Genomic DNA, 109,463 nt, shown 5'->3' with positions numbered 1-109,463 from the left:
CAAACCAAACGGACATTTAAAAAAGATCAAGTTGAATGTTTTCCAAAAAGAATCTATTGGCAGAATGAATGCTCTCAGTGTCCTGACGGAGCCAGACAAAGATCAGTGAATATTTTCAGTCTCTAAAGTCGCACCAGATCTGACACCTACTCCGGCCCGTCTTTCCGTTTTGTGCCGTGTGAAAACCAGATCACACGATGCTCCCTGTGAGAGTTTAAAGGAAGCTTTCCACCCTAAAACGACGACACTGACCAGAACGCGCTGCAGATGGAGGGAAATGAGAATTCTGATCATCCTAAAAATATCCAGCTTTTTCCCTGTCGCTGACCGTCCTATGCAAGCGTCTCACATCGCCATTATTTGATGTCTTAAGTGTGTGTGTTTTTAATGTAACGTTTAACACGGTACATTGTTCGACTGAAGAGAAAGAAAGATTTAGCGCTGACTCTTTTACCTCTGTTGGCCTGAAGCTCCTTCCTCTGCCCATGCAGAGTGAGAATATTTATTCCGGCCGATATTGAAGAATCGATTTGAATTCATGTCGATGAGAGAGAGAGAGATTACTGTGAATCGTAAAATTATGCTGTGATTTAAAAGAGACCTTTTCCACAACGATTTTATTTGTATAGCGTCAAATCACGACATACATTATCTGTCAATTCTAATAACATGTTAGATTTGTACATTAATGCACTGGAACAAGTCGCACATTCTAATCCCTCAATGGTAGTGTTTAAAAACCGGAATCTTAAGGGATTATGACATAAATGTCTTTGTTTTTTTTTTTATTTGCTTATAAACTCAGATTCCGTCTTCACTCATGGGTCAGCTGTCGTTTATGAAGGCGTGGTTCAAACCGACAATATTTCATCGTGGGTCCGTGCTTTTCACTCCTGAAGTCTCGCGCTGAAATCCCGTCTAATCTGTTTAATCTGCACGTCGTTTTGAGAGATCCTCGCCGTGCACTCACACGTGACAGATGCCAGCGTTGGGCTAAATAAAAGTGTGTGTGAGATCTGGTGGGGGATTAATGGTGGGAAAAGAGGAAAGAAGCGCTGGATTAACCCGGATTATTGGGTCCGAGTTTCTCCTGGCTGCTCGTTTTATTTTCGTCCGGAAATTTTCTTTTTTAAAAATGAACAAAATGACATTCCTTTTGTGAGCCTGTAATGACTCTACTCCATTACTCTTCTCACACACACACACACACAGACTCTCACACTCGCCCTGACCAACTAGAAATGTAAGAGAGTTGTCATAGCAACCCTTTAGCAACACATCTGTGTGTGTTTCCCAGAGAGATGGAACGTGTGCGCACACACACACACACACACTCCCCATCTGTGTCTGTGTGTCCGTCCGTGATCTGGTGGATACCATAGGTGATTCTTCCATCACTGACCTCATTTCACACTTACAGATTCTGTCCATTTTTCTAAAAAGTCAGCATGTGAGGGCGGGAGGAGGAGGAGGAGGAGGAGGAAGAGGGGGATGGGGATTGCGTCTGAGAGGAATTGAAAATGAGCGTGACCATCTCTTTCATTTCCTGTCTGAGGAGGAACCCTCATGTCCTTATTCTTCTTATCTATTTTTATATCCTCGTGTTGTAGCACCAGGGCTCGGTCACAACGCTCTCGTCCTGAATGTTGTTGTTGGTTTTTCCGTGAAAGAGCCCTCGTGTAACTTTGAGGGCGGCGCTCACAGTTTGACCTGTGCTGAGTTGGAAGGAGACACCGCAGTGGAACACAACCGTGACGGTGACAGTGATCGCTTGTATTTTTTTATATATAATAAAGGTTGATTTTTATACATGGAATCCTTTGCGTGTCACTTTCACGTTTCTCATAAGCCACAGTTAACTCGGCAAAACACCTGTCAGACTCACTGAAGCCGGGCTTTTCCAATAAGTCCAGCTTTTGTGACACACACACACACACACATGATGAATCGCAGTCCTGTGATTTTGTGATGTAAACTGGTGAAAGCGCCGTCGTCGTGTCTGGGTTTGTTTTAGTATTCATGTGACACAGTTTGTGTTTGGTCTGTGCAGAAAACAAACAACAAAGCTCCAGCATTGGTGTGGCTGCCGTTTCAGAGTTAAATATTTATTTATTTGTATAACTTTTTGATCATTAAAACACAGATGTATTAGATTTGCCTTCATTTAGACTTTTACTATTATCAAGATGTGACACGTTCAGTCTAAAACTGAATCCTACTTGTTTTCTTCCTTTCATTTATTCCCAGTCTGTATATAAAGAGTGGACGTTGTCTTCCGGTTGCTGATCAGAGCTCCAAGATTCGCCATTTCTGTTTTTGAAACCGGTAAGACATCACATCAGCTGTCAGTCACTCTCATACACTATGTGCCCTCCTCTTATCAGCTTTTATTTTTCTCTTCATGTGGTAAAAACTCGCAGTTTAAAACACTCACTCCTCAGGAAAATGTTGGGAGCTTGTTTTTTCCCCATTGACTGAAATAAGACAATAATTGTGTCATTGTAACAATTAGATGAAAAAATGTCTTAAACAATCATCGTCATCCCTGTCATGGCAACAAATGACTGACATTATAGAAATGAAAAACATATTGTTGCAGATTCCTGGCCTGACATGCGGCGGCCAGCGTGGCGTGACCTTTGCTCTTCCTGCAGGAGACTCGCTCTACCGTGAAGGATGAAATCTACTTCCTGTTTATCGATCCAAAACACTGGGGTCACTGACTTCATCTGAGACACCATCATGTCGTCCATGCCAGACAATAATGAATTATTGGATAAACCGTAGATTGCGTCTCTAATCATAAGTTATAGTGATATAATTGACTTTGTTGAGTGTTATCCACATTTTTGTTTTGATAGAAGGATCACCACGCCCTAGTCTAAAACACGTAGGGAAGTGGGTCCCGAGTACCAGGATTTATAGAAACACTAAATGTCTTAAAGGACAGAGAATAAATTAGAACAAAGCTGTCGTGAAAAGTATAAAATAAAATGTAGAAAGACAAGAATAACGCTCATTTACGTAGGGAGCAAATTGCCAAAATTCAAAATGGCCAACTTCCTGTTGAGTTGACGCCATGGTTGCGGTCGACTTTTTTGTTCGTTTTGGTCTATAGCATCTTCCCCCCCAAATTTCAGGTCATTTGGTGGAACTCAATTTTGCGTCTGTTTTCACCTTAGGGGGCGCTATAGAGCCCTTTGAGCAACCTTGACCTCCATGCAAAGTTTCAAGGGTTTTTAATGCACGTTAAAATGATTGCAAAGCCACAGATATAACAATAATAATAATCTGACGCACAAATCCGTGCCAGGAGCTGTTTCGGGGCCCCTGCCATTCGTGGCTCGCGCCCTGAGGAAGTTTGTGAGACGTCCTGAATGTGACGCTGCCACTTAGAGAAAAGAATAACGCTGCCAAGCTTCATGAAAGTTCTTCCTTTTTTTTAAAAAAACTCAGAGTAATGACAACGGAGGCAGCTCAATTACATCCTCACTCCTCTCGTTGGAATGGAGAGAAAAGTCATTTCACAACAGAAATTGTCTGCATTATAAAGCCTCAGGACTTGGATCCACTTTTGTTTGGTTCCTTCAAATTACTTTGGTGGCAGCGTCTGGAAGCAACTCGCAGTAAAATGGGCAGATTTATGCAGTAAACAATGACACCACTGAGAGCTTTATCAAAAATGACACCCAAACTGAGAATTGCTTTCTAAATGGATTTGTGTCGTCGTGGCGTTATTATTATTCTTCTTCTTCTGTGATATGATTATCGGCTTAAGTAGAAGGGTTCACTTGAAATAAACGTAGTTGTGCTGAGCCGCTCGACTCCCGACAAATCACAGTGTCGTTGTGAAAACCCCTAATTCTCTCTCTTCAACCAGTTAAATTAGTGAAATGGAAAAATGGACAAAAGATTTAATCCCTTCTACATGTAGTGTAAACATGGATGTTATTGTACTAAAAACCCTAAAAAACACCCACTACCAGTCCCACTGTGCTTCCGATCATATTACAGGCCGTGCTCAGCTGCCGTAAAGCAAGATTATTGTAACTAAAGTACGTATAAAAGTCTAAATTCTACACTCGGTCTATAAACACACTTTTATATTCAATTGCTGCTCATAGATGCTTCTAAATACAAGCAGGAAACCTTCAGACGCTCCCTTGTACAACAGCCAGAAAACCAGAGCCGGCTCTATAGGCATAGGACATATAGGTGGTTGCCTAGGGCGCCATCTACTGGAGGGGCGCCAGATCCAATCCAATCCAACTTTATTTATAAAGCACTTTAAAAATCCCTTTAACCCCGAGCGTATCGCAGACAACACGTTCACACAAGTGCGATTATGAGACGGTTTGGTTTCTGAAAGCTGAAAAGTTGCACGTCAAATCAACATGTGGTTATTACGGTAATTTCACAAGCGGCTGTTGCAGGGAAGCCAGCCAGTCACGGTCTTTGACTTCCATATTTTTGGCCTGTTTTTGGGCATTGAAACAAAAACTCAAAATGTTTTATTTTAAATTATGTACAATTACAGTTTTTCCTAATTTAAATTGTTAATTCTCTCCTTTAACATGCAGTAAAATTGTAAATCACAGTCATTCTGGAAAATTTGGCAAAAACACTTAACTCACGGGACATTTTCTGGCCCTTTTGTGGTTAAAATAAGCACACAAATAAAACATCTCAAACTGAGTTAAAAGAGGAACAAAGACGGAGAAAAAAGAGACATTTAAGAGAGGACTTAAAAACAGGAAGTGAGTCGGTCTGCCTGATGTGCCACGGCAACTCGTTCCACAGTTTTAAACTTCCTCTTTTAGTCTTAGGGACGACTAATCTGTGACTGATCTGCCGACCTGAGAGAAGCAGAATGAAGACATTTAAAAACAAATAAAAGGATTTTAAAATCAATCTGGAAACTAACCAGGGAGCCAGTGAAGTGTCGCTAAAACTGGAGTCACGTGCTCTCTCCTCTTTTCTCGTACCTGTAGTCGAGCAAGTGACAAATCCCAGCGTAGAACGAGCTGCAGTCGTCTCAGCGAGTCGTGATATAAAAGCGTGGATTAAAATCTGAAAGTGATGCCGCTTCACAAATGATAAGAGTTAAGACAGAAAAAGGAATGGCGTTTTTTTCTTTGTGTGCAAATGTTACAGCGTTTTTGTTTATTTTACTCATTTCTATATTGCTTTCACCATTTACTATTATATATTCCTATACAGAGTCATTTTATTGTCGGATTTTTCCTATTTTCTACTGTCCAATGATATAAACCTCAAAAATGGACATGTTAACATCTATTAAAACTTAACTTTTGCAGTGATTTTTTTTTTGATGTGTTGTTTGAGTTTTGATGTGTTGCTGTATACTATAGTATATATATATATATATATATATATATATATATATATATATATATATATATATACATAGTGTTTTATGACATGTTTATTAATGTGTTAGTCTCATTGTCATCAGCAGCATTAGCAATTTTTCATCCCTTTTTTTGTTTGAAGAGTTTCTTTAAAAAGTGTTTTGGGGGGGGCCTAGGGGCACTGAAATACATAGGGCTGACGCTGCATACAGTTATATAACCACCTCTATGACTGACTTTATATTCTATGTATGTATGTATGGGTTGCATGTATATTCATCTATTATCTCGTATTTATTCTAACATTATTGTCTGTTTTTTTCACCTCAAAGGAAACAAAAATCAGTCCACAGCCGCACAATCACACACTCAGCAAGGCTCCGATACCACCACCCCGTCATTTCTCCACACAGTCCACAGGTGTCGGTGGAGGGTGGGGGGGGGAAACGAAACGAAAGCCATCATCTCCCCTCAGGGGGGCCTGACGTCACGGCGCCGCCCCTTCTGGCCGCGAGCCCGCCGACGGAGCAAGCCATCTGGGCAGCAGAGAGCCGAGGACAGGCCTTATCCATCGCTGTGCCCTGTCCTCTGGGCTCGTAGCCAGCGAGACAGACTGGGCGAGCTGGCTGGCATCAGCGCTCCTCTCTCGCTGGCCAATCTGGAGCATGTTTTGATGATTCTAGTATTCAGTGAGGTCAGAGACGTCCGTGATTCACTTTATTTAATGCAACGAGTTGTTTTCGGCCACAGAGTCTGGTCCGACTGGTCACACATGCGTCCCCAACTGTTGCTTTAATAATAACCTCACATTTCCTCTTAAATATGTAGTGGTTCAGTGATTGTTTCGCACTGACCGATGATCTGAGAGTCAGCGCGGCGTCGAAAACAGATTAAAACATCACCAACCAAATTTATTCATGAATACAGGATTCTCCCCGAAGGTTTCATTCTTCATTTATCTCCATCTAACCCGGCAGTCACAGCAATAAATCCGCGAGGAGGATATAACAGTGACAGCAAACGGCGTGAGTGATGGTTTAAATACCTTTCAGCCAGGTTAATCATGGCTGACAGGGAATTACATAACTTAGAGGAGTCAGTGGGTGGGAGAGTGGGAAACGGAGAGGAAATTAAAATGCTAATTGTCTCTCTGCTCCAACCAAAACTTTTTCCTTCTTTGAAATCCGGACAGGTGGTTTTTATTCACACTGGATGTCGGTGTAGCCTGGAGAGCGAGCATGGATCCATGACATGAAGCATCCACACTCAACAAGTGTCTTTAAACTGTGAAATCTACCAAAGTAAACAGCAGTTTAACTGAATTCTGATCCCACACGGGTCAGTTTTCGAACCCTTGAATGACCTCGCCCGCGAAACCGCGATGGAGCGTGTCAAAATAAAATGGCTACAATATTTACCTGTAATAATCCGAGCTACAGTCGGTTCAGCTTATTTAAAGCCATACTGTGTAACTCTTAAGTTAAATCTTGTGTTTTTTTTGGATTGGCTCCAGTGAGCGTTCACTTCCCAGTATCCTCCATGTCCTCCTTTGTCAACAGGAAGTGAGCCATATGCCTGTGACAGCCTGTGGTTAGATGATTAGTCAGCGCGTGCCTTCTGTAGATGTTCCCACGACACAGGAAGTGACAGTGTTCACTGTAAACCAATCGGATCAATTATCGCATGTTGATTTTTCGTAAATCAAACCATTCAGAATCTGAATGTGCGGTTCCATAGAGCGGATAGAGTTATATTGTTTGTTCACTTCTTAGTCACATATGCAACAGAAGGCTCTCTGTGACATTTACCCACAATACCATTCTTCACACCACCACCGACTGGACTCCCACTCTCTCACAAAGTGAAGATGGTGGATTGTCTGTGCAGTTTATTTGGACCGAGCGCGCACCCTCCCCGACAACGAGCCACCTGCCGACGGGGATGTAAATGGATGTGGAGGCTGAGCGAGGCAGGAGTGGTTCATCAGGACGACGACGAGCACCTGCGCCCGCCGAGCCACGCGCTGGGCGGTGTGTGTCTCAACTGTGTGCACGTGAGTGACTGGCCCTGACACGAGTGTGTATACGTTAGTGTACGCTGCTGGACGACTGTACTGTGAGAAACAGCAACGTAACTGCTTCATATTGATGCTGTAGACCAGAACTTTTCAATGTAAACAAATGAATATATTTGAAGCCTTAGAACACAGAGCATTTAGGCTGCTTGTGTTAAAACGTATATACAGAGGCTATAAGAGTGCAATATAGTGTCTTATATCCTTTCTTTCAGCACAACCTGTAGGCAATCTGATGAAATTATTAGGTTTTTTCTAGTACTTCTTTTTTCTAAGCTGGCTTGGCTCGTTTTTATAAACAAAAAAAAAAGAAAAACGGTCTATTTTGTGACTTCTGCACAATTATTACTACACCTTTTTTTAATATACGATATAAAATTAATCATAACTTTGACTTAACAACACATGTGACCTAAATGTGACCTATAAAGACCCCCCCCCCCCCATATAAAGAGTAATTGTATTATTCCCACAGCAATTATTATTCACATAGATTGTTGAAAGAAAAAAGAGTGGGTCCTAAAACTCAGCCTTGTGGCACACCATTGGTGATAGGCAGTGTAACTCTTAGGAATTAGGTTAATCTGTCGTTGATTTTAAAACACTTTGGTCCAGACTAAAATAAAATGAACAATAGAAAAAATTCAAGTCCAATGACTTCTTTTTTGTTTGTGTGAAATGCTTATCTGATATATTAACATTAAGTTGTGTACATATAAGTAAATAACTTTCTAATGTTATAATCATTTTCTAATGTTCTCGAACTTTGTCCAGTGTCTGACCACCTGATAAGCTTTTTGTTTACTGGTCGTAACCGTTTGATTTACCAATCATTAAACCGTGAAAATGAATCTGCTAACCACTCTCTTCCTGAAGTGTGCAAAATGAATAGCAATAAAACTGCAACACGGTAATCCCATAACATGACACTGTATGTGACTCCTGTGTGAACCAAAGCAAATTTATCACACAACACAATTAAAAACTTGAAGACCGATGGTGCAATAACAGCCTTTTCAGTGTTTGTTGTTCTCTCCTACAAAGCCAAAAAAAATCAAAAATAAAAACCCAACATCTAAAATCATTCACAGACTTGTCTCAAAGTCCCAGAAGATGAGTTGCATCATTACCCAGAGATATCATGTTATTGATTTATTTATTTCCTCATCTTTTTTCATCAACTGCCACCGGGGCGGCCGTCTCCTGTGGTTTATCGTGAACTCTGACCTCCTGAAAGCTCTGGGTTCACGAGTTGCGTTTTCTCACACATCCAGCAAACATCGTAACATCGTAACATGGTCGTGGTGCTTTTATTTTCTTATTGACTGCTAATTTAATCGAATGAAACTTCTATTCTTGAATGTGTACGTTGTAATACACTGTCATTTCTGTTTGTTATGGTTTCATCATTTTCAATTTGTCTGAGGGAAAATTACAACATTCCCAAGGGCCTGAACTTTTCATTATGCGCTGCATAATGTTTCCTATACATCACAAACATGTCAACATATTGGGGAACCTATTGGAATAACTGCAAATTATCAATATTGCGTTTTTGAGGCATTAAACGTTGGAGAAAACAGATTTGCACACAAATCAGAAGTGAATTTTATCATACTGTATAAGGGAATACATAAAAGTGGTGCAAAATGGCTCAGCAGCACCCCCAAAGGTGAAACACAGTAGGACAAGGCCGAGACTAAGTTGTACCAAATTTCATGAAACTTGGTAGAAACATGTCACAGCCCAAGACGAACAAAAAAGTCAATTAGGACCATGGCCTAAGGGACTTTTTTGTTCGTCTTGAGACAAAAAATTCCATTAGCACCATGGCCTCAACTCAACAGGAAGTGGACCATTTTGAATTTGGCGTCCATCTTGGTGATTTGCACGTTTTTTTCCTAAATGAACAAATTCGTCTGAGCACGTACTGTACTAAACACGTCAAAGATGAAAGGTTACCAAAATGTCTCACAGATTCAAAAGCCTGTGATTTTGAATCTTTTGACCAATTTTGACCATTTGCCGCGAAACAGGAAGTGGCCGTGTAACTTTGCCGTACATTGACCGATCGCCTTGAAATGTCATATGTGACTCATAGGACCGACCCCGAACACGTCTATGAACATGAATTACACCCAACAAGAAGTTAGCCATTCTAAATTTGGCCGCTGTTTTGCTGGGAAACAGGAAGTGGCCTAGTAACTTTGCCGTACATTGACCAATCTGCACAAAATATCACACGTGAGACAAGAGATACAGCCAGAAATCACCAGCACATATGAAAACTCAGTCAACGGTCAAATGCTGTTGTTTTTTGACATTTGGTGTTCTGAATTTGTGCTCCTTCCACAAAAATGGCTACTACGTTTCAAATAAATAATGAATAAAATAATATGCCAACACGGACATTAATGTTAGGATCCATGTTGCCTATCCATGGCGTGCCCATCCCTTGACCGCCATGCCATGCATGCTGTGGCACACGATTTCCCCACCTTGTAACCACTTCCATTTGAAGGCAGCACACATTTTTTCGCATAATTATAGTTGGAATGTACCCACTGAGTTCTGAGTTCCTGCAGGCCATTTGATCCAGCAGAGCACTTTGTAGTGTGACATAGCAGCCATTTCCAAATGTCATCGCAACACTTTCCCCCTCGCCACTGCACCGCGCTTCTGCAAGTCCCCCAAGGAGCAACAGAATGTAAAAGCTGCAAAACATTCACATATTAACACGCTAACACACACACACAAATACACTGTGACACACTCGGGTGAAGATTTTCTATACGTGCACTGGGCTAAATGTATATATACAAGTGCGGGGAAATATGGCACATTAGCCACACACACACACTGAGTTTGAATTGAGGTATGGACATTCTGACTCACAGCTCGCCGTTGCTTTAACGCATGACAGCCCATCTGCATGCCATTACTGTGAGCTTCAGTGCTAATGGAGCCTTTTCACCAAGCGGTGAACAGTGGGGGAACATTAGCACCTAAGATCCAGGCTAACAACATCCTAAACTAACGGGTGCCGACGTGCTTCGCTTTGCCAAAAGTGCCCCTGGGGCCCTGCAGCGTGAGGCGAGGCAACAATTATACTAAATTTTAATATTCTTCAGTTTCTCAGGGAAGAATGAAAGAAGACATGGGCATGGGCCTCAGTTAAACACGCATATTCAGTCAACAGAAACATGTGAACATGGGAAACAGGGGGGGGGGAATGCTGTATATAAAGGCACCACCATGAATGTAGGTGATCCTGATGTTCCCATGTTTATGTAGGGCTGATTGTGCCTGGAATGTCTCTATTTTTTGTTTTTATCCTAAACTGAAAAGCACACAATCCTTTCAAATACACAGTTTTATAAGCACATGGACGTGAACATTGTCCAAAAGCACAAACACCAACGATAAATGTTCCAGTTTCATCTGTGAAGTCAATCAGGAAGAAGGAATATACTGATTAGCCACCAGAGGGCAACTCCAGCCAGATAAATATATCTATAAATAAGGGGAATAGCTGGAATAACTTTTGTGCCTCCTCCCCGGCTCTCCCTGTGCCTCAGGCCCCACTGTGCATGCCACTTGCTCCCCGCTCCATTTATTGGAGTTGTGGACATGGAGGAGTGCTGGCCTGGGGCACGGGGCCACGGAGCTCCAGGGCGCTGTCGCAGGGAGCAAGTGCCATGCATGGCCGGACGGAGCTGCCAGAGGAACGGGGAGAGCCTGAGGCACTGGGTAGGGAAAACGCAAAAAAGTATCACGAGGGAACGTAAAAGTAAGGTGAGGAAATGCAAAACATTGCAAGGGATCGCAAAAAGTATCTCAAGGGAACACAAAAGTCCAGTCTAAAAACTTCCCACCATGACTGTACACAGGCATCAAAACTGATGGATTAATTAAAATGGCGCCTCCTGATTATCCTCCGTGCGTTCGTGCCTGTGAACGTATGCCTTTAACATGTTGACATTCAAACGGAATCCGTAATTGTAATTAGCCGGAGCTGCACCAAAACAAGCAAGAAATAGAGGCGGAGAGATTAAAACGGGGGGAAAATCCAATCAAACACGCTTCTTATGATGAAGTAGTGGCTCCATATAAAGTAACAATTACCCTCTCGCGTACAAACGCACACAGACACACATGCGCTCGCACAACAATGCTAATTAATCCACCTATCTTTTCCCACACTTGGCTTTCATCCTCTCTTCAATTAGATTGCACTTCCTACTGTTATGTTAGTGTTTGGATTAAAAGGGAATTAAGGAGGAATGCAAATGTTTGAAATCCTCCTTTGCCTTTGACTTAACTGCATCAGCCGCTTGACAGCTATCTGGCTTTTAGAAGGAGAGACGTGTGTGTGTGTGTGTGTGTGTGTAGAACGTACACACACACACACACACACACTCCCGTTTGCTAAACTTTGGCTGAAGCCAGTGTGTAGTTTATCCCGGGGTAAATACCCTGCGTCACTCGCATCGCAGCTGCTGCCCTTCTTTTTTGCACCAGTCAGCCTCCAATAGGTCAAAATGAGAGCAAATGATTCTTTTAGATGTGTGAACTGTGATCCAGGCTCTCCTCCTCTCCTCCTCTCCTCCTCTCCTCCTCTCCTCTCTCCTCTCTCCTCTCCTCTCCTTTAGCACACTGCAGGTCTATATACTCGCCCGTGTTACTGATCCTCCACGGTGATCACGTGGTTATGAATAATAAATCAAATTAAGGATAAAATTAATGCTTTCAGTGCATTGTTTCTACAGTTAGTAGTAGTTTGGCCTCCAGTGGATTTCACTGTTGAGTCACTTACATACATATACAATAGATGCAGACAATAATAGGTAGTAGTAAGTACACACACACACACACACACACACGTCTTCTCTGACTAACTGGACTTGGGTTTGGTTATTCTGAGAATTCCGTGACATCACCTGACTTCATGTCCTATACCACAGATGTAACTAATATTATAATACCATTTTTGGGGCCTAAAGTCTACATATCAATCACACATTCTGCTGTAAATAAAACAAAAACCTCTGTTAAAAGACTGATTTATTCATGTGTATTTGTCATCTGCATATTTTCTTTTTTAGCTATTACGTGTCACCACATCTGCCTGGGAAATAAGGGTCTGCTGTGATTTATGGTGTGAATAAACACAATCTGTTTGTGTCTACAAAGCCTAATAAGGCAAAAAAAAAGAATAAAAATAAAGAATAAAGCACCTGTGTGGAGGCAGCAAGGCAGAGTCTGACGGCGCTCGAGCATGTATCTGTGGTGATCGGTGTCTCTGCAAAATCTACAAAACTGAAACTAGCAATCAAGGCCATGAACTCCTCAAAAAACTGGTTACTGACTCAAGTGAGAAGTACAGTAGACTGGTTTTCTATTTTTGCAAGCAGCAGAGTCGACCCTGTATTTAATAACTGCTATTTCCATCTTATTTCCTGAGCCTCAATTTCCAAACCAGAAGTCTAATTCTTATTACTGTCGAGACTCTGCCTCCAGCTGGACGGATGGATTGATGGATGGACCTGTTCTGCCTTTTTTGTTTTTTTCTCTTCTTCTGTAAATTAAAATTCCAGTAGCTCAATAACCAGTTAAGTCAGGTCGACTCCTGCAAGTAATTACATTACAGCGACCACATGGTGTAATAACATCCACGTTATAGATATATAAGATAGTCCATCATGCTCTGTTCATATGTCTTTGCTCTCTCAAAAATCTATATTATTCTAAAACTTGTAGCCGCGACGTCAGCTCACCTGGACGTTTCAAAGGCACTGCGGTGGAAGGGTTGTCTGGGACAGTGAGACGGATGATGCTGTTCCCTGCTTGAACTTCACGCCTCAGCGTCAAGATGCAGCCACTGTGAAAACATCAGCCTCACTCACACATGCACACATACACACATACACCCACAGCGAGGGAGAGATCGGAGGTTTCCCACTCCAGGACGTCTCTGGTAGAGATTAAATCAGCCTCTGAGCGGCTTTGATCTCTGCCTCCCTTCCTCTGATTTTCTCATGCTCTTCCTCGCACCAAACCCCCCCCCCCCCCCCTGCAGTCCAGAAGGTGTAGCGTTGTCGATGTGAGTAAGGCTGTGCCGGTCGATGGGGGTGGGACCTCGGATCTGTTTAGGATTTATTGCTTTAAACATCATAATGCGTTCCCTAACCCCTTACCCTGACCTTAACCATCACGACTAAGTGCCTAACCCTAACCCTAAAACCAGGCCTGAACCCTGAAAAAGACATTTTGGGGGGTTTCAGAATGCAAGGACCAGCCAAAATGTCCTTAATCCACATACCTTGGGGTAGCTCAAAGACATCATGGTCGCAAGTTCAACTCCACTGCTGGCAGGTTGTACTCAATTTCCTTGTAATGTAATGTAAAAAATGTGTTGGTCCCCACAAAGATACCCATACAAGAACACACACACACACAGAGGTCTGTGCAGCTATCCTTTTAAGGACTCATTTAGACAGCCTTATCCCTAACCGCGATCATAACCAGCGAATGTCTAACTGTAACCATAATTTCAATCTTAACCTCAGAAATGAGGTTCTGCCTCATTAGGACCAGGTTCTGGTCTCCATGAGGACTGCTGCTCCTCACTAGGTCAGTGTTTATCTCAGAAAAAGGTAACAAATCCAAGAACTCACACGCACACTTAAACATGCATATTGTGGTCCAGCCTTTCATGCATCACTGACATCTGTCTCCCCTCTCACCTCCTGACACCGTCCTCCAAAGCGCGACTCTGCAGGTCGACCTTGAATTATTAATCTCATGTGCCCGTTTGACAAAAATCAGCCATCGTGGCCTACACAGTTTTCCTAACATGGCAGGAGCGATAGATTCTCTGTGTCTCACTCCTTCACTTCACCAGCTCTTCTTCTTCTTCTCGTCTTTTCTCACAAACACGCCACATTCCTTCTATTCTTCTTCTTATTATTATTATTATTATTTTTGGCATCTGGCGTCACAGCGATTTGCAAAAGTGGACGCGACAGTCGGCCCGCATTGTTCATGTGTCTCATAAAAGCCGCGAATTAACTTCAATTGAAGTCAAATTGCATGCCGTGTTTTCAGCATAAAGAGGTGTATTTTCCTCCACCGCTATAATGTTCAATCCCCTTGTTTTGGCACTGATAATGTATTCAAATTGCAGCTCTGGAGACAAAAAAATTCAGTTTTTCTGCTTTTTTCTACGTGTGTGTGTGTGTGTGTGTGTCATTACAGTTACGGCGGACGCTTGACTCGAGCTGCTTGACCTCGGCTCTGAGAGCCAAAATGCCCTCCGTCTATATTTGAGCTCCCGTGGGGTGTTCTGTGTTTCTACATAAGAGAGAGCATTAAAACACCTACAGGAATAGGCCTGAGCGCGCGTGCTGTCGTGCCGTTCACTCGTATCATCACTGGACGTTTTGTTGCGATTGTGTCTCCGCGGCCACTTGTCGTGGATTAAACTCCCAATGGAGTGTTTCTCAGTAGGAGGCCCAGCGAGCAGCATACGCTGAACAAAGCTCATGTGCAAGAAAGAAAGAAAGAAAGAACGCTGCTGCCACTGATCTGGAAGTGCTGTGAGGGGAATGCATTTGTGACGGGAAGCTCAGGTGGTCACTCTCAAATTCTGCCAAGTGTTTTCCCTGAGGTGCTGAGCTACTCCTCTAGAGAGAGAGACAGCGAAGGAGAGAGTGTGTGTTAACATCAAGGCTTTATGTTTGGCCCTCAGTGTGTGTTCAGCTCTCAGGCTTAGCCCTCCATTTACAACAAAACCCTGCTGCATCTCTCTTTTTCCTAATGAGGGCTGGAGGGATGTTAGCAGGCTTTTAGCTCTTCTCTCTTCTCTCACTGTTCTCTCCCTCATTTCCCTCCTACACTTGCAGTCAGGCAGCCAGTGTTAACTATCTCATCTTATTTTATCCTGCAGCCTGCCATCAATTTCAAGCTGTTCTCCTCTCATTTACAGCGGCGCCAGACCAGTCATCAGATCAGGATACACCTCAGCTGCCAAACGTGCACTTTTGCTCACCACGCTCGGTGCAATGAGAAGCGCATGAGCGGCTTTCGCCTCAGTTTCTCTCATGTGCCAAACCGTCTATGGTAACACACTCATTCCCCTGAGCACAGTTATGGATCATTTGATTCAATTTCATGTGCCATAGAACTGTAATAATTGCAGAATCAGTTTATGTTGCACCCCCTCCCCCCACCCCCCCTTCATTTCTAGTCAGTGCTGAAGGTGTCGTGTTGCTGCCTCATCCAAATGGTCTTTCTTCATGTCTTCATGTCATCCTGAAATGAAGCTGCTGATTGTGTCCCAGAGGAAGAATGGGAGAACACAATTGATCCCTCTCCCTCTCTCTCTCGCACACACACACACACACACACACCAGAGTTCCATGGGTTTGCAGAACCAAGTGCTCCACTGCTCCCTATAGGTTTGTTTAAGACGGTGCATCCCTTTAATCCTCAGTCAGTTTGTGCCTGTGCCTTTGCAACAGTGGAGACGTTTTGATATGCGAGATTTATTGTTCAGAGTGATCAAAGGCTTTTTTATTTCAGCGGCTCTGACTGAAATAAACTTTCTATTTTTGTTTATTAGTCACTTTAAATTCAGCGGGATTTAATTCAAAGGGACTTGGTTCTCATAGACAGCCAGGTTGGATGTGTTTGTCTGCACCAGTGTTAATATAATTTAATTCATTAAGTGATGTGAGTAAGTATGGGAGTCTCTAAAATGTGAATCAACGCATTGATTTAAATCTTAAATTCTGCAATTCACCTCTCATTTACATATATATAATTATAATTATAATCATAGAAAAGGTATGGCTGGTGTTATACGGAGTGGTTTGCAGAATGAAAGGAAATGAGATGTCCAGAAACCTCACAGTAATGAATGACAGTCAATAATTTTATGTGGTAACAGTTTACATTACAGTACAATGGATATAGGATATAATAAGCTCCTTATTGCCACAATATAGCATTGCCAAGCTAATGAATTAGATATGAGTTGGTATTACCGTAATTAATTTACCTCCCTATTACAAATTCATTATCATTCCAATGTCATACTATAACAACACTGTTAGTGTTTTGTAAGTGTCACCTGTTGTTTATGATATTAATCTGTATTAATTATTGCTGCACTTACTCCGTGAAGTATTTTCATAAATATGAATCTGTCAAAAGTTCAATTTTTAATGATCACATAAAAGACAAACGTTTTTATAAAGATTCATAGAGGCTGCTGTAATAAAGATAATGTATTTTTTTCCCTTTGTTGTTATGGAAAAAGCAGAAAACTATTAATTTCATATTTTGTACCTGCTATAAACCTCCGAGTCGCTAGATGGCGCTCTTGATCACAAACACATGTCAAACGCCTCCTTTGTTTTTACCACCACGTGACCGGAAGTGCAATTTCAAAACATTGACTAGCAGGCGCGAGCAGCCCGTGTGTGGTTTGTCTCAAATGTCTTTAACTGATATTTATCACTGACAGTGAAAGGAAACTTTTTGAATCCGTCGCGAAGAGGACCGCTCCGGTGTGTCCGACATGGCGGGGCCGCTCCTGGAGTACGAGACGGAGATGTTCCTGAGTGTGTTCGGCTGTGACGGGCTGCTGGTGGCGGCGGAGGGGCTTGGGATAGACCGCATACTACTGCAGTTCATGCGGGTTTACTCCGAGCAGGACAGCCTGGTGCTTCTGCTCAACACAACTACACCCGAACAGGTTTGTCAGCTGAACTAGCGAGATTCAGGTCTTTGGTGGACACGTTTAAACCCACCATTTTTGATTAGGTGTATCTGCAATGCGTTCAATAGATTGTATACCATGTGATCCATTGACTCCAAACCACTGTGTTAGAAAAGGCTATCAGAGCTCACTTCAAATCTTTGTTTTCTTTATAATTGCACAAAATACACTCACTAGCCACGTTACTAAGTTTACAGGTGTGGTTTTCTGCTGCTGTAGTCTGTCATTATAACTCAGAACATTCTCCTCTGTTCGATGGCATCAACAAAACATCTATGGGGGAACAAAACATCTCTAGGGGGACGATATTGTCTGTCCCCCTAGAGATGGTTGTGTGAGGAAATCCCAGCATATCATCAGTTTCTAATATACTCTACCCTCCACAAACAGCCATACCACAACCGCGATGCTCCGTTTGGACTTCATCCTGCCCTAAATGCATTCTGAGTTGCCGCCATGTGATCGGCTAATAAGATATTTGTGTTCACAAACAGGCGCTCCTAATAAAACGACTGGTAGTGAGTGTACTTTACATGAAGAATTGAGCATGCATAAGTATACTCTTGGTGCTGATCCCAAGCCAGGATAAATTGAGAGGGTTGTTTCAGGAAGCAAATCTATGCCAAATTATGTTTATGGGAAAGGTGAAAATCCTATGTGCCAAATTGTATGAATATTCATGAATCATCAACGCTCTAATAAGAAGAAAACAAAATACACATCAGGCAAGACATACGTACAGATAATAGAGGTTTTAGTGGACTTTTTGAAATTCAGACTTTGCACCTCATCTACTTTGGCTTCTCAGGAATATCTGACAGAGCAGTTGCGTGTGGAGGGTGTGGCCCACCTGCCCAGGACAGTGACCAGTGATGTCCAGAGCACAGAGCGTTATAATGTTTACACCGAAGGAGGAGTGCTGTTTGTCACCAGCAGAATCCTGGTGGTGGACTTCCTCACTGACCGCATTCCGGCTCATCTCATATCAGGTCAGAATGTTAAACTGCCCGATTTTGACTAAAATTCATTTACACAATAGATTCATTTTTGGTATTGTACTGCAGTATATTTCACAAGTGTTCCTATTTGCCTGCTTTTCTTTATTAATGGTTCAGGCATCCTGGTGTATCGTGCCCATAAAATCATCGAGTCTTGTCAGGAGGCTTTCATCCTACGCCTGTTCAGACAAAAGAACAAGACTGGTTTCATTAAGGCCTTCACTGACAAGGCCACAGCCCTCTCCTCAGGCTTCTGTCAGGTGGAGCGTGTGATGAGGAACCTCTTTGTCAAGAAGCTCTACCTGTGGCCCAGGTATGGCAGGACATTTCACACATCATAGCAGGCAAAGGAAGCACTTTATTTATATACTGGCTCATTTGACAGGTTCCAAGCATCAGTGAACACAGCACTGGACAGGCATAAGCCAGAGGTGGTGGAGCTTCATGTGTCACTGACGCCAGCTATGAGGGCCATCCAGAGCTCCATCCTGGACATTATGGGTGCCTGTCTGAAGGAGCTGAAACGCTACAACCCGTCTCTGGAGGTTGAGGACCTCTCATTGGAAAACACACTAGGAAAGGCTTTTGAAAAGGTCTGCTGCTGTGTTACTGCCTTTAACACAACCTTTGCATTGAATTAGACTCAGACTGCCCATATGTATTTGATTAAAATGTATTTGCTGTACTTTTTAACCAAACTTTCTATTCTACATAGACCATTCGTCACTATCTGGACCCCCTGTGGCATCAGCTTGGAGCTAAGACCAAGGCACTGGTCCAGGACTTGAAGGTACTCCGTGTTCTTCTGCTTTACCTCACCCAGTATGACTGTGTCACCTTCCTCAATCTCCTTGAGTCACTGCGCTCCAGCCAAAAGAGCTTTGGCTCCAATTCAGGTAAACCTCCATAGATACACTGTATTTTTCTGTTAAGTATAATATTGTTTTCTCAATGCCCAAAATGACCCCTGTTCGATTTCATGTCATTGTTGTTGTATTAGGCTGGCTGTTCCTTGACTCCAGCACCTCCATGTTTGTGAACTCCAGGAGTCGAGTGTACCGCTTCGCTGAGAGCAAGAAGAAACTCAAAGTGGGATCAGAGGCTGAGAAACAGAAGTCATCTTCTGCCTCAGGTGACAGACATTTGAACACTACCCTGACAGCAGCAATCCTCAGAGTGGAAATCTGTTGTATATGTATTATTGAGATTATGGTTCATTGTGTTTTTTGTTAGAGGTGAAACGAGACCTGGTGCTGGAGAAAAGCCCAAAGTGGGAGGCGCTGACTGAGGTTCTGCAGGAGATTGAGAAGGAGAACAAGAGCTCAGAACTTGAACCAGGTTAGAGCGTGCTGTTGTTGGAGCATGAGAACTGTCCATCATGTATATTAGAGCTGTAACTAACGATTATTTTCATAATCGATTCACCTGTCCGTTTTTTTCTCGACTGATCGATTAATTTTTTGGTCCATAAAATGTCAGAAAACCTTTAAAAATGGTGATCAGTTTTTGTCAAACCTGGAAATGATGATGTTCTCAAATGTCTTGTTTTGTCCACAAACCAAAATGATTCACTTTTTAGGATTTCTTTGTTATCCAGAGCAAAGAAATGAAGAAAATACTCACATTTAAGAAGCTTAAACAATCAGAAATATTCTTTTAATCATGAAAAAAGCTTCAAACCGATTATCAAAATAGATTCATCGATTAATAGTTTCAGCTATATACATCATAGCATATAAAATACAGAATAATATAATCCACATACATACACATTCGCCTAAACCTTTTGATGGTAAAATACCCTACATGTTTCCTCCAGGTCGTGTGCTGATCTGTGCCAGTGATGACCGTACTTGTGCCCAGCTGCAGCAGTACATCAGGCACGGCTCAGATTGGCTGCTGCACAGATTATATACTCGCACGATTGGCAAACGGGACTCCGCTGCTGCTGCTGCCTTGGACCTTGAGTCACACAGAAAAGGAAATGGTTGGCCCAAAAAAGGAGGCAAGGGGAAGGAGCCCGCACAGAAGAAAAACACAAAATCCACCAAGAGTAAAAGCAGACCGTCTCTGACCCTGACCCAGATGGTCGGGAAGGAGGAGACTGACGAAGTTGCCGTGTTGGGCAGCAGCGGAGATGACGAAGAACTGATGGAGGACGATGAAAGCGAGGACGAACAGATGAAGTTGAATTTGTCCTCTGATGCTTACTATGGTGTGCTGAAGGAGCCTCTGACTGTTATCCACCCGCTGAAAGGCTGCACCGACCCCCATAGCTTGACACGGGTTCTGCACGAGGTTGAACCCAGTTTTGTGGTGCTGTACGACGCTGAAGTGAGTTTTGTTCGACAGCTGGAGATCTACAAAGCCAGCCGGCCTGGGAAGGCACTCCGGGTTTATTTCCTCATTTATGGAGGCTCGACAGAAGAACAGAAGTACTTGACAGCACTCTCTAAGGAAAAGAAAGCCTTTGAACACCTCATCAGGTCAGAAATGTTTATTTGAGTGTTTCTCTTTAAGATTCTGCTACTAATTAGTGTTTGTTTGTGTAAAACTGCAGGGAAAAAGCTACTATGGTCATACCAGAGGAGAGGGAGGGACGAGAAGACACCAACCTCGATCTTGCTCGAAATTTAGAGCCAGCCAATGCAACTACCAACACCCGCAAAGCAGGCAAGTCTGTTTGGGCTCATTTTAAAAAATTGCTTATGAAAAGGTCTACAATAAATGTGTTCATGTGACCATGTGTTTCCATTTTTTTGACAATCACCAGGAGGCCAGGAGCAGCCGAAAGAGCCTTCGCGAGTCATTGTAGACATGCGTGAGTTCCGCAGCGAACTTCCCTCCATGCTGCATCGCCGTGGACTGGACATCGAACCGGTCACCCTAGAAGTAGGTGACTACATCCTCACGCCAGACATATGCGTGGAGCGCAAGAGCGTCAGCGATCTGATCGGCTCTCTGCAGAGCGGCCGCCTCTACACCCAGTGTCTCTCCATGACCCGCTACTACAAGAAACCAGTGCTGCTCATTGAGTTTGACCCAGAGAAACCGTTCTCCTTGACGGCCCGATCAGACTTCCGGCACGAGATATCATCCAATGACATTTCTTCAAAACTCACTCTTCTCACGTTGCATTTTCCCCGGCTGCGAATACTCTGGTGCCCCTCCCCACATGCTACGGCGGACCTTTTTGTAGAGCTGAAGAAAGGCCGCCTCGAACCCGACGCCGCCGCAGCTCAGGCGGTCACGGCTGAGTCGGACACGGTGGCTGAATCAGCAGGCCTCTATAACCCCGGACCTTATGACTTTCTGTTAAAAATGCCTGGGGTCAGCACAAAAAACTACAGGTCCTTGATAAAAAACGCAGACAGTCTGGCGGATTTAACCAAACTCAGCCAGGACAAACTTGCAGAAATACTTGGAAATGCTCACAATGCTAAGTCACTGTATGAGTTTCTGCACAATGTTGCAGATGTTCCTGCTCCTGTGCAAAAGGCCAAATAAAAGTGTGAAATCTGTCTGTATATTCTCTTCACATCAGGATTGTTTCTACATTGTGAAGCTGGATGAAAATGTCTTGTGTAAAACTAAACGGAAAGAATTGTCTCTGTCGAGTGTCTTGGTACATTTCAAGTCCAACTGCATTTTATAGTAATGTGTTGAGTGAACTGAATTTTTATAGGTTTTTGTATTGTATTTTGGAATCTAAACTAATTAAATAAAAACATTTAAACAGTTTGATATTGCACAAACCTTAGCAACTATAATTGACTTCCCTTTCCTTTTACTTTGCTTATACCTTTAAAGGAGAGGAACTAGTTTATATCACAAAATGGAATTCATTATGCCACTCATTGTAATCTGAATATATACTGTATGTATATAATGATCATTTTATTGGATTAATTTATTAATCTGGAAGCTTTTTACAGGTCACTGAATAGACCTAACTCCATTTTAGAACCAAGTTTTATTTTTCATACAAAAGTATAGTTGAGATCACTTTCATTGTCATTGTAAAGGTTAATGTACTTTTCTGGGATTTAATTTGACTTAAAATGAGTCAAAGTCCATGAATATTGAACGAATGACTGCTGGTCATCATGATCCCTGCCCTCTGCCACGCCCCCTAACGCTTCCTGTCCGACTGCGTCATTACGTCAGTCTGCATCCGAACCGAGACCGAGTCGCAGCCATTTTACTCCGCGAAATAAACTTCACTCTCTCAGCTTGAGGGAAGGGAAGAAAAACAGCGAAAACACCGCGGACGCTTCCGCCGACTCCAATGGATATGTGAAGCAGAGCTCGGACGTTTTCGGATTTCATGTCTTCCCAGTTCGGTAAGAGCAGACACCCGACGCGGCGCTGTCTTGTTTTTAGCATGTTAGCCCGTGCTGGCTAAGCCGAGCTAACTAGCGAAAATTGTGAGGCGGCTGTTGTTGGGGAGCTTTTCATGATGTGCAGAAAGGGGCAGAGCAGACGAGGGCTGCTGTGACTGAACACCGGGGCTTTTACTGCATGTATTTGACCACATTTTCTTTTATCGACGCGTCAACGTTAGTCAGAGAAATGATGTCTGTGAACGCACCTATTTGACTGTCTGCAACTCACTCACCTGTCAGATTTCAAGTAACATGCCAACGTTATCTCATCCCCCTCACACCCGCCCTTCTCCCATGCGATAACACAAACTGAAGGGGAGCTGACTGCCATGTGACTCTGTGTCAATTTGCACATATTATAATATATATATATATATGTGTATATATATAGATAGATAGATAGATAGATATAATGACTTCATTCATCTCATCTCTTTTATTGTGGATGCTTTTTGAATCTCTGAATCAGGTGCTGCTGCTGCTGATGCTGCAGCAAATCCTGGCAGGGGTTTTGGGGTTTATGTGTGAATCATCCAGACAGGCAGGATGTGGGGATTTCAGTCCCATCCACTCAGTCTGTCATTGAAGCGTGTGAAATATTAGCTGCTACTTATGCACTGTGCATATGGTTGGATGGCAAAGTAATCATCAGTGTGTGCCTCTAACCTCCCAGTGCAGTATTCATTTGCGAGAAGACTCCCTGCTCAGATGTCTTTATACCAATGTTTCCATGTCTCTCCCTGTGGCAAATACAATAATACAATAAAATTATATGTGTGTGTGTGTATATGTATGTGTGTATATGTATGTATATACACACACACACACACACACACACACACACATATATACATAGTAACATTGTTTTAAACTACAATGATAATTTGTTAGTTATCCCAGAGTTAAATACCTATGGAGAAAAACAAATTATGACATGCTTTATTTCCATTTCAGCAATAAAAGAAAAAAATACATTTTAATGCCTGTTTTAGCTCCTAAATTGTGGAATAAGCCCTGACACTTTGAAAACACATTTACTTTAGTTGGCTTTTAATACAGAGTGAGTTGTTTCTTATGTGTGTTTTAGCTTATTTTTTTAATTTATTGTTTTTAAATGCTTCATTGGCTTTTATGTGTGTCTTTTAGTCCTCTTCTTGTTGATTTGTACTGTATGTACTGCACACTGGTCCACCCTGTGGTATAAACATGTGCTTTATAAAATAAACCACATTAAAATTGGATTGGATTAAAAACATCATCTGATACTCTAAACAAAAACACCCCTTATTACCCAGATTGTTCCAATTAAAGAATTCTGCAAAAAGTTGTATCCAGCTGAAATAGACATCGCAGCTGGATTCAACATTGTCTAACCAATCCTCTTAAAGGTGTTGCAATGTGAGGTATTCAAGTTAAGTGTTTACATACTGGAGGAAAAAAACGTTTTGTTTGGATCACACACGGTTAGAGGAGCCTATTGTAATAATCTGATTTGTATTCACCCCACAGAAATTGTCTTGTCTAACAAGTGTGATAACACGCCATTGCAGGCAGCATGATCTGACCTGTGCTTTCTTACACCAAGGTGTGGCTGTCCTATGGATTTTGACTGCATACTAATAGTATTATTATTATTATTATTATGATGATTATTATATTTGTCAAGTCCTTTTCTTTCCCGCACAAGGCACTCACAAAGAAAACGGCTTTACATCACATGTGTGTGTCTGTGGGAACGGAGCAGAACAGTGACTCTAGTGAATGAGCCACAGCAATGACATCATTCCTGTGTTATCTTTGGATAAAAGCAGACTTGTTTTTCTTGGACAAGAAAGACATGGTCTATTTAAGGCTCAGAAAACTGCAGACTCAAACTTTTGTTTGTCACTGAGTGGCTCTCAAGATTTGTGTGTACAGAGGTGTTGTGTATATACAAGGTAAATTAGTTTAGCATGTCTTATATAAGTACAGAATGAATGGTTTAATGAATGTCTTACACAGCCAAATGATATGAACCAAGTGACAATCATGAGTGCAAAAAAAATGGTATTGATTGGTATCAACATGCATTTTTAGGTGGTTATATGTAAATCCTGGCTCTTTTGTAATGGGTACTTGGCATAATCCTGCATATCACATAGACTACACCACTGCTATAAGCCTATTTCTCTTCACTGTGCATTTGGGTTGTCACTGTTCTAATAACGACTGATGCACACACACAGGGAGCAGTAAACAGGAATATCTGGATAGAGCCAATCAGAGGCGAAGACCCACCCATTCTCTCTTTTGGTTGGTTTTGACTACAACACCGTCCTGGAGTGTGAGTTCAGGCCAAATAGAGAAAGGCTTGAGATTTTGAAAGATGAAAGTTCAAGGCATCAAGGCAAAAATGTTGCCACACTGGAAAGATGTTTGGTCGCACTATTGAGCCTGGTTTTTTAAACTAAAACCAGACATATTTGATGTTGCATGCGCGGTTGCTTGTGGGCACTTTATCACGAAAAGTCTCCACAGCCAGGCCTGTTCGTTGCAAAGTTGACCTATGACCTCTTCTCGTCAGAATGCAGGGACTGGGAACTGACAAGTTCTCTCTGCCACTGTTGAAGATACATGGCACTTCAGTTTTACAAGTTCCCATTTGGTCCTCAAACTGCAATGCAGGAGTTTTTGAAAGCAGGGTATTGTATCCACTCGTGTCTCTGTGTGACTGCACTAGTGGTATCTTCCAAGTTCATGCCAAATTCTGCCAGCCTGAGGACGGTAAAAACTTTATGGCTGTTTTAACAGGCCACTGTCAAAGATCGGTCCTTATCATTCACGACTCAACTATCAGCTGTGTATGGAAAGCATTTAGTTACAGTTGAGTTGCACTGACGTTAACAGAAGTCATGTAGTCAGTCTTGACAACCAAAATCCAATGATTCATTCTCCGGTACAGTATGATATTTTGTTTGGCTTTTTTTTCCACCCATTTCTATTTGTAGGTTAGTCTATTTGTTTGCCACATTATGCAAGAGTTATTCAACCAATTTCTACCAAACTTGGTGGAGCGATGGGGCCTGAGCTGCACAAAATGTCTGGCCTTTGTTGTTTCTACTACTACTAAACTACTCATTTATTTTCTAAATTCCCCGCAAGCATTCTTACTCCAACAATTGCATTACTAAAAGCAATTTAATTATTAAATGGCCTATTTAAAAATGCACCAAAATTATTATAATCTTCATTATTATTATTATTATTATTATTATTGTTATTATTATTATTATTATTATTATTATTTATAACATTATTATTATTTATAACATTATTATTATTATTATTATTCTAATTATAATACCATGTGAGAGCAGTGTCTGTCATTCTCCCTCAGACTGCTGAGTGGATACCACATTACAGCTCTTTAGTCATTATTAATACTAAGAGTTTCATTTGTCTGTGCATAAATGACCCACTTCCTTTGTCATAGAGACCACTGCAGATTATCCTAGCAACCTGTGAACATGAATGTTCAGACCTTGGCGCAGCCTTGAGTGTGTGCTCGATTCATTCACATGTCTTTATGTGGCACTTAGAATTTGTCAGTCTCTATTAATCTTCAAACAGCCCTTTTCAGTTTAGGTGCTCCTGATGGTGTTTGTTCTCATTTTGTGATTCAATGGCCGTTAATTATGTAAGGCCACATTACATAATTCCTTTTTTAATTGATAAATTGGGATTCTGTCATGTTTTCTTGCTGTGAAGTAGCGAAAACTCTTTTCTAGAAGCATCAGCTCTGGTTTTTTGTTTGGGGAGAGAGTGCTGAGAGACAAACAATGTCAGCCCTAACAGTGGACTATAATGTATTTAATGGTAGAGACACCACAGGAATACTGCCATGTTTTACAAATGTCAACTAAAAGGAAATAAATGCTTTAGTGATCCAAAATGTGATGAATTTCCGTGTTATATTCATGGTTGCTCTTTGTCTGTCTTCCTCCAGATTTGACTCCATGGCTTAGCGTGACTCTGCACAGCAGCTAACCCAGACGTCTCTCTCCTCCGTCCCTTGCTGTCCTCTGCTACCGACGGTACGAGTGAACTCACTGACAGAATGACAACCACAGCCTTCCTGTGGTTGTGGTAGCCAGTCACACTTGCACGTACAAGCACACAAATATGACTTGGTTTAGGAGGTCTCGGAAACACATGTGTATTTCTTTCTTTTTTTTCCATTATCACTTCTTCTGTATCTGTGCTTTTCATTGTGGACCTTTTTGTCAAACTTGTGTGCGTAGATGAACTCTTCTGAATCTGATTAAACTATTTAAGACTTTCTCTCCTCGTACCATAAAAATGTCTGTAAAGAAAAGGGAAACTAGTTCAGCATCAAAGCAGGGAATGGTTGTTCTACTCCAATGCCACACCGCCTTCCTCTCCCACTGAAAGCCAACATGACGGAGAACAATAGCCCTCGATCAGGGTCAATGTTCGCAGAGTCTCCTTCAAACAGCTTGGACATGGCCCAGAAAATCCAAAGTGAAAGCCTCATATGACAGGATGCACCCTTTGATTGTAATCTATCGGAAAGGCTTACATGTTGCAGACCAAAGGCCAGTTAAATTATTAAAATGGCTGTTACTGAACCACTGAGGTTGAACTGCCTGTTGCATGGAGTCTGTAAGGTTAGGCACTTAATCATTATTAAATGGCAGAAAGTGTCTGTGAGTCAGAAGCCAAGTTTCGAGGAGTGAGGGAATTCTGAAGCGATGGCCAGATTCAGCACGCACCAGTTCAGATTACTAGTAAATGCTGGATTAACTGGGATTGACACTCATGTTAGTGGAAGTCAGATTGGTGGCACTGAAAGCGCAAAGCACACGTGTCAAATATAGCAAAGTGATATCTGAGGAACACTGAATTTTTTTTTCATTTATTTTATTGGAGCAACTTTCTCTCTATTTAGGAAATGGTGCTTGCAGTTTTAATTCAAGCTCATTTAATTTTTAACTCCATCCTCCTCCTGTTTTGTATTAGTTGAGGGGTGGTAATTTATGCAACATGTAAAAAAACAATTATCTTAAGGGATAGAAAAGAAAAGCAGGAGGTGATGAACTATGGTGTTAATGATTGGTTGTGTTTGGACACGCATGACATCCGTGTTCAGTAAAAACCAGCAGAGTTGACAGCAGTCACATGTGTTGTTTCACTCGTCTTCCTCCAGCGTCTCATGCCTCTGCAGAGAGAAATAAAAGAAGCCATAGGAACACAGTGGTTCTCAGCCAAACACAACACATCAGGATGGTTAATAAAGTGCGCTCATGCCTTGGAATGGATTGTGTGGGTGCTGTTGGAGAGCGATAAATAGCTTACATGTTTAGACGGAGCAGTCCGTCATCTCGTAGTTAAGAGACTGCTGTGAAGCCCTGGATACTAAACTGTTTGTTTTGCTCCCCAAAATGTTTCCTGCCCCTCTGTTTGAAATCGCCACAGCGACGTCATATTCCAGATTATGAAGCTCGTCTGAACAGAGAGAACATTCATGTGCAGACTGGCGTTGTTTCTCGCGAGCAGTGGTTTTGAAGTGATTATTCGGCGTAATGGCCAACCCAGCTCGTTTAATGACTAATTTGGGCTGCGACTGAGCTCTTCCAGATGGCTGAAATTAAATGCCACTCTTTGCATTTCAGCAGTTGGGTGAAGTAGTCATACCAACAGGATGATGATGGTTATTCAGGATTACTGTTCATGAGGAGCCCACAAAATGTCCCCGAGTGTGATGTATTCCTCCTGTTTAAGTTGTTGTATGAGAGCAAAAGAGCAGTCCTTCGTTTTCCTGCTAACTCCTCATTCTCTCTTTCATTGCCTTGTGTCCACGCAGGTAGCAGCGAGACATAACACAAAGGGACGGTCACCTATACCCTTGTTGCTTGTGTGAAACCCTCCCCAACCCCTCTCCTGAGGCAGGATGGAGCCCCAGGCTTACCACTTGCTTGGTGCAGAGGGGGATTGTGGGGTGTTGAGTCTGCTGGTGCCCAGTCCACAGAGCGAGGCGGTGACCCACGAGATGGAGGAGCTGTCGCTGCAACCCGCACCGAATCTACCTTCTCTCAGCGAACGCAAAAATGGTAAGGTCATGTGGATGTGCAGGCATAGAAAGACCAAAAAATACCTCCTTCAAAATCAAACAAAAGACACCACTTGAAAAAAAAGACTGTGAGCCAACATCATCATCATCATGCTCTGATTCATTTTCACTTGGAGTGTTTGTCATCAAAAGCCTATTCTGCCTAATAAATCATATTTCTGGTTAACTGTAATGATTATCACTGTTTCTACACAAAATCAAGAAAAATACTCAAAATATTACAAAATCAACCTTGTTAACCTAAGTAAGACTGGGTGTATAATGGTCATGTGTGCAAAGGGAAATTACAGTCACTGAAATTCAATTATATAAATAAATCAAACACCCAACATTAAGCTAACATTTAATATATGTAATAATGTCAGGATCTTTTGGCTTTGGAGCAGTTTTTCCACTGTGGTCACATACTGGCTACGGCATTCCCAGTTTGACCTTAAATACTCGTTATACATAGATGGGCGTCACTAAAAGCGTTTTTTCTAAAAGCACGTCCACAAGCATACTTCCTGAATCAACCAAATTATCCTCGTGTTTGCCAGCTTGCGTGCTTCTCATCACCCTCTCAATGCTGTTTTGGCTTCCGCGTAGGACCGAGTCAGGCACTGATGGATGGGTATGCGATTTCCAGATTTTGGGAATGGGTTAGATTCACGCTTGCGTTTGCCAGTTCCTAATCACGGTTTAGATGGCGCAGGGAGATCAGTCTGGTTTGCTCACTGTGATACTGATTACCATGTACAGAAAGTTACGGTCAACACTCGCAGGGTGTTCATATAAAGCCATCCCCAACTGGAATACATGTATGTTTTGTGCGTTAGTGCACACAACCATCTGTGTGCTGCTTTCTGCAGGGAAAGCGCGTTAATACCTCGATGGTGGAAAACTTCTGTGGAATGTCAACAGTAGTAGCACCAGCTCATCTTCTTAGCTTTGGTAGCTCCTCCCTCTCCAGTGTGAGCACACACCTCTCATACTTTCCACTCTCTGCCACGCAACCACACAGTCCTTTTTACTCATGTTGGCTTTAACATGCAGGTGTCGATCTGTCACAATGACAGGTGTGAGTGTCTCAGACCACTTCAGCTGGGTGGAGGCTGCTGGGAAAGGTGCAGCACTGTACCACCAGCAGGGTGTTAGGATTGTGTGTTTGGCTAGTTTTATTAGGTCATGAAAGTTGCAGATCACAAGAAAAGCCTCTTCAGACAATTAACAAAAGATGGACAGCTGCTTTAGGAAAGATAAAATGCCAGACTTTTATTCATCTTGTGATTTTTTGGATTTTATCAGTTATTGGCTTGCGTCTTGGGTTTTTCAACAGGTTTTCAGTCTCCCTCTCTGTCTCTCTGTCCTTTATTGACTGAATTTATATCTAAGCCTCCACTGACCTGCCAAGTCTTCCTCTGTGTGGGTAAACGGCTCAGTCATTTCAATCTTTCAAGCTCGCCTCGGCCTGTTGAGGTCATGGGTCAGATTGTGTTTGTCAGTCAGGCTGAACAGAGTTTCCCGGAGTTATTGAGGAGAATGCCACAGACTGGAAGTTTTAATGAATCACCTTGAACAAACATTTCCCCCCTCTGAATACCTTTCTTTTGCTATTCACTTCACGTGACTTGACTCTGCTCGGGTGTTTTTGCAGGACATCCGACGCAAGAATCAAACATGAGTGTTGCAGCGAGCATACACGGCTGCTGTTCCCCAAAAGTACACCGTGGTCTGGCGTCGAGGTGCAGAAGTTACTCCGAGAAGATACAGGGGGAGCTAGACGGAGCCATAAACGGTCTGTTGGGAGGTTGTCAATGTCACAGCAGTTGCGACCCCGCCCACATTGAGGAGGTACTATTAAGTAATGGAAAACAACGTGCCCGATACCCAAACCAGGTCAAGTAGTGAGAGCCGCGTAGTGCTAGAACTGTATAATGGAAAAGTGCCATTAGTATGACTTCAACTGTCAGGGTTGTTGACCCTTTGTTCGCCCACATTCCAACTTTCTCTGTGAGTTTATAAACAGTAGCCATGGTTGAGTTTTTGTCAATGTTTTACCACAGCTGTTATTTGCACATGTGTGCATGTTATTTCCAAACAAAGTTTGTTGAAAGTTTTCGCGAAAGGTGACATTGGAAAAATGCTGTTGTCATCGACTTGTGTGTAAAACCTCAACAGTGCCAGTTGTTTCCTGCTCGAGCAAAATATTGTTTTTCTCCGTAAGCTTTGATGTGTCACTTTCTCTGAATGGAGAAGTGTCTGTGCTCATGGCTGGTGTTGATTTTGTACAAATCTCCTTGTTCCACTTCCCTTCATTGTCGTCCCTCTTACCATGGGACACGAAAGCACGTCAGAATAGTTGTGTTGTTGTGGCAAACTCATTCTTTTAGGTACAGGTTACATACATTACATTTGTTGTGATGTGTTTGGGGCTGTGTTGAGTCACTTACTTGGTTGTTCCCAGTGTAGTCCTCCGTGTCTGGCTGTTTGAATCACTTCTCGCCAGAAAACTAACCTTCCTAAACTGAGTGAGAGAGGGAAGTAAGAGAGCGATAAAGAAATACAGGAGGTAACCAGTGTTGCAGTGCTGTAGATGTTACATCATTGCCTCAGATGCATATTTTGGGCGTGAATTCAAAGGCTGTCAAACTGGATTCAAATGGCTTCACCACTCCATTGTGTTTTGGACTATTCTACCAGCCAGTTGTAAAAACATGGCCTTCGTGGAGATTGAGACACTTAATAACTGCTGCGCTACTTTCAGCGCAAAAGCAGGTGAGCATTTCTTGACTTGCATTGATAGTATGGTGCTTATTGTTCAACTCAAGTAGCCTTGTGCTGCCGTGTTTTATTGGTGGATGTCAGTCTTTACCTCTCGTGGTTGCTTGCTACCTTTTTAAATTGTTTTTTTGAAGTGGCAGTTTTCCGAGGAATTAAACAGCAGGTTTGTGAGCACATAATAATGAACTGAGAACTGTCAGACTCTGGTTAAATTCAATTAAAACTCACATGGTGTCACACTATCATGTGCCTCAACTGTAACTGAGCTCATTAGATGGTAATGATGTTATTAATTATGTCAGCATGTTGACTCAAAAGCAGGATATGACTTAGACCCGGGGGAAGGTGAGAGGTTAGTATGTGGTTACCTCCTCAGTTTGATCTCATTGTCCTCCCTTTTTTCCTTCTTCTTATTTTCCTTTTTTTTTGCTTTCAGTCCTGCAGTTGAAGCTTCAGCAAAGGCGAACCCGGGAACAGCTGGTGGACCAGGGCATTATGCCGCGTAAGTATCAGTAATGCTAGGTGTTCCATCACTCACAGAGAAGCTTATGTGGACTGATTGGCTTTCTAATAACAAACCTCACACCAATAACTGACACAATATATATGTTAACTTGATAAATGTGTTGTCCCACAGCTCTCAAAAGCCCAGCAGCTTTCCATGGGCAGATTCGCAGCTTGGAGAGAGCCAGGGTAAGGCGCTTAGTTGGGACTGAAATCTGAATTTGTGGAGTGCAGCAATTGAGTAAACGTGCTAACTGCTATATCTCTACCTTTTTCTATAAGACTGAGAATTTCCTGAAGCACAAGATCCGTAGTCGCCCAGAGAGAGCAGAGCTGATCAGGATGCACATCCTACAGGGTATGGATCATTCTCTGGTTCACAATATGCACACATGTGTTTTTTGTAGTGTTTCCTGAGCAATGGTACAGGAATAGAAATGCTGTCTTCACATGGCAGCATGAAGAACTTCCTCTTACTGTATATATATGTTAAGCACCAGTGGACCATGCAATTGAGAACATGGCTATCAAATTTGAGAAAGTGCAAATAAAGTCAGAACATTTTAAACTGTGGTAGATATGTAATGTTACATGGCGTAGTGTTACATCTTCCAGAGACTGGAGCAGAGCCCTCACTCCAGGCCACGCAGATGAAGCTGAAGAGGGCCCGGCTGGCCGACAACCTGAACGAAAAGATCGCCCAGAGACCCGGCCCAATGGAGCTGGTGGAAAAGAACATCATCCCAGTGGATTCCAGCCTTAAACAAGCCATCATCGGTAAGAGACATGGCAAAACAACAAGACACGTGGAATTATGGAGGTAAAGTTGCTGTGAGAGGACTTAACAGCATTTTGTTTTTCTTTTAGTAGGCCAGGTGAATTACCCTAAGGTATTGGATGAAGACAGTTGTGAAGCCCTGTCCCCGGAGCAGCCAGCCAGTCAAGAGTCTCAGAGTTCTGCACCTTCACCAGGAGAGATCAAAGCCCCAGAGACGCCTTCTCCTGCTCCAGCACCACCACCATCGCTCCCCAGCACCATACTGCAGGTTCTGTAGAGAAATTGTCCTGTCCTGTAATCCCAGATTTTGCTCTTATCAATAAGACATACGCTGTTTGCTGTTTGTTTGTTTTTCTAAATAAAGTCCTTTTATTTTTCAGACCTTCCCAATCTCTAAACAAGCAACTTCAAACATTGTGCAAGTGATTTCTGCCAATGAGATTCTGGCCAACCGCGCAACTGCTACCCCTGCTCCCTCGAAACCAGGCCCAACACTGATCAAAGTGAGGCCAACAAACTATATCACCTCTAAATAATATAATATTGCTGTCTGCTTTGTGGTTCGGTGCTGTTTGACAGAGCGTATTTCTGAAATGATTTATCTCCCCAACACAGCAAAGTCAGCAGAAGTCGTCCTCAGAGAAAAGTCGCAGTAAGAAGGGCAAAGAGTCGAGGCCCAGGGTGAAGAAGCTCAAATACCACCAGTATGTTCCTCCAGACCAGAAGCAGGAGACCAGCGAAGAACCAATGGACTCCTCTTATGCCCGACTACTGCAGCAACAGCAGCTGTTCCTCCAGCTGCAGATCCTCAGCCAACAACAGCAGCAGCACTACAACTACCAGACCATTCTACCAGCACCACTCAAGTACGTAAATAAACAAGTGCCCTCTTCAAACATTGGGAAAATGTGTTAACCTCTATCCACACCAAGTACCATAACAATACTCTGGCCATATAAAATAGTTTCAACTTTAATTGGATTGGCGTGTTCACACCTTTACTCCAGTTACAACACTGACAGCTTATCAGAATCTAACTGAAAGTATGAATGAATGTTTTCTTCATAAGATGACAGTGCTTTATTCTCCTGACCTCTCTGACTTTTATGAATCCATTTACCCATTTACTGCAGTAATGGCTCATCAGTATTGATTTTCCAAAGACCACTAACCCAGCTGTATTGTGTGTGCTACATATTTCAGGACATTACAATTCATTAATGTGAATGCTTGCTCAAATTGTTAGTTTTTATGTTTTTACTTGCATACCTCTAATCTGGCTCCTCTCCATGACAAACAAGCCAAATATTGTTGTTTTCAACAACCCAGCGTCCCAGTAGCTGGTTTCCAATAACAACCCTGCTTTTAATCATATTAATAACAAACAGGATGTTGTTTTACCAGCTGCTGTTTTTATAAATGTCCTCTCAGCAGCTGCACGACTGAGCTCTCTTTGAACTGTGCTTGTTGCGCTATGGTTTGGTTGATGGGTTTTGTTAGTGAGGCGCAGGGCAGGGGTTGGACTGTCTGTTCATATTGGTGGCAGATTTCCTCTCTCTGTTTCCTCTCTGCAATATCTCAGCAACAATACTCTTTTGTCCACTGTCTCTCTCTCACACCTCCTCTTCCTCTTTTTTTTTTGTACTTGTGTGACGGAATTATTTTCTCCAAAAAGAAAAAAACCCATGACCTCAACATATTTTGCGTCTCTTTCTTTGTGTAGACCTGTGGCAGAGGGTCAGAGCAGCGCTGGCAGCAGCCTGCCAACCTCTATTGTGGTGTCTCTTCCCACTGCCCCTCCACCTCCCTCGCTCACCACAGCTCGGCCAAATAATTCACTGTCAAACCGCAAGCCGGGAGTCTTACCTGCCAACCTGGAGGAGATGAAGGTCTGTGGAAACTTATCGTGTTGGCAGTTTAAAAATGTTCCAATCATCGTAAATCAAAGAGAGATTGACCTTGGTCTTTACAAGCCTGCCCAGCTGTTAAAAGTGAACTATATCAAGATTATTACACAGGAACTTCTCTGAAATCTGGCATTTCTAATAGGGTTGACAAAGTTTTGTCCCGTCCTGAGGAAAATTGACTCCGTTAATAAGATGTAATGTGTGAATTAGCGAGCTTAATGCTAAGCTAAATGTAATTTGCATCCTGTCACAGACACTTGTAATTCCTTTTAAAGTCGGCTGTAAAATTCTTAAAATGCTGACATGATCACTTTTTCATATTTTCAGGTGGCGGAGTTGAAACTGGAGCTAAAGCTGCGAAGCCTTCCTGTGTCAGGGACAAAGACTGATCTGATCGAAAGACTTAAGCCTTTCCAGGAAATTCCTGCCACCTCTGCTCCTCCTACCACTACCACCTCCATCCCCATGGAGGTCACCACTGCCTCGAACACCATCACCACCCCTGCCATAGTTTTCCCTATCAAGCAGGCGGCTCCAGGGAGCGCGCACTCGACACCACCAGTCTCACCCAATCCGCCTGAAGCCTCCACCCTACAGCAGGATGTGAGCATGTGTGAGGCACCTACTGAAGCACAGACGGTGAGGTGCGGCACAGCAGCTCCATGGTCTTCACCTCCTCCGTCTAGTTACGTGCCGGAGGAAAAAGATCGGAGGCTCCATGAGAAGGAGCGGCAGATAGAAGAGTTGATGAGGAAGCTGGAGCAAGAGCAGAAGATGGTGGAGGCGCTGAAGATGCAGCTGGAGGTGGAGAAGAGAGGCCAGGGTGGCTGCGTTCCTGACTCTGTATCTCCCAAACTCATGAATACTGTCCCTCCTGTCCTGAATTCAAATGTAGTAAAAATGGAGGGCACGGTTTTGTCAAACTGTTCGTCCACCGCTGCTAGTATCCCAAACTCTATCATAGGCCCCCACACTCTCTCTAGCCCCCGACCAACTATGGTGAAGTTGGAGGATGTGACTGTTTCAGCTGGCAAGCCCATCCAGCTCATGACAAAAATCCAGCCCCAAGCCCCGCCCCAAGGAAGCACAAGCCCACAGGTGCTCCAGCACCAACAGAGAAGTCCCAAACTCCAGACTCGGCCCCAGTCCCAGCCCACAGCCGCCAGCCTGCAGCAGTTCTTCATTAGCCACCAAGGTGGAGTCTCCCAGGTGCTGGGTCAGCCTCAGACCCTTTTAACCACGTCAAGGCAACCTCAGACTCTGCTGACCACTACTGGCCAGGCTGGGACTCAGATCCTCCTCCCAGTGTCACTTCCCAACAATGCTACTGCAATCCAGTTGCCAAGGACCACTGTCAGCCTGCAGGTAAGTGACATATTAAGAGTTTGTGGCATATGTTATGGTTTTAAAATTATTATTAAGTCATGTTTACAGGCTTTGACAAACAGGTTTAGTTTGTACAAACTGTTATGTAGACTCATGACTCATCTCTTTGTCTCTGCATCCAGCCTGTTCTTCAGGCCACAGTCTCACATCCAGGTCTGATACAGGCCTCAGTTCCTCAGCTGCAGAGCACTAAGATGGACACAGCTCCTAGTCAGCAGATAGCAGGCCACAACCCATTGCTTCAGGTCAGTCATCACTAGTCGACACGTTTGTCATGTTACGCTGATACTGAGCTGTTGATAGGTTATGGACTGATGTCTTTCTCTTGTGCCTTGACAGACTCTGACAATGTGCAATAATACTACTGGTTTGGAGAACCAGACTAGACCCGAGATAAATCCCCAGAGTTTCCTCAGACGCTCCCCAGAAACCAGGGTCCCTCCACGGGCTTCACCAAACCGCCACATTGCCAATGGATCTCTTCATAAGGTATCAGAGCAGAGTAAATGCCAGAGTGCAAGCGTTAGTTTTGGTTAAGTCATTGCCACTTACTGGATGCATTTTAAGTGCTATTTTATTTCCTCATCTTGTAATGTTTGCTTAATACACGTCAGTCCTTTTTTTCCACCTACAGTTTCTCCACTTGCCTGTTTTTCTTCCAGTCTCCCTCTCCCCAGCCTGCCTTTATCCTCCAGCCCACCGCTCTCATGACTCAGCCTCCAAAGACACGAGAGCCTCCCCGCTACGAGGAGGCCGTCAAACAGCGCCGCAACATGCACGTCAACAATGCCTCGCAGGTTAGATACTCGCCAGTAATCACAGTCATTACAACTCACTCACAACGTATTATACAACAGCAGAATACAACAAAGCTTAAAAACGTACAAGTCCATGTTTTGCAGTGTTTTTAGCCTTAAGTAATTGCTCTGCTTTCTGTGGTACCAGATTCTAATCTCTTAACCTCTGACTTTGTCCTCAGGTTCCTACGACAACCAGCCAGCAAATGGATGACTTATTTGACATTCTCATACAGAGTGGAGGTAACTTAGTCACTTAAGTATTGTAGGAAGGTTCAAGGTCCAATGTAACATGTTGGAGCAAAAGAGTTGGAATAAGTGTATAGTCACCTAAAAATAAAAATCATTGGGTTTTCTTCTAGTCTTAGAATAAGCCTTGTATATACTTTATGGAAGACATTATCTTGAGCTGCCCTGGTTATATTATTATTTGAAAAGTCTATGTTTCAAAGTTACATAGACATAGTTAGTTAGTAATTAATTTTCTTCATTCCTTTGTCCTGCTCTTTCCCAGAAATCACACCATTCATCCAGCAGGAGCCCCCAGGGTCTCTCAGTAAGACTTTTCCAGTCACAGCCAGTATCACCACCCTGCCCGTCAACACTGCCCTCTGCAGACCTCCTCCACAGATCCATTTGGCCCCTCCGCCCAGTCTGAGCCCTGTTGTTGACCCCAGCCTGGCCAGCCTCTCCTCTCTGGCTACAGACCATCAGCTGGAGGACTTTCTGGAGAGGACACTGGCTGACACATCACCGGCCTCGGACCTGCGCACGCGGGGCCTGATGGAGGAGCTTCAAGCTCAGCTGATGGAGCAGCATCCCTACTCACCCATGGACACATCAGACCTGTCCTTCTGCGATTCCTCCTCACCGCCGTCAATTAACATGGGTCTGTCTGACCCGGCACTGGATAATATGGAGTGGCTTGACCTCACCATGCCGCCTGGACCTGCAGGGGCACTCACACCACTGGGGATCCCAACAGACTTCCTGGATACCCAAGATCTGCAGCTGCACTGGGACTGATGGAGGACGACAGCTGAGCAGCATCTGAGCCAGGAGTGAAGGATGGATGGATGGAAAGATGAAGACAGTGGCAGCCATAAAAGGGTTTGAGTTTAAATACTTGGTGAAAATATCACTCTTAATAGTACATCCATACCATCTGTAATATTCCCATTATACTACAGGAGAGACCTTGCACACGCAGCACACTGATGAAGCTGAACTACAAGCAGGATTTAGTCAGCACAGTTTTAAATGAAGGTCTGAAATGTCATCACTAAGGTGATGGAGATGAAGGAATTTTTAACAGAGAAGACTTTCAGTGGCGGTTTACGGAAAGAGGGGAGACAGAGCCAAATGTAGACAATTAAGCATGAACTGTTTGTAAATACTGTTCACACCACACTAAAACAAGTCCACGTCGAGTCGTGCTGAAGGCTGAGCTTACCCAGTCATTCCTACCGGAGGTGTTGCTGGTTGGCTTCCCAGTAGCTGTGTTTACATGTGCAAAATTTCCAAAAGATTCCTTTTTCCGATTGGAGTTTTTAAAATTCCGTCGTTTGCATGGACTGCATGGAAAATTAAACGATCGTGTTGTGGTCCGTGTACACGACACATCCTTCAAGCATTCCGTCAGAACGGACTATTTTGACGTTAGCACAGTGTATATACGCTGCATGTGTCCGCTCATCCTCTCGCTGTCTATCTCATTTTCCTCCTCTTCTGCGTCTTTGACAAAACGGAAACACGGCTCATTTTACCAGTAAGTCCTGATCGGATCGCCATTACAGTACCAGCCCTCTCAGTTGGAATTCAATTTGTGTCAGAATTCCCGATCAGGCCTTTATTCTGATTAATCGTGTCCATGTAAACATAGCTACTGACTCCTGCATCTGTTTACTGTGTGAGCACAGTAACAGTCCGCAGATTCAAAGGCCTTTGTCCCACTGAGGCTCACTGTGCCATACCGGGTTATAAAAGGTGGTAGTTGCTGTGTTTTATCTGTGTCTGAAAACAGACGACGGATTAAATGTAGTTTGGATCAAAATATGTTGGATTATACACTTCAGGTGTTGAATGTTTCAAGGATGTAAGTGCAACCGCTTATCCAAGAAACACTTAAGACTAAACCGGATTATAGAAGATATTTGAGAAGGTGTTGGACAGTCATATAAATCCGTTACCTTTATGGTGTAATGTCATCTCAGAGGCAACTTTAAAAAATGTCCTAACTGAGGTCCACACTGGTCCAGCCTCCTACATACTGTAGAATGTTTTGTTTCCTGACTAATCTGATATGCTGTATCAGACGTGACTGTTTTCCTCTGATTCACCGCGGCCATTTTGGGTCAAGCCGATGAACCAGTGACTCTAAAGAACAAAAGACTGGACTCCAGTCGGACGATGAGAGGAGGCAGCTCCTCCGACCACAAGTTGAGAGCTATGCACTAAAGAGGCCGAGGGATAGAACGACGAGCCTCATTCACCTCAGAGCGAGGAAATGTGAACTCTGCATATCCAAGGTGATTGTTAAAACAGAGTGATCGAAACGCTCGAGCGATACTGCAGTTGTTGGCCAAGTCTCTTACTTTTGAATGTACTTTTTGAAGAAGAAAAAAAATCAAAAAACAGGAATTAACTTACAAAGTTGGCAGCTTTTTTTTTTTTTTGGGTCTGATAATAAACTGACAAACAGCAGAAAGGGAACAAAACAACATTTTACGAGACTCGCATATGTAGTATGTGTTAACTCTGTGACGCTGCAACAAAGATGTCTTTGGAGAAAATGAGCTTTATATCCAGCTTTCCTATAATATCCCTGCACTTTGTGTACGTATGTGGGTGGGAAATAACTGCAACACGAGCCACCAAACGTGACGGTGTAGATTCCCTGCAGCGGATCAACTTTAGTCTACTTTACCAGCTTCTTTAACTCGACACCAACCATCATTTTGAGGATCTTTGGCTGGTGAAATAGTCTGATGGTGACGCATCAGCTGCTGCGGCCTGTAGACAAAGTTAGTTTCCTGATCGTGTGTGTGTGTGAGAGCGAGCGCGAGAGAGAAGTAAGCATGTTGATTTATGGGTGGATGTGCGTGTGTGTACGTGTGGAATTGTCTTCCTGTCTCTTGCATGAACATCTGTGCGTCTCCGTGTGCATGATTGTGTTCACGTTTAATCTCTGGCTGTTTCTCGCTCCCTCAACAGCCGCCGTCGTATGACGTCGCTAATAATCTATGAACATCAAATTCGTTACGCTTGATTCTTGCGTATTCTATACTTCAGAAGGCTTCTGATGACTGTTGTAAATCTGTGTTCATTCAGTGTGCTACAGTCCAAAACGCACAGACACCTTTGAGGGCTTGTTTCCCTTTTTAAAGTCGTCATAAATACTCAGTATTTTTGTTTTCAATGGATTGCATCATATCCCACTAAATGTTTCCTATCAACTCTAAATAATGACACTGATTTATGACGGTCGTCTGGTTCTGTTTTTTGTTTTTTGATGCAGTCGAACTGTCTGGCACTTTGAGATAAGATTGATTTTTTTTAAATTCTCTTTTTTATATCAGTCATGTTCAGTGAAATTCACATTTTAACCACTTTGTTGTGGACACTAGAGGGCGCTTGTGCTCCAGTTAATGATGGCATGAAGGCACATTTTCAGTGGTTCTTCAGGGTTGTTTCTGGCAGAATAAAATGGGCTATTTGTCTGTCCTTTTTTTGTTGTTTTCACATTCTTTTTTTTGCTGTCCATATCAGCAATAATGTGGAAACCTGAGCTAATGTGACTGAGAGCCCTTTATATCCACACTTTACTGCTGCATTCACACATTTATCATCAGATCAGTTGGATGTGCCCAAACACACTTTGCTGATAGAGTTGCACCAAATACTGCACAGACTGGCTTTGTTCTATGTTTCCACTACATCTGTTTGTTTCTCCTAAATTGCTGTGAGTGGTCAGTCCTGCATAGGATGAACATAAGAGTCACGAGTTGATATATGTGTGTGTCCTATAGAAGAGTTGACACTTGTAATTGATTATCCTCATTTCTTTGGTTTGTCCATTTAAAGGCTCAGACGTGATATTTTTGTTGCCAAAAGGCAGTGGAACATATGTTTTGTTTTTGTTTTTTAGGGTGAAAAATCATGTTGTTTTTTTTTGCTTGTGTAAAATCAGATTTCATGTGTATATTTTTGGTTTGCTGAGGTTTTCTTCCTTCATATCTGACAGAACCGTTTGGCTGCAATAAATCTAATTGAATTTACTCTTGGTGAGGTGAAGCCACCGACTATTGGCCATTGTTGTTGCTGACTGGTCAGACGGGGACAGCTGAAGGCAATAACAGGTGCTCTCCCTTGATATACTGTACTGTATGTCAAATCCTGCCTTGGTTTTTATTAACGTAGGAGCCTTTACTGCGTACAGAGTAATATATTCGTGTCTAATTTCAAAAACATGTCATATCTGAGTGCTTCAATTTGAATAACCCAACATCAGCTTTTCTGTTCCTGCTTGTCCTCATTTGCCCGCCACCCTTCACTGTCACGTGAATACTGTACATTGTCAGGTGGAGCAGCTCAACACTATAATAGAGCTTAGTCCAACGTGTTTATTTACAAGGTTCTCCGCCCTAGTCCGATCAATTACACGCTTCTTTGTAGCCTAGTCTATTCTCTATATTCACCACCCCATGCCATGCCTCTTGTCGTTTGTAATGCCATATGTTTTGCACATTGTGTACATATTTATATAGATGCAATGCATATTTTTATACATGCGTGTAACATCCGTGGGCTCTCTATTTTGTAAATACTCAAAAAAAGATGTACTGTATGCCTTTATGTGTCAATAAAATTTGGTGTACTGTGAATGCATTTTCTGAAGTTAATTACAGAATAAATGACATCCAGACAAATGACAGACTGTCCTTTTTATTTTACTGTCGTTCATGTTGCCTCCCAGAACAACTGAAGGGAAATGGGAGAATTAAGGAAGCTCTAGTCGGTTTATGAAAACACTTTTGTTATATTTGGATTATATAACCATGTTTGCATGTGTTCAGTATTACATTTCTTTTTACTTTAATTTCGTAGTTTATGACAATAATTAAATGAGTGCTGCTCCTTTTTTATGACTTAATTTAAGGCATTTTCGAATATATAAACTTACACACATACAAAAACAACAATAGGTGTTGAAAATGAGTGCTGCTTCTAAAGGTTAGCCTTTGTATCCCAAAAAAAACATTGCATTATGTTTATGTTCTGTAAATAGTTTGTTAGATAAACTGTAACTAACCTTAGCACCTTTATTTTCCATAAACATGACCCTGCCAATATGAATATTACTCTGCAACTGTAAGTCTATAATATGAATAAGGAGTATAAATATCAGTGCGTCTGAATGAAAGGATGATGGGACACATAAAAACATATCCACTAAACAAAAGGTCCAACATAGAGAAAACCCCACTGTATAATGTTAAAGTTAAAGCTAACATGTAGCAATCTATTAGCACAGCATCTTAGCATTACCTGAGACAGGTGTTATGTTAATTAAGTTAGGCACAGTAAGACGAACAATGGTTCCCCAAAGCAAAAAGACTAAAGTAGATGTTAAAAACAACTATCAACCCTTTTTCTTTCGAGCTTCTAGTATTTATTGTACGTCCTAACGGCAGTGATCACGTGATCTTATAAGACCACCTGCTATTTGGTTTGATTGGCAAAGGGGGCGGGACCTACAGGTGAAACGCGACCTGGAAGTAAAAGTGACCGGAAACAAGCCGGGAAGTTTTGAAAGTAGCACACTGGACTAGCATGGAACACCTGTGGATGATTTGATGAAGAGTTTGATGAAGGAGAGCAAAGGTAGGACATTATTCATGTTGTGTTGCTCTGCTTCAGCTGCTGCTTCTGTAAAGGAAAAAAGAAAAGATTTATGTATCCTGTAGTTGCTTGGTGTTTGAGGCATGTTTGGTTTAAAGGTTTTTAGTTTTGTCCTTAAAGCTACATGCTTGTGAATGTTAAGAGGATTTTATTGCTGGTCAAAGAAGGAGCCACAGTTTGACACACCTGACAAAACCCATGTGAGGGACACACTGCTGGAGATGAAGGCCGTCATCTCCTCTTAACACATATACTGTGTTATCAGATGAGCCACTGTGCTGAGTTTAGGCACTGATATCATCAAGAGCAGCCTAAAGGCCGAGTGTTAGACATGGCTTTCTGCACACAATCAGAATACATCTTCACACTAACAAATGAGTCCTAAGTGGGCTTAAATGGAGCAGGAGAAAATGCTCACCAATAATAATATTATGCAGTTAAAAAGAACGTAGTCTGTGTAAAATAGTGTCTTGTTACAGATTTTTAACATTTTTGCTTTGTTTAAGATGTAGATTATTTTTCTTAACCCATTAAAAACTTAAATCCTGTACTTTATCTGATATATTGGACTTTCCAAATATAGAGGCATCACTTGACGGGGTTTAAAAATATACTTTATTTTATTATTTTGAGTATTTTATCTAGTATTTTATAATTTGGACAATACACTAGAGCTGACACAATTACTCGATTAATCGATTACTAAATGACTCGTCAACTATTTTGGTAATTGATTAATGGGTTTGAAGCTTTTTTATCAATATTAAAAGAAGATTTCTGATTGTTTCAGTTTCTTAAATGTGAATATTTTCTTCCCTTCTTTGCTCTGATCAACTGATCAACATTTTTAGTTTTCTGGCATTTTATGGACCAAATGATTATTCGTTTAATCCAGACAATAATCGACAGATTAATCTAGAATACACTTTGCCTACTCCCTAAATGTTATGTGTTTTGTAAAAACCACTTCTCCGTCTGTGTGAGATTGTTGTGATAAATTTAATAAAGAAAACAATAGGTGTTACATAAATGTCAGTGAATTAGAAATGCTATACTATGATCTATAATCTGCTCTTTTCACGATTTAGATTTTGAATTGAGTTCCAACTGTTTGTCATTTCTTAAAAAGTGAGTACCCATATGAAAGGTGTGGGAGACCTAGTGAGTGACAAATTGCAATCAACATCTTGCCCAGGAGGTGGCAGTGTTCTCTCATATATAAACTCGCATGCAAACCAGCACTGCCTATATTCTGTTGCCACCAGCTCACTGAAGTGACCTTATGTGTTGTTAGCTTGTTTTCTCTGTATGCTTGGCTTGACGCACTAAAAGTGAAAAAATGTGTTGTCTTCGTTTGGTGACAATTCGACACATTTTATGATTCGTCTTTTGATTATTGTGGTTCATTTATGTCTCTGTTTTTTAAGTTTTCAAACTGAAACATCCACTCTGTTAGCTTACAATATTTGTGCTACCACAAGGAAATCTGGACATTTGTTGTGGCACACTGAGTTCTCACTGTACTAAATTACCCCCATTAAAAGATGAAACCATTGTTGCTGCAAAAGACTTGTTTTGCACAAATCAAGAGAAATTGGTACTTTGTGTAATGACATTCGACTCTGACCACAATGTAGACGGCAGTGAGAAAAAGTCCAAGAACTGACATCACAATATCATTATTAGGGGATGATGCTAATGTGAGATTATTGTAGATTTATATCATACATTCTGGAGAGACAAGGGATTAAAGTATGGACGTAGTGTTTACCAAAAACATATCAATTGCACCGTGTTAAAGCAGATAATAATCTGGTTGCTTTACGTTCAGTGGGATGATACTAATTGTTTTCATGTTAAATGATCACACACCAGAATAGATCAGACATTGTGTGATTCAGACTCCATCCATACAATGGTAGGCAGCACAACTTGGAATACAAGAAACTATAAATTATCTAAGTTTGTGACTTAGTCTGAATGTCTCCTTACTCGCTCGCTCTTTGAGTTGTTTTTCCCGTATGGTGCCCTGTGGCACTTTAGTGTGGTTTCTCTAGAGAGGCATAAATTTGGCTCTTCAAGGCTCTCTGAGAGTGAAATACCACTGTCTGCCTTTGCATGCTCAGACTGGGGGCTTCATGCTTTGCACTGTGGTGGTTCTGTCTCTATATATCCAGTAGTGTGTGAGACAGGCTGGTGTCATCATGGCAGCAACATTTATGAACCGAGACACCAGAGCGATGTCAACTTTCTCTTGAAAGACAGACAGGTAAGAAGGCATTCCCCAGCCTGTGCGGAGACGGAGACATCTGCACGTTGTGTCAGATGTCTTATCACAGAGGCCACGCTTGAGTGGAGGTGATGTCAGGTGGCGGAGGTTGACTGAAGTGTCCTCAAACACAAACAGCAGCTAACAGATTTGCCGTGAGAGGGTTAGGGTTAACCTCGTCTTTGAAGTTATCCAAAGTCACTGTAACCTCAGTGTTAGAATTACTATGTACAATTTCAATATATCCTCAGTGTTGCTGCTTTTCTAGAAAGCAGATTATTGCCCGTTTTTGAAGTTGTTCAAATTTGTTGTGATGGATTCGTGTTACATTATGACCTCATGATTGTAGGAGATATATTACCAACATACCATCATACCAACAGCTGCTTAGTGTTGTTTACTATTCTGGCAACCTGATCAAATTGAATTCTTTCATTGCTTGCTGGCTTGAAACTGGGTTATGACGTTCATTTAGTATCACATTTGCATATTAGAGTCATGAAGTGACACTACAGGTTATGTTAGTTGCTTGAGGTATTATTAATTTGTCATAACTGGGTGGTTATGTACCAACCTGTGGTATTACTTCACTGGTAGGAACCTCACTTCAAAGCATTCCATCAGGTGACCTTAATATAATAAGTTCATGGCAATTATAAATTTTGCATACAAACCGGCACGCAACATCGACCTGATTTGCATATGAGTGACTAAACATCTTTTGGCACGAAGAATAGATTCATGAGAAGCCTGAAACCACTCCTATGTGTAAACAACAGCAAGCTGCCAGGTGATTCAGCTTCGGCCGAAAGTCAGAAAATTGTCAAAATGGTGCCTCCTAATATTTCTTCTTTCTTTTTCATTACTTAATGGCCTGGTCAGTGAAATATGGCCTGGTCAGAGAAATAACTTGTGTATAGTTAGTGACAGTAGTCTCTCAGTCTCTGGGCTGGGCCAGTCAATCAAGGAGAACCTTTGGAGTACCTCACTTTAAGAGCTCTGCAAAGAAGCAGTCCTCTCTGCTCGAGAGTTTAAATGCCCAACAAGCTGCTTACATTCTACCTATTTTAGAACATTTGTTACACAGTCAAAGAATTATGTCTTTGAAATGGTGGTAATGCATTAGCTCAAATTTGAGTGCAGGCACTCAATGCTAATGCTAATGACGGCAATGGACAGGACGTTAGCCAAAGGAGAACATGGCTAACAGCAGCGTTATGTGTTTGGGTTCATAATCTGAGATTATTAACATATAGTCAAAGAAATGACATTTTGGTGTCATGTTAAGTCCCTAAGTGTTGCTGCTCATAACGACTACAGTTTGAGTGTAGCTATGCTAGCCTCAGTCGACTGCTGCTGTGTTAGCTTCCCCTAGCCGTAGCTTCATAATGAATGCACAGACTGGGTGCTATCAGGCTAATTGAATGTCTCCTAAGATGTTGAATGTTTTCTTTTAAATATTAAATCCCCTTTCCATTAAGTGGGTCATAAATACGGTGGATCCCTTTTTCCGAGTGTGATTGTTTGTTGTGTTTTCATAGCTTAACTCTCTACAGTGTTCATCTGTTGGTTCTTAGGTCAGAACCCACGGGTCCCCGGAGGCCCGTAATTGGCCCTGTTAGTGATGTTCTTGTTTGCTGGGCTCTTGTGGCTTCTCCAACACTCGCAGTCTATGGTAAGTCCTCATCCAGTCAGATGTGCTTACTTTGTAGAGGAGCCAATCACCAATTCATTCCCAAAGCCTCAGAGGTTCAAAAGCCAAGTGCATAATTGCCCCTTAAATCAATCTGCAAATTTGGTGGTATTCGAGCTGCAAACAGTTGGCCTGGAATCATTTATTCGCGAGGAATGGCTCTCCATGGTACGTAGTTAGAGTCCCAGGAAAGTACTGCAGTGTCCTGGAGAAAATTACATTTGACTCATTGGAAGATGCATTAAATTATGGCCCTGTGGTTTACATATACTTTACATTAATCTTAGCACAATTCATGCCATTTGTTGAACCTTTATGGGTGTTATTGTGTTTTTGGTGGTTCTGATGGCGGTACAGGCCACACAGCAAGAACTCTGTATCACAGAGACCCCCCCCCCCCCCCCCCCCACACATAGACTTGTCCCCCCTCAATCCATCTTCATAAGCTTCAGTCAGCTGCTGCTGTGTGTGTGTGTGAGACAGAGGCATAAGACGCAGACAGTGTGGTTGCTGCAGTATCACCTTAAAAGACAGACAGGACTCATCTTCCTGAGTCGCTCTACCTTAATAACAGCCTGTCCCCCCCCACACACACACACACACACTGACGTATACACACACACACTTTGATGCCTTGGGATTTTCGAGTCTTGTTTAATGCACACCGTGCTGCTCACTCCTCCTTTCTCTGTCTCTCTTTTGAGTTCTATCTCCTTCCTCCTTCTCTCTCTCTCTCTCTCTCTCTCCACTCACTCACTCACTCCTCCTCCTCCTCTCCCTGCTGTATTTGCAGGCAGCTTTAGTGCCAGACACCCTGAGGCAGCGGTAGCGCCAGCGAGTCTTCCCACCTCTGTTTTTGTGGTGGGAGATGACATGTCAAAGCTTTGAAGGGCAGGGGAAGGGAGGGAGGAGGGGGAGGGAACGGGAAGAGAAGGAGGGAGCACATCACTCGGCGCAGAGGAAAAGCGAGGGACCCAGAGAGAATGTCATGTGGCCTGCAGTCAGACCAGATATTCTCTTTCTCTTTCTTGGACTGTCTATGTGGGCAGGCTGGAATGGCGACAGGAAGCAACCCCCCCTTCCCCTCCCTCTTCCCCTCATCCTCTCCTAGCCTCCTTCAGTGCTTCACTCACTCACTCTTCACAGCTCCCCCGCTTCACCACCCACTTTTCCTCTTCTCTATCCCACCTTCCACCCCTCTACTCATGCTTCTTCTTTTCCCCTGTTCCGAGCCCAGTTTCTGTTATGAGCATTTCCCTAAATGCGTCCCCCCCCTCCCCCCCCTCCCTCTCCCTCTCCCCCCCTTCTTTCAGTTTGTCTGTCTCCCTTCACCCGCAGGCGTGCCCGTGCATCATAACTCATAAGGTGTTGAAGTTTGCAGAGGTGTGCTGAGGTGTGTTGAGGTGTGTTCAGGTGTAAACCGTGAGTGACTAGTAGACAAAACATGTTTGATTTTAGATCCAGAGTCGTTATTCATCCTCTCGTGTGAGAGACGAAAGCACCGGTATTTTTCCAAAATGAAATTTTCATAATATATATAAATATTACGGGGGTTGTTTACATGCAGGCTATTGTTGCCAAATTATGTCACACAAACACTATGCAAAGCAGTAGAAATACACCCAGTGCTTAGTATAGTACCTGTGAATTTGAGCTGAGTGTCAGGTGTTTATATTTCAACGGAATGGGTTAGGAATGCTGTGGTTGTGTACTAATTTGTGTATCAGAGCAATAGGATTAGTGCTGTGGCAGACAGGATGGGGCCCCACAGAAATGATCACGTTTGAATATATGGTGTGTGTTCTAGCTTAGCCTTCGACAGTGATATTCTTTCCCGGTGAAATCAATGGAGCGATGAAAGGGGAGAATGGAAGCCGCCACTGGGTAATGAGACAGTTTCCACTGACTTTGATTTTGGGCCTTCAGATGGTACTTCAACCGTACCTGCCTGTTTTTATGTGGCGTGCTGCTGCTGCTCACCTGTGTTCTTTCAAAGCAATCTCAACAAGTCACACAATATAAAACTCCCTCTAAAAATAGACCGGGGGCTTTTTAGATGGGTAGTTTTCAAAGTTGAGGCTAGAACATATGCCACTCGGTGCCACAGCCCCCCCCCCCCACACACACACACACACACACACACACACACACTTTTCTTTTTATCACAAATTAGGGTATGAGCCAAGTCCTGCTCTAGGCATGGCCACGGAATTGTCTCCCTACATGAAACGAAGCAGAACTGATACATCCTTTCATTCTGTGTATTCTGTATAGTTCTAAAAAAGCACTCATAAATGTTATATTATTCTTTACTACTTACTCTGGAGTTTCCTAATTTATGGCCTGTTTGAACTGATTGCCTGACTTTTAAACGGTTTGAATTGCTTTCTTTCATTTTAATCATAAAAGGCACTGTGTAACCATGTGCAAAAGTGTTATTATCAAAGACACAAGTCGACCAGTCAAAGCAGTTTAGAACCAGATGGTCTGACGGTCGGCCAGCGACAAAATATGACGCGTTCTGTGCCTCCATCAAATGATCTTCTGTAGTAGAAGGCGACAGTCGTCTGTGCTTGTCATTGAAAAAGACAAACCAGCAGACCTACTGTTGCTGTATGTGGCTGTGGTGCATAGTGTACTACGTTTCTCTGTCTTGTCACATTTGTTTGCTTCGTCAGTTCTATGTATTCTCGTGTGTATAAAAAGTATTCTCTATGTATTCTCTATGTATAAAAAAAGAGACACATTTCTTCTTGGTGAACAGCGACACTTTTACATGCACAAGTTTAATAGAGCTAATGCTGTAGTCCGAGGAGAAAATCGATATATTTGCTGTATACGCCTGACTCCGCCTCCGTAGGTGAGGTGGCGCTGTATGTCTATAAGGTAGAGAATCAGTTTCCTGTTGACCTTTACATCACAGAAAAACAAACGGTGACACAAAGTAGACTGAGCAATTTTGGTGCACCCGCAGAACGCCAAGTCCGACTCCAGTCTGACTAAGCATATGCCTGCAGTAATCGGACTATGAATCGCATTATACAGTATGTTAGTCCGACTAAGGCTATCTGGATTTTAGTCGGACTAATGTGTTTACGTGACATTAAGAAAACTGACTAAAATCACGACTTTTAACACGCATGTAAACACACTGACTGAGTCAACATGTGGAATCGGCTGTAAAGTCAACAAGAGCCTAATGTCCAACACTCTCTGGAGAAGTGTTTCCTCCTATCTTACTCCTTTTTTTAGACCAATAAAGACAGCACAAGATCAGCTGCATACAAATAGCCTGGAGATAAAAACAAAAAGAGTAATCTGCCTTTTCTGGCTTACATGAGCTCACTCCTGTTTAGCCGCGCGTGTTTGTGTGTGCACGCTTTTTTTTTGTCCTCGTATGACACACCATTTGTGTTTGTATGGATGGTTTCACTGCAGGCCAGTTTGATATTTTGAGTCACTTATTCGCGTCAGAAAGGGAAGAGATTACAGGGTAGTGCAGCAAAAACACACTCTATTAGCAAGACAAGGTGTTATTATGCCTTGGTGTCAGGTGAGATGTCAGCGCAGCACGACTGTGTCATGCTTACAATTGCTGGATCAGCAGGCTTACATTGTAACAAGTGAGTAATGCAAACACATTATCGCTATTAATCTTTATCAAGCTGGATGGAAAGTTGTGATTTTGCCAATTTTATAATCTTTGATTATTAAACAGTTTTCTTTCTTTTCTTTAAACAAAAAAAAGAAAGAAAAATGTAAAGTATTCTGTGCAACATGACATCAAAATTGACAAAACATGACATTCTCGATGGCCTGCTTGTGTAACTTGTCATCACATTGCAACACTGTTATTTGGTTTTCAGGCACAAGCCACTGTTGGAGTGCCCTTTTTTTTTCAGGTTTTCTTGAATTTTTAATGCGAACTCTTCCCGTTACAGTACAGTTGGTGTGTTAAAAGCATTAAGAAAATGCTCACGGCCGCAAATGTGAATGAGCACATAAATTTTACCAGCCTCTTTTTTTTTTCTTCCTCCCCCTCTGTCTTTCTTGTTGCGTCTAAATTTTCCATGCCTGGCCTCCCTACTGCTGAGAGTGCTGTTCCTCGAAGCCGCAGTGTATTTTGAAGCAAGGTCGGGAGAGAGCCAGAGGCTCCAAAATCAGGCACAAGACTCCCAGTGTTCCACTGTACGGCTTGCTCTTGGCACCGACTCCTGACCATAGAGGTCTAGCTCGCCACAGCCACTGTGTATGTGTGTGTGTGTGTTTGTGTGTGTGAACATATATAGCCCTCCCCCCTCCCGACTTCTAAGCCTATATAGAAATAGCTTTGGTTGATGATTTTATGGGCTCTCCCACATTGAAACAGTGCCTAGGTGTGAGTCAGTGAGGCATGAGCACTTTCTGTTGGAAGAATTTTCAGTTTTTGTTCCGTCCGTCCGCCCCCCCCCCCCCCCCCCCCCATCCACACTCCTCAGATATGCTCCCCAGTAGTAATGTATACATGTAACTGAAGTGGAAGTGGGTGCAGATGTACTGTGGAGTTTGACAAATATGAACACACCAGCAATTCAGGGGGAACTCTTCTAAATTGGTTCCATTCCCTGGCTGACAGTGGTGAGGTCATCCCCCCATAGAAAAAGAGACAGAGCTGGTGATTCTGACAGCACTCAAATTTCATACTTTCCCTGCTGCTGTCATTGCAGGAAATCATTCAAAATGTCATGCGTTCACCAGAGGACCATCCTGTCTTCAAGCGTAACCTGTTCTGAGAGATGGGTCTACAGCATTTAGGTAAACAACACTAGTGTTGGGGGATGAGGAGCGGACCACACATCCAAAACCTCACACTCGATTAACACATATGGATCTGACATTAATCCTGAATGTTCCTCTACGTATGTCAATGGAAAGTCATCCATCTGTCTTCGTCCTCAGACGGAATATCCACCCGGGGTCTGGAAGTCTAGGGCTCAATACACGCAAAACCACAGTGAATATAAATAAATGGCTGTATTTCTCTCCCTGCTTTTGTCTGGTCAGGACACTCCGCCGACAGCCTGCCAAGTTGTTCATCTACATTTGGGTTTGGCTGTTCCCCTCTCCCGACAGCTAAGCCCGCGCCAAACCACAGGAAAAGGAAGCACAAGGTCCTCTCAGAAGAGTGTATGAAATATTGTCCCGGGTAGAGAAAATGGCAACATTCAGTCCCTTAACTGTGACAAAAGGCCTTTGAAGGTAGCGCCTGGTGTTTTTTCTTTTTTTGTTTTTGTAGTTCATTTCTGCTTCGAGGAAATGTTTTGTGTTCCCTGGCAGAGAACCTGTGCAGGACATGCTGGAGCAAACCCTTGACAATGGCACAGTCATTGTTTAGTGACACTCCTTTGGCATAGTTATGGTTTCAAACTACCTGTAAAAACCATTGATGAGAACTAATGCCAATGCTATCACTGCACCGCGAAATCCCCCCAGCAGAGGTTCTGCGAGCGCTATCGCGGCACTAGTGATAGACTGCTCATTTGCGATACTGCCTGTATTCGTCACGTCGTACCACTTCAACTGGCTGGAACTTTTATGGTTTAAATCCACAAAGCAGGGAAAGGGGAAAAGAACCTTTCTTACCATGTCTGAACTCTTAACTCCTCCAAAGTCTTGTTTGTGCTTTTCCCGGCTCATTGCTAGGAAACATTCAGAGCTAAGCGGCGTTTGGGAAAACACAGATTCGCGATCCTGCCGAGAATAAGATGAGAAGATTGATACCGCTGCCCTGTGTGAGGGTGGGATCAATCTTCCATAAGCAAACAAGTTTATTTTCCAAATTGTCAAACAATTTCTTTAATTACTACTCTGTATCGCTGCAGTGGTTGTTAATTTATCGCACAGTGTCAAGGATCAGCACAAACAAATATCATAAATAAGATATAAACTGCCACTCCGGTATTCATGATACGGTACCTGCAGTGTGAATGCTTCACTGTGATATTTGGTGGCTAGTGGTCGTGGCGGTAAGGACCTCTTCCATTTCAATGTTTTTCCATCCCTGCACAGCACACGAATGCAGACACACACACACACACACACACTGTATATAATACAAACCAATGTCACAAAAGTCAGACAGTAAAACAAACTAATTGCCTTCTACACACACACACACACACACACACACACACACGGATACAAACCAAACAAACAAGCTCCACGCACATCCTTCCGTCTTCCCGCCCCCTTGGCAATGCAAGTGCCTGGATATACAGTGCGTGCACTGTTTGCTAGCGCGTGTGGTTGTGTGTCTCTTGTCTCTCCATGTAAGGAGACACAAGGACACACCAGTCCATCCATGTGCACCCACGCGATGTACATGCGGGGACGGTATATGCACATATGTGAGGTGTGTCCACTGATTTAGCTCAAGAGTTCAATAATAACAAATAATTACATGAAACTTACTTAAATAGACATTTATTGAACACTTAAGGTCTGTCTCTCCAATCTGCATTATGTGAATGCGCAGAAGTGCACTTTGAGTATAAATAAATATTAAATACATTATTTGAACTCTGGGAAGTAATATTTTTTAGGCATTTTGTTACAGAACTAATAATTGAATTGAAAAATACTTTTAGAATGATACTTAAAGAATGGCATATAGTGTGTGTGTTACCTCTAGGACATTTTCTTGCATAAACACTGAACTTGTCAGGACCACTTGTCCTCATGGAGACCAAAACCTGGTCCTAATGAGGCAGAAACTACTCTAGGAATTGGTTAAGTGTTTCAATTGTGGTTAGGGTCAGACATTAACGGGTTACGGTTAAGGATAAGTCATTTGTGAGACTGTCCAAATGAATGGAACAACTACGCAAACCTGTGTGTGTGTGTGTGTGTGTGTGTGTGTGCGTGCGTGTGATCGCCCTTGCGTAGGTGTGTGTGTGTGTGTGTGTGCGAAGGCTTTGGGTTCCCATGTGATGTGTGTGTGTGTGTGTGTGTGTGTGTGCATAGAGGGCCATCTGGTCACCCCTTCCATGCCGTGATCCCTGTGAAGTGCTGTCAGCCTGGCCCGTTGTGGTCTCCCGTGGCGACTAGAGGCTTGCTGCACAGCACTTCCAGCCCAGGCTGCAGACCTCAGAAAAGGAAATTTGGGTCGCTCAAATGGAGGGGTTGCTCCTGAGCTATTTACAGAGCCCTCTACCGGTCCAGCGCCACCCACGATATTCCATATGGGAACCAGTGTGTGTGGTGCCTGCGGTGAGGTGTGTGTGTGTGAGAATACACGCACTTTTATGGGGAAATGCGCTTTTCTGTTCTTGCTTGCAGGCATTTTTTTTGGTGTGTTGCAGCAAACGAATGCAGGTGTATTTATTGTTATTATTATTATTAGCATTAATGAGGTAATTGGGATCAAAGTGCTCACTCACACTTTCATTGTAAACCCTTTAATTAAAACCAATTGCAATAAATTAAATCACAACCTTTTACATGCATCAGCACAGTCATACGTTTGTATGAATGTGCCGCGGCACAATAAGCACATAAAACCACAAACTCATTTTCCATGATATCATAAATCACTGTCAGATTTATGGATACTCTATCTAATAAGTGCATACCGAGGCTGAGATTGAGGCGATCCTTTTCAAACCTTGCCTGTATAAACATTTGGGGCGTCATGGTTGCTGATGAAGGAAATACGATGAGGATACAGAGAAGAGCACAAGCCTCAGATTAATGAAAAACCTGCCTGTAGGAAACTTTGGTTCAAGTGAGATCATGGGCATTTTCTCTTCTGATGCCCATCAGTTGGTTTTGTGGTTTTCTGGTTGAGCTCTGCAGACTCGGGGAATAATGCTGAAACAGGACTTGGGTTCAATTTGCCAAGAGGCTGAGGATTTGATTTTATTCAGAGTATTTCGGTGATAGACCACATTACGCCTACTGCATTAAAAATCATGGCTCCTATTGAGAATTTGGAAAAGATTAACAATTTTTATAGCCATATCGTAAGCTGTGGTGAGATGTGTGTCTTTGCACAGGAGCTTAAATGAGCACCTCGTCTAAGTTTGCTTGATGTATCTGAGAGAGGTAAGCAAGTAAACAAACTCTTAGCGCCCACAGGCTGATGACCGTCCGCCGCCACCCAAGGGGAGACCTCCAGCATCTCTCAAAGTCGACCTATGCTGTGAATATTAGGTTAAGGTTATTTTAGGCCAAGCAGCTCCAGAGGCAAATTACAGTGCAAGGAAAGGGGGTGAAAAACCAAGTTTGGTTTGTCCACCGTGTAATTTTCCTGTTTCTCTTTCAAAGGATGAGGTATTCCTCGAGGAAGCCCTGTTAAATTTACAAGCCATGACCCCACATCAGCGGGAAGGAGGCTCCTCTGACAGGGAAGAGGCGGCAGCGTGGATGGAGCTTTAAGACTCTGTGTCTGGCTCTCGGTGGAGTCACTGCTCTCCAACTATTTACATGTAAGTTTATTAGATTCTGAACAATTCATCGGGATTTTATTCAAATGGCAATATGGCCTACTGCACTTTTAAAACAGCAGGAGAAGCAATGTCTTTTTTAAATCCCAAAATGTGTGTGAAAATATCATTTTAGATGAATTATTGTCCGTTTCTCACAGATCTGCACAAATGTCACACAGTAATCGTCGGGCGACGGTAGCTCAGTGGCAGAGAGAGGTTTGATTCCCAGCTCCCCCAGTCTGCTCGCCGATGTGTCCTTGGGCAAGACACTTAACGGCAGTGTGTGATTGGGTATGAATGGGTGAATGGCAGAACTGTAGCTTTGAGTCGTCATTAAGACTGGAAAAGCGTGATAGGAATACTAGAGCTGAAACGATTCATCCATTACTAAAAGAGTCGTCAACTATTTTGATGCTGGATTATTTGGTTTTGAGTGTTTTCTAAATGATTTTTCAGCTTCTTAAATGTGAATATTGCCTGGTTTCTTTGCTCCATATAACAAAGAAATCATTAAAACTGAATCATTTTGGTTTGTGGACAAAAACAATCGTTCCTATCCAGGTTTGACAAACACTGATCGATATTTGATGGACCAAACCACTACTCGATTAATCGATTATGAAAATGATCGTTAGTTGCAGCGCTAATAAATACAGACCATTTACCATTTAAGTGTGGTTTTTGAATGAAAATGAGAATAATGATGTAAAAATTTGTCATCGTCATTCCTGTCAAAATAATCACGATTATAATTCACCACTAATGATGCCATGATTACTTGTGATTAAAAGAAACAAATAACAAACAAGATTTTAATGATAATATGACGCATCATAATATTATTTAGTAAATGAAACCACATAAATGTTAATTTGTAGCTGCAGCGCGATACAGGAAGTGCAGGGGGCAGTGTTGCTTAAACATACAACGAACCATTGAAACAAGTTGAGCGTTTTTTCTAACCGCGACTGTGCAACAACGTCATTATACATAATTTCCCACACTCCACCTAATGTGACGTACAGAGTGTGTGGTTTAATGCGTAATCCGTAATTCAGCTGCGATACGTTTAAGCTCTTACATTGTCATTAGACGATGCATTATCCGTGATAAGCTGTGACGAGAGGCCTTGTGACTTGTTTTCTTCATTCTATAATAAGTTGCACTACACGGCAAAGGCGTTGACGAGCTTGTCGTAATTAATTAAATGATTTAATCAATAGGTTCGGCGATATAGAAGTAATCACCAGCTGTTATATTAGTCGAGTAGTAGTAATGGAGAAATAATTGCTCAATTAGTCGGTGGATAGCACTAAAAAATAATCGTCAGATCACATTTTCACGATCAATAAAAGTAATCATTTGTTAGAACCCTGTTCACCGGTGCTCAGAACCTGTGTTTGACTGAACTTACACATCCATCACTGTTGAGCAGCGATTCTCGCACACGCCGAACTCGGCTGGTACGAGATTCCTGCAGAGACCCCTCTGGCTGTGATCTGAAGGAAAACCTCGCCCTGAATGAAATGAGTCTTTCCTGCCCGAACAAGAGGAGCAAGCGAGGATGATCACCGCTTACTCCTAAAGGCTGAAACCTTCACAGATCTCAGCCATAATTATGCCAGTCTGGGAGAATTATAACCACCCTGGCATTACTTTCAAAACACAAACACACACAATTACCTCTTCTTCTTTATCAAAAGGTACTACAAAGATTTCTCATGCGAAGTGTGTGTGTGTGTGTGAACTTCAGAAAAACCATTTGGCTTTGCAACTTACTGACTTTGTCAAATGGCAATTTACCTTTTTTATATCCCAGTATTTTCTTTGTTTGTTTCAGCAAACTCATTCTAACAGTCGACGTCTCTGCAACGTCGTTGCAAAAAACTATTTAATTAACTTTCCTTCTGAAGTTGCTTTGACGTCAGCAGGTGCGCGACTTTCAGTAATAGCCGATAAAGCGTCACGCACGTTAATTGCATGTTTGATGATCACCAGCTAAAGCATGTTTAACGAGTTTGACCGTACGACACATGTGTTTGTCATAAAGTTTCTGCATATGTGTGTGTGTGTGCGTGTGACACAGAGAGGGGACGAGAAGAGAAGAGACCGAGTTGAGTCGAATCAAAGCTGCTTCCTACACGGAATAAGACTTCAACAATTGGGAAAAAGTCATATAAAACCAAAATTGATGTGTGGGCGATGAGAAATACTTCCCCCCTGCACTTGCTCACCCCTCTGTTGAGCTGCAAAGCTGTGGGTGGTATAAACGTCATCGTGTCATTCTATAACTGTGCGTGAATATGGATTTATATCATTTAAAAGTCGAGATACTGCCCGGCCTTTTCTGTACATGATCGATTCCTCCTCCTCCAGAGTCTTCCAAAGGCATCGTCATCCACAAGCTGCAGTACGAGGCCGTCTATTCTTCCTCTAAGTTTCCGAGGGGCCCCTGCAGTACTCGCGTGGGGAGGGTGGGGGGGGGCGTGCAGTGCAGTGCGGCTTGCTGGTTAATTATGGGTCGCGAGCTGCAGCTCGGCTGGCCTGGGCGGGTGTTGGAGCCAGTGGGTCTGGCACAGGGAGGTCTGGCCACAGACCCCGGTGGTGACGGCATGAAGTCTGGGACGAGTCAGAACACCAGCCCGGGGTTTGGAGCATTCCTCGCATTCCCTCCTCCCATGGCTGCCTGCCTGTGTGTGTGTGTGCATGAGAGTGTATGAGTATCTGTATGAAACGGAGAGAGAGGAAGAAGTTGGGGAGGAAAACATGCAATGTGCACGCTCAAAATGTACACATTACGTGTGCATATTTTACATCCGAGTGCAGCATCGACGCAGCGTCCGCTCGTTACATCTGAGCTGAAGCAGCTCCGCTAAGTCCTCCATGAAAAACCGCTTCTCGCCACATAGACAGATTTCTTTGGCACACTCGTATAAGTAACTCACGAGTGATTTTTGACATGCACAGACAGTTTGATGTCTGCTGGACTTGTTTTAAAAACAAAGCAGGGCTCAGTTTTCTGGAACAGCCGTGTCCTGGAGGAAGAGACGTCGAGGCAAAATATGTGATTTGAACGATTCTCTGACGTCCACAGGCTCTACCTCACGGGTGACCTTTTGCGGCGGGAGACACGCCCCCTCGTACGTTAAAAGGCGCTCAACTTACAGATTCGATTTGCTTTGATGTGACAAAGACGGATGAGCTGCAGGGAAATGTGTGACATGAGGTGGCAACATTTGTTTTGAGATCAAATCCCAAAGAAAATCCTTTGCAGCAACGTCTCGGGTCGAGTTAGAGCCACTCGTTTATACTCGTCGTTTATTTGAAAGAATCAAAATGACAAAAATCTCTCGACATAAATGATTTATTTCCCCTTCTCACAGATTTGTGTGCAGGAGCCGAACTGTTTTGCCGTGATAGGAAGGAGTGGCTGGAAACATGTTTCCCAGTTACCCAGTTTCAGAGCATGACACACATTGTTGCAATGTTGTCATTGGCCCACTTTCTGTCGGTGAGTTTCTGCCCTAGTTTTTGAACACAGGAAGTGAAAAAACATGTTTTTTAATCTTATTCTTAAGTTTTTTCTTCTCTTTCTTCTTTTCGTAATGCAGTCAGTCAGGGTTTGTTTAAAGCATTTTTTTTACATGTTCATGGGCAGACGAGAGGTGCTGTAGACACAGACAGGTGAGTGGGCCGCAAAGACAACAAGGAAGTCTCCGCACACTGAAAGTGCATCAAAGCGAGACGGCGTGTCAACATGCTGCTGTTTGTACATTATCGCAGACCGTCCTCTAGTCTTGTCCACACCGCGTGCCATTTTTACCCCGGCAACAGCAGCAGTGTCGGCGGCTCACCTGCATGTTCATAAAAAATATGCCACAGTCAACATTTTGAAATTGAATAGGTTTAACCTTTTTTTTTTTTTTCATTCAGCAGTAGGTGTTTCACAACTCAGAGTAAAGGCCCTCAGGCTTATTTTTAGCTCTCTTAATGTTGCAGGACGGAACCTCCTCGAGTTTGTCTCGGCGTATCATACTCAAGTTTTGTTGCTTCTACCAAAGGTAAAGAGTTTGTGCTAAAATAGCTCCAAAGTGGGGGAGAGGGCCACCAAAAAAAAAAAGAGCCCTTTTTTCTTTTCTCCCCACACAACCTTTATTTTGACAAGGCTGGGAGAAAAGGGTATTTATATATGGGGCTGTGTGCTGTGGTTTCTCCACAATTACAGAGTGGCAGTGCTTAGACTGGGAGGCGTGCTGAAGGTTTATGGAGGGGGACATGAGGGGACCAGCCCTCCGCGAGCTCCTTACAACCTGACGTATAGACTCAAACACCCACGCATCTGAACACAAACATGACTCAAAGTGCACATAACGCATCGATTCTGCTAGAAACAGAAACTTCACGCACACACAAAAAGAAACCGTCGGCAACCTGCGTTTAAGAGCTATGAAAGGAATTCTTTCCCGAGCCGAGCCAAACCTCTGCAGCCCAGAGAACCTTTACGTCGCAACCAGGGCCGAGTCTCAATGTTTAGAAGGTGGTCAGTAATGTTTTGAGTGGTTCTGGCGTGGGCCGGAGCGTCTCTTTGTAGGTTCCCGCTGTATTATGGTTGCGATATAAACAAGGATTTTCTACCATACTCCTTGCACAACCGCTGCAGGCCACGTGGAGGAGAACAGTGGGAGTTTGTGTTTGTTTCGCGGGACGCTGTGTTGAATCTGGCATCGGCCTCTGCAGGGGTGAGCGGGGAGGGGTTTTTGCGGGTTCTGCCGGGGTGGGGGGGTGGTTGAGAGCCTGGAAGTCAGTCAGGGCGGTGGCTGAACCACCTTTCCTCCACAATCCGACATCCACCCCCACTCCCCAAACACACATTTATAGTATTGGTTCTATTTCACAGAACCATGTAAGCACTATTGTATAAGTACATATTTTAAACCAAACTTCCTGTCTCTACGTTTGGGCTTGTCAGAACAGTCAGAGCCGTGGAGATGGCATGGCAACAGGAAATACAAGATGGCCTTGTTTACGATGAGATTCACACCAGGGAGACTCACACCACAAGAAAGTAGATTTAATTAAACCCCTCTGAAGCAGTCTGCAGCGAAACAGAACTCTTTTGATGAATATATAGAGTTTTGTTGTCATGTTTGCGCCTCGTCACTGAGCGTTCTATTGCTTCAGACTTCGCTCGTGCCTGGTCAAGCCTGGCTTTGAAATCTAATACTTATTTAGGGGGGCGTGAATGTTATCAGTCACTTTGTTGTTGTGTCTCTGGTTAGAATGACAGATACCTGAAAGTGGAGCTTCTGCTGATAGATGTCGCACATGCTCACGTTATTCTCACACTGTACTGACATACAGTAACCTTTCTCTCGAAGGCATGCGTTCTGATTGCTATGGAAGCCCAGACAAAAACAAAAAGAGGTCAAACTTAGCCTTGATAATAAAAATATCCTTAAAGTAAATAGAAATTATGAGATAAAAGTTGAAATTATGAGGTAAAAAGTCGAAATATGAAATAAAAAGTCGAAATTCTGAGATTAAAAAGTCGAAATTATGAGATAAAATCAAAATAATGAGAAAAAGTCATAATTCTGAGGAAAAAATCATAATTATGAGATAAAAAGTCAAAATTATGAGATAAAAAAGTCATAATTCTGAGATAAAAAGTCTCATAATTATGATTTTTTTTTTATCTTGTGATTTAGACTCTTTAAATGTCAGAATTTCGACTTACTTTGAGGATATTTTTATTATCCAGGCCTTTTTTTTCTGGCAGAAATGGGCTTCCACAGATTGCAGTTCTGTGCCACTGCTTTTTTTTTTTGATAATGCCGACCCAATCAATCAGAATCTCTTCATTGCTGCTTCCAGGCTTCTACTCGTCTCCTCTGACGCCTGGGTTTAGTCGCCATGGCGGCAAAACAAATACTCCGCATCTAATGTGGCATTTTAGTCCCAAAGCCTGCATTTTCTAACCACATGAAAAGATATCACGGTTTCTGAGAGGAGACAATGGCGCATTAAGGTGTATACAGCACATTGTGGCACTGTTTGCATTTGCGGTCGGTCGTCTTAGCGCGTGTTGTGATGTACACAGTGTGGTTTCGAGCCTAGATGAGAATAAAAGGGGGGAAGAGAATTTCTGTGCTGTCACAGGTAGAGTGAAATGTTGGAAAAAAATGCTGCAGCCTGAGCTGGTGAGTGATTTACTGTGAAACAAGCTTTTGTAGCATGACTGTACCCACATGAATGTCACTGTTGGCTTTTTGTTCGTTGTTTGAAGGCCATTGTTAATAAGCCAGACGATGCATTTGATTTTTGACAACACAAATAAACATTATTCACATCACACTTGCATTTTAAAGTCCCATAATAAGAGTAACGATAATTGTTTTTAATTATAAATTGGATTTCTATAAGGCAAGAAAGGGAAATAAACAAACAAGAGGGGAAAATAGTAACGGGAAAGGTAGAAATTGTTCTTTCAAATGTCCAGTGTGTAGATTGTAATTCCTGGATTATGATTATGTATGCATCATAGTCAATGGTAGTCATTTTCACAATATTCAACCACCTTTAACGATTTTTTAACGTTAAATTTAACTGAAGTGTATATGAAATACAATTCATTATAAGATAATTTCACCTAGATTTTGTGCACACTGGACCTTTAAAACCTAGAATTAAGCGGTTTCTTCAACGTCCACATAGGTGCAAAAATGACATTTACTGTAAAAATCATCATAATTCTAATCTTTTTGCTTATTAATTCCTCTTTTTTTGATTTTCTGAATTCTTTACTTGGCTATGAAGCTTGTGCTTAGGCCTCAAGCCTAAAAGTCTCTGTGTTTATTTTAATTGACTCATTTACACTACATTTTATTCTGTTTTGTTGTACATTTATTGCTTATGACTGAACTGATGATCCATTTCAATAAAAACAAACAATTCAAATGTAGCTGTGATTAAATTTTTGGCCACATTATTAAACCGTAGTCTAAGCACCTGTCCATATTGTTATTTATTTGGCAAAAAGGAACCACATTCACCTTTTTATACCCAAATTTGAGCCTTGCTCAAGTCAGAAATTAATAAAACATAACGTTTAGTCTCATGTTTCTGTACAGGAATGCAAGTAAATAAGCATAATTTTATGACTTAGACAAGAAATAATTATGTTTTTTTACAATTTTTTTCAGTTTTTTTTGTAAAATTTACATTTAACATATTCACGGATAACAAAAATGATTATATTTTAGCATCCGTATATGTCTTATTTTTCATTTCCGGTGGAAGTATCTCACAGCAGCTTTATCAGTGTCCACGTTTTATCACATCATTTCTCAGCAGGCTGTAAGGCGACTCTATTTTCTCCACTTCTTCCTCTTCTCTCTGCACTCCAGTGGCAGATCAAATAGGTGCTGCTCCCATCACCTGTCAGAGGAATGTGCCAACACTCCCATCCGTCAGCAGCTCGACTTGAACAGGCATAACTGTGGCCCTGCTGCAGGCCTCAGAGTTTGCCCCGGGGGGGGGCAAACAGCAGCACATATAGCTGGTAAATACATCTAGCATGCGTGTCATGTGTGTGAATGTGTGTGCACTTGCTGTGCAGGTACACATCCGCACGCAACTTTTTGCGTCCATGCGTGTCAACATGGCGCATGGACGCAGCCCGTGGTTGCGTCACGTGACCCGACATGTCTTGCCCTGCTCAGCGGCCTGTATGATGTCTGCGGTTTAGACAGGGCGTTCCAAGCGCGTTCACCACCGACCTGGGAGAAAGAGAGGGGGATTAAGCGTGTGTCAACAGGCATACCTGTAACCTGGGAGATGTGCCCCGCAGGCACCCGGTGATTTTCTCATGATTGTGATGGCGAGACGCAGACGGCAGGGCTTGCAAAAGTAGACTCCTCAGCAGGACTGAGGTGGCTTAGCGTGGCGTCAGGCGCACACACCACCGCATTCCAGTGGGATGCTCTTTATGCACAGGGATGGGTGTTAGACTGTGTATGTGTGCGTATGTGCCTGTTTGTGTGACTCCATCACAATTACTGTTTGTGTTTGTGGCCTCTGAAGGCCAGTGTCATGGTTGCGTTCAGGGAGCAGAACACAGGTCCAGCCCTGAGAAAACGAGGAACCCGAGTAGACGTCAGGGGACTAACGGGAGTCTAAGGGGCTTAGTACTGGCCCGACACAAACACTTACCTACTGTGTCTACTGTCTCCATCTCTGTGTACTGGAAAACAAGAGCTTTGGTGGAGACACTGGATCCGAGGGGTCCCTCTGGGCTGCTAACCAGGCCCGAGCTTTTCTTACATATCTCGTGTTTGTTTTTGGTTTTTTTTTTTGGTCGTGTTGGAACAATACTATATTCCTCTTGTATTTTTCTCCCCCCTCTTGTGTATCCCTCATCCAGCCTCTCCTCTGAAGTTATTCCCAAGCCCGTGCAAGAACAAGTGTGACAAAAAAAAATGTGCAAGGAGAGTCATAATCTCTCCGTTTTTACAGACAGAAGTGCTTTCCGTGCGAGGACGCGCGGGGGTTCGTTGGGTGACGACTGTCATTGCATGACAAGTGAAATGAAGTATTGCCGTCAACTGTCATGATGCAAAAAGATGAAATGCATACTGAGACGGATCAAGAGAGTGACTCCTACCGCCGTGAACACAGCCACACCTAAACACTCTTTGATCTCAGCTGTCACCGATGCCTTTGTGTTTCCAAGTGACAATAGAGATGTGCTGGTCTGTTTTTCTTTAACCTCATGCCGTGCCATAGCTGTGTGTGTACAAATATAATGCGTAGACACGTCCTTAACGTATGGAGAGTATCTGGCCTCGCGTGCGCCCATTTGAAGCACAATAGGTGTTGGCATTTCGGGCATTTTTTACTCCCTTTCTCTTGTCGATAATTTACATTAGCGCTGCCTTGCACTTTCACGTCCTTTCATACGCTTGTCCCCGAGTGAGGCAAGCTGATATGATCGTTTAAGATGAGCTGGTAGTCGCCCCCCCGAGGTGAGTCTTCCTGGTAAAGTTGTGTAATGGTAACCGCAGCAGTGGCGTGCAGAAGCACTTGTGTAGTGTAGACTAGTGTACCAGTTCCCACATTCTCACACAGGTATACAACAACACTTTCTATCAGAGAGGTCGCGGTCACGTAGGGACAGCAGGGACAGAACTTGAAAGGAAGTTGTGCTCCATCACTTTTCTCCACTAGAAAGACACTCCTTTAGACACAATGATATTTTTAAGTTTATATTTTGCTTCAGAGGCCACATACGAATGGCATATGTGGACATGCGGTTCATTTGGAACAGAAGTTTTTTATTTTAACATATATGATCGGTTGCAGCCTTGGACAAACACGGATTCGGCGGCATCAGATGTTAAATAAAGCGACGTTGATTTGGGTGTGGTCATTGTGTGTGTGTGTGTGTGTATGTGTGTGTGTTCTTCTTCCAACGACACCTTCGTCACCACTGACAGAAAACTGGGTGGCACGCTGGAGCACGGCCAACACATTGACACATGGTAATCAAATATTCACCCTAGACGAACCTGACTCGCGAAGTTCACTGACTGCTCAAGGCAATACTGCAATTAGTTTTCTCTTTGTTGTGCTGCCAGTTTGGTATAGATGGAATCAACTGTTTTGTTTTTGTTTTTGTTTTTTTACGCAAAATTTAGTGGTGTCTTCTATTGTCCAGGACACACACACATACATACAAACAAGGGTTCCTATAATTCTTCTATTTGAATTGAAGCAGCTTTCAAGCACTTTCCATTGTGACACATTTATGCAAATACGTACGGTATAAAATTATTTAATTATTATAAACCAATGTTATATTTTATAATATAAGAAAGACATTTAAAGGAAAACACAGAAGTTTTATATTTCAAATGATTATTTTCATTGACTACACGTACATTTTCAAGCCTTTTATTCAAAATCCAAGCACATGCCATAGTGCGCGTCGCATTGCGTGGACTCGGGCGTCAGGGTCCTAGAGTTCTACACTCGCAGGTCAGGGTCCTGTAGTACTAGTATCTGACTTGTACCATCGGGTGATGTTACAAGTCTGGACGCAGGGAATAGAACGCATTCCTACCAAAGAGAACGATGCTCCAGCTGCCTCGGACACACACGTGCTGTGCGCGGAAGTATACCAGTGCCTTAAAGAGTTCAAGCACCTCTACAAACCCTTACATACAAAAACAACCACTCCCACTTACAGCATCCGCGTCCAAGGCCAAGAGGCACTAGAGCGGTGGCGTATGTTAGGGCTAATGTCATGGCAAACCCCGTCAACCATCTCATGTCAAGACGTTTGGACGCAGCGGTGTCACCGTGTGCATTATTTATCAGCGGGCCTGTCTCTTCGCTGCCTGCTAAGATTTATAGCTGCGGTGTAACTGGTTCGGAGAAACAAACAAGACAAAGTGTAGGTGGACTGCGCTGAAACTTCACACCATCATTCCGCTCTCCCGTGCATATCCAATTAAAATTGCCAGAGTGAATGGGTGACGCACGGGGATGCGGATGTCACGCGGGCGAAGTCGGAGTCCATGTAAAAGCCGATATTAGTCACCGCGAGCGCAGCCTCTGGTGTTAGTGCAGGCAGCGGCGGCGCAGTCACGCTCTCTTGTTTTCAAGGAGGTACAAAGTAGTGTTAGGCCAAAAGGTCTTAGAGGAACTAATGGACGCAGATGAAGGAGCTTCAGAGTCTCCATGAATTATTAAATATGATCAGGTTTCACATGCTCCCCTGTACAAATGTCACAGCCCATAGGAGCAGGATTCTGGTTCCTCTTGCACAGTGGAAAGAAAAACCTAACACCTGTAATCCCTACAAGGTGTGTGGGGGGGGGATCAGACAACCAAGACCCACGCGTTCCCTCACATGCAAAAACATGTGTGTTAGTCCTAGTGATGGGACAATATATGATTTGATCGCTTATCAGGATTAAATGCACTTAAAGTATGTTAATCGTGGTGAATTTCTGTTATTGTGAGTGAAGAAAAACATCAATGAGTGACTTGGAAAATCCTGTCCAAATCACCAGCATATACGTGCCGATGGGGAGCCGCATCTTTCCTCGTGACTTGTTATTCATTCATTCATTTATCGTCACAAACAAATATGTAACTCCATCTTTGCAGACAGAAGTTCTATTCAAAAATGGTCATGGTGTAAACTTTTAAAAATGGTCCCATGCCTAGTTGCTTCCCTACATGTTGATGACTAATAACCGCAATATAAAAAACCGAGTTGCGCTTTTATACCTTCACTGGTAATTTAGAGTCGTCCTCGTCTTCACGATCCTCACAATGGCAGCATCTGTCTGATACTGACCATCTTCTCTTAGCGTTGCCGTTTCTTTCGTCTGGATTTGGTTTATTTTGATCCTGAAGTCATTGTTGTCGCCGTCCTCTAATCCCAATAATAGATATCAATCTTGGAATTGAACATCATGTGTTTACAGGGGATCGATTCTGGATAACACTAATAACAATATATAGTTAACCAATGATTAAAAGGATCAAACAAATGAATACAAACACACACTCAATTCAGGCCCCAAAAAAGATGATCAAAACAATGACTGTATCGGTAATAAAGTGTATATACAGTGAGGAACTGTACAAAACAGAAGTACAGTCTTCTGTTTGGGGAAATGACCCTGATTTAAATACACTAGTTCTTTGCTGATTTCATACAAACAGTTGAACTGAAATCTACAGTAATTGGCTGAGTGTCTCCGTCCACCAGAAACATGTAACTCCAATGTTATGTCTCCATTTAGCTCTGATTTTCAAAGAATATTGTGCTCGTCAGTTTGTTAAATGGGCTTTTGTGTTTGTTGCAGACATGACAGACGACAGAAAACAGTAACTACAACAATGTACTTGGAACCTTTGTTTTTACGGTATAAATATTGGTCAGAACATTTTCTAAGACGTGGATGAAGTTGTGGCAGGGACTGGATTCTGTATTTAATGATTTAAATAAGATGTTGCTGAGTCGGAGCCCGTTCCCCGGCGAGAGGCGGCAGCTTAGCAGCTTTATTGCCATCCACTCTTGAATTATTCAACCACCTCTACTTACAGTAGCTCATCAGATCTCCAGGAGGTGTGGTGGTGTCCCCCCCCCCCCCCCACACACACACACCCTCAGCTCCAGTTTCCTTTCATCGCTAATTACATCTACATTTTGACGTCTACTCAGGAGGACGGCTAATGAAGTGCTCTCTATTAGGATAATAGCAGCTAAAGATCATCAGCTAAAAAGGCTTTGGGGACAGAAACACTTTGTTAATGCGTCCAAAATGACTTTCATGTCTTATCCAATTTGCATGTCTGTCCATCGAGCCGCCGTGTCCTTAAAAGGCGCCTGTAGGAGCCGTCATTTGCATATTGCACCAAATGTACTTGGCTGCGACACAAGTTTTTTTTTTTTTCCTCTACAAGGACGTTGCAGTTAACTAACTAACTAACTCATTAAGGGAACTTTGATGTGACGACAAACCTTTTCACGAGCACTGTATCAGCTGTGCGGGACAAAGGGACACTTCACCCTTCACCTCGCTCTTGACGTTCATCATAAAAGGAAAAAAGGAATTTTAGCAAAGATTTAAAAAAAAATCAGAGCAGCAACTATAAATCACACACAGACGTGTCCAGTGCAGTTTTTATGCTGGAAAAGTGTCTTTCTCAGCTCACAGATGACAAAGTGTCTCCAGGATACAATGGAAAATCCCACCTCATCCTGTTCAATGCATTTCCCTTGCGTTGAGGTCATGTTATATACACAGAACTGCATGAGTTGATGTCTGATGGACTGAGTTCACTGTTATGTCTCTGGGAGAGCGCACTAGGTGGCAGTATTGAGCCAGAAAGTAGGAGGATGTTCGGGGGATAAGTGGGGGACCAAATCCTGGCTTCAATCATCACCGTGCAGTGCAGTTTGCACACCACACACTATTCAATTCTAACATTTTCAACAGTTTAACAGTAAAATGCAAAAATGGTACAAATCTTGAGTTTGATTTTGTTGCAGTTTCAGGTGGAGGGCAGACACACCACACACACACACACACACCCCAGCCTTTTCCTGAGTGACCCTATTGTTCCCCCTGCTGGGTCCCAGAGAGACTGAGTAGCATTGTGTGTTACCACCGATTCAGAGGGACTTACCTGTCACCAGCTATAGCCCCAAGGACATGCCCCTGTCTCTACTTTGTTATGGCCGTGACAGGGGGACAAGAGGATACTTCCAAGGGAACCTTGTTTCGGGTGATTGGATGATGATAAAGTGGCCTGGTCTGGATTCACAAGTGTTGATAGTGGCTGTCGGCACATGTTTGATGGGGCGGCTTCCATGAAGAGGACCAGTGAAGTGATAAACATCCCAAATCAGACACCAAAGTAGTCACGTTTGTGTGGCGTTATTCTTAATTTAGGAGCTTATTTAGCTTATTTGTTTAGCCCTGTCATGACCATGGTTCTTCTCATACTGAAACAAGGGTCCACATCAGTCTAGTGTTCCGTTTAGTGGCACCATTCATGTATTCTTTGTAAGGGACAGTGGACTTCCTGTCATATCCTCATGCAAACTTTCGTTATTATCTCTTTTAACCAAAACAATAGCACGCTACCAACTCAAACTAGCGATGTGCTCGAGTTCCTCTACTTAAGTGAGTGGATGATGTATTTTCAAGTGGACCCCAGACCTCTGCAGACATGCGGACATGGAAAACATGACCCGGCCCCTATTAGGCTAGAGATGATGCGCAAATGTATTGTTTGGTTTATTTAATCCCAAAAAGAAAATGAAAACCATGTGCATGTCTTACTCTAACTGAAGTGCTGACCCTTTGCACTCTTTCTGTAACCCCTCTCTGTCTCAGTCGTTCTGCAGTGGAGACATGCCCAGCGCTACTTAATGGCCCTTTGTTCAACCTGCAGGCCTACAGGTCAGGGGTCAACTGCACCTGAGGCTGATTCCCACAAACAAAAGCTCTGTGTTTGCTTGCAGCAGGTCACCACTTCCCTGTCTCCTGCTGTGGGCTGGAACACACAGAGACACACATGACAACATGACACACTGGCCCGAAGCAGCAGAATTTTGAAAAATGATGCTTATATTGGGCAACAGAAATATGCAAAATTACGTAAAAGTACAAATAACAACAGACATTGAGAGCATACATGGGTGAATGAGTAAATAATCAATGATCTCACATTAAAAGTGATGATTTTAGAATGTTTTTTAAACATGTCAGGAGAGGAAAATGTAATGATGTAATGTCACAGCTGCTGGTGCAATATGTCGGCAAACTATTCAAGCTGATGTGATTTACTCTGTAAGGCTTTACAGACAAATTACATGAGAATATTGGACTGCAGACATTTCCTAGCATAAGGAAAACATTTAAATGAGAGTTAAAGTTGTAAAATCTTAGGCTATTAATAGGAATATCCCCAAATAACCTTTTATAGGAAGGTCATGAAGGAGAGTCTTTCAGAATGACATAGCAGTTGTAATTTATTAATCACTGTCACTGATAGAAATAGAAAATAAAATTGGGCCCAAAGTAGATCCTTGGAGAACACACGTCGTTGCTATTAGCGGCGCGTGGTTATGATTGCCTGTGGACACTCGCAATGTCTTATTAAGGGAGGACAACTGTTCACTTCAAGAAGATGGATGTGTACAAATGGTGGCAATGAGGCTTGTATGTATAAAACATATATGAGACCAGATTTGAGTTCTCATAGTTTATTTGTCTGGGATGTTAACATTTAATGGAACACTATGCGTTTCCGCCAACATCTGTTTGACTCTGTGTTATTTTGTTCTGCTGCGATGGCAAAGTGTCAAAAAGCGCCTCACTGCTTCCAACACAAACACCGCGTGACGTTCTCGAACCCAGGCCTCTGTGATTGTCTGCACTTCCTGCATGCAGCATGTAGCATGTAGCATGCAGATGCAAAGGCAGCCCATTCCCAGCTCCCCTGGCATCAAGTCAAGGACAACAGATGGGAACCTTTAAGCTGCCACACATCCACCCACAGACGGGAGCATAACGCACCGCTGCACTGACCAGACTGACTCCTGAAATAAAAGAAACTGTTAGGTGCTGCATAGGGACAGGGTGGCTGTGGTTAATCTGGGGGGGGGGGGGGGATTCTACCTGTCAGGACATGAGTGGAACAGGTGAACCCCCGTCACCGTCCCCAAGGCCCTGCTCTCATCTGCTTGCACACACACACACACACACACACACATGGGTCAGCCCCCTCCACCTGTTACTCTGTTACTTGGGCTGGGAACCAGCAGGGTGTCCCCCAACCCCATCCGTCCCGTCCCCATTCACCCGCCTCCATGTCTGTTACAACCCCCTTCTCTCTGTCCCAACCCACCAGCTTGGGGCTAACTGTACTAAACCTGCAGTCTGCATGAAGTTATTTATTCTTTACCTTAAATGAGACTGTCATTTGTAATTGCATGTATTTAGAAAGGCACAATAACACATTAAGCTTGTATAAAACATTGTACCTTTAGCAAAAGGACAATTTTAAACAACATGTCAGCACAGGATGTGAATTGAACCTTAATTTAAAGTGAAAATCCACTTCAATTAAGCCTTTGCATTTGTTTGTTTTGTTTGGACTGAAGAGGAGCACGGCTGTTAGCGTGAGCAGCAACATCTGTCACAAAAAAACGGGAGAACAACAACAACAACAACATTAACAGAAAATGCAAAAAAGAAAGAAAAGAAGACACCACAGTTTTGCCCACATTAACGAGAGATCACTGATGAATTACAACACCACAAGCACTTAGCGCCAAACATGCGAGAATTTCAATGAGGAATTAAAATGAAATGTTTGCGTTTACGCAACACAGAACGTTTGTGTACCTCTGCCAGCGTGTGATCTCAACAAAGCCCCACTCTCAGCACACTTCCTGGCCATGCTAATAAGAGAAGAAAGATGGCCTTTGTGTTGAAACCCGTGCTATAAAAAAAGTGTCTGAGATGTTTTTATTTTTTTTTCTTACTGAGCAAATTAAGGGCAGAAGACAAGTGAACAAAGCTCACAAATTGGAGAGGAGTTCAAAGAGGAGGATGGTTCGACTTTCACACTGGAGAACCAAAAAACGAACATTCCTCAACCTTTAAAATTATAGTCCATAACTTAAACACAAATAAATGTCAGTTAGATTCAAACCGTTGTCAAATGAATTCACGCAATCCTTGATGAAGCCTATCAGCTCCACATGGTGTTTCTCTGTATGGAGCTCATTCCCGTGCTGTGTTTTGATTTTTCGGGCTGTAGAATTATCAGAAAATGTTATATAAGCGAGTGTTTCTGCTTCTTTTTCCAAGATAACTTTCATTTTGAATGTATGCCAAGTATGCCGAAATGTCCAGAAGTGAGTTCAGCGATTTGACGGCATAAACACTCGCCCACGCCCACCCCTGTGCTGCCGCTGTATACACACAAACGCTCCCTCAGTCAGGTCAGAGGTCCAGTATCGCTCGACAGAGCCCATTTTCACATGAAAGACGCAGTACGCGAATAACGTTGCGTCATTTGTGTAAGGAGACCAAACGGAGACGGCAACAAACAAAAAAGTCACCCAAGGTTATTGCGCCGCAGCTTCAACTGCGTGTTTGTTATTGTGACCATAATAATGAAGGTCCTCTGAACTAAAGACGTACTTATTTGAACCCAAACCACAATGTTTTCCTAAACCTTACAAACATCCCGCAAGCTTAACCACCTGTTAGCCGCTGCCGATGTTTGAAGAGACGCCTCTATGGACTGAGTTGTTTGTCCTACTTCTTCAATAGTGTTTGGGACGCGAGTGCTTTCACTGAGTCTCTCTGTTGCAATTCCGCGCTCGTCGTCACTGTCGCCGACTTTATTTCCTCAAGTCAACCAAACAGGTTTGACTCCACGGTTAGTCACCGAGCTTCTTCTTCCAGAAGAATTGGATTAGTTCATAAGGATCCTCGGCGCGTCGTGACTGTTGCGCCGGTGCTGGAAAACAAACCGTGTTGGCACGGCCGAGTTTAAGTAAATAAATGCCACTTAAAATAAGAAATAATGTTTTGTTTGAGAGCAGAGGAGCTATGACACGCCCTGCACTGCCTGGTCTGACTCACAGCAAATGTGCCAAGAAGCAGACAGCGGCAGAAAGTGCTGTGATGAGCAGAGAGACAGACTGTCGGCTGCATGTGTAATCCTCATTTTTTAATTGAATTTAATTTCAATTTTAATATTAATTTTTCTGTTTTTGAAATTGAACTTGCAAATGCAGAATTAAAGATTGAAGATATGTTTTGTCTCCTTAAGGGCGGGGGGGGGGGTTGTTGACTTATCCCACGTATATGACACGGCTCAAAGGCTCTGCGGTAACTTATAGTGTTCATGTATGTTCAGCCTCATGTGATCATGCCTGTATGTGTGTGTGTGTGTGTGTGTGTGTGGGTACCTGAGGGTATTACTGTTTTTGCCTTTTAAAAGTTTCAGTGGGATTAAAAGAGGTTAGATGCACACAACACGCTGCTATTTCCCTGAGGCAAGAGAGGAACCTTTCCACTCCACTCTCTGCTCACACTGCTTACTAGTCACGCAAGCTCCATCAGAGACACACACACACACACACAGTCATAGGAAAGTGCACAGACACACAAAAATGAGTCAGAAGAGAAACCAGGATTGTAAATTCAGATGTTGTGCGAGGCTCTGTTTGTGGTTCGTGTGGTTATTTGAAAGTCTGAGGAATTAGCATATCAAATCCAGCCGTGATTATGCATTTGGTTTTTGTGGGGACAGTCAGAACATTGTGTAATTGTTCAGGGAGCATGGTGTAGATTTTTACTACATTTCTGCCATAAACACTGACCTTGTCAGGACCTGTAGTCCTCATGGAGACCAAAACCTGGTCCTAAAATGAGACAGAACTTCATTTCTGAGGAACTGGTTAAGTTTAGGGCTAAAATTTGGATTGTGGTGAAGTTATGGTGAGGGCTAATGCTTTGTTTATTAAATGAATAGAAGTCAATGCAGTGTCCTGAGAAGAATAGGTCTGTTTATGTGTGTGTGTGTGTGTGTGTGTGTGTGTGAGAGAGCAGGATGCATGCTGCAGAACTGGCTGCAGGGCATCAACGAATGACTGATAGGAGAGACCTTTCATGCCAAAGCGCTCGATACACAGACATGCACGTTACACAAACGCACGCACACACACGCAGTCACAACAGACACAAGAGCACACAATGGCCGACACGTCCACTCCTCGATTAATAAAAACAAAGTCTCTAATAACTAAATCATTTCCTGTCCCTCTGATAATCTTGTGGTAACATTTATTTTATTATTATTATTTTTTTTTTTTTTTTCTACTGTAGCAAATACACTTCACAACGCTGGTCACGCGGAGACAAAAGCGTCTGTGTATTGTCTTTCAACAGCACATCCACCCCCCCCCACACCCCCACCCGTCACACAGCAACTAACCAAGTGTCAACTGCCAGAGCAGGCGATGGTTGCTATTCAACCTGTCACAGACTTTTGTCTGTCTGTGTGTGTGTGTGTGTGTGTGTGTGTGTGTGTGTGTGTGTGTGTATTGTCTGCATGCACATCTCTAGTCAAACATGTATGTTTGGCAGGATATCAGGAACGTTCTTATTTAAGCCCAAATGTCCTTGGTTGCACATTTGAATTTCAGTCACCAGGTGCAGGATTTGGGCCCTCTGAATTCCAAAAGCTGCATAAACGTTCTCAGATGCCGGGGCATGGTGGGGTGGGGGGAGATGGGGGGAGATGGGGCGGTTAAAGTGTGCAGGGGTTAGGTGTGATTGCATGGGGTCTTTCACCCATGCATGTGTGAGCGCACAGGACGGAGCGAAGGAGACAGAAGGAGAAACCCAGACATGAGCGAGCACTCCGGAGTCTCTCCTTGTGTGATCGGTGGCATTAAGGGTTCGAGGCTTTCGTGAAAACTTGGCAGTGATTTTTGAATTACAGTGACCACAAACTGCACTGTCACCGCCTCTCCAAACCGCACGGCGAAGCAGATGCACGTCAGGGCCTCAGACGTCCCGAGCATGGCAGCTTTACTGTAACTCTGTCCTCGCTCTTCCTGGAAGTCTACGTCAAATGTAAGCGCAGTTCACTCCCAGTGGTGTGAACATCCGTCCGTCCATTTTCTACCGCTTTATCCTCCACATGAGGCTCGCGGGGGGGGGGGGGATCTCAGCCAATCTTAGCTGAGCCAAAAACCATGAGAGAGAGTATTTGTTTTAAGAATATATAAGAACACAAAATGTCTCTTCCTTACCCTCTTCCTATCACCAGCAGCAGCAGCGCGGCACGGCACAGCCGAGCTCAGTTCATATACAGTGTGCAGGAAGTGATTAACAGTAAAAGATCAAAGGCGGTGGACAGGATAAACATTCTTCCCTGGGACTCTACTCCTCCGGGGTATACAGCACCACTTCCTCTTTTTACAGACTGACTGCTGCCTCCACTGCCACAGCACAGCGCACACATTGTCACCACATGAGCACTGACCCACAATTCAGACTCACTATGTGTGTGTGTGTGTGAGAGAGAGATGGAGTGATAAAGAGGGAGAAAAGGTGGGGGGGAGGGATGTGTTTGTGTGTGGTGCGGGTACGTGCATGCCTCTCGAGAGTCGAGGCAACATCCAAGCTGCGCGCCCCGCGTTTCGAAAATGATTATGTTGTTATGTTGTGCAGACGCAACAATCAGTCGAGGGCCTCAGTTTATGCTAATTTCCCATCTGATGCGCTCACTGGTGCACAGCTGTTGCACTAAAGGATCGACCTCTGGGAGTTGATTATGCGAGTGCAGCTGCAGGTGTATTGAGTGAAGGCAGGAAGCGAAGGAAACCCTCTCTGATGTCAGCTGCACTGGATGTGGAAGGGACGTAGAACACAGCATTTGTACTTGAATATCACAAACTCTATCCACTGATATTAGTCCGATACAGTCATTCAAGTCATTAAAGACATAATTCTACAACTGTGAAACACATTGTTCTCCCAAAAAGAAGAAATAAGCAGCCCAAACTTGGCATAGTGAAGCATGTAATATATAGGATTATTGGATTGTATCCAGTGATTTTGACCAATATCAGACCAATACTAATAAGTTTGAAGTCTTTTCCACTGGTCAAAAAAGAAAAAAAACCACTAATATTTGGCTTCTGTCTGCAGTGGGAATGGTTACAATGGAGGGTTATATGACTCAACCAGCAGTCAACCCAGGGTTTTATGGTCTTTGGCTCAGGTTGACGATGGAAACATGACACCTGGGTGAATGTGCTATAGTTCCTTCTTCTATTTTATTTTGGCTGCGTAGATGCTGACTCGACTTTTCAGTTCGTAAGAGAGATTAAACTGACAGATAAACCCTGATTCCATTCTCCCGATGGCATGACGGACTCTTCTGTTGGGTGTCTTGTTTTTTGCACTGGTTTCCGGTGTGATATTGAACGTGACTTACTGGGAAAAAAAAGAGGTAAACCTGGTAATTTTGCACTATATCCAGAACATATGCTCTCGAGTTTTATCCTAATATCAAGGCCGGCATATTTGAATCTGTTATGAATCATTGAATCTGTTAAAAAAAAAAAAATGAAGGCCTCCTTGAATCCAACCCCAGGAAGGCCCCACCAACCTCCTCAACCTGAGGTGAAACATAACCTCTCTTGGACTCAATGGATGGCAGATCACAGGCCCTTGAGATCTAAAAGAGACAATTATCCTCAATTGAAGGCTGACGGGGGGAACAAACGCTTCATAAGTGCTGCAGAGGTCTTTCTTCTCTCGGGGGTGGGGGATTAATCCACTGACAAGGGGCCACAGGAGTGACCAGGTCACCCCGTGGCCAGGTGAAGTGCCCCCTGACCTCCTCTCTGAGTAACATGACGACGGCTGAGTGATCATACATCTGTGCACGTATATTAAATTATGATGACATACCATTACACGAGGTCCAGCTTGAACCAGAGACTAAAAATACGGCGCTTGACCTTGTTGTTCCTTTTGAAGCTGCACTCTCAGGGACAATGTCTTTGTGTCGGGTTTGATGATGGCTCCAGCAGCCCTCTGCTGTGGTAGGCGCAGAGCGCCGAGTCCAAATGTGGGTTTAAAAATAACGAGGCCAGTGGATGTGTGGCTTGCTCGTGCTGTTTCTCTTGGCAGATTGAGGTCAGAACATATTGGCCATAATCTGCTTCATATGTACGGCTACATAAAATGACTCTTTGAGTCCCAACAGCCTGCCAGTTATTCTCATAGTCAGTCAAGTCCGAGAACACGCCGATGATGAAGCGATATTGACACAAGGAAATAAATTGTTACGCTGCTGTTTTTCTGTGTGCTGTCCCTGTGGTAACAAACACAGCGTTTCCCCTCCAGTCTCTGCCAGTGTTTAGCTTTTTCATTCACAGACTGGCCTCGAATGAGCCTCATTTGGAATGATAACCAGAGGAATACACATGTGGCTTCTTGTGAAAGACCCGCATTTGGCCTCGCTGCCTGCCATTAAAGAACATTTCATCTGATAGAATCATTTGTCTTTGTGTCTGGGGCCAGGCAAGTCCAAGGGCAGCTCCCGGCGTCTGATTGGTCGAGAGCATCATTGACATCACACGGGGTGAAAGGTCAATCTGGGACAACTTGCAGGTTCTTTGGTGCCAAGTTCTGTTTGAGAGTTGCCAGGTGTGAAAAGCTTTACTTGTTGTTCTTGGGCTGATGTGAACATCTGTGCCGGACATCAAGCCAGTGTGCAGAGAAACACAGTCATGCTGTAGATGAGGACTTTGAATTCCCCCTTAAAAAACATGGATAATTTAGAGAAAACACTTGGGCCGGTGGGAGGGGGAAGAGGATTAGGAAATGAAAAGTCTCTGTGTGTCTATGGGTGTATCCATGGTTTTGCATTCCCACAGAAAACGTACTCACAGAAATGTTTAACACCTTCAGACAAACAATAACCAAAACCTACTGCTAACACTAATTTGTTCAGAATCTTCCCTGATAAGTAGTAATTCCACTACTTTATGCTTTACAAAATGGTAGCTGCAAGTTTTTTTAATTCAAGTTATAAGTATTTTAAGTTGACCTTCTCATTAAGAGATGAGATAGGTCCTGTACAATCTCCTTTTCTGTTTTAACGGTGCTAAATCTCGCCTCGACTCATGTTTTTTTTTTGCTTTTCCATCAGTGATAGTACCTGGTGCTTTTTTTTTAGTACCTGGTCTGGCGAGGTTCCAAACGAGCTGAGCAGATACTAAATATGACATCGACAGACTCAAACTTGGTTGATCAATCCAACACATTTCTTTCTGCACGTAAGCATCAGACCAACCACCAGGCTAAGTTTAAACTTCCCAACAGGTGGTCCAAGTGTTGCATCTTGGCTTTGAAGCGCCGCGAGCATTATATATATATATATATATATATATATATATACACATACACATACACGATATAAATAGACAGTGTTTACTCACACAACTACTTTACCCGACAATGGCCTTTCTCTACAACTGACCCCTAACATAAACACAACATGGCTCCTTTTCCCCTGTTGACCCAGAGGGGGCTGCAGGTGGTCCACATGAATATCTCTATATGGGTTGTGACCCCGGTTCAAAGGTCAGAGCCCTCAAATGATGGCCTTCCTCGCCGCCCCTAATTGCCCTGTTTATTTTTAGTCCACACTGGACCGTGTTGCGCTATTAAAAGAAACATGAACATGAGGCCACGCGCTAATTACTGTTGGGCCAGCAGACCCTCACTTTCCCTGATTGCTACCATATGCTAACCCACTCGGGGAGGAGAGTCTCATCTGTCACCTTCTCTGTCTCTCTGTGGTTTTGCAGCGAGATAGACGTGTGTGTGTGTGTTGATGGAAACATCTGTGGGCTTAAAAATGTGCAAGCCAAAAAATGGCATTTTGAATAATACTACTCCTACTGTGATGGTAGACATGACTGCCTACTCTGCCGTCAGTCTGCGTGATGATGCACGCTCCCAAAGTCACAGCAGAAAACTGTCATTTCACAGCACACATAAAGAAACAACATGAGGCGAAACGCTCTCGCGGAGCCGCTGCTGGCAAGTTTCAGTAACTCGGCTTTGAGTATTTAAGGAAGCAGCAGGTAATTGGGTCGATTTAGACCCATCGGTGGTGAAATAATGCAGCAGAGGCGGCCATCTTGTTAATAATGTGAAGTTTACACGGGGTTTGATTGCAGCAGGAAGTCAGTTGTGTGGATTAGCACAGATGGGCCCGGACAATGAGCGCGCATGTTTCTGTTTGTTAGAGGCGCTGCGGAAATCCGATATGACAATTAGAAATCTGTTTGTGTGCGAGCACAGAAAAACATCCAAACACTTCTGTGTCAACAACGTCTCTCTTTACACTGTAGATTTACAGTAAGATGTTGAGTCATACGTCATGTGTTGACACGGGGCCTTTTAACAAAGCACCTATTTGATTTTCTGTGCAGATTCTTGTTTCTTTACCTGGTTGTCAGCTGTGAAGCCTGAGCTGTCAGGAAAGTGTCTGGATATTGTCAGCCGGGATGGGCCCACCCGCCTCTGCCTCTGCCTCTGCCTCGCTCTGAGTCTGATGGATCGCGTTTCCGATGCATGCAAACCTCCACCTTCCTGCTGAAAATAATCACCAGAGTGTGTGTGTGAGGGAAAAAAAAAGAAATTCACAAGAGGGCAATGCATTATACTACTTAGACCTGTTAGGTAGCTGTGATGTGATGCTTCCTGAGCAAATCATTTACTTTGGAAACGTCAATGCCAACCCAGAGACGCAGACCCCGTTCATGGTCAATATCCGAAGAGGGTGGCTGGGATCTAGCAAATTGTGGAAGTATTCGTTGTGACTGGGTAATTCATTCACTTTTGTTTTTAAATCCTAATTTCTTTGTTAAAACATACAAAAGCTATACTGGGTACTGGTTTTGATTTAAACGGTAAGATTAGTGAACGGGCCCAGGAGCGCCAACCGTAAATATTTGGAAGAAGGAGAAAACATGTTAATGTACACGTGCTCTACACAGCCATAATTGATGGACCAGTGGAAAGGATGCATTCACTTTAAGGTGATATATAATCAAAGACCACAGAACATTTATAAGAAACTATGTTGATTCATACTGTTGGCAAATGTGCCACTGATTATGTGTAAGCGCACAATCACCTCATTATATGAATGGTTGATTTTCATTACCCCCAATGAATAGAATAGAATACGTTTTTATTGGCCACCGAGGTGGAAAATTGTCTTTGGCTCACCAATAAGAGACAACACAACACTGTTTACACTAAGAACAAGAGGTAAAAGCTAAAATAACACAATAAAAACACAGGAAAATGCATTCAAATAAGAGTCAAAAAGTAGAGCAATTCAAGTGAATGTCTGTTGGTTTGGTCACTTTTAAGCATTTAGCAGGAGCTTTTATCCAAAGTGACTTACATGAGAGGAATAAGCTACATGGAAGGGAAGAACTCCAACTGCAGGAGGAGGGGGTACGTGCTAGGACAGAAGATGCTCTCGGAAGAGCTTCTTGAAGATAGACAGGTTCTGGAAGCGCCTGGGAGGTCATTCCACCAGCGTGGAAAGACACATGAAAAGAGTTCTGGATTGTCTTGTGCGGGGTGTCGGCACCACCACACGACAATCCTTTGATGAACGGAGTAGTCGAGGGGTAACATAAGCCTTTAAGAGTGCATTGTTGAATTAAGGATGCTGATGGCGTTTGGGACAAAGGATTTTTTGAAAACGCCTTTGGTTAAGGGGACACAGTAGCACCTCCCGGACTTCATGGGTGGGTGTTGGTGCCAATCGCAGCTGACATACGCTGAAAGGCGGGGTCCACCCTGGACAGGTTGCCCGTCCATCACAGGGACATGTAGAGACAAACAACCATTCACTCTCACACCTACGGTCAATGTAGAGGTTCCAATTTACCTAATCCCCAAATCTGCATGTTTTAGGACTGTGGGAGGAAACCGGAGAACCCGGCGAAAACCCACACACACACGGGGAGGCTGAGCAGAAATCGTATTTATATTTATATTTCTATCAGGAGTCAGGTCAGCTCTATACAGAGGCCACCATTTTAGACCACAATGAGCAAAATAAACATCCTTTGGCGTTTTGATGCTAACTGAAGGCTATATAAATTCTTCCAATTTGGAATGGAATCCTGAGGCGAGGGATATCCGGCTGCAATATGCAATTTCACCAATAAATGTTATACAGAGTGTTCCTTTAACATGGAAATATGCTAATTAGTAAGTGTTTTGTTTGCTGTCTGACTGTAACATACACACATATGTAGATGAACGTTAATCCACAGGCAACCAAAACTAGAGCTTCACCTTCATGAAGCTCTAGTTTCATGATCATCGTTTATAAAGATGGAAAAGATCACACGTGTACATTCAAGCCCGTGTTGCGTATAACAAGACAAAGAGTGAAGATTAAAGATTTGATAACCTGGAGACGGAGGGATCATGCTGTGGCAGCATCTGGTTACTCTTTGCAATAATGGCTGCCAACCCACAGTTATCAGGACCGAGCGCTGAGCGTGGATTACTGCTTTTATCCGAGTGTTGGAATATCAGACTCTCTGACTTGTGAACGCTCCACTTGCAGAAAACCCACAGGTTCTGGTTTGTAGGTAACGCCCAGCTGCTGCAGAGGGACGTTAATATATGCCGTGCATCAGCAGCTTTTCTGACCGCTGCTGCTGTTGTTTGTCTCCGCAGCGCCGCGCAAACACCGAGTGACTCAGCGCGGCTGAGGTAATCCTCCAATGTGCCGCGCAGATGGAGAGCGGATTCTGTTACAACACTTTTTAGCTATTTGCTCGAAGACATTTTTGTTTTTTGGCACGCGTCACTTCTCTGGACATGATTATTCGATGCAAGACATGCAGTAGAGACATGCAGCGAAGCCTGTTTTCCATAATTTATAGTCCCACACACAGAAGCAGAGGCATTCAGCGTCTTTTTAAAAATTGGATTAAGACGCGTATCACGTGCTGAAGAGAGTTCGGTGGCATAAAGCAGTAAAAGTAATGAGTTTGTGTACATGCTGTGGTTATTCTGTCACGCTCCCTGAGGGGACCTTGTGATGTCATCAGCTGGTGGGCCACTGTTGCCACCCAGACAGCTGGTGTAGAGATGTATGCTACCTGATGAGCACACCTGACAGCACTCCCTGTGGTTCCTTTCTCTCCGGGATCCTCGCAGGCGCCTGGAACCCTGGTTTTGGGCAACTTTCCAACAACAACATTGATGTCAATGGAAAGCGAGTTTGAAAGCAAAGCCCATAAATTCACTAATCGCACTTTTGTGTTTACTAACAGGCTGCAGCCACCGAAGAGAAGCCTCGTTAATGAGGCTGCATTCATTGATTCATGGTGGAGAGCTCTGTTAAACAAACTGTTGCGTTGGCTCCACATTTTTTGGCCAACAGCCAAACCAGTGAAGCATAAAAGCTGAAAATAGTTGTTTCTAGGCTGCAGCTAATGATTATTTTTGTTATGGATCGGCCGCTTGGTTATTTGGTTCATACTTTGTTAGAAAATGGTGAAAAATGTTCCCACACCTCAAAATCATAACTTCCTTTTACTTTGTTATCATAGAGGCGCCGGAGAATGTAAGAATTGAGCATGGCCCTCTTAGGGTGGAGGGTGGAAGTCGCAGCTAGCCACCAGGGGGCGACTCAGTCGATTGCAAGAAGTCTATGCTGATTTCTCTCTTGATTTATAAGATCAGTAGACATTTTCCTGACGAGTTTATGGCCTCACACACTAGTTTGTTGTCTTCTTCAACATCACATGACGTTGGTTATGTAAATAATTTTCTATTTAGAAGAAAGTACAGCACTTGTGAGTGGACACCAGTCCAACTGACAACTGATATTGTTTTAAAAGAGCCTGTTTGCAGGAGACACTGTGACTGTCTATTTTAATATATGGTCTATAGTGGTGTGTTTCCACGGAGTGGAACGGTTCAGTACCTATTCTTCGGTACCCTTCCCTTGGGGTACCAGAGGTACGGCTAGACCCACAAGAGTCAGATGATTGGGCAAAAGAAACCGTTGTTTCGACAACGCAAGGCTGACCCAGGGCTTTACCACTCAGGACCGTACTGTACTGTACCGAACTGAACTGTACTATGATGGAGAAACAAGTAAAGACACTGAAAGCACAAATCTCGCTTTTATTAATACAACCGTCAAACTGATTATCAAAATAGTTGGTGATCAATCAATTAGTTGTTGCATGAAATACAAAATCTACCAAACCTAGTACCTGGGTGCAAACCTGGAATCCTCTCCAAGTGGGATGGACTTTCCCAGTTCCTCCACCTCCTAATCTTCCTGAGAAACCAAGGTGGGACACCTGGGTGAAAAGGTCACTGTCCATAGCATTCCTGGCTTGGCAGGGGGCAGAAGTTGAGTTGTAATGGAGGGAGTGTGTGAGGTAAGCAGGAGCATTGTAAGTCCAGGGGAGGCACCTTAGTTTGGGTTTGGCCCTTTTGGCTTTTGTTGATGTTTTTTGTTGCCATTGTTGGTCGGACTTAGCACAGCATTCCTCCTGGCTCTGCAGTCTGTGTGTACTGCAGACAAAACAGATGTTTTTTTGTTTTTTTTCTTTTAAACCTTATGGTAAAACAATAGTCGCTGACCCCCCCCGAGCCATTTTGGGCCCTTGTGGCCGTCAAGGCCCTGGGCAGGAGCTGCATGACAATGACGGTAAACTGGCAGAGAAGACGTGAGCCACCTGAGGAAAGATGGAACTTACATCTGAAATCAACTCTTGATTCATTTATACTGGGCCATAATTCAATAACATTTATTTGACAATGTCATTTTCTTCAATATCAATAAAACAGAGGTTCAGAATGTTGAGTAGACACTTTTTGTGACACATCATCATTGCTATTCAATGTTTTGCCTCAGATTTGTGCAGAAGTTATGTTTAAAACCCTTTAACACCTAAGCCTCAAAATGTCTGTCTGGACTTTTTATTTGTTTGCTTATTTTAACCATAAAAGGGCCAGAAAATGTCCTGTAACTAAGTGCTTTTGCCCATTTTTTTCCAGAATAAATTTCAATATCTGGCAGGAAAACTACTACTACTGCATGGTAAAGTAGTGTATTGACAATTTAAAATGAAGAAAAACAAACAATTTTTTTTGCATGTTATATTTGAAATTTGAACACAGTAAAACATAATTAAAATTTAAGCAAATTTGAAGTTTTTGTGAAGCACGAGAGAAATTACCGTAATAACCACATGTTGCCTTTGATGTGAAACTCCTCAGTTTTCAGAAACAGTGGAAAATTCAGGGAATTTACGGTGAAGCTAAGTGCGCTTGGGCAAACGTGTCGTCTGTGATACGCTCGCTGTTAAAGGGTTTTAAAAAGTGTTTTCTCTCCATGAAACCAAGTTTCAAACCAATGATAATTATTGATAACGAGTAGTTTTTTCACGTTTGACCCGACTGTCCAGACTGTCATACCTGCAGAGTATGTTGTTTTATTTTTTGATATCTTCATCTCATATTAATATTTATTTCTATTCTGTCGCTGTTATGTCTCTGTTATAATGGAGCATTTAAGCATTTAATCCCACACTTTAATCTTAAATCAGCTCATCATCACATCTCTTTTCCTCTTTTTTAGAATCCTTTATTGATCACCTAGATCAGATCACCTAAGAAAAGTCAGTTTGCCTTAAGTGACTTAACCAGAGACTTCTTTGTGATGTTCAGCTTGTGATACCGTCTCCCATGGCGTATCCTCTCCCGACAAGTTTCCCCATTGTTGCAGGCCTGTCTCGCTGCTCCTAGGGTGGATTTAAAAAAAGATTACAAGAAAATTGATTGTTTTAGCCTGGGGGGGCCTTCTGTCACTGAAATATGGATGTGTTTGAAGTGCTAACCCCGACACAGCCAATGAAGAGGTTACATGTTTGTATGTGAGCAGGATCAGTCACTCTGCTTGGCATTAACAGTTTGTCTTGTCTGAATTCCTCAGCCCGAGTCCTCAGGTTATTGCTCGCTGCTTAGCTTAGCGTCTCTTTGTCCTTTTACGAAGTATATTCCCAGCAATAGCACGGCCACAAATACATGTGCTGTTCCACTGCATCTGCGATGGATGGATGGATGCATGCTTTCGGGGCGTTAGGTAAGCGCTCGGAGAAACAGTGCCGTTATTCACAAAGCAGAGACCGTGTTTGTCTCCACATGCAGATTTCTCTTTCTATTTCTGTTATCTGAACGTTCCACATTGAGAGAAGGAGTCTTTCCTTTCTGCCTCATTCAATCAGGAGAACGGCCAAAGCTCCATGCATCAGATAAGACATTTTAGGGCTTTTTTTTTTTCATCTTCTTGGTTCAGGAAACATTTTTGCTCGGAGCATTTTTGTTTACGCAGTTGCCAGGCAAGAGGTTTTTCATGGCCGGGCCCTGGGGAGCAGATTATGACTAATGAGGTCCAAGTTAATGTGACCAGAGGAGGCAGCTGGCGAGAAACCAGCCCCAGTTTAAAGCATTATCTGGAGATCTCACTGTGGGCCAGACTGAGGGGACAAACCCACAGGAAGTACATCACTGCTGATGCCGGTCACGTCCACCACAAATGAGCTTTAGTGACTTATAAGGAAATCTGGAGGACTTCAGGTTTACATCGAGTGTGTACATTAGAACTCAGTACACAGGTGATTCATGTGCTCATGGCAGATGGCAGCGTGGTTTCATTTACCTGTGCAGACGAGGCCGCATCCCATCCACCTGATTCTCGATCCCATGTGCCCCCAGTTTTGTTTTTTATGCTCGCGTTTTAACGAGGCTATTATTCACCGGGGGGATGATGATAAATAAGTGATGTGTCATCATTGTCGTCATTTCTTCGTTTTATTAACATTTTTAACCCGGCACAGATTTATCATGTTAATGCCAGAGAAGAAAAAAAAGAAGCTAGATTTATCTTCTTCTTTTTTTTTTTTATTTAAAATTATTCTGCGTAATCTATATGCAAGATAACATCCTCTCCCAGGTTACGTTTTTTTTTTTTCTTCTTCCCCGTGCGAGGCCCGGTCTCCTGTGAGCAGTTTTGTTTTCCCCTCCTGTTGTTTTATTGAAACCCCTGTTGTCATCGCTGACAAACAGAGATAAGTAATCAGTAATTGTTTTGTGGTTCAGGGGCCTAGAATCAATTATTGAGCCTCCCCTGCAATAATTTCCTTGGTTGATTTAAACACAAGTTCCCACTTGGTAAGTCATCAGGGCTAATTGAGACCTGGGGAGCTCCACTGATGGAGGGCTGTTGACTTTCAAGTGGTTTGGTGACGCATTGACAAATCTGTTAATCAATAGGGAGAGTAATATTAAATGTGCCAATCTCATAAAACCACTCAATGTTGTTTATGCAGCTACATTATAGACTGCCCACAGCTGTTGTTGTGGCATCGCGTTTATCTTTTCTAGTACTTCTAATGGAGTTGGTATGGAAATATATCAATATTTTCAAACAACACTTTTTAAGAAGCAAAAAAAAATCGATCGATTTAATCATTCAAAAATATTGTATTTTATTGTTTTAAAACACACTTGTTCTTTGCGCCATGGTTTTTTGTTTGTGGGTCAGATTATAAACGTTAGATACTTACAATTATTTTGTCGGTTGTCGACTGACGACTTCCAGACGGACAGCGACTCCAAGCCAATCAGCAGGCAGCTTCCTAAGGCCCTCCCACCAAGCAAACAAACCAACAAGTGAGGGAGCGCAAAGCACTAGTGTATATTAAACAATAAAATACAATATTTTTGAATGATTAAATCGATATTTTTTTGCTTCTTAAAAAGTGTTGCTTAATTCCTGAAGGGTGTTGTTTGAAAACACTGACACAAATCTAATTCCATAAGCGGGACGCTGTGTTAAGTCACATCCTTCTCAGTGAGGTCGAGGTCTGGTTTCTGTGGTGGCCGGTCCATGTGTGAAAATCCTGATGTTGTGTTGGAATATGCCAGAAAACGCGGTCATTTAGTGTGCGCGTAGTTAGCCGGCCTTATTCTTGGGACTCATAATGAGGCCGAGACCAACTGAAGCAACTCCAGATCATTACATTGCCCCTGTGGGCTTGTACAGTAGGCACTTTGACTGGTTAGTTAAAAAAAAAACAACAACTCCCAACTGATTTGCCACCTCGTGGAGCAGCAGGTGTGGGAATAATCTGGGACCCACCCAGTTTCCCTGGGCCCTTATTCACACTCCGCCCTAAGCTGCCGTCCATTGTGTCCCGGCGCTTGAAGAGGAGCAGAGGAACCAGACAATTATGACATTATGGCTGGGTGGCTGAGCAGCAGCAGCAGCAGCAGCAGCAGCAGCAGCAGCAGCAGCAGCAGCAGCAGTCCCCAGCTGGTGAGAAGCAGAAGGAGAGAAATGGAGCCGGTGTTAGTTCCCACAGGGAAGCGATCCACCACACAGGGAGGGAGAATATACTGTATATGTACTGTCTCTCACACTGGTGTCTCCTGTGAGAGAGACAAAAGTGATTCAGTTTGGTTCCGACATTCAGGCCATGATGTCAGTCATGTTCCGTAATGTAGAGCTGTCACTGAGCCACTCGTCTCCCTGTCATCGTTGCTTTTTCCTGTCAATCAAAGCATTTTAACAATCGGTTTGACTTCTAACGGCCTGACGTGACAAGTGAGTGTCGAGGCGAACCCCAACAGAGGTTTACAAGCAGTGCACATGGTGACATTTGACAAAACACACACCATTAAATGGCTTTTGTTGATGTTTTATAAGAGCCTGAAGTAAAGCATGCAAAATAGTACCTACAGTAACATAATCACTGAGTTGTAATTGTTTTTTTCTGCTTCAAAATAAACCGTAAAAGTGTAAAAAAATGATAATAATTTAGAAACACGAGCTACAAAGATGGATCAGAGTGATGCTGCCACATTCATACTTTGATATTAGACTTTTGAACATATCTTTGACGGGACTTGCAATATCTGAGGGAATTTTTACACCATTATTCTTATTTTCATTAAAAAAAAACACATTTAAAATGACGACCGTGTGATATTTGTGCAGATCTGTGAGAAACAAAGACGTCCCTTCAGTCTGTAGAACGAGATGTGTATAGATCGAGACAGTAATTCATCTAAAATCACATTTTGACACAATATTTAGTCTCCTGCGATTTGAAAATTGCAGTAGGGTGTGTGCGAATTCGATACAATTTTGATTAATTGTTCAACCCTGATTTACAGTATTTTGTGTGTGTGTTTTTGTGTTAGCTGGGAATAGCCTAGTTATTGATTATTGTAGTTCTATATAATATAATAATATAGTCATATATCTGTGTTGCAGTTTAATCTTCTTTCATCTGTGAGATTTTATTGATTTACACGTCGTCCTTCAGTGTGGGAAACGCGCTGCTGATCTGACATCTGCTCCGTCACCATCTTGAGGTGCATTCCTGTTTAGTTCCACTCCGTCCAGGTGTTTGTGTCTCGCGCGTGATTGCCTCATCCTCTGAGCACCCGAGCCACTTTGACATCAAAGCAAAGGTGTGTTGTTGCCCCTCTTCACTCTGAGGAGGAGAATGTCACGGGAAGACAACAAGCCTGTGAGCGCGAGGCTGCTCCGGCCTCGGGACGATGTCGAGCCACTCGAGAGGAGCGGTCAGTGCATTCTTCACCGTGTCTGCACTGAGAAGCGCCTGGTGGTGGTGGTGGTGGTGGTGGTGTAGGTGGAGGCTGGACAGGAAGAAAAAGAAGAAAAAAAAAAGTGTCACATGTCTGAGAGAAAACTTGTCTCATGGTTACATCTGCGCTGCAGACCACAGCTGGGTGTGTCACGCTGTGGTGCGACACCAAAGCAGTTGGTAGCATGACATGAAACCCAAAATTGTACAGTCTCATTCCCAAGACGCCAAACATTAGTTGACAACATTCAAACCGAAAGTGACCTGGTTTCCTCTTTTTTGACATCTTTAACACTTGAGCTGCCACTTCACTAAAGAGCCGTCTTTCCGTAACGCAGCACAATCATATCCTGCTTCATCTTTAGCTCCTGTCATTTATGGATGGATCCACTTCCTGAGTCAATAAAATCGTATATTTTTACATCTCTAAGATGAGCTTCTTTTAAAATGTTTCCTTCATTAATCAGTAACAGAGTTTCTATTGAAATGTAGCGCAAACTTTTCAGAAAATGCACGTTTCCTTCCACAAATATTACCTATGTGTTACAGTATAGTTCACAGAGATAAAGTCTGGGTCAACACAAAAGGAAAAAAGGCTGAATTTGATCAATGAAGTCAGACAGTTTGAAGAGATACATGATTGAGAAATGAATCACAACTTAATTTGTTCACATAAGCTAATTTATAATAATAATAAATTTAATAATTTAAACCTTGAGTAAAAGGCTTGGTATCGGTCCGATACCAATATCAGACAATCCGATACGGTCCAAAAATCCTATATGCAAAACCATTTTAGCTGAGTCATGTTTGGGTTTGGTTTATTTCTCCTTTGGGGGAACAATATGAAATGACTCAGCACAAATGTGTTCATAAATGGACTAAAATGACCGTATCGGACTAAAAAAAAAGTGGTATCGTTCCATCCTTGATCAAAATTTGGGGACTTGTGTTTTGTTGCTGCTTCACATCTAATATTGTCTTCATATTAATTGAGGAATGCTGTGTTTTACTCCTCAGTGGACACGTGCCTCCTTTTGTCCGCCGCTATCTGCTTTTCACGTGATTTCTAAACGAGCTTTCTTTTTGCCGTCGTCTTTCCACTGAACGTCTCCAGCTCCCCCTAGCATAAAACCCTAGGAAACGCACCTCGCTTTTTTGGCTCTGTCCAGTTTGCATACCTGACCTGACGCTGCAAGTAATAAAGCAGGACCTCCTTTGATGTGATGTCCCACCCGGAGGCTTCTCCCTCCGAGCAGACAATGCTCCAATTCATTACTGGACCTGCCTCTTCAAAGCTCAAGCACTCAGTGTCGGGAAACTCTAAACTTCAGGCCTCTGACTTGCCTTTTTAAACACCCACTCACCCCCTGGCCGCTGAGGTGAGGTGGCGGCTGGATGAGTCCACATAAGTCACGGTGGCCTGCACATATCCCCTCCTTAGCCCCGCAGCACCACACCTATCCCCCTCAGGTGACAGGTGGATTATTGGGCATTGGTATTTTCAGTGAGTGCGAGAAAATGTTTTGTTCAGGTCGACAAACTGTGCCTGTGAATGTCACACTGCTACTGTAAAGCGTTTGTTTGTGTTTACATCTATGAGATTTCCTGGCAAAGTAAAGCCATAGCATCCCTTCTTGTCCTTTCATCGTGCCTTTTCTAAACATCACTTTACACAGGGACATGTTTGTTGTGGCAGTGTGTAATCCCTTGTTATGACTCGAAATGACTGAATGGCTGGTTGGGCACTCGGGAGACCAACGAGCCACTTGAATTAAGCCAGAAATGTTTGACTTTTTGACTCCGCTCAAGGGGATCAGTGTTAGTGCTGATCCAGAACAAGTTCTGCACATGATTTCAGTCTCAGTCGGTAGAGCACTACTAAATTGAGGAACCAACAGTTCCAGTTTTGTTCTGGGGAAGACTGTAAACTGAGAGATCCACTGATATCGCATTTTTAGTAGCTGATGCTGATCTTTACAAATCCGATATATGTAACTAACTCGACTACGTTGTGTTAATTTGGCTACTATTTATGTCCCTGTATCCGAGCACGAGCGATATATTGATTAAAGTTTCTGCCTCCGCGCCACTAGGTGGCGAAATGGCCCCATGTCACAGACCCAAAACAGTTTTATCTGGCAGCTCGTGGGGAGCAAATCCATTTGTACCATGTTTAACTCTGCTGGCACAGTTTAAACTCTACATATTCTGGCCTGGATTTTGTCATTTTCTATCCTTTTTCCTCCGTTTACCAGCTCCTTTTATTATTTAAAGGACCAAAGTCAGTTTAAGACCCACTGAACATACACAAGTAATCGCACTTTGTCTCCCAACTGCACCGTTTGTGTAACCATATCGACTTTATCAAGATTATATATAAACCCTTACGGCATGGCTTCCCTTCACTTCACTTTGTTTTTAAACTATTTAAGATACGATCAAAAGGAGGGGGGGATGGGGGGGGTGAATCTTCAGTGGATTGCGTTAAAGTGCTACACAATGCAGTCACCAGATACGTACAGTAGATATGCTCTCACATAACTCGATATGCCAAGGAGGAGTTTTGCCCCCTGGGTGGTAAGAAGTTGATTGTGTCAGAAAGACCTCAACATCTCAACATCTCATTTTCCTCCCTCCCTCCCTCCCTCTCTCTCTCCCTCTGCCTCCCTGTCTCTCTCTGACCCTGTTTACGCGCCGCTTGCCAAGTCTGATGTCAGTGCACCACACACAGGGTCCCTCAGCGAGTGTACAGTTTCTGTTTTGACACCCGTTCCTAATTACACATGTAAATGATTGATCACCTGGACTTAGGAGAGGGGAGAGCGGAGATGGAAGTCCCTGTCATACGACGGTCCTGTGTCCGTACAGGACGGTGTGTGCTGTGGGAAACGGATACCTCCGATGGCCCGAGAGTTGGGAGATTAAGTTCTGAGCATCCGCCATTTGGACTAAAGACTCTTTCTAATCGTGGTCCTTGAGGAGCCAGTTGCACAGGTGTGGCTGGATATCTGTGGCTCTTTGTTTGGTTTAATCCCACACAGTTTAAACCAAGGCTTGCGGTCCGCACCTTTAAGCCGCCACTGAGACACCTGAGGGGCCTAGCTGCTGAAAGCACAACTCCAGCAACTTTTGTGAAATGTGATTTGGCTAATTGATTTTGGAGTGGCCAGTCTAAAGAGCCCGGGGGTAAAAAAAAACCAAAAAACACAGGAATGGACTGTGTGTGATGACATTTAACGCTTCTTTCTTTTTTACGCAACGCATTAATGTATCTGCTGCTGCAATAGGTGGATGCATGATATTATCGGCACAATATTGGCTTTAAAATGTATCGGATATCGGCGAACAGACTACTACTACTACCTCCTCGACTTATATGCTTATTTATTTTGGCCCAACAAAGATGTTTTCTATCCACGTCTGCTGCGACATGAGTACGAAAAATATTATGTCAAGTTCACGACAGAAGAGACTAAATCAGGGCTCTCAAACTCAAATGACCTGGAGGTCGGCCGAGTGTCTGGTTTGGCCAGTAGGCCAAATGTAAAAAAAAAAAGTCACACTTTTGAATTAGACCTTGAAATAATAATATTGTTGATGATATTTCACATAATTTCAAAATAAAAGTGTTTGTTATCATGTGTTAACATAAATAGTCCACGATATAAATGGGCTATCGGCCCTGACACTCCTGATAGATCAGCATATCGGGCAAAAAGTCCAATATCGTGCATCCCTTAAGAGTCTTAAAGGTATAATATGTGACATTACTGCATTCAAATATTGATGCAAAATGTTTCCAACACCATAGAAATTCATATTTCTGTAATAATCTCACCCACTTTACCATCTCTAGTGTAACTTCTAGGGTAAACCTTGCATGAAACACCACAGTGTGGAAGGAAATATTTGGTATTACTAGTTCTACTGTTGTTGTTGCGTGTTTGACCGCTAATTCGCTAACTAGCAACTCCCATGATTCCTCGCGGCTTCCTGACATTCTTGTCCTAACCGAGAGACCCCTAGTGGCAGAAATGACACTGTGCAACTACAGGCTACAGCTGTCGGCTCATCTGTGCGTCCACTCAGGTATGGAAGCCAATCTGAGGGCCAGGAGGGTTTTAACCCCAATCTTCTCGCTCTCTGGTCCTGCAGCCCTGGCACACATTGGCCGCGCAGCTGCACTTCCCCTTGATCTACCCGGGGCTGCCTGGACGACGGGCTGGCTGCGGGGAGATAGATTGGAGGGGAAACGGCTTAATTGTCCTCACTCTCGCTGCTGGAATGCAAACAGCCCCTCCGCCAGTGTGAGAAAAGCGCTGAAGTTTGAGGAACCAACCGTTACACACTGTATTTTAGAAGCTGATGCTGATCAGTGAGTTCAGTGATACACAAAAATGTTTAAAGGGCCGTTTTTCAAACTGAAAATCCTTATGATGCTGCTGTGTCTGTTTATTTCGGCCAAATTTGACCAGTTTTACTCATAAAACTTCACAGAAACACAGTACAGTAAAGAGCTTTTATTTTCTTAGCAGGAAGTGACCTTGATGTCGACTTTCTGTCAATTTTATGTGTTAATTTTCAATTCCAACTGTGTCAAATAACACATTTATCTCTGGAAAGTAGCCCTTTAATAAGCATATTATACTCTCTATTATCTATATTGCAGTGCATTTACACTAAATACACTAAAATAATAACAGGTAGTAGCAAAATAAACTTGTCAGATTTACCTTTTGGATAAAAGACAAATCTTAAATGAAATCTTAACATTTCTCAACATTTTCAGAGTGAAAATGTGGAAATAATAAAAATGGCAGTTAATCGGTTGACCTCTACTGTGTATATATTTAAATTTTTAAAGGACTGCTACTTTTTTAATCAAAAAAAGTACACTTTAGACTCGTTTTTGCTCCAGTAAAGAAGAAAAGCCGTCTTTCAGAGCGGCCAATCCCGCTCATCAGTCAGAGGTCAAACAGATAGTCAGGTGAAGGGTCGTGACTCATGTAGAAAAGGCAGCAGATGAAAGAGTTAAACATTGAGGCGTATGTATCCTGTCTGACTTTGATCTCTGCCTCAGGTAGCCATCAATCTAGGCAAAGAGCTGACGGGAGGCTGCTCCCTCTCGGCGCGGGCTTGCTCAGACTCAGACTGTCTCCTCACTCTGACAGAGTGCTGGCGTCTGACGTGTCAGAGCCCCTCGCACACGGCGGGAGCTACAAGGCCCACAACAAGTCCTCAACAAGGTGGTTCTGTTTTCATTTTCCACTTGATTTGATTCTCACTCCCTCGTGCAACTCTGTGTTACACACTTTTTTTTTTTTACTGCTATTAATAAAAGAAAGACAGAAGACGTACGATAGGAATGCAGGCAGAGAGAGGGCATGTTTTGTAGAGGTTCAAAGATGAAGTGAACAAGTCTCGGAGGCTTTGATGTTTCTTGGCAGCCCTGAGACACAGTCACTAACAATCTGATGATCTGGGAGCGCAAAGGGAAAAAAAAAAAAAACCCCAAAAAGAAAAACCTCCAGCCCATCCTGGCCCCAGCCGTCTCGCCCTGCAGTGACAAAAGCGTTAATATGACAAGGTTAAACACCCGGAGCACTAGCAGCAAAATGGTCATGACAAAGCCGGGGTCACGGGTGCGGCTTTAAAATGCCAGGCAGTTTAGTTTAGTAGGCCGCTTTACAACGGCCGTTCACTTATTCATGGACGTCGTGCACGCCTCTTTGTTTGGAAATTGATTCTCCGAGAGGGAACGGTGCCATTAATTCATTTATTTACTTCTGTGAATGGCGTCAGGACGCCGTAAATGGACATGCTCAGGACTGTTGAGCCTCTACTGGCAGGTTTACGGTCATTTAGACATAAATGTATTTTTATTGAACCCTTAATTTGAATAAATAAATAGTAATACACATTCACCCGTGCACAAATAGACCTAAAACACAACAAAAACAAGTCCAAGTGCCAGTGAGGAGGGCACTTTCCCTCTATGGTGCCGTGATTACATATACTGTATAAAGTCCAGGTTATTTAACAAGAACTCTTAGGCAGGAACATATATCTCTCAGCCTGAAGTGTCTGTTTAATGGCCTCGCTCTGCTCCGCCCCTACCTCGCTCTGCTCCGCCCCTACCTCGCTTACCTACTTAAGCCGGAACAGTCCTTCATGGCCCCTGAAAATCAGCTGATCAGCTGCTCTTGGTTTGCCGCACTTTACGTCACTTCCTGCCTTCTGAAGTGTTTTTGCTTCACACCTGAAATGTGTTTTAAGGCTGAACGATTTTGAATAAATATGTAAGTGCGATTATTTTTGGACAGGCAGTGTGATTGCGATATGATTTCGGACATCGGAGGGAATGGTCATCTTTACATCATTATCCTCATGTTCATTCAGGCCAAGACACGCAGTGAAACGCAGGCAGAAAACAAATAAAAGAGAATCCAGATTCAATTTACATGTTTGAAAAGTGTGTGTGGAAAGGAAAAGACTTTTACAAACTCAGACAAACAAACCTCTAGTTTGGGCTGTTTTCCTCAGGCAGAGGTGGAGACCAACACAGAGCAAAAAGGGAATAATGTTGCCTCCAAATAAATTCCAGAATTAGATATGTGTCGACACTTTAAGAAGCAGAATATGTATCGATTTAATCATTCAAGAATATTGTATTTTATTGTTTAAAAAATACATTTGTTGCACCGTGGTTTATTTGTTTGTGGGTGGGGCCTTAGGAAGCTGCCTGCTGATTGGCTACTAAAATATAATATTTTGTGCCTTCTATATGATTAAATTTATATTTTTTCTGCTTCTTAACGTGTTAATTGAAAATATTGACACAAATGTACAGTAATTCCATAATAATTGCTATATGTCGCATCATAGTAACTCTTTCTACGTCTATAAACCCCACAGTTCACCATTATTATTGCCTTGTATATAGACCTACATTAAATATTGATTATTAATTAGAAGATTGTCTTACTTTCTTTACTTTACAGTCACTGCTTCTGTTTTTGTTTTTTTTTAAAGCCGTGAATTCACCGAGGGCCAACTCGGACAGACGATACACAAACAGACATATCTTTCATATCAGCTAACTCTCTCAGAGTTCTCTCTCTCTCAGAGTTCTCTCTCTGAGTGACGCCGTCATACGATAGGCGGCGCGGTGCAGGCCCGGGTGCCGCGGCTCCATTGTGTCTCATTGTAGGTCACAATGGAACTCAACACTTGACGGAGTCGGGGCTTGTTGTCAGGAGTTGAACTTGATCCTTGTGAAGTTGTTCTCACCGAGGAGGGAGGGAGGGGCCTCTCTCGGCACGTCGGCTCTCTTTAAATCGGGCCAAATATGAATTCACTCAAAGAGTATTTGTGTATCATGGCGAAGCTACTGTAGGTGTTTGAACTTGTAGGTTTAGGAAATAAATCCCTATTTTAAGTATGAGAAAATGAGAAAGTTGGGCACCGTCTGAGCCGGAGAGCGGGTCCTCTTTTGTCCGCCCGGGCCATCGAGGGGCCCTGTCATCCCCGTCACCTCTGGCATTTCAAACTGACGCTCGCCTCGCACACTGTTGCCCTCCGGGCCACAAAAGGGGGGTTCACGTTACCCAGAGGGCCGGGTAACTTCAGATGGATAATCCTTGGACCTGGAGAACCTGTCTTTAACAGGACCTGCAGTCTCTAAGCTTGGCAACCCTTCTGTCATTGTGTGTGTGTGTGTGTGTGTGTGTGTTGACTGGCCGTGCATGTGCGACTCCCTCGGGGCAAATCATTGTCTGTTGCTTTACCTCTCGTATTGTTTTCTTGTCTAAACATCTGCAGCACATTAAACCTGTTGGCCCTTCTTGTGGGATTGTGGGAACCCTGAGTCGCTTTAATTGTTTCTGGACGAGATTTATTTCCTGCACACACACACAATCTCCACACTCTTCCTATAGTGCTGTATTTTAATGATATCTCCTTCAGTGCTAGTAAACACAGTTAGATAACAATCAAAACAATAAGCAGCCTTGTATAAAGTACCTTAAAGGTGATACTTGACTAAAGTATCTGGCCAGAAAATGACTGATAGAAGTTGAAGTCACTTTTTTATAATATTCCTTAAGTAACTTAAGTATCAAAAGTCATTTCCTGATATAAAATGTACTTTAGAAGTAAAAGTGTTAACAGTGGTAGGACGAGTTGTCGTTCAGATGGAAGGTTGTGGGTTCAATTCCTGGCCCATGTGTCCTTGAGCAAAGACACTTAATAAATACAGACCATTAGCAACTCTTCTTCTTCTTCTGATTTTATTTGGTAGTAACAAAGACAGTTAGAGGAAATGTAGTGGAGTAAAAGTTAAGTACAGATGTGTGAATCTTGGGAGTATTTGTACTTTTTTACATTGGATTTGTTGTCTTTTTTTTTTTTTTCGCCTGTACAGTCAGCGGCAGAATATGCTGGAAACTGTCAAAATAAAAGACAACGCACTTACGCGTTTTTGCCTTGTTAATAGAGTGGATGACATCATTGAAAGGTGACTGACTGGTAATGATCCGTTGCCTTCTGTGGAGTTGAAGCTTGTTCAGTTCGTAAAGTGCACATTAGTCTTGTCGTTCTTACATAAATGAATGTTACGTATCGTATCTTTAAAGCTGCAGTGCGTACATATGTATATATATATATATATACATACTACAGTACATATATATACACACTACAGTACTAGATAGCTAGGCTTAGTCGTTATTGTGTTAACTCTTGTGACAATGGTTTCAACAGACATTTGTTTGTATTTAAAATCCATGGCACAGCTTCTGATGTCAGCAGTGTTTGACCTCAGCTCAACTCTCTGTGCCTTCTCAGCCACCAGGCCTGGCAGGATTCTTGTCTTTTCCTCTCTCTCTCACACACACACGCACACACACACACACACACACACACACACACACACACACACACACACACACACACACACACACACACACACACACACACACACACACACACACAGAGAGAGAGAAAACTGTCTTGCTTTTTCAGACAGACACTCCTCCAGTCGCTGCCACCGTCTTGTTGCCCCCACTCATCCATGATGCCGGCTCCCAGCCTTTGTTTTTCTACCCCACCCTCCCCTGGGTACCGCGGGCGCTGAGATTTACAGTGGAAAAAATGTTGCTATATATTTTCCCCCCATGTTGAGCTCGCTGAGTGTGGAATGTGTGTTTGGGCAAGATTTTTTTATTTTTTTTTGCTTTTTGTGAGGAGTGTGAAAAAACAACAGAGCTGTAAACACTGAGGGTCCAGACCCAGACTGGCTTCTTTGTTCCAGATGTGCAGCATGGACTCGCGTGATCAGTGCAGCCATAGAAGCAGGCCTGTAACTCAATATACACTGCGACTACTGTCTCACTGCCTGTCCGTCAGCTGGGCACATAGACACGTCAGTGTGTGTGTGTGTGTGAATTGGTACCAAATGCGCATTTCAGCCGCAGCCATGCGCGATTGGAGACGTTTTGGGTTTTTTTACACAGAAAAACAAATCTCCACCATATATAATGTCGACATTTCACGCGCTTATCATTAAGCGTAAAAACATTCACTTTTCTTTCATTTTTTTATTATTTACATGCTGAGGTTTTTATTATTAAATTTAATTATGTATCAGTAAAAATAAAAAAAGTTTAGGTCCAACAGGGATGCTGTCGTCTTATTTCCTCAGTCTGGAAATAATTACATATTCAAAGCTCGCGCCGTGGAGATCACACACACAGTCCGACACTTCCCACGCAATTATGTTCACGTTGAGTCATTTTTTACTGTGGTTATTTGTTCGCATGTTTGGGATTTCTTTCTTTCTTTTTTTTTTACTTACCATTTTATATTCTTGGCCTTGTTTAGCGCCTGGTGCGTTTTTTTAACCTCCTATTAATTTCTTTCGATTTAATTTAGGTTTGTGATTAAATCCGTTTTACTTCCACTTAAATTCCCGCTAAAATTGTGCTCTTAAAACATAAATCGAATAAATCATAGAAATCGAGGCCCAGTGTTCCAAAAAACTATGACGTTTTTTGTTTTTGTTTTTCTTTTCCTTTCTTTTCTTTATTTTTTTGCAGAAAAAAGTTAAACTTTTCTTTTAAAAAACGAATTTTATATGTGTATGTATGTGTGTATATATATATATATATATATATATATATATAATTAAATAACGGAATTTAAATTTCTATACACACTATGTATTTCCTTTTTTTTATTACTGATCTATCAGGGGTTTCAAAAACAAACGTTGAAAAATGTATTTAGTTTAATTTCCAACAAATACTTAATCTATTTCAATCACCTTTTAAATCCATGCACTACCAATAAATAAACACTCATTTATTGCACATAAATTGCACTTTTTATACGAATCAAAATCACACCGTCAGAGGAAAATTCCACAAACAAGTGTGTCAACGTTCTATATCCGTTAATCTTTAAATCCCAAGACTTCACACAAGCGTAATCCTGATCAGGTAACACCAGTGAACTCTGTGGGCCCTCAGATGCTGCTGGCACACACACACACACACACACTCAGCAGCAGCAGCAGCAACAACATGGCTGCACTTGAGGAATGACACGCTGGCCGTGCAGATATGAGTGTTTCTGTGTGATGGCGCCTGGAGCAGAGATTAGGTCGATGATCCTCTGCACTGCTGGGCTCCTCCTCTGCCCCCCTACTCTTCCCCCGAGGCGGAGAACAGTCAGAGGGGAAAAACATCAGTCCTATTGTTGGCAGTGGCTTTTGTTGATGTGCTAGGAAAACAACTGCCTCGTACAGTGGTTGGTAGGTGTTGCAGGGGACACCTGCTTATGGGGGAACGCTCTGGCTCAAACTGAAAATGTCTGGTTTTCGTCCATGCTTTGTTTTTTTTTCCTGTGTCTCAGGAGAACGTTGTCCAAAAACACCACACCTCGCCTTTCACACCCATCACACTGCACTGTATGTGCTGCTGAGGAAGGACACATGGCTGCGTACTTGTGTCTTATTATTATTATTATTATTATTATTATTATGTGGTGAGCTGAACCTGATGTAATGCATGCTGGCGTCCCCGTCGGGGTCATGGACTGACGGAGCCTTGAGTGTCGGCCTCAGCTCGCTCCCCGGTTCACTTGTAAAACATGACGTGCCATGCAGTCGGCGGTGGGAAGATCACAGCCGAGGGAATGTGCTCTCTGGTTTGCATAAAGAATGCTGTCACTCTGCATCAGAGCCCAGGGAGAGAGACGGACGGTGTTGACGCACAGCACACCTATGTCAAACAAACACTAACCTGAGTCTGGACTTCAAACAGAGGGAGAGTGACTGTGTGCAGCAGCAGCAGCAGCAGCAGCAGCAGCAGCAGCATCATCATCATCATCATCCCTGTTGCGTGCATCAAGAGGAACACAACAGGGACCCATCCCTGTCCTATAACTGCAGGGCTCGTCTTTGTTCTCCACCAATTACACACACATAATTACAAGAAACCTCCTCTCCCTCTCTCGCTCTGTGTCTCCATCATGCACCACCATCATGCGTGTGCTCACTCACACCTTTGTACCTGACAGATATCACCACAACTGTACAGGGTTAGGGTTAGCTGCTTAAGTGCCCGTCCACCCCAGGACAGTGCAGTACGTTACGCCCATGGGCGTCTTTTGCCTTCAAAGGCTTACGTTGTTGCGTCTCCTCATCATCATCATCATCTTCATCATCATCATCAGGAAAGTGTGACTCTGCTGTGAGCTGAGGTCACAGAAGGACTCTAAATTACAGTTGCTTTACAAACACAGTCTGCACATCATCTCACATCTATTTATACTCATTTACAGACTATTTGTTTACTATCAACTCTATATTTTATCTATAAATGTTCTCAGGCATCCAGGTCATTGACCAAGGGTGTCCAACATAAGGCTCGTGGGCCAGAACCAGTTCCAGATGCCTGTAAATGGTGAAACTTTACAAGGCGTAATATTGTTGAAATTGCACTTGTTTTTCCCTCAAGAAATTTCAGTGGAAAATAAAATTAAAGGGAAACATTTTAAGTGGCTTGTTGCGGTTATTCGGCTGCGTGGGCCGACCCACTTGAGATCAAATTGTGCTGCGTGTGTGGCCGCTTGAGTTTGAAATTGGACTTATAGCGAGTATAGGGATGGGAATCGGTATCGGTCGATACTGGTCAAAATACGAAAAAAATGTAAATAAAAAAACAATTTGGCCGAGTCATGTTTAGGTTGTTTATTTCTTCTTTTTTGGGAGAACAATATTTGTTTCACACAGTTAAGAGAATGATGTCTTTGAAACGACTCGGCACAAATGATCATAAATGGTCTAAAATGATTGTATCGGGCTGATATTGGTATCGGTATCGGTTTGTGACATCGGTATCGGACACAAAAACACGTGGTATCGTCCCATCCCTAAAAGATTGCAAATGTATTTGGTGAGCCTTAATAGTGCACAGGATTGGCTCCATCTTTTATGACCCTTGTTTCATCCTTTTGTCCTGTGCTTGTTTTTATTTTTGACAAAATGTCAATTTTACTGTGATTCTAAATGCAACCCACATGCAAGCAGCTGCAGATATTACTACTACGAGTCTGTCCCACCACCAACAATGTTGCAGTAAATTCCCTAATAGATACAACAACTGTGGTGAGGATTTACAGCTCCAGGCCTTGTGTGTGTAAAAAATCAGAAACTTGTGGCCCACAGTCTGCAAGTGGCCTTCTTCATTTTATTCTATATCAGTGTGAGGGATATTATTATTTTCTTTCTTTTGTACTATGATAATAAGTTGTGGCTTTGTTCTGGAAGCTGTGCAGCCTCCAGCAAGGCCTGCACCGCTGCTGCTGAAACATGGAGGTCAACATAGAGATTTGAGATTAAATAAAACAGGATTCATTCTCTGATGAAATGCAGAGAATGGTGGCTGTTATTGTCTTAGAATCAGAATCAGAGTTTTATTTTCTCCTCAATCCCACACTGTTTTATGCAAGTTTTGCTGACTCTGCAGTCTGCACCACAATCCCACCCTCTTTTGGCAAGTCTGTCTTCCCGTTAATTCTACAAACTAAAGTCAAACATCCTTGCTGGGTGCAGAGCTTTGACTCCTCTCTTTGTGACCAGGTCATAGAAAATGTCAGGAATGATATTAGTGTGAAGGTATTTGGATTCCATGTTGTTTATGAATGCATTTGTTGTTATTGGCTCATTTATATATTGTGTTTGATGAGCAGTAGGTTGTCATCATAGAGTCACAGTTGTTGGCTGCTGCCACATCAATGTCCTCTCAAGACTCACTTTTCCTTTCATTTGTTGTCCGGCGAACAGAAGCAGAATTCAGGATTATTATCAGAATGATTTCTGTCATAATTAGACGTTTAAAAAACATGTTTTCATCCTTTAGAAATAAAAATATATCATTTAAATCCATGTTGAGGTGAATTGAATAAGAACCCTTTGTATCTTGGTAATCATAGGGCATTTCAAATATTTTACCTCTTCAAATGCGGCTATAATTTAACAATGATAATAATAATAATTTGGGGATTTATGTTGATGGATATTTCAGCATTGAACGAGCCCACACGTTATTTCTCTTGGGTCGTTTTCACGTCTATTTTAGGACACTATAAACAATACCACAATTGTGCCACAACTGTCTCAGAAGTAAATACCGACTGCTATTTATTTCATAATCTCACGCAGGAGGAGGCCCCTGCTGGCCGCAGAGCCGCATCCTGTATCACATAATGAAGTCAATGGTGGAGCTCCAGTGACAGCAGCTGCAGCTGAACACCAATCACAGAGCTCGCAGATGGAAAAGCAAGTTGAGTGTGTATGAGTGAGTGTGTGTGTGTGTGTGCAGGCAGAGCCGTGTCAGCTCCTCCACTGCTGCTGGAAAGAACCAAACCCTTTCGCTTTTTTAAGCCGACTTTCAGCCTCCTCCGCAGCCGCGAACATGCCCGCTGACGCGTCCTCCCACCGCGGCGAGCGCTTTTCGCGCTGGACATGAGCGTGGATTTGTTTTCCGAGCAAGGAACTCATGAAACACCTCAATCAGAGCGACGGGTTTATGGACTCGCGTACTGAGTATTAGCTAATGATGTCTATGGGTTTCATGCCTGACAGTCTGAATGCGTCAGATCCCTCCAAATCGGCCTTCCTCGAGTTCGGCCACGGACACGCGGCTCACCAGCAGCACTCCCCCGGACTCTCTCACATTTACCCCGTCCATGGCTTGCACGCTGCCGGTCACTCCCAGCACGAAACTCCTTTCCCCGGCAGCTCGTCCTATGGCCGCGCGCTGGGCTACGCCTACCCCGGCGCGGTGAACGCTCACGCCGCGTCCGCGTACTTGCCTTACCAGCACAACAATCACAGCAGCAACAGCAGCAGCGGCGGCGGCGGCGGCAGATTAGAGCTGACAGGTATGTGACACAGCCCAAGCCACTATTCTGAATAAATCGTCTTATTATGTAGCTGTGAAACTGTGATTTGCCATGAGCCTTGTGCGCAATTACGCACGAGTAGGCGCGCAATCTCCCTCATTTTTTCCCCAGTTAATAAAAAATAATTCACTTTTTCTAACATGCATTATTTTAGTCATGTATTATAGCTCACAGCACGTTGAAATTACAATATCTGAATGTTGTTATATATAAAAATAAACGTGTTACCGTGTATGTTTAATTAAATCGTGGAGATTCTCACTAACCTATGTCCAAACAAGGCCCACTCTGTTGCTTCCTCTTTACCACGCGTGTTATATAATGAAGGCAGACGGCGCCATTAATTTTATTGACCATAATTTTCTGTGGGTGAGTCCAATTATAGAGGCTGCAGCCAGAGTCTGTACCTCAGGAGCAAACTTTCATCCACAGTGTTGGTGCAGGGCTCCACTTAAGTGCATTTCAAGTACTCGACGTCGCTGCTGCAGTATAATTATGCCCTCGCATGCTTGTCAATAACATATAGTAAAATTATGCAGCTTGGTTTGGCTACATTTAGAGTAATTGGATGTATATCCAGGTCCATTCAGGGCCCTGCGAGTCACAAATCCTGTCTGGTCTGTGTTTGAGATTTTGTTTGCTTACCGTCTCAGGAGATAGACAGCTCTATTCAAAGTGTGACAACTGTGACGTGTGTGTTTGTCTTGATGTCTGTTAAGACGCCATCAATCAAAAAAACAATCCTCTTGTTTGTTTTGTTGTCCAAAACTCCCCAAGATCGCGAGAAGTCCACGGCGAGTGACAGCAGAGAAATTCGTCTCAATGGCAAGGGGAAGAAAATCCGGAAGCCCCGCACCATCTACTCCAGCCTGCAACTGCAGGCGCTGCACCAGCGCTTCCAGCAGACCCAGTACCTGGCCTTACCAGAGCGCGCAGACCTGGCGGCCAAACTGGGGCTCACCCAGACTCAGGTGGGCCTTTCAACTCAACCCCAAAAACCTCTGAGGGAATATGTGGAGAATCCACTATAACATGTGTATATATATATATATATATATATATATATATATATATATATATATATATACACTATAGGTCCATGTTAGTATGGATGATAATAATAATAATGAGGCGTTAATATTGGAGTCTAAGAGTAAATTATTTTGAATGCAGCACCAAGGGTTGGTTTTTATAAGCTAAAAGTTTATATTAAATGTAAAATTAAACGATGATAATTATTATTCAACATTATAGAGCATACATTCAACGAGAAACCTTTAACATGCTGTGGAACGCGACGCTTCTCCAATGAAAACCCGGACGGGTGTGATTTAAAGTCAATCCTTTAATGCAAACCTTATTTATGTTACATTTCCTTTGAGGTATGAGGGTTATTTTTTTCATTAATGTGCTACAAAGCGAGGGTTTATCACCTGTTTCATTATCATTATTTATCCCAAACCTCTACCTTTTTATAGCTTATAATTAATAATAATTAACAAATACACTTTTATAACTGCGGTCATGTCTCATTCACAAGTGGGATTGGAAATGGATATGCAACCACTGCGTTATAGAATAAGTAAATCAAGGATTCTTTGTTTTTACAAAAATAAGCAGCGAATATTGAAATATCGTCTATTTCAACAGCACAATCCATTGTTTTTAATCCATTTTCTAAGTTAGATGAATGCAAAGCTACCTTGTCTTTGTGCAAGTGTTTAATTTTATCTGTTGTTTATCTGTCCCCGTGGCCACGTCTCCATGGTAAAATAGATATTTTGACCTCAATGGCACCAACAAAGGTTAAATAAAAATAAATATAAAGTAAATGCATAAGGCAGAACAAGAAAAAGATGTCATGTGTGCAAAAGTCAAATTTAGGAGATTTTGTTTGTATATGCGCGCATGTTTGGAGACAGGTGCACGTGTCACTGTCAGATTAGCCTTCTCAAAGGGGACTCTCTCGCTCTCTCGCTCTCGCTGTCTCTCTGTCTCTCTCTCTCTGTCTCTCCCTGTCTCTCTCTCTCTCTCTCTCTCTGCAGAATAAGGGGGTAAACAAAGGAATATCCACTCTGTCATCTGAACACATTTTAATCCCCTCCACAGTCACCTCAACAATTAGCCTCAAATTATACGCAGCCTTTGGTGTTTTCGCCTCAGATGTTTGAGTGATTCAGTGGCTTCTTCTTTTTTTCCACACCATTGTTCTCATGTGAGGAGGGAAGAAGAAAAAAAATGAATCAGCAGATTTTTTTAGTGACCCACCACCGCGCTCTCACTTGGCTCTTGGCTCTTGTGTCGCTGTGTCGAGTTCCTTTTATTATTTCACAATAAGCCTCTCCGTCTCGGCTTGTTGCTGTCACACTCACGCATCATTTGGCTCATAAAAACAATCATGGGAGAAGCTTGAGCTGGAGTTTTTTGAAGGGATTACAAGCGGCACTGAGCCGTGAGGCAGCAGCGTGGACGACAGTGCGCCAGCACGGAGAGAAAGATAAAGAGTGTTCACAGTGGCGTGAAGAGACATATCAGGGGCTAACGTACAGAATAATGGGCACCCTCTTTAGTCATAGTGCTAATATTCATTCATAAGTCTACACTCAAGGAGATTTCACAAAAATACTCCCACAAATTTACAATTAAAATGCCATTTTGGAGCATATTATTGCAAAAATTACAAAGTGAAATTATATTAATTTTAATTGTATATATTGTTTTGGTTTTTTTGTATTTTTATCAGCATGTTTTTAAAAAAAAAGTAAAATGGCATATTTTGAGTTTTGATGTGAACTGAAGGTTGGAACAGTTCCCCAACACTTGTAATATAAAATAAGTATAACTAAATTTCACACACTCCAGTTTAACTTAAAATTCTAATTAGGGTTGTAAATAAACACTGTAAAACGTGCTAATTGAAACCCTTTTTAGAGTTAAAAAGAGTTGTTTTTGGCACCATTCCACTACATGTAAATAGTAAGAAAAGGAATTAAATGGAAAACTTTTACATGAGTTTATTTGGTCCAAATGGGAAATTTGATTTAAATGCACTTTATAGTGTAAAATCGAGACGTTCAGATGAATAAAAATGTCACGCAAGGAGAACAACAGGGCTGGTGCAACCTTGGGTCTATTTGTGCAACATATTCACTCCACTCCCATTTTTGAAATGTGTGCTAATAAAAGCCACCCGCAATATTATGGGAGTTTAGATACAGACAAACTGGATGTACTTTATCCCATCAGAAATAAACGTTTCACCTTCTCAAGTTCTGATTCATATTTTTTCATTTATTTATTTTTTATTCTTTTTTTTTTTTCTCTACAGGTGAAAATATGGTTTCAGAATAAACGCTCCAAGTATAAAAAGATCATGAAGCACGGCAGCGGCTCAGAGGGCGAACACCTCCACAGCACCAGCTCCATCTCCCCGTGCTCGCCGGGCCTGCCTCAGCTCTGGGAGGTGTCCATGGCGAACAAAGGCGCCTCCATGCACCCAAACACTTACATGAACAGTTTTGGCCACTGGTATCCGAACCACCATGCTCACCAGGACGCGATGCCCAGGCCTCAGATGATGTGAGTGGACAGTTTCTGCCCAGGCCTCCTCCTCCTCCTCCTCCTCCTCCTGAGCTCCATTTAAACGTGTGTTTTATAGGACGTGTCCTTGTCCACTGTGTTCCGTGTGAATAATGTCACTGCAGAATATTACCAGGCATTAAATGCTTCTCTCTCTCTCTGGGATCATCATCATGTCACTGAAATGTGGATTTATTCTCGGTTTCTATTCAGAGACCTGGTTTGGACTCGTGGGTCCTGGTCTCTGCTTTGACTTTCACGGTTCTGCACGCGAGCGTTATTCAAATACATAGCTGTCGGGGTGACGTTTATTTGAATTTTTTTTATGATTGATATCTTGCTCGGCACGTTTGTTTGGGTAGCCACATCATCCGTGAAATGTTTTCACGCTGTCAAATATTTAAAAAAGCCAAACCCGCGATTGTCTTATCCAACAGACTGTGAACGAGCACACGTCTGATCACAGGAATCTGGATTAATAACAAACGAGCGCGTAACTGTAAGGTCATGAAAACCGGCTTTCGTATCACGCGTTCCTCATAAGCATATTAATAATGATACACTCATATAACGACAAACTTCAAATTAAAGCGTCAAATAAAGGGAAAAGAAATGTGACGATTTGGCAACTTTACGCACAGTGACTGTCACGTTTGAGCTCCAAAAAAACGGACTTCTATCATTATTAATATTATTATGATTGTTATTATTATTATTAATATTATTTCAACATCCTTTACTTTATTCCTCTGCTTTCTCTCTCTCTCTAAAAAAAAGAGGGGACATTTTCTCTGAAATCGGCAGCATTTCCCCCCCAAAATCTTCGTCCTCCTCAAACTGACAGTAAAATGGCAAACGGCTGCGTCATCCTCTGCCATAAAGTGCGCCTGATTTACATTCTGGCGCGTGCTGTATGTACACTGTTTAAACACGCAACAGCGCCTCATTTATTCCTTATCTTCCTCTTTCTTTCTTTTTTTATATCCTTCTCCATCATCGCTACTTTTGTCTCCACTGTCATGTCAAACATTACAATTTGTCTGATGTCATACTCAGGGATTAGAAAAGCAAATAACTATATATATATATATATATATATACACACACACAGTACATGCAGTTTTTTGGGATTAACATGTATTAAACAAATCATAATAATAATAATAGAGCGTGTTTCCATTGCCAAGTGTTTTTTCATTCACAAAAACCTGATCACACTGAGGTAAATGAACACATGGTGTTTTTTTAAGATTTTAATGACGGCAAAGCAAACACACTTAAGCACATTAATGTAAACCTTTCTCTCAGTCATGCAGTCTTACCTCAGCCCAGAGGAAAAAAAAGTGCAGCCTTGTTTCCATGGAGAACAAAAGCCACACCAGTGATCCTCCAAGTTTCTCACTTAAGGACAAGCATTGTGTGCCATTAGCATCCCCTCCTGTATATACATGTACATGTACATGCTCCTCTTCCTTGATGATGCTGTGCCTTGTTAAACATGCAGGGAAGAAGAAGAAGAAGAAGAAGAGGCAAGTCGTTGCTGGAATAGTTTGACGGGGCATCAGGGAAAATTACAGGCAATTTCACATCTCCCACATTGGAATAATGGCTCGTGGATTTTGCACAGACAATAGTGGGGGCCAATTATCACGCGGGCACATTGAGGAGAAAGTGACAGAGACAGCCTAAGAGCAGGGAAGCGTTGAAGGGTAAATGAGCGACGAAGGCTCGAGTGTGACTGTGTATCAGTGCCTCGGTGTTATCAGATGAGAGAGGTGTCTGATGGGTTTTAATTGCAGGATAGCAGCGAGGCGGGCGACAGCGGCTTGTTATTAAATCCCCGCGTTGCTTTGAATGGAGCAAGTGGCAAAGCAAGGTCTCTGGGGGTGATTATTGTTATTAGCCCGAGTGATCCGACGTCTCAGGTTAATTGTGAGCAACATCCCTGTTAGAGAGTGAACATGATTCATGTGAAAAGAAAGAGCCTGACTGAGTTTAGGGTGATTCACACACACACACACACACACACACACACACACTCACACACACACACTCCAGAGGGATTGAATACACTTTGGCACACACACACACAGGTTTTTTTTTTTTAATTCTTTTTAAGACACTGCGTTGACTTCCATTCATTAGAACAGTTAAACAAACCTTGATCCTTAACCTTAACCATAATGTCTATAACTTTAACCAATGACCATGTTTGATGATGTTCTCAAATGTCTCGTTTTGTCCACAAACCAAAGAAGCTGAAAAATCACAGCAACTTGTTTTAATTACTTAAAAACACTCAAAATAGTTAATAGATTAATTCAATAATCGAGTATTGTGTCAGCCAAAGTCTTCAGAAATTAGGTTCTGCCTTATTAGGACCTGGTTTTGGTCTCTATGAAGACTACTGCTCCTGATAAATATAGTCCGAAATGACTTAACAAATCTAAGAAAACACACACACACATACAGTGCAGCGTTCATAATGAGGACACGATAATAGACAAGATACATGCCTCTAGCCCTTAACTGTCAGAAATAAATGCCTAACCCTTAACTTAACCCTAACATCAACCCAAATCTAACCTTAACGCCAAGTCTTAACCTTCAGAAAGGTTTGAACCAGACAGATTTTATTCACCGCATTTACACAGGCTAGGAAAGCATCGTAAAAACAACTTCATTCTTCATTTATCCACGGCTTTATCCACGGACTCACTTTTTCTTTTTACGATGACAAAAACTATTTTGGCCAAGAGCTAATTTGTGCACACTAGAACATTTCTGGCTGTTTTCACTGACTTTCCTCAAGTAAACAAGAGCATTTCCAGAGATACATGACTGATAAATGAATCACAATTTACATTTGCTTCTAAATCTTTAGTAAAATAAGGCTGGGTTAGGTGAGATCGGATATCGGACGGATAAAAATGTCAAATCCAAAAATCCTGTATCGTGCATGTTTCACTGTTTTAGCTGAGTCATGTTTATTTCTTCAATAACTAAGTCTTTTATGAAATGACTCAGCACAAACGGCTTCATACGTTCATAAATGGTCTAAAATGACTATATCTGACTGATATCGGGACATCCTCGAGTTTGTGGTATCGGACAAAAAAGTGGTATCATCCCATCCCTAAAAGGCATTTTGAGCGCTTGTTGTGCCACTGGATCGGATAAAAGATCAAAATATTTTTTGGGTATGTCACATGCACTGAGCATAGACAATATTTGTTACACAGTTAAGAGAATGGTGTCCTTGAAATGGTCTAAAAAGGACTGTATCGGGCTGATATCGGTAGATACTCCACTTTGCGATATCGGACTCAAAAAAATTGGTATCGTCCCATCCCTGAAAGATTGCTAATTTATATGTATATATGTATGTATA

At 42.8% G+C, this 109,463-nt stretch overlaps 3 protein-coding genes and 1 long non-coding RNA gene across 5 annotated transcripts; all 4 read left to right on the top strand.

Moving 5' to 3' along the window:
- Window positions 1–16,861: 16,861 nt before the first annotated feature.
- On the top strand, window positions 16,862–21,969 carry ercc4 (excision repair cross-complementation group 4). Its single transcript, XM_058622030.1, has 10 exons — window positions 16,862–17,206; window positions 18,039–18,219; window positions 18,346–18,541; window positions 18,614–18,821; window positions 18,944–19,124; window positions 19,229–19,360; window positions 19,462–19,566; window positions 20,048–20,714; window positions 20,789–20,901; window positions 21,002–21,969. Exons 1-10 carry the CDS (start codon window positions 17,030–17,032, stop codon window positions 21,733–21,735), a joined length of 2,694 nt encoding a protein of 897 aa, XP_058478013.1. The 5' UTR covers window positions 16,862–17,029; the 3' UTR covers window positions 21,736–21,969.
- Window positions 21,970–22,307: 338 nt separating this feature from the next.
- mrtfba (myocardin related transcription factor Ba) lies at window positions 22,308–41,809 on the top strand. 2 transcript variants are annotated; one of them, XM_058620725.1, is made up of 17 exons: window positions 22,308–22,571; window positions 26,599–26,686; window positions 28,477–28,723; window positions 31,943–32,008; window positions 32,144–32,199; window positions 32,293–32,368; window positions 32,626–32,787; window positions 32,881–33,056; window positions 33,169–33,291; window positions 33,404–33,654; window positions 34,512–34,677; window positions 35,023–36,060; window positions 36,204–36,326; window positions 36,421–36,570; window positions 36,744–36,878; window positions 37,061–37,121; window positions 37,393–41,809. In XM_058620725.1, exons 3-17 carry the CDS (start codon window positions 28,564–28,566, stop codon window positions 37,902–37,904), a joined length of 3,255 nt encoding a protein of 1,084 aa, XP_058476708.1. In that variant the 5' UTR covers window positions 22,308–22,571; window positions 26,599–26,686; window positions 28,477–28,563; the 3' UTR covers window positions 37,905–41,809. The 2 variants fall into 2 exon arrangements, with proteins under 2 accessions (XP_058476708.1, XP_058476707.1); XM_058620724.1 differs by having other exon boundaries at window positions 22,311–22,571; window positions 32,878–33,056.
- An 898-nt stretch (window positions 41,810–42,707) lies between these two features.
- Window positions 42,708–87,980, top strand: LOC131448882 (uncharacterized). The gene is made up of 3 exons (XR_009234232.1): window positions 42,708–42,761; window positions 55,046–55,206; window positions 87,688–87,980. It is a non-coding gene; the product is annotated as an uncharacterized LOC131448882 (long non-coding RNA).
- Window positions 87,981–101,844: 13,864 nt separating this feature from the next.
- On the top strand, window positions 101,845–106,834 carry dlx4b (distal-less homeobox 4b). The gene is made up of 3 exons (XM_058621086.1): window positions 101,845–102,472; window positions 103,271–103,464; window positions 105,822–106,834. Exons 1-3 carry the CDS (start codon window positions 102,145–102,147, stop codon window positions 106,074–106,076), a joined length of 777 nt encoding a protein of 258 aa, XP_058477069.1. The 5' UTR covers window positions 101,845–102,144; the 3' UTR covers window positions 106,077–106,834.
- The last annotated feature ends 2,629 nt before the right edge of the window (window positions 106,835–109,463 follow it).

The sequence above is a fragment of the Solea solea genome, chromosome 21, assembly GCF_958295425.1.
Source record: "Solea solea chromosome 21, fSolSol10.1, whole genome shotgun sequence".
NCBI lineage: Eukaryota > Metazoa > Chordata > Actinopteri > Pleuronectiformes > Soleidae > Solea > Solea solea.
The sequence above is the reverse complement of the archived record's forward strand: the minus strand, read 5'-3'. Positions and strand labels throughout refer to the sequence as shown.

Excerpts from the sequence above, each read along its gene's own strand:
- ercc4 (XM_058622030.1), top strand. The coding sequence starts at position 17,030 with ATGGCGGGGCCGCTCCTGGAGTACGAGACGGAGATGTTCCTGAGTGTG. Across the intron at positions 18,220-18,345 it reads TCCGGCTCATCTCATATCAG|GCATCCTGGTGTATCGTGCC; the intron begins GTCAGAATGTTA and ends TTAATGGTTCAG. Across the intron at positions 20,715-20,788 it reads GCCTTTGAACACCTCATCAG|GGAAAAAGCTACTATGGTCA; the intron begins GTCAGAAATGTT and ends GTAAAACTGCAG.
- mrtfba (XM_058620724.1), top strand. The coding sequence starts at position 28,564 with ATGGAGCCCCAGGCTTACCACTTGCTTGGTGCAGAGGGGGATTGTGGG. Across the intron at positions 32,009-32,143 it reads GGACCAGGGCATTATGCCGC|CTCTCAAAAGCCCAGCAGCT; the intron begins GTAAGTATCAGT and ends GTTGTCCCACAG. Across the intron at positions 36,571-36,743 it reads CCAATGGATCTCTTCATAAG|TCTCCCTCTCCCCAGCCTGC; the intron begins GTATCAGAGCAG and ends TTTTTCTTCCAG.
- dlx4b (XM_058621086.1), top strand. The coding sequence starts at position 102,145 with ATGATGTCTATGGGTTTCATGCCTGACAGTCTGAATGCGTCAGATCCC. Across the intron at positions 102,473-103,270 it reads CGGCAGATTAGAGCTGACAG|ATCGCGAGAAGTCCACGGCG; the intron begins GTATGTGACACA and ends AAACTCCCCAAG. Across the intron at positions 103,465-105,821 it reads TGGGGCTCACCCAGACTCAG|GTGAAAATATGGTTTCAGAA; the intron begins GTGGGCCTTTCA and ends TTTTCTCTACAG.